This window comes from Bufo bufo, chromosome 6 (genome assembly GCF_905171765.1).
Source record: "Bufo bufo chromosome 6, aBufBuf1.1, whole genome shotgun sequence".
NCBI classification, from domain to species: Eukaryota; Metazoa; Chordata; class Amphibia; order Anura; family Bufonidae; genus Bufo; species Bufo bufo.
In genome coordinates, this window is record NC_053394.1 from 360,036,154 (window position 1) to 360,151,756 (window position 115,603).

The 115,603-nt window shown below is 46.1% G+C and overlaps 1 protein-coding gene across 4 annotated transcripts; it reads left to right on the plus strand.

The window, feature by feature from the left end:
- Positions 1-3,801: 3,801 nt before the first annotated feature.
- On the plus strand, positions 3,802-81,794 carry LLGL2 (LLGL scribble cell polarity complex component 2). 4 transcript variants are annotated; one of them, XM_040435705.1, is made up of 27 exons: positions 22,930-22,933; positions 26,185-26,188; positions 32,966-33,068; positions 40,956-41,053; positions 43,658-43,739; positions 44,604-44,719; positions 47,593-47,751; positions 47,832-47,994; positions 48,086-48,218; positions 48,289-48,343; positions 48,432-48,586; positions 50,017-50,234; positions 54,005-54,072; positions 54,967-55,120; positions 56,968-57,072; positions 58,414-58,706; positions 59,840-59,981; positions 61,359-61,509; positions 66,097-66,213; positions 66,632-66,798; positions 66,870-67,134; positions 69,496-69,649; positions 69,762-69,793; positions 71,232-71,282; positions 73,899-73,941; positions 78,423-78,484; positions 81,288-81,794. In XM_040435705.1, exons 3-27 carry the CDS (start codon positions 32,994-32,996, stop codon positions 81,293-81,295), a joined length of 3,066 nt encoding a protein of 1,021 aa, XP_040291639.1. In that variant the 5' UTR covers positions 22,930-22,933; positions 26,185-26,188; positions 32,966-32,993; the 3' UTR covers positions 81,296-81,794. The 4 variants fall into 4 exon arrangements, with proteins under 4 accessions (XP_040291638.1, XP_040291639.1, XP_040291637.1 ...); XM_040435704.1 differs by lacking the exons at positions 22,930-22,933; positions 26,185-26,188 and adding an exon at positions 3,802-3,889; XM_040435703.1 differs by lacking the exons at positions 22,930-22,933; positions 26,185-26,188 and adding an exon at positions 32,775-32,802 and having other exon boundaries at positions 81,291-81,794.
- The last annotated feature ends 33,809 nt before the right edge of the window (positions 81,795-115,603 follow it).

Consider the following 115,603-nt stretch of genomic DNA (forward strand, 5'->3'; position numbering starts at 1 on the left):
ATTAGACGGAATATTATGCTAGAATTGTGGCACAACATAGCGCATATTAGGCCACACATCCTCTCTTCCTGCCAAGCCCTGCCCCTTTACAAGCAAGTCAGACCCAAGCTGCGCCAAAATTGTGGCAATTTTTGCAACTTCTTTGATTCTAGGTGCAGAGACATCAGTAAATCTGGGCCAATGTTTGCCAGAAATGCTTAAAAAAATATATATATACAAAAACCACGACAAACAAACATTTTTCACAGGCTACAAAAAAACTAAGCGTGGTTGGCTGCAAGTGGACAGGTTTGTACCCATGGTAACTGCAGCAATAAAATGTTCATTTAGACATTTTAATATACTTACGTAGCAATGGAAAGATTTCATATCTGAGTACATTCACAAAGTGTGGTTATATGGCGGCTTTTCTACACTTAAGGCTACATGCACACGACCGTGCCGTTTTTTGCAGTCTGCAAACCGCAGATCCGCAAAAAATGGAAGCCGCCCGTGTGCCTTCCGCAATTTGCGGAATGGAACGGGCAGCCTATTGTAGACATGCCTATTCTTGTCCGCAAAACGGACAAGAATAGGACATGCTATATTTTTTTTTTGCGGGGCCTTGGAACGGAGCAACGGATGCGGACAGCACACGGAGTGCTGTCCGCAGCTTTTGCGGCCCCATTGAAGTGAATGGGTCCGCACCTGAGCCGCAAAAACTGCGGCTGGGATGCGGATCAGAACTACGGTGGTGTGCATGAGGCCTAAGCCGTGGAACACGGTCTGGAAGATACCGGACTGGCATTGCAGGAGCGCACAGCGTCATGGCAACCAATGACCAGTGTTCCACGGACGTCTGCATGAGGCTTAACACAGAGAAAAAAAAGGCCTTGTAATTTAATGGGGTTGTCTCCACCTGGACAATGGGGGCATATCTGTTCTCGATAAGACAATGGGGCCAACCCCATTTAATTCTATCTGCTACGTCAAGGATACGAGAACAAACAGGGCAGGTGAAGGCCGGGTATTGTACATTGTGTGGTCTGATTATGTAACACCCCACAGTGTGCCGGAGAGGAGGCCACACCCTGACATACCATTCACCTGTGTCACACCCGAAATCCCAGGATGACAAGCAATGTGCGGTACTATGGGGTCTCTGCTCAGCTGCATCCGGGCTGACTCACAACACGCTTTTTTCACAGAACTGGGGCAAAAGAATCAATAAAAACATGATTGCGACATATGGATAAAACCCTAAGGCCTCTTTCCACACCAGCGTGACGGATTAGGTCCGGATGCGTTCAGTGAAACTCGCATTATTTTGTAAGCAAGTTCAGTCAGATTTGTCTGCGTTTGCGTTCAAGTTGTTTAGTTTTTTCCATGCGGGTGCAATGCGCTTTGATGCGTTTTTTCACGCGTGAGATAAAAAACTGCTAATGGAGACATATCAAAAATTTTGGTGGGTGGGGGTCTGAGTGCTGAGACCCCGCAATCCCCAGAACGAGGAGAGAGAATTGCTCAACATCTCTTCTCGATGCAGGAGATGGGCTCAAAGAGAAGTCTATAGCCCATCTTGACGGCGTCCTCTGCAGGGAGGACGCAGAATGCGGGCACTTTTCTCTCCTCGTTCAGCACTCAGACCCCCACCAATATGTCTCTATGACAAATCAAAGTTTGTTGTTTTTTTTTGAGAGTTCATTAACCCTTTAAGGTAGGTAGGGATGAGCGACTTCAGTTTTTGAAGTTCGGGTTCATGGTATATGCTGAATTGCGTTATGAATTCCTTACCTCGGACCATAACGCAAATTTCGTGACGGAATGGATAAGGGAGCCTTTGAAAGGGTTCTGCCATACTAGAAGTCTACGGCCAGCATAACGGTTCCTTCCGGTTTACGTTATGCACGAGTCTCCGTTACTCGTGGTAACAGAATCCATAACGCAATTCAGCATATACCCGAACCCAAAATGACAGATGTACGTAGAGAATTCAGCTTTATATGGGGGAGGCAGATCAGTCTAGTGACCTAATGACAGGATATGTAAAATTTCCAGATACAACGTATATAACATTTTATTCCATTACACTAGACCCAAACGGATTTAAAAAAAACGGATAAACAATGGATAGGTTGTCCCACCAAGTGTTTTCCTTAGGCCTTAACCCCATAAAGGGGTATTCCAGACGGAGTGTTGGTTATCCACTGGATCGGGGATTAATACCAGATTGGTGGGGGGCTATTGGCTGGGACCTCTACCGATTGAAAGAACGGGGCGCCCCAGCCACAAGAACGTTGTTAGGGGAGCTTGTACGGCAGCCTGCCCCTCCGTTCTATGTCTATCTAGTATTTCTCCCTGATCAATAGGTGATCAATGCATCTGGCTGCAATACCCCTTTAGGCCTCATGCACACAACCGTATGTATTTTGCGGTCCGCAAAATATACGGATGACGTCTGTGTGCATTCCGTATTTTGCGGAACGGAACAGCTGGCCCCTAATAGAACAGTCCTATCCTTGTCCGTAAGGCGGACAATAATAGGACATGTTCTATTTTTTTTGCAGAACGGAAATACGGACATACGGAAACGGAATGCACGCGCAGTAACTTCCATTTTGTTTGCGGACCCATTAAAATGAATGGTTCCGTATACGGTCCGCAAAAAAACCCGGAACGGACACGGAAAGAAATATGTTTGTATGCATGAGCCCTTAGGCTAGGGCTATATGGCTGAGCGCTGAGTGAAGGGGGGCCGCAGCTGAACTCTTGCACCAGGGCCCATGAGCCTTTAGCTACGCCCCTGTATCTGTCTGTGGCCCCCTATATTTCCTCACATATTGAGGGACGCCCGTAACTATAGGGGGTGAAGCGGTTGTGGACGGACCCAGACATTGGAGCCTAAGGGGGCCCGAAAGGTCTCTCTATGCTACACGAAGCGCTCGGTACTATAAATGACTCATAATGGTCTGGGGGCCTCACACGCCCGTAACGCAGGTGTATTGGATCATCCATTTTACCTCAGGGTGTTGTTAGTTTTGGGCCATTGAGGCGAAATTTGCATCCGTAATACAGATGCTAGAATATGGTAGTCTGAATGGGGCTTATGTCTCTAGACCAGGGGTCAGCAACCTTTGGGACTCCAGCTGTTGTGAAACTACAACTCCCAGCTTGCTCCATTTATTCCCATGGGAGTTCTGAGAAGAGCAGAGCAAGTATGCATGCTGGGAGTTGTAGTTTCACAACAAGTGGCGCGCCTTCTGCTCTAGATAGATTTATAATAGTAATAAAATAATAATAGTAATAAATTATTATCGCATATTGGATGCAAATTAAAATTGTCAAATTAAACTTTTACCCCCACAGACTCTTCCCCTGTAACTCCTATAATTTCCCCCTTCCTGGTCAGCCCTAATCCCCAGAAGATCCACTACCATCACTTCTAAAATGAAGAAGTACGTCAAGAAATACCGACAAAAAGGCAAGCCAGTATTACTGGAGCACCCTCTTTGGTAATGAGCACCCAAGGTGAGTATACATGACTTCAAGTTCTCCTCAGGGACGCTGCCCCAGCAAGGCACACAGGGACTACTTTTTCCACACCGCGCAATGTTACGGGCGGTTCCATAAGTAATGCGTCTCAGGTAAGCCAGGTGCGCGGAGGAATCAATGACAAATCCAGCCTATTACATTATTCATGAGAAAAAGGGCCGGCCGCGAGGCCCGTGACGTCACCTCGGCAGCGGGGCGTAGCCTGGGAAGCAGGCTGTCTTGTTTCCTATTGGTCGGCTCTTGTAAGGATGTTTTGAATATGTAATTAGCCGGCCCCCCGGTGGAGGGAATCAGGAAGCGGCTGCGGCCCAAGCGCCTCCCGCGGGACGAAGCTCGGGAACTGCTGGACGCGGGGAAGGTGAGATGCTGGGTGGGGTGACGAGGGTCTGGAGCGGCCGGGTGAGAGGTGACCCGGTAATGTCCGGGTGGTAACGGAGGCGGGGCACACATGTGCCCGGTGCTGTGAGGGGCACCCTGTGTGCAGGTGATGGCGCTATGCCCGGGTATGGCCGCCTGTCACTTACCTCTGACTGGTACAACAGGTGTGTGATCTCTTGCTGGCAGGGTACGCAGCTCTCCTGCAGGGCAATGCTCGGCCCCCACCCGGGGGGGCAGGAAAAAGTTTGTTACTTCCAGAGGAGCAGAAGCCGCGGCCAGGGAAGGCTGTGTTCACATGTGCAGGTGTTTGATGCGGTCTGTGTGCTGACAAGCCACAGGTTGCCCTAAAACAGTAAGGGAATGGCTAGTTCTGCAATTGGATGGTCTACACTTGGGAATTGCAAGGCTAGGGCATGCACCTTCGGCCGGCAGCCATCCCTCTGACCCCCTTGGCCGAGCATGCATGTCCTCTGAATGGAGAGAGGCCAGTAAGCCGCTGCCAAAGAAGTGCTGAGGACAAAAGGATCGGACGTGTTGAAATCAAACAGCCCGATCCACATTAGATCAGGGATTGGCAACCTCCGGCACTACGACTCCCAGCAGGCACGCCCATAGAAATGAATGGAGCATGCTGGGATTTGTAGTGCCAGAAGGTGCTAAACGCTGCATTAGATGGTCGGTGGCCATCAGTGTAGTGCATACCCAACCTGCGGCCTCCCAGCATGCCCTGATAGCTGCAGGCTGCCCTGGCATGCTGGGAGTTGTAGTTTTGCAACAGCTGGAGGGCCGCAGGTTGGGCATCCCTGGTCTAGTGGGTACGGCTAGCTTAAAGGGACACGTCTGTCTGAAAGGGGTATAACATCATTGATAGAAATCAATTTTGGCACTGCTGCTCTGCCGAGCGTGAAAGACAAAGTAGTGTCCCTCTGTATAGGTCAGCACCAAGGAGAAGACCTCTTGTAGAGATGGGTAATCCACTGTCGGTATCTGTTAGTATAATAGTAGACGTAGAATTTGGATAACAGTGGAAGCTCCATTGTTCTTTTGGTGGGCCTAGATAAAGACGTCCACAGAGGAGCTCTGCATGGATTAGTGTCGTGTGCGCTGTTCTCAGTCAGTCACTACAGGGGGCGCTCTCTGGTCGGAGTGATGGTCTGACTGAGAGAGTTAATGGCGGCTGTCTGCCGTGCTAAGAGGACGTTAAAGGGGTTAATCCAGGAATTGCTAATGATGACCTGTCCTCATTACCAAGAAAGGAAACATCTCCGCTCCCTTAGACTCTCCATATGTCCTACTGGTCGGACTGCAGTGGATCTGTCTGGTCCACCTCATTCAGTCTGCTTCCGAATCCCCGGGGATCAGTCCCTTGCACATCGGGCTACACAGCGGCTTTGGCTTGGCAACGTTAAAGGGGTTATCCAATCCCTATAATGACCCCCAAAATGCCCGGGCCCCTTGTATACATTATACTTACCTGCTTCCCGGCACCCGAGTCCCTCCGGATCCCTTCTCGGCTGCTGCAATGGGGGGGAGCAGCCAATAGCCGGCTGGGATGGTGACCAGTCTCCCTAGCATCACCCTCGCCATTTGAATGGGCCCAGCCATCCGCACCGCAAAAAAAACAGCCCATGCACAGCCAGAAAACCCATGGGAGCACTCCGTAGTGCTTCTGTAGGCTTCCGATCCGTGCCTCCGTTCCGCACCGTATCTCCCAGATTGCGGACCCATCCAAGTGATACTGTGCGCAGACGGCCGGTGCCCGTATATTGCGGAGCCGCTGTTTGCGGGCTGTCGCCGCTGCCACACACTGGAGAAAAAAAAAAAAAAAAGCCTGCGTGGAAATTGCCACCCGGTGTGAATTTTAAGGCTTCGTCCACACAGAATGTAAATCTGTGTTTTACTTGCTGATTTTGTCACGGATTGCCCCGCATTTCGTCCTGTGCATTGTAAAGGGTTAAATCCGCCGTGACAATCTGAGTCACAAACTGACTCGCTGTGTTGTCAGTTCCCACATGCATTTCTTTCCTGCAGCGCGTGGATGAGATTTATTACAGTAGCTGCAAATTTTAACAAAAAGCGTGGGTTTTCAAAAACCTGTATCGTTTCCGCCACGTGTGGACGTTCCTTTTAAGGCTACATGCACACGACCGTATGTGTTTTGCGGTCCACAAAAAAACAAAAACGGATGCCTAAAACGGACAAGAACAGGACATGTTCTATTTTTTTTTTTGCGGGATTACCCAACGGACGTACTATTGCGGACAGCACACTGTGATTGTGTTCTCCACATTTTTTGCGGACCCCTTAAAATGAATGGGTCCGCATCCTATCCGCCAAAAAAAAAACTGGACACGGAAGCAAACAACGTTCGTGTGCATGTAGCCTAATCCGCAGCGGGTAAATTTTTCCGATGTAGCGGGGTGAAATCCACGGTGAACCCACAGCAATAATCCGCTACGCTGTTGTCGTCATGGCTTCATGCACACAACCGTTTTTTTGCGGATAGCACAGTGGCCAATACATTTCTATGAGACCGCGCACACATCCGTGTTTTTCCTGAAACTCTTGGCCGTTCCGCAAATTGTAGAACATGTCCAATTCTGCTCCGTGTAGTAGACGAGAATAGTGATATCTGGTGATGGACGCGAGAACAATGCAGAATGCAAAGTGTCCGTATTTCGCGCCTCGGTGGCTTGTGGACCAGAATACGGCCGTGTGTAAGACAAGATGGTCAGTGGTTCATTTGTGATTGGTCCGCGTATCCAGCAAATAGTACAGTTATTGTACACTTTGCAGAAATTGACCTGCCGTGCGGATTTCAAATTCCGTTTGCTGTTTTAGCTGCGGATTTCACCCCTGTCCAATGAAGGATGAGATCTGCTGCATCTAATCCGCACCAAAACAGCGATTAGAAATTGCGGATTTGGTGCATTGTATGGTGCGCGGAAATTTCTGCGGATCTTCTGCTCGTTGACCTGCACTCCTGTGTAGGGCCTTTCTAGTTTTCTTTTTGTGGTCAAGGTTGAGGCGCACAGGAGCAGGACTGATACGGTTACGGTATCTGCGTTGCGCTCTTTTCTTTCTGTCGTATGACAGACATCTTGGCGCAAACCGATGAACGTCCGTCATAAATCAGTTGCGCGCTGATCGTGACGGATCCAGTTCTGCATCACGTTTTCCATTTATATGTGAACAGAGCCTCAGAGTATATTCACATATACCGGTATAAAAACCGCAGGGGTTTTTAAACAAAAAAGGGTATTTATTATGGCATTTCTGTTTTATTGCTGCGGTTCTGATGCGGTTTTTCGCTGCTTTGGATGCAGGCAAGCAGAGATCTTGACAACTGTAAGTTGGTGTTGAAAAGATTTTGGAAAACTGATATCTTTGTACAGTACAGGTGAGGCAGGTGTGGGGGCGTGCGCACACAACCCATTGATCTGTGTGTCAGAGGTCTGAAATCCGTGTACTGCACGGTGGCTTACGTCAGGTTGTGCACACTTGGCCGGCGCACTCTTTCGTCAGCCGAGTAAACATCGCACGGATCTCCGCCTCGCCGCAGAGGCTGCTTTAGACGCCAATGCGGGAAGAGCAGTGTGAACTCCTGATTTTAAAAGGCTTCTCCCGTGAGTGATGTGAAAAATGAAAATCCGACGTCGTATAGTACATGACAAGCTCATGCAGCTTCTGGAGCAGCGACTGCTTGTGTGGCACTGCACTTCCAGGTGGCGGCGCATGCGCAGTCACTGTGCCCAAAAAGGCATCAGGACTTCTACACTTGCACCGCTACTCTGTGCTTATCACTATGCTATATGTATTTCCCTATAAAAGCTTAGGGGGCTTGTCCTTTCTGCTGTGGCTCTCTCCTCATCACAGCTCAGGCAGTGTGTCCTGTCTGCTGCAGCTCTCTCCCCATCGCAGCTCAGGCAGTGTGTCCCCTTTCTGCTGCAGCTCTCTCCCCATCGCAGCTCAGGCAGTGTGTCCCCTTTCTGCTGCAGCTCTCTCCCCATCGCAGCTCAGGCAGTGTGTCCTGTCTGCTGCAGCTCTCTCCCCATCGCAGCTCAGGCAGTGTGTCCTGTCTGCTGCAGCTCTCTCCCCATCGCAGCTCAGGCAGTGTGTCCCCTTTCTGCTGCAGCTCTCTCCCCATCGCAGCTCAGGCAGTGTGTCCCCTTTCTGCTGCAGCTCTCTCCCCATCGCAGCTCAGGCAGTGTGTCCTTTCTGCTGCAGCTCTCTCCCCATCGCAGCTCAGGCAGTGTGTCCTGTCTGCTGCAGCTCCCCTCCCCATCGCAGCTCAGGCAGTGTGTCCCCTTTCTGCTGCAGCTCACTCCCCATCGCAGCTCAGGCAGGTGTGTCCCCTTTCTGCTGCAAGCTCTCTCCCCATCGCAGCTCAGGCAGTGTGTCCCCTTTCTGCTGCAGCTCTCTCCCCATCGCAGCTCAGGCAGTGTGTCCCCTTTCTGCTGCAGCTCTCTCCCCATCGCAGCTCAGGCAGTGTGTCCCCTTTCTGCTGCAGCTCTCTCCCCATCGCAGCTCAGGCAGTGTGTCCCCTTTCTGCTGAAGCTCTCTCCCCATCGCAGCTCAGGCAGTGTGTCCCCTTTCTGCTGAAGCTCTCTCCCCATCGCAGCTCAGGCAGTGTGTCCCCTTTCTGCTGCAGCTCTCTCCCCATCGCAGCTCAGGCAGTGTGTCCCCTTTCTGCTGCAGCTCTCTCCCCATCGCAGCTCAGGCAGTGTGTCCCCTTTCTGCTGCAGCTCTCTCCCCATCGCAGCTCAGGCAGTGTGTCCCCTTTCTGCTGCAGCTCTCTCCCCATCGCAGCTCAGGCAGTGTGTCCCCTTTCTGCTGCAGCTCTCTCCCCATCGCAGCTCAGGCAGTGTGTCCCCTTTCTGCTGCAGCTCTCTCCCCATCGCAGCTCAGGCAGTGTGTCCCTGTCTGCTGCAGCTCTCTCCCGCACTGCAGCTCAGGACATAGTCGTGTCCCCTTTCTGCTGCAGCTCTCTCCCTGTCACTGCTACAGCTTCTAACAATAGATAGGGCTGGTGCAGTTGAAGAATGGAACTGAGCATGTGTGAGCCACCTTAGCTTTGTTACTTAAGTGGACAGAGAAATAAGGAACAGCAGGTGGCGCTATACATATACATTTTATTTTATTTAAATACATGCGACTACAAAAGTATTCAGACCTTGGTGCTGGTACATCCCCTTTAAGGCTGGGCGTTTAATGGTGGACGTTCTTGTGTAGCCCGCCGTGAAGACTGCATCTGGGTAAATATTGAGGCACTCTGTAAATGCATTGCTTGAATTTTTGTACTGATCCTGTATTGTGCTCCAGAGCTGCATTCACAGTGTCTTCTCTAGGAAACTGTCAACCAGCCCCCCCCCCCCACAGCGAGGGTACAACCACCCGAGCTGGTATTACTTATCAACCACCATCAAAAAACGCTGAAAATGCGTGACTGTTTTGCAACGTTTGTGTTTTTTTTTTTTTTTTTTTACCACCGCAAAAAATGCACACCGCACGTGGATATCATCCGTGCATCTGTACCGCAGATTATAGAACGTGTCCTTTTCTCGTCCGTTTTACAAGGACGGCAATTCTATCAGAAACATGCAGCATGCACATGGCCGGTAGGCGTATTTTGCGCATTCGCGGTTTGCAGACTGCAAAATACATGTAATCATGTGCAAGAGTTGTGAGCCAAAACCAAGTGCAGGTCAAAAACACAGAACGGGTGCAGATCTTCCCATTGGGCCGGGTTCACGTCTGCATTGTGTGTTCCAGCGGGCACAGCTGGATACTACCGCGCACCGGATCCCTATTCGCTGTGATGGGATCCGGCCACTTTCCGGCATTGACGGTGGCTTTCGTCCAGAGAGATAATGCTGCGTGTACACCAGATACAGTGAATTCCCATGGTCTTTATGTCTGTGCAGTCTCCACTCCTGGTTTTGTCTCACAATCACTGATGGGAGTCACTGACCAAACGCTGACAAAACCACTGAAGTGCTAACGAGGGCTAAGGCCTCATCACATTTCCATGCACTTTTGACATCGGTTGAAAATCCATCCGTGAAGAATCCATGTGTCTGTTTTTGCCATCCATATTCCATGGCCACTGCTCAGCTGAAAATTAATTTACAGAGCATCTCCTACCAATGGGCTGTGAAAAACCACTGACACAACACGGATGCCATCCGTTTACGCTGGGGTTTTTTCAAGGACCCATAGACTTTAATGTTTTTTTTTTGGTCCTCATCACAGATCAAAAAGTGCAGTGGAAAACCACTGATGTGTGAACAAACACGTTAAATAAAATCCACTGGATGCATGTGCTGTGTGTGGAGAATATGTACAGCACATGTTCATGCACACGACCGTATGTATTTTGCGGTCCGGAGTACCTTTTTTTTTTTTTTAATTTAATTTTTATTTTTTTTTATTTTTAACGGCCCCATTGAAATGAATGGTTCCGCATATGGGCCGAAAAAAAAGCGGAATGGACACGGACAAAAAATGTTTGTGTGCATAAGCCCCTTACTGAAGTGTAAATGAGGCCTCTTTCACACGGTCAGTGTTTGGTCAGTGATTGTGAGCCATAACCAGAAGTGGAGGCTACACAGAGATAAGGTATTAGGGAAAGATTTGGGGGTATATTAGGCTTATTTCTGGCTTACATTTAGACCGGCGCTAGATACGCTGAAGTTATGTGGAAGCCTGCTCTTCTTAACTTCAGCGGATCCAACGCAGGGGCTTAAGACCGGCGTCTACAACAAATGACCCCCTTTGTGTTTTTGACCTGCTCCTGGTTTTGGCTCGCAATCACTGATGACAATCACTGACTGTGTGAATGTTGCCCTAACTTTGGGAGCAGACCGCCCCACTGAGGGCCCATTCACATGACGGAACCCTCTATCTGCTGATGTACAGGCTGCATTGGCCGCCGTTTGTGTGGAGATATCGTCCCCTTGAAGTAATTCTTCTGATGCAGTGTGCAGCACTTATATTTTTCAGAATGATGCTGATGGGTAAAGCAGAGGCCTCGTGCACCTCCATTATCAGTCCGTATAAATCAGAGCGTAATAAGATCTCATACATGAGCCGTTCATTGTATTGTGGCATCTGTTCTCTGTTCTTTGTTTTATTTTTTTTATCCAAAAAACAAATGTGTCCTAGTAAGGAGTGATTCACACAGCCGTGATCAGTCTGGGAAAAACATGATGATGTGAGTACAGTACGTTAGACGTGCAATCAGAAAGGAACGGGGTGCCGGGGAGGTCCGTGTTTCCCAGACCGATCGCAGTTGTGTGAATCAGCCTAAAAAGAAGTGAAGCTTTTTTGGGAACGTTCCGCTTGTCCTTTGTACTGGGATCCTTTCCGAGCTTTGATAAAAAAAATTCTGTATGGCAGGAGGGATCTCGCAGTATAAGATGAAGGTGGCGTTTACGAAATGGGGTATTTAGTTTGGACTCCTTGGGTTGCAGGGGGGTCTTAGTTTGGACTCCTTGGGTTGCAGGGGGTCTTAGTTTGGACTCCTTGGGTTGCAGGGGGTCTTAGTTTGGACTCCTTGGGTTGCAGGCGGTCTTAGTTTGGACTCCTTGGGTTGCAGGCGGTCTTAGTTTGGACTCCTTGGGTTGCAGGGGGTCTTAGTTTGGACTCCTTGGGTTGCAGGCGGTCTTAGTTTGGACTCCTTGGGTTGCAGGCGGTCTTAGTTTGGACTCCTTGGGTTGCAGGCGGTCTTAGTTTGGACTCCTTGGGTTGCAGGCGGTCTTAGTTTGGACTCCTTGGGTTGCAGGCGGTCTTAGTTTGGACTCCTTGGGTTGCAGGCGGTCTTAGTTTGGACTCCTTGGGTTGCAGGCGGTCTTAGTTTGGACTCCTTGGGTTGCAGGCGGTCTTAGTTTGGACTCCTTGGGTTGCAGGCGGTCTTCCTGGAGGGAGCTTCTGTAACCCTGGCGGTCCAGCAGCGCTGCTTTGTTAATGGGAATACGATTTGCTTGCCATTGGGATGGCATAGCTTGTGTTCTGTGGGCTAGGTGACTGGTTGATGGAGCTATTTCCCGATTCCTAGTCCTTGCACACGTTATGGTAAGATCGTAGTTTCAGACTCCCTTTTATTCTCATAGTTTGATTGCTGCCACAGTAGCCAGGTATGGCATTGGCGTAGCACATTAATCGGCAAACTCCACTACTCCAGCGGTGGTGTAACTACAACTCCCAGTATCCTCCATACACATCTATGATAGTTTTGAGGACAGCCAAGCAAGTGTGCATGCTGGGAATTTTCTGACCACAGCTGGAGTGCTGGAGCTTGCTGACCCCTGGTTGAAGTTATCCCCTTATAACTAATAGATTTGTGAGGGTCCTACCGCTGGGACCCCCACTAATCGTGAGAACGGGGACCCTGTACCCCTGCAGCCTCCCTGAAAAGAAGGGAGCGGCATTTGTGTGTCTGCTCCATTCACTTCTATAGGAGAGTGCAGCGCTCATCTCTGGAATTCCCATAGAAATGAATGGAGCAGCCATGCGCTGTTCTTTTTATTGGGTACGGGGCCCCCATTCTCGTGATCAGTAGTAGGACCCCCACCAATCTAATAATTATCCCCTATCCTATGGATAGAGGGTAACTTCTACCAACTGGAATACCCCTTTAAGCCTGCCACACCACTATTTGGCGTAAAAAAGTGACCCCATGTGACAGGCATAAAAGACCCCCATTGAGTGTTGTAGTAGGGGGATGCGTCTAAGTTATGATGAGGCTCATGTGACCGCCACGGTGGGGTCTCCAGCTCCTCTTATTGTGATCGTGGGGGTCCTGGCAGTCAGACCAATCAGATCCCCTATCCACAGGATGAGTATCAGTTGTTGTGGTGGGACGTCCCCTTTAAGATGGTGGTAAGGCAAGAGAATTGGTGATGTCAATGGTCCAGGCTGTAAGGGTTAATGGGGACAGGATGATACTTTCTAGGTGAACTTTGGCCAGTCGTCTAACGTCTGTTCCTGGTGCCTTAATTAGTTCCTCCGCCATAAAGCGGCGTGCTGGGGGGAGGGTGTGCTGGGAAGTTGAAGGGATGACCGGGTGGATTTAGGGCAGGGCAGCTACAAATTCCAGGTAGTTTTCTCTCTGGCTTCCCAGCTTTGGAGTTGGCGGCGTGTCCTCAGACTTTGCAGACACTTACACAACTTGAGACACGTCTGACATGGCGTGTCCTGCCTTCTGTCCTGACGGGACGTCTAGGGTGCAAGACGGGAGAAGGCACTGAGAACGCCTGTGTCCATGCTGCTAAAATCTAACGGCAGAGGAGTCCATGGTATCCGGCATAGCTGCACCCCCCCAAGCCTCAGTGACTATAATGCAGTGCTTCTCAATTATTTTCTGTCATGCCCCCCCTAGGAAGAAGAAAACATTTCGCGCCCCCTGCGCGACTGTAAATAGTATCATTTGTCTATAAAATTTATGGGGGATCTGTGGATGACGGACACTTATGGGGGGATCTGTGGATGACGGACACTTATGGGGGGATCTGTGGATGACGGACACTTATGGGGGGGATCTGTGGATGACGGACACTTATGGGGGGGGGATCTGTGGATGACGGACACTTATGGGGGGGGGGGGATCTGTGGATGACGGACACTTATGGGGGGGGGTATCTGTGGATGACGGACACTTATGGGGGGGGATCTGTGGATGACGGACACTTATGGGGGGGGATCTGTGGATGACGGACACTTATGGGGGGGGATCTGTGGCTGGCACTGTTATATATGTGCCATCAACAGACCCCCCACCCCATAACAGTGCCATCCACAGTGCCCCCCCAGCCCATAACTGTGCCATCCACAGATTCCGTGTGCCCGCCGCCGCCGTTTAAAGTTATTAAACATGCCCCCTCACTCCTAATAGTACCGCAAATCCGAATTTCTTCTGTATAATGCCGGCAGGCGGGCCGGGCGGCCGGCGCGTCCCTCAGTGACGTCACTTGTCTGCGCCGCCTGCTTTATGAATGAAGCAGGCGGCGCAGTCGCGTGACATCACTGAGGGACGCGCCGGCCGCCCCCGGCCTGCCTGCCGGCATTATACAGAAGAAATTCGCACACCCCAAAGGCCGGCCCTGAACGAGCCCTCCTTTACGGAGCCTGGCGCCCCCCTATTTGAGAAGCACTGCTATAATGGGACCGAGAGGGGATCCGGTCTGTTTCCGGCATTAATGCCGGGATTCGGCAGGACAAATACTGCTGCAAGTAGTGTTTGTCTTTTTTTTTTTTTTTTTTTTATCCAGCCGAATGTTTGAAAAAGGCTGGATCCCTACCGGGTCCCATCTTTCCTTCCTTTCTGTTTTAATCTATAGCAACGTGCACGTACTGTGGTTGTCGCACATGTTCAGTTCATCCTCCACAAATGATTTGTATTTTTTACATTAATCATGGGATAACTCCTTTTTAAATGTCTTTCCACCTGACCCCTTTCCCCACTTTCAGACCTGAGCGAGAAGCCTACTTACCTGCTTCCTGCCTCGATCAGTGCCCCGCCGCCACCATCGCACTGCGGTGCGCGTCCGGTGTGACAGTGGTTATGTGCCGCTGCGGCCTCATGTGACACGTGGGTGGGGGTGCACCACTGCCGCAGTGGCGTACCATGTCTAACCAGATGTAGACTTCCGGAGCCACTACACATCAGGTTTTCGCCGCAGATCCGGCGACATTGGGGGGGGGAGGCCCTTAACGTGAAAAACCCCTTTTTAAAATGATATTTTATAAACCGTATGTAAACCTGGAAGCAGGATCTGGAGCGGGCGGAGGATTGTTATCAGGTTGCTCCATCTGTTAGCGGCTGCAGTGATTGTCTCTTCCCAGGGTATTTAGTTCTTTACCTGAAGGCGCCATTCAGGCATTAACCCTGACGTGTCCGGAGCCCTCCTGTGGCCTTCACTTTTTCACCTGAGACGTCTAGTTAAAATTCCACAATTGATTGCAGCCATTACAACACCTGAAGGTGGGACCCAAGAGCCAACTTTGATCTTCCTTCCAGGGACGGTGCTGTCTGTGCGTGCACTTCCCATTCCTTCTGTGCTCCTTCTTATTGTGTCTTCTCGGAGTCGTACATCCAGCCTGGTCCTCCTGAATCCGCCTCCTGTTTTCCTGGCCCTTCCGTCCTTCAGACGCATCTGTTCTTCCCCATCATGCCTTGCTTAGGATTCATTTAGCAAATTTTCGCCACAAAAGGTTCTGCAGGACTCCACGAATGGGACCGTCACCCCACACGCCCAATGAGCAGCTGTTCTGCGGTAGCTCTGGCGCCAGAACTCCACAGCGCTATCCTTTGTGTAGTGGACAGAGGTGGTTACAACGCAGTAGCTTATTCCCCTCTTCCCATTGAGAACACGGGGAGGGGGGGGGGGGGGGGGAGTCATTTACAGAGAGTGCAGCGCCAGTTCTTGGAAGACCCCGATTTGCAACTTTTGCATCTTTTTGCTGTCCTCGCCATTTGGGAGTGGCGGGGGCTATTTAACTAGTTTTACTCCAGTTTTGGCCATTAAAACTAGACAAAACTACTCTATTCAGGGAGTGGAGTCGTTTTTTAGGATGCACGCAGCCGGAGGAGGCGCTTAATTTATAACGAGGCTGCCCCTCCGCCAGCACACAGGGGAAATGAAGGCCGTCGTAAAAAGCTCATCTTTGTAAACCACCCCCCATGTGTAGGCGCAATCGCATTTGAAGATGTCTCCTAGAATCACTACTTTTAGGGCCCATTCACACGACTGTAGGCCGCCCATGCCGTATTGCAGACCGCAAACGTTGACTTGAATGGGTCCACAATCCTCAAGATGCGGCGCGGAGGCACGGGTCAAAAGCCCATGGAAGCTTATTGGTCTATTGGTCCATGCCTCCGCACCACAAAGACGACATGTCCTATCTTTTGCCATATATTGCAGATTGTGGACCCATTCAAGTCAATGTGTCCGCACCGGAATACGGGATTCACATGGCCAGTGCCCATGCACTGCTGACCGCAATTCGCGGCTTGCAGCACGGACATCTAGCGTTAGTGTGATTGGACCCTTAGGGTAATTTTGCGGCGTGTAATAGAATAAGGCTACACGCACATGACCGTATGCCATCCATTTTTTACGGATCTATTGTAACAATGCCTAAAACGGTCAAGAATAGGACATGTTCTATTTTTTTTTTTGCAGGGCTACGGAACGGATGTACTGATGCGGACAGCACACGGTGTGCTGTCCGTATTTTTTGCGGACCCATTGAAATGAATGGGTCCGCATCCTATCCGCAAAAAAAAACGGAACAGACACAGAAACAAACAACTTTCTTGTGCATGTAGCCTAAGGCAGTGGTGCAGATTTTTGCATTGAAATGCAATAGTAAAGTACCTTAACGCCAATTACCACTTTCACGCGAGCGTATTCCGGATAATATACCACCCAGATCGTCATCAGTATTGCTTCAGTAATTAGTCCGGATTTACACGTGTATTCCTTCCTTCCTGTATTTTTGCACTCCCATAGACTCTAATGGGCGTATTTGGAAGCAGATACTCACAAAACTCGGATATGCTGCGGATTTCAAATACTGTCGGAGAATATCTGTCCGTGTAAATAGCTCCATTCTTTACGTTGGCAGAGGATTATGGTACACAATCCGCGCCATATACGGATTGCAGATACGCTTGTGTGAAAGAGGCCTATGGCTGGGGTTTTGAAAACCCTGTGCACATGCCTCCAGAAAAAGCATAATAGGGGTTGTCCAGGTTTAGAGCTGATCCCGGACATATGCCCATCTTCACCCCTCTGGCCCCCCCCCCCCCCCTCATATTGTCATCGAGCATTTCAAGGGCTTTTTTGTTTACATTTTTACACTGCTAGGCAGAGTCTTCCTCCTAGCAGTGTTCCTGGTGACGTCACCGGCACTGATGGGCGGACTTTATCAATGCCCTAGCGTTTTACAGGCTAGGGCAGCGCTAAAGCCCTCCTATTAGTGCCGGTGACATCAGGGAAATATCTCTGGCAGATATTGGTGAGATTTTGGGCTTGCGCCTGCGGTGAGAATTTTCACTGTGCACCATGTCAATTTATGCTGTGGATTTCGCCCCTTGGCAATTCATAGGGTTAAATCCAGTGCGGAAACGTGGCCGTACCATTATATCTGTGTTAAAACGCAGTGAAAACGTGAATCTTTTTTTTTTTTTTTTTTTTTGTGGAACGGATGCGGAACCATTCACTTCAATGGGTCCGCAAAAAAATGGAAGTTACTCCGTGTGCATTCCGTTTCCGTATGTCCGCATTTCCGTTCTGCAAAAAAAAAATAGAACATGTCTTATTATTGTCCGCATTACGGACAAGGATAAGACTGTTCTATGAAGGGCCAGCTGTTCCGCAAAATACGAAATGCACACGGATGTCGTCCGTTTTTTTGCGGATCCGTTTTTTGTGGACAGCAAAATAGATACGGTCGTATGCATGAGCCCTAAGTGTAAGTTGAAGTAGCGGGCGGCTGTCATACTAGGATATGGCTCTGCTGCGTTCACACCTTTTCCACATAAAGCCTCCCCTCGTCTGCAGGTCACAGAAAGTCTCGGCTTCTCCAAGCGTCTACACCCACTGTTGAAAGTGCAAACACACCCAGAAACCTCCGAGCTGCTGGCTCCGTGCCATCCTGTGCCATGAGTGAAACTGTATGAAGCAGATGCAAACACAGCTGCAATGACGGTATACAGTATGGAGCCGGCGTCTCCGTACAAGGGCAGACGCCCGCCGGCAGTTCCTACTATGGGAATATTATGCAGACCATTACAAGGGCTGAAATAACTTTCCAATACAAAAAAAAAAATGGGGGACATTTTTGGGTCCTCTATTCTTAGCCTGTAAAAAAAAAAAACATTCTTTCCATGATGTAACATGCAAAGCAGCATGGCATCACGCATGACCAGACTGCAGAGCCTCCTCTGCTATTCCCCATGTAATACAGTAATTCTGCAACCTATTTCTATAGGGCTATCTGTTTTGCTGTCCCTCTGTTATTCCTCCTGGAAATATGTGAACAACATTACTGTGTTGCGTCCCTGCCGCTGACTGGAAAGTGCCGGCCACGGTACACAGTGATGGTCGCACAGCTCCCAAATACAGTAGCACCCCAAACCCTGTGACTCCTCCAGGAAATATGGTCACTTTTGGGAAAGCGTTGGCATGCCTGTTTATGAATCTCCCAGGAATCAAAGCCAATTACAGTGGGATGCGAAAGTTTGGGCAACCTTGTTAATCGTCATGATTTTCCTGTATAAATCGTTGGTTGTTATGATAAAAAATGTCAGTTAAATATATCATATAGGAGACACACACAGTGATATTTGAGAAGTGAAATGAAGTTTATTGGATTTACAGAAAGTGTGCTATAATTGTTTAAACAAAATTAAACAGGTGCATAAATTTGGGCACCACAAAAAAGAAATGAAATCAATATTTAGTAGATCCTCCTTTTGCAGAAATTACAGCCTCTAAACGCCTCCTGTAGGTTCCAATGAGAGTCTGGATTCTGGTTGAAGGTACTTTGGACCATTCCTCTTTACAAAACATCTTTAGTTCATTCAGGTTTGATGGCTTCCGAGCATGGACAGCTCTCTTTAAGTCACACCACAGATTTTCAATTATATTCAGGTCTGGGGACTGAGATGGCCATTCCAGAACGTTGTACTTGTTCCTCTGCATAAATGCCTTAGTGGATTTTGAGCAGTGTTTAGGGTCGTTGTCTTGTTGAAAGATCCAGCCCCGGCGCAGCTTCAGCTTTGTCACTGATTCCTGGACATTGGTCTCCAGAATCTGCTGATACTGAGTGGAATCCATGCGTCCCTCAACTTTGACAAGATTCCCAGTCCCTGCACTGGTGACACAGCCCCACAGCATGATGGAACCACCACCATATTTTACTGTAGGTATCAGGTGTTTTTCTTGGAATGCTGTGCTCTTTTTCCTCCATGCATAACGCCCCTTGTTATGGCCAAATAACTCCATTTTAGTTTCATCAGTCCACAGCACCTTATTCCAAAATGAAGCTGGCTTGTCCAAATGTGCTTTAGCCCACCTCAAGCGGCACTTTTTGTGCTGTGGGTGGAGAAAAGGCTTCCTCTGCATCACTCTCGCATACAGCATCTCCTTGTGTAAAGTGCGGCAAATGGTTGAACGATGCACAGTGTCTCCATCTGCAGCAAGATGATGTTGTAGGTCTTTGGTGCTGGTCTGTGGGTTGACTCTGACTGTTCTCACCATTCGTCGCTTCTGTCTATCCGAGATTTTTCTTGGTCTGCCACTTCGAGCCTTAACTTGAACTGAGCCTGTGGTCTTCCATTTCCTCAATATGTTCCTTACTGTGGAAACAGACAGCTGAAATCTCTGAGACAGCTTTCTGTATCCTTCCCCTAAACCATGATGGTGAACAATCTTTGTCTTCAGGTCATTTGAGAGTTGTTTTGAGACCCCCATGTTGCTACTCTTCAGAGAAAATTAAAAGAGGAGGGAAACTTACAATTGACCCCCTTAAATACTCTCTCATAATTGGATTCACCTGTGTATGTAGGTCAGGGGTCACTGAGCTTACCAAGCCAATTTGAGTTCCAATAATTAGTTCTAAAGGTTTTGGAATCAATAAAATGACAACAGTGCCCAAATTTATGCACCTGCCTAATTTAGTTTAAACAATTATAGCACACTTTCTGTAAATCCAATAAACTTCATTTCACTTCTCAAATATCACTGTGTGTGTCTCCTATATGATATATTTAACTGACATTTTTTATCGCAACAACCAACGATTTATACAGGAAAATCATCACGATTAACAAGGTTGCCCAAACTTTCGCATCCCACTGTACATTCCGGTAGTCCAGGACTAGCGTGTTTTCGGTATTTTACAGACGAATGGTCCAAAAAAATAAAATAAAATTACGTTAAATGCCACTACTAGCTTTATTTGATGCTTCCTCCGCAAATCTTCAATAGATTTTCAGGACCATAAAATAAAGGACCTTTCCTGACATGTCTGTCTCTGGAGTATTTTTCCTTAGAACTTTGCATTGTGCCGTTCCTCTGTTATTCCTCCTAGGAAGGTATAAGGAAATTGAGAGCAGTGTTGCGACAGTGTCAGGCTGTGTAGGGCATACACCGCCCTTCCTACTGGTAACAAGTGTGAATTTATTTGTAGTTATTTATTTAGCTATTTCTAGTAGGAATAACGGAGGAAAAGCAGACTGCTGAGCTGTAAGAAAAAGAAATGCTTTAGAATTGGTATATTGCCAGTAATACAGGTGTTTATAAAAACAGACATGTCACCTGGTTTGGGGTCAATACCACTATGTCGTCATGCCTCTGGGGTTTAGGGTCCCACACCTGCCCATAGCAAGTCACCGAGCCCTGCAAAGAACCGTAAATGAAAATCCAACTCGTTTGAATGGACCCTTATTCGCACGTCGGTGCGTTATGGATATGTGCTGTCCATGTTCTCCATGGACACCGCACGTACCCAATGATTTATATGTGTGGTTGTTCACACATGTCTGGATTACTTCACGGAAGAATGCACAATTTTCTTTCTTTCTTGTTCATGGATCCGCCGTGCCCTTAGTCTACAGGTCCGTGAAAAAAATACTAATAGAACACGGATGCCAGCTGTATTTCGTCCATGTTTCACGGATCGTTGCTAGGGGATGCTCTTGAAATAAATTTTCAGCTGAGCGATGTTCGTGTTGTACGAATGACATGGATTCTTCACGGATGAGTCACTGACCATCTTGAGTCCTAAGTAGGATGGGTTCCCTTTAAAATGCTGAAAACCTACCTACACTCTGGAATTTTTGCCTGGCCCTGGGTCATTGGCATTACAGATTAGGACAAAATCCACAAGGAATAGTATATCAACGTTTGAGATCTTCCATGGTTGGGCGGAGCTGAACTAGGAGATCTGTGTGTGGGAAGAGATAAGGAAGAGCCCCGCACAGCAGAGTAAATATTTTCTCCTGCTGTGACTATAAAAAATTGTTGGAATTCCTCTTTCAGGTCAGTAGGAGTTACTCAAGTATGTGCAGAATTGGTGCTGATTTCCAACACAACATTTCCCTTATTTAAAAAAATAAAATAAATGCTTTTAAAGGGGTTGTCCATCTTTTTAAATGTGGCAATCGATGTCTGATTGACGGGGGTCTGACACCTTGCGATCTCTGACAGAACTACACGGCTCCGTCTGTTGTCCAGTGGACAGAGCTGGTTACTGCAGCGCTGCTCTATCTGTAGGTTTTCCTCTGCAGGCTCCATCTCTTAGGAGTCATGCACACAACCGTTGTTCGGGGCCACATCCGAGCCGCTCAGGTGCAGACCCATTTACTTCAACGGGGACCCGGACCCATTTTGCGGACGTGTGTATTCAGATGGTGCAGTTGTGCGGGACTTTTCTAAAAATGAGGCTGATAGTCACACTGTTTTAGCCTGAATTGGCACTGTTCTGCAGCCAGCACAGGCAAAGCTCATTGTGAATATCCTTTTGTCCATTTGTCCTGAACTTCGCTCTGCAGTGGGTATAGACTAGCTGCTATGATGCCTCCTATACACAGCTCATAGAGAAGAGGAGATCCTGTTTCTCTTATCTCTGTAGCTCGACCTCAGAAGCAGCAGCTTGAAGACCATATATGCAGCAGTGCTAAGCAGTGTAGCTATGAATCCAGCATAGGGGTCAGACAGTAAAACACTAAAAACAGCAGCAGCTCCCTCTTCTTACTCTCTCCTGCCGTTTCCATAGACCTCTGTTGGCAGCAGCTGTAACCTCGTAACACAGTGAATCTAATAATCCGTCTCGTCTCCGCCTCACTTCTGATAAGTGGAGAAAGAGGCATTTTTATGTAATGCCAAGGTTTTTTTAGGTCGCCCGATTTATGGATAGATGGTTGAAACAACTGTGACTTAAGCCCCTTCCGGATCTCCAGTTACACGTATGGTGGAAGTCCGCTCTTTAAACATGGCACCCACTCAGAAGCTGAGCGGGCACCATAACCATAGGTGCCTACCGTTTTATACAGCAGACGCCTGTAGGCAATGTCCCCGGTCGATGATAATGCAGATAACGGACTTTTAACCCCTCAGATGCCGCGGTCAGTTGTGATCAGCATCTGAGCGGTCTTTCGCTGAGTGAAGGCCGAGGGAGCTGTTAAATTTCCGTGGCAGGATCGGGTATTCTGAATGCTGTGAGGCCTGCCACAGCAAAATTCTCCGCTCTCCTTAATAAAAATTAATAAACAATAAAAAAAATCATAGGCATTGAGTCCCGAAATATCCAACCTATCAAAATATAAAAATATTTTTCTCATCCGTATCATTGGGAGACAGAGGCTTGACCTTGGGTATAGCTGTTGCCACTAGGAGGCGACACTAAGCACAAAAATGTGAGCTTCCTTTCCTCCAGCTATACCCTTCCTACAGGTACTAAGCTAAAACAGTTTTAGCTCAGTGTCCGTAGGAGGCAGACCTCCCTGCTTTGCAGGTCTGCCTATTTATTTTTTTTTTTTTTTTTTTTTCTTCTAGTGGGATTACAGGCAGTCCTAGCTCCCTGCACTCTCACCCAGCAGACGGGAGACCAGGGGGTCCCAAAGCCTGCTGCTCCTTCCTGATCTCCAGAAGACAAGGAGGACCAGAGGTTCCTAAAGCCTTTGCATTCCGCCAGCCTTCGGGTCACCACGGACGCTCACGACAAATCCCCTCTGTTTCCAAGTGCCCTCCCCAAGGGGCTGCACACCAAAAGTGGTGACCCGACTGGAACCAGGGGGCGATCCCGTTGCTCGCCAAATGTTTTCCCCAACCACCTGGAGTTTGATTCCTCTATTTTCCAAGGAATGGAACTCCCTGACAGGTGTTTTGCTTTGCCGAAACGCTTAGACATCTTATATCCCTATTCAGAGGATTTGACAAAGAAGTGGTCCTCCGCTCCTTTCTCGCTGTTTCCAGATGGATTCCCTGCAATCGGTCATTGCATCCATGGACCCGGGGTAGCACCTGTCCTCCATAGATATCAAGGACGCTTATCTCCATGTTCCCATTTGCTTCAGTCACCAGAAATATCTTCAGGTCGCAGTGGGACCTTTTCATTACCAGTTTGTGGCCCTCCCTTTCGGTCTTGCCACAGCTCCCAGGGTCTTTACCAAGCTTCTGGCCTCAGTCATGGCTCTGCTTCATGCCAGGTGGATAGTGGCGATTCCGTACTTGGACGATATCCTGATCAAGGGTCCGTCATTCCGGACAACGGCAGACAGCCTACGCCTCGTCTGGGACACCTTGGAACGCTTCAGGTGAGTTCTGAACCTGTCAGTCATGTCTTCACCCATCTCGACAGCTGATGTTTCTGGGCATGCTGTTAGACACTGATTGGGCCAAGATATTCTTGCTCCCGGACAAACTCTCCACTTTCCGTCGTCAGATCCTCTCCTCCTTGCGGCGTCAGCCTCTTCCCATTTGCCAGTGCATGAGGGCTGTGGGCTCCATGGCACTCTTTGTACGAAGAAGTGCCCTACACGCAGTTCCATACGGACGCCAGTTGACGACGGACGCCAGTCTCTGGGGCTGGGGGGAGTTCTGGACAATCTCTCGGTCCAGGGCACCTGGTCCCGTGAGGAACGCTCCCTTCCGATCAATATTCTAGAATTGCGGGCGATTTTGCCTCTCTGGTTCATTGGATGGACCGTCTCTGGGGGTGTCCAGTTTGGGTTCAATCAGACAACTCCACGGCTGTTGCATATCTAAATCGCCAGGATGGCACCCGGAGCCCCGCAGCCATGTCGGAAGCAGCGCTCATCCTCTCCTGGGCGGAGAGCCATGTTCCAGCTCTGTTGGCAGTTCATATCCCCGGCATCGACGACTGGATCGCCAACTTTCTTGGCCGAGAGAGACTCGATCCCGGCGAATGGGCTCTGCATCCACAGGTATTTCTTGCGATTTGCAAGCGATGGGGTCGGCCGGATGTGGATCTTATGGCCTCCCGCTTCAACTGCAAGGTAGAGAACTTTGTCATGAGGTCCAAGGATCCTCTGGCTCAGGTGTCAGATGCCCTTGTGATCCTGTGACGCCGTTTACATTTCCTTACGTGTTCCCTCCTCTTCCGCTCATTCCGCGTCTTCTCCGGAAAATCAGGTCCGAAGGTCTGCTCGTCATTCTCGTGTCCCCGGACTGGCCACGCAGAGAATGGCACGCATCCCTAGTCTCCCTCCTCGCCGACGAACCCTGGCATCTTCCACTTTGAGAGGACCTCTTGTCGCAGGGTCTGATCTTCCACCCAAATTTAGGGTGGCTACATTTAACGGCATGGCTGCTGAAGCCGCCGTACTAAGGGCTTGGGGTTTCTTGGATGCTGTTGTCCAGACCATGATTCGGAGCTAGGAAGCCATCATCCTCCTGGATCTATCACCAGACCTGGAAGTCCTACTTTAGTTGGTGCGAACGCCACCAGTTGTCTCCCATTCAGTTCTCGTTGCCGCGACTTTTTTGTCTTTCCTGCAGTCAGGCATGGACTTGGGGCTGGCTCTCAGTTCCCTCAAAGGGCAAGTTTCGGCCTTTTCCATTCTTTTTCAGCGGAATTAGGCTTCACTTGCTGCGTCCCCTTACCTTAATCTGGTGCTCAGCGCTCTCCAGTCTTCTCCGTTTGAGCCTTTGCAGCAGGTGTCCCTTCGCTTCCTGTCCTACAAGGTGGCCTTTTTGGTGGCATCACTTCCATCTGTAGGGTGTTGGAACTAGCTCTTTCCTGTCGGTCGCCATTCCTTATCCTCCATCAGGACAAGGTAGTCCTTCGTCCTGTCCAGTCCTTCCTTCCGAAGGTCGTGTCGGCATTCCATCTCAATGAAGAGATCATTCTCCCTTCCTTTTTGTCCTGCCCCGTCTCATCCTCATGAGCAGTCGCTCCACACTCTGGATTTGGTTCGGGCCATTCACATCCATCTGTCTCAGATGTCCTCTTTCCGACGGACGTTCATTATTCGTCATTCTAGAAGGACCGAGACGAGGGCTAGTTGAGTACAAAGTTTCCATTTCCCGATGGATTCGTTTGGCCATTGTGGAAGCATACCACATCAGTGACCGGGTTCCACCCTTCTGGGTTAATGCTCATTTTGCTTGGGCAGTGGGGGCCTCTTGGGCAGTACATCATGGGGCTTTGGCCCTTCAGGTGTGCAGGGCGGCTACCTGGTAGTCTTTGCACACCTTTTCCAAATTTTACAGAGTGCACACCTGCATCTTCTGACGCTTCTCTGGGGCGTAGAGTTTTGCAGATGGCGGTTCTCTGGCCGGATGGCGGCTTCGTTTATGACCCACCCCTGGGACTTCTCTGTACATCCCAAGGTCAAGCCTGTGTCCCCCAATGATACAGATGAGAAAACTAGGTTTTTGTACTTGCCGTAAAATCAGTTTCTCTTCTGTTCATTGGGGGGACACGGCTCCCACCCATTCTCTCTAGTTATGGGCCTTGTTGTGGCCTGCATGATTCTGGATTTGTACATTGTTTGTTTGGTTTTCCTGTTGTTTTTCCTTTTGCTTCTCCTACTGCTTTTGACATTGTTTTAGCTTAGTCCCTGTAGGAAGAGTATAGCTGGAGGGAGGAGCTCACAGCTTTGTGCTTAGTGTCGCCTCCTAGTGGCAACAGCTATACCCAAGGTCAAGCCTGTGTCCCCCAATGAACGGAAGAGAAACAGATTTTACGGCAAGTCCAAAAATCTAGTTATCCTGTACAATGAACGCCAGGGGCAGGGGGGGGGAACCCTAAAAAATAGAAATTGATCAAAAACATTCTTTCCGTGTCTGTTCTGTTCGGAAAGAATGCATGAGACCTTATATCAATAAAAACTACAGATCGCCCCACACAAAACACAGATCTGTAGACATAACTATAAAAACTTGTGGCGGTCATAATGTGGAGATGCAAAGAAAGAAAAAAAATCATCTTTTTTCTAAGTTTTTAAATGTTTTTGATTATTTAAACACAAGAAAAATATAGGTAGGGGACACCGTAAAAACAAAACTCATAAAACTATGATGGAATTGCATTTTTTTTCCCCCCCAATTCAGCCCCACTTTGATTTACTTATTTATTTTTTCAGCTTCCCACTACATCGTATGGAATATAAAACGCCATCTTTAGAAAGTGCTAATTGTCACTTAAAAAAACAAGCCCCATACAGCTATGTGAACCAAAAAATAGTTCTGGCTCCAGGAAAGTCTCGGGTCAGCCATGTATGTCCATGCTTGCTGCTTTAAGGAAGGTGTTGCTTGCAAAGAAATCCCACTTGCATCCCTCTACTGTACGGAATCTGGCATGCTCTGTGTGTATGAAGGTGCTCTCTGCTGGACGTATTGATTTTAGGGTAGAATACCTCCGTGCACCTGTAGTTCAATGGAACCTTAAAGGGTTTCTCCAGGTCCATGGGATCAGCTGTGATCACCGGGGTGGCTGCTTCTGGCCAGATATCTTCCTGCAGCGGCCTGTGGGGGGATGGTTCTGATTTGGGGATCCTATGACTTTCGTATACCCAACTATCTGTCTTCAGACATCTGACTAATTATGGTGGACTCCTGCCTACGGTTAAAGCCTGTTTTTAGAGGGGGGCATAAAGTGTGACAGAGAATTTAAAAAATAAAAATCTACACCCGTGCAACAAAATCGTGCAGCGTGCCACACAAAACCATGCACAAGCTTACGGTCCATTGCAGGCCCTCTTCATAAGGGAAGGGCCCCCCATAAACCTTTCCCAGTCCCTCTGGGCCAGAAGGCACCTGCAAGGGACCGAGACAAAACGGGCAACTCCCAGCCAAAGCCGGGGGTGCGCCAAATCTGTGCTCCGGCCATCACCTAGGCTGCCACCCAGGGTGTCAGCACGGAGCTTCGACTACTAGGCTGGGCTTTTCCCGGAGGGAGAACCCAAGGAGTTTTGCAGGGGGGTGTGGAGGTGTGGAACCGGGATTGCCCCCCCTTAACCCTCAGGTAACACCCCCCCCCCGCCCCAAGTTGTCTACACTACTCTTCATGAGGGTGAAGCACTTGAGAAATTGCTCAGTCCTGGGTAAATGATGATGGTTGTTTGAATACTAGATCTGAAGACTACTCCCTCATAGCTTGCCGTACTGATGTCTTCTTGCCTGTACGGTAGTAGTCGGTGGAGGAGACCATCACATCTAGTCATACGTGGTGCCTACCATGGAAGGAAGCCATTGACATAGAGATGGGATTCTGTATGTGGACGGATGCTAATCTCTCAGACAATAGTTTTCATTCGCGTCCTGCCTTTCCAGTTATGCCCCATTATTCTGTAAATGCGTCTGCTAGACTACTGTCTATACTGGAGATCGTTAGTGTAATTATCCATTGTTTCAGGTTATTCCAGATGAGATTAGGAGATGAGATTGTTCCTCCCAGCCTCTGCCAAGCATGCATGTATTCCCAGTGGGGAGAGGGGACTAATAAACCACCTCCTGGTGGCGGCTTATCTCACTTGGGAACCAACGATTGGGCATGTTGAAATCTAGCATGCCCCATCCCTCTTTACACTGACGAACGATGGCCGAACATCTTATGTGTGGAATCTTATGGGGGCATCCCTGTTATATCAAGTTATCTCCACTCCACAGGATAGGCAATAACTATTAGACTGGTGGCGGTCTGACTGCTGCATACTTTGCTAGGCTTTCCGCCCAAAATGAGTGGAGCGGCGGGTCGAGCATGCTCACTGCCGATCCATTTATTCACTATCTCATAGAGATGCTTGACGTGCCACTCCTTTCCTTAGGGGATAGCTATCAGTTCGGTGGGGGTCTCAAGAACGGGTACCCCAAACCCCTCAGAGCCGCTCAAAATGAACGGAGCGGCAGGTGCGCCATGCAAACCGCCACTCTACGGTAGTTCTGGAAATAGTTGACCTTTTATCTCCGGAACTGCCGTAGAAATGGAGGGAGCGGCAATGCACGTGCTCAACCAGCCGCTCCATTCAATTCGGGGCCATGCACTTACTATTTTTTTCACAATCCGCAGTGAAATTCTGCAACAGATTTGCTTCATGTGAACGTGCACTAAGTTTTGCAGTCTGTGTGGTAGAGCAGTTTCACCCCCGATCCTTCTAGATGTGAGGACTGAGGCGTTGTTTGCACAAAGCTGCTGGTAGAAGTATGAGGTCTGATCACGTGGGAGCATCCTAAAAATAGGCCTCCTCCTGCGCTGCAGCCTCCCCTTCACCAGCCCCTGTGATCAGCACTTCTGCTGTACACGGCACGTACCTTGTCACTTACAATAGCAGGGTGCACAGAGTCATTCTGCAGTGGGGGGGTCCGCGCGCAGCACCCTCTGCAGACTTTTTGGCTGGGAGCTCGGACAAGTGACTTTTTGCAAGGATTTTCGTCACTTTCTGTTGACCTCTGGCATCGCCGAGCTGCTTTCAGCACCAGGAATTTGGTACAGATCCGTCGGGTCACCTGCTGCGTGTCTCAGTAAATGTAAACCTATGATCTGGTCAAGGTGATGTGCCTGACCTTCGCATATAAAGTATACCTCCAGGCGGCTTTAACCAGTTCAAAGCCGGGCCATTTCCCCCTGTTAATCATGATAGGACAGCAATATCCGATCGGTGGAGGTCCGACTCCCAGGTCGGCAGGTTGAAAAGGTCTCCATGCTCAGAGCCTCAGCATAGCATACTGGTGCCCAGTGGACTCTGTTCTACCACAGGGCCCAGATTTCTGACTGGAACATTAGCGCTGCGTGGTGCTCTCTTCTTCCTGTCAAATATGACTGGAGACCCTGAACAGAATTGTGAACAGTGCCTAAGGTAATAAGATACCTTTTTAAGGGGTTATTTTAGCATTACTTGAATACATGGGGAATACAGCCTCCATCACTGCACTGTATAGCTGATGTGGGTCTGCTAGGACCCAGAAGCTTCTGATAACTGCCGACCTCGCGATTGCCAGCTTTGAAGCAATCGTTGATGATCACGTCTACTATGATCAGGGTGGCAGCTTTCTCAATAAAGAGACTGGCTGTCGGACAGCCTGCTCTCCTCTCCTGCAGGCTTTCCATGCAGCTGCAGAGATATTTACTGACAAGCCAGACTCTTGGGGGTCCACAGGAGGTTAAAGGAGCTGTAGATTGGCGAGCCCCAAATAGTTCTTTTTTTTGTTACATTTTGAAAATATGTTTTGGCTTGAAAGTTTTTTTTATTTTATGTATATTTTTGCAGTAAGGTTTTATTAAGAGTAAAATTGCACTGTATGGCTCGTTCACACGACCGCATGTTTTTTTCAGTGTTTTCGGTTCTGTTTTTTCCGTATGGCATATACAGTATACAGTAATTACATAGAAAAAATTGGGCTGGACATAAAATTTTCAATAGATGGCTCCGCAAAAACTGAACGGAGACGGAGTACATTACGTATGTGTTCAGTTTTTTTTTTTTTTTGCGGACCCATTGACTTGAATGGAGCCACAGAACGTGATTTGCGGGCAATAATAAAACATGTTCTATCTTTCAATGGAACGGAAATACGGAATGCATACGGATTACATAATTTTTTTTTTTTTATTTTTTTTTTGCGGAACCATTGAAATGAATGGTTCCGTATACGGAACGCAAAAAATCGGCCCGTATACGGAGCGCAAAAAACTTTCATGTGAACGAACCCTAAGGCTACATTCACAAAACCAACAACTGCCAAACAGTCCATTTTTAACTGCCCTTTTTTAACTGATGCCTTTCTGAAAAACTGACATTAAAAACAACCCCCCTCCCTAAAATTGTATTGAAGCTGTCGGGCAGTGGAAACAGGCAAAATAGGACGTCCAATTTTTTTATGTCCATTATTCACGAGCCGTTAAAAATAAAAATAAAACTGCCATGTGACTAGAACTATAGCCTGCAGTGGTTCTGAAAACTCTGCCTGATGTTTGAACGAAGCTTTAGGCCTCTGTAGCATCTATATATCACTAGTCCGAGTTTGGTAGAAGATCATGCAGGAGAGAGAGGGGTTGTAGACAGAGCCATCAGACCAACTCTTAAAGGGAGTCTGTCATCTCCATATGGCCATATACAGTACTTACATGGTCAGCGCGCAGGATGACGCAAGGGAATAGGAGGGCAGGCATATGCTTTTGTTCTTCCAGCTTCTGCAAGTGTAAAGAAAAAGACACAGGTACCATTACATTCATGTATAGGTGTGCTATCGGGCAATGCAAGCACTGTATATGGCCATATGGAGGTGACAGACTCCCTTTAAGGGGTATCTACACGTACCAAGAATCGGGCAGCGTATCGGAAACGACTGTTCCTGTGATCAGTCGTTCCCAACAATCTGGCTATGTAAACGTGCCGCTGATCACCCGATGAATAAGGGAAACGCTCGTTCGTCGGGCGATCCTGTCGTTCATGCAGGCACCACCGATCATAGTTTATGGGCAGCAGATCGTGTTGTCTAAAACAGCGACCTACTGCCCAAAAACCATAATTCTGTATGAGGACGAGGGATCTCAATAGCTGGCTCCGGCAGGGTTCTGCAAAAACGCTTCCGTTATTGATGATACAACCGTCTGGTATTATAATACAACCGGTTGTATTATCTTTAACATACCCAAGACGGATCCGTCATGAACTCCATTGAAAGTCAATGGGGGGAAGGATCCGTTTTCTATTGTGTCCCCATTGACTTGCATTGTGGGTGATGACGGATCCGTTTTGCTCCGCTTCCCAGGACGGAAAGAAAACCGCAGCATGCTGCGGTTTGCTCTGCGGTATGAGAACGGCACGGAATGCATTTTGGAGCACTCCGTTCTGCTCCGGTACGCTTTGTCCCCGTTGATGGATCTCGATACCGGAAAATATTAACGCTAGTGTGAAAGTAGCGTTAGGCTACATGCAAACAACCGTATGCGTTTTGCGATCCGCCCAAAAAAACCTGATGACCTCCATATGCCTTTTTTTAAAATATATATATATTTTTTTTTTTTTTTTGCGGATCCATTGTAACAATGCATAAAACGGACAAGAATAGGACATGTTCTATTTTTTTTTTTTTTGCGGGGCTACAGAACGGACATACTAATGCAGACATGTAATGTAACAGGCTGGTTTTAAATCTGTAGGGAAACAGATGGGCGCACCATAGGGTAATTCTGTGGGTGTATAATGGTGAACAAAAAGAATTGGCAAGGCTCACCTTGTGTGGTTGTGCGGATATAGGCACAACACTATTGTAGGTATTTTCAAACAAGCCTGGACGTCTGGATATGGCGGTCTGCAGCCTTGGGACCACGAGGGATCTTCAAAAGGAGAAGCCTGGAGCCCCCAAGAAGATAATAGTGCAAGAAAACGAAACACGTCCCACGGCGCGAATTACCGTCTACCAGTCACCAGGAATCTTTTATTGCAGCAATACAACGCGTTTCGGGGAATCACTCCCCTTCATCAGGTACAAAGGAGCTGCACCTTTGTACCTGATGAAGGGGAGTGATTCCCCGAAACACGTGTCCGACCCTGGTGACTGGTAGACGGTAATTCGCGCCGTGGGACGTGTTTCGTTTTCTTATACTAATGCAGACAGCACACGAAATGAATGGGTCCGCATCCTATCTGCAAAAAAAAAAACAGAACGGACACGGAAACTAAATACATTCGTGTGCATGAGGCCTTAGGCAGATTTCAGTGTGAATGGCATTCTGCAGCTTGCTGTGTACTGTGATACGTATTACCTGCAGAACCCATACTGCAAAACAACTTTTTAGCTACATATACATGCATTTCAGTTAAAAACAAAAACTCCCTGAAGGTGTCCGTAGCCTTCACACATTCCCTGATATGTAGAATATGGAGCTTCAGTTCAGGCTATTTGCCTGTTTCTTACGTGGCGCTCTCTAGATCCTGATATCTTGTATCTTATAATCTAATATTGTTTTACCAGAACTCTCTGCCATCACTTCTAATGGTGGGAACCTGCTCGGAGCGATACCCTGGCGCAGTATCAAAAAGAACAGAACAATTCCTTGTACTTTCAGATATCGGCGCAGACAGGATAAATAAAGAGGCTGAAATAAGGCCCTGTGCACATGACTGTATTCTTCATCCGTGTTCATTTTTATTTTTTTTGCGTATGGTGCAGTGATCCTGATCCATTCCTTGCTATGGGGCCCCGTTCACCACCTCCTTTTTTTTTTTGCCAATTAATGTTACCCTTCCACATTTCCCAATTTTGTCCGTATTGTGGACGTGAATAGTGGTTTCTATTGATAGGAGTGAGAAAAACACGGAATGCACATGAAAGGTGTACGTATTTCTGCCGATCCGTTGTTTGCGCACCAAAATACGGATACAGCCAGACTAGGTCACATCATGGTACTGTGCTGTTCAGAGCTAGGATTAATACGTGTGGAGCAGTCTAGGAATGAATGGGACCCAATATCTAGGTAGTGTTATGGGGGTACTATTTCACGGCTGGTTAGAGATGCCATAGAAATAATCAGTCGGTGGTGCTCCTATCCTGGGTTGCAGGCCCATTAGTAGAAGATGTGGATCAACACTCACTTTTTGATGCTAGTAAATCTTCACTTTATTGCCATAAACGAAATACAAATGCGATGAAAGGCTGTTTAGCCGAAACGCGTCACATCTGGGGCAATAAAGTGATTTATTAGCATCAGGAGTGAGTGAGTGCTGATCCACTTCTACTTGGTTACAGAGGGTGGTAATGTCTCCTCCAGTCCGGTTGGGGTAAAGGTCCAGTGTGTGCAGCTTGTCTGTAGGTTAATGATTAACGCGTTTCAGCCGCCAGCTCTATACGTTGTATGTGGCTGAACCTTTCCCCCGAAAACGCATCAGATTTACCGGGCGGCGAAGACGTATGCCATGTGTGTGAAAGTGCTGATTAACTACTGGGCTTCTGTATGTCGCTGGTAGTGCCCGTGGTCCTGACACCTTCTTATCTAGTCCTATATGGCTTTTATTTTGTTCTTGTCCGTATTTGGGTCCTTTTCTTCCACGATTTTCATTGTGTCTTTGCTGTATTATCAGGGTGTCGCTGAGCTCGGGAGCCGCAGAAATGAAACGCTTCCTGAGGTCCGGTCATGACTCTGTGCGAGAGAGACTGAAAAGGGACCTGTTCCAGTTTAACAAGGTGACGTTGGGTTAATCCTCAGCCGGGGGGCGCTGTTCTCGGTGCATCAAACATGTCAGTGGCAGGTCACGTCTGGATATATGTATACGCAGCGGGATTACTCTATTCCAGGAATGCCCAACCTGCGGCCCTCCAGCTGTTGCAAAACTACAACTCCCAGCATGCCCTGATAGCTGTAGGCTGTCCGGACATGATAGAAGTTGTAGTATTGCAAAACCTGGAAGGCCGCGGGTTGGGCATCCATGCTCTATTCTGAATGCCTGTGTTTCATCATATGAATTATTTATTTGTCGCGCCCACACGGTGACCATCTGCCGCCTGAATCCCAAGTGAAAAATGGGATTTCTCGTTCACACATGAGTGATGGTGATACAGACTCAGAAAAGCAACGTACTAGATGTCGGCTCTCCTGACGTGCCTGTCTTAGTAACTACCAGATGTATGTTCTCCATGAAATAACAATGGTCTTTAGAACTCTGTTATTCCTCCTAGAAATGTTTTAAAACCTTGACAACTAGGCATTGTCGCTTCCGCTGTCGTCACCGTTTTGGGGCGTGAAGATACATGCTTAATCTATGTGGAATGGATGTACATTTCCAGGTGGAACAACACTGAGGTCTATCATGGGTTTAATCTTGGGAAATACAAGTATTTAGCAAAAGGAGAAATCCTCCGTAAGAGTCATTTTTAATAAAGTTGTTTTTGCTACCGAAAAGTTAGAGGGGCAATATACATGAGTGGGTGCAAAAATATATAAATTGCACAAATTTTGAGTTTTTAATAATTGAAGATGTTTCCTTTTTTTTTTTTTTTTTTCTGAATAAATAATAGTTTTTTGAATGAAAGTTCAGCGGCTGCCTTCTCTGGCAGGCTGTTCCGGCGGTGGAAAAGCCTGCCGGATCCGTACTACCACTAGTCCACCGTGCTGGCGGAAGTCCGCTCCGGCCTCATTCACTGTAATAGGGGTCGGGCCAGAGGTCCGGCCGCAGACATGCCGAGAGGCAGACGGAATAAAACTCTATCTTCATTCAGCAGGACCTGCGCTGACGTCACCGCGTGGTGAGCGCGGTGACGTCGGCGCAGGTCCTGCAAGAAGAAGAAGAAAGAAGACTAGAACGGCTGCGCGATCAAGTGGATGAGGTAAGTAATTTTTTCATTATTTTTTAACCCTTAATGGTCATTTTACTTGGCATTCTGTATGAAAGAATGCTATTATTTTCCATTATAGAATGTGAGAGGAAAAAAAAAGTGCTAGTGGCTCAACCAGATTGCCCAAAAGATGACGGGTGCTCAGCGTCCCCAATGCCAAGTGGAAATGAGTAAAAATGTGTGCCCCCCCCCCCCCCCCCCCCCCACATTTTTTCATTTTTACTATTTTCCATTATAACCATGTTAATGGTCTTTAATGGGGGTCCCGGGGCTCATCTCATCGTCTCCTTAGCAACCATCCATTAAAATCAAATCGCATTGCATCTGCACTTGCTTGCGGATGCAATGCAATTTTTCACGCAGCCCCATTCACTTCTATAGGGCCTGCGTTGCGTGAAAAACGCAGAATATAGAACGCACAAGTGATGTGTACACAGCCCCATTGAAATTAATGGGTCAGGATTCAGCGCGGGTGCATTGCGTGGAAAACTCGCCCGTGTGAAAGGGGCCTAAATGTCTCCGTTGCAGGCTTTGTCCTGACTTCTGGAGAAGAACCGCTGATGACCTAGTTTGCGGCGTGCGGGCGACCTGTCTCTGCGTATTGTCTGCCCCGGCAGAGGGAAGCAGCCGTGCTTCAGTGTTTATGGTCCCATGAGAAATCGTGACGAAGGATGTCTTGAGAAAGCGGAGCAACTCGTTTAGAGCAGAGCGGACGGGAAGATTACATTTTATCCACAAGTAATTGTCACGTGAACGGTCGGCGCCCATTAAGCCTTCCTAAATAACCGTGCCACTTGTGTGAACTATTTTCCATAAATAGTAAATCCTGGGTACAGTGTTATCATCGGGAAAAGTCCCTTCAGCCACAGGAATGCTATATCCACCAAGGAATTTCATGTCTCCCAAGATTGGTCATTTTTTTTTTTATTAAACTTGTTTGCTTTTAGTCCTTATTTTATTTAGAGGTAGATAAATAGATAAAGGTATTTATTTTACTCGGATCTTGCTGTTTGGCTGCATTTGAGCTCAATTTTACAAGTGCGGGTGAACGCACATCAGATCCGCATGAATTTCCGGGCCGATTTTATGCGAGTTTCTGTAGCGTGTCCACTCCAAAATCCGCAATGTCGGTAACAGCGTTTTTTGGTGCGGATTTGATGCAGTTTTGCTGCAGACCTCACCCTTCCATTGAAAAGGGTGAAATCCGCACCTAAAGCTGCAAACATAATTAATTGACACGCTGCAGATTTGGAAATCCGCAGTGCAAGTCAATTTCTGCAAAGTGTACATAAGATTTGTGCAATCTCATACACTTTTTTTTTTTTCTGGTACTGTATTACGCTGCGGTTTTTCTGCACGGGTATCGGCGCAGAAAAAAAAGCACATATTCCGTAACGTGTCCAGGTAGCCTTACATAGCTGATATCTGTGACTACAGCTTGGCTACAGTGCTTGCAGGGAGTCTGAGGTAGTCTGAGACACGCCCCCTGTCTCGTCATTGGTTCAGGCTGCTGCACACGCCTCCCCCCCCCCCCCCCCCCCCAGCAGTTCTGCCCTTTCTGATTGGCTGCTGTGTGTAAACACAAGTTATGTCACAGGCCCCTGGAGATCTGATTAGTATTACAGAATGCTTATAACGTGCAGATTACTAACCCACCAGAGGGGAAAAGCATATGATCAGAATCCTGCTGCAGATGTTTGGTGAGGAGGACTCTGTGGTTGGACCTCTGTCGTACCTTCCCTGGGGCTGCTGACTGGTTTAAGTGCATGTTTGCCAGTCACGGGCAAGTTTAGACTGGCATTACAAACCAGCTCGTCCTGTTCTGAAACTAGGAAATGACCCGGATGAGCAAAGTCCTGAAACTAGACTGTATAATCCTGAATGTCGCAGTATACGTGGGGACGGTCTGGATGTTGTGGAGAACGAGGGGTTAGGCTGCGTTCACATCTCCGTCAGAGATGATCCAGTATAAATGCCAGGTGTCGGCTTGAATAAAATAACATAAAACGGTATTTGTCCTGCCAAAGCACGCATTTATGCCGGGAAGCGGCCGGGTCACTGCCGGACTTCATTACAGTCAATAGGGATCCAGCGGTGAACTTGTTAATCCGGCAGTGCCAGATCCGGTGAACTCCGGCAGGCTGTTTCTCTCCCGGAAACGTTAATTGGAGATGTGAACGCAGCCTTTAAAGGGGGTTTGCAAGATTTTAGAACTGGGGACCTATCCTCAAGATAGGTCATCCGTATCTGATCGGTTGGGGTCTGAAAACTGGGACCCCCGCAGCGGAGCCAGCAGCAGCACCGTGGCCGCCTTGCAGCTTTCCCTAGGCCATAGACATCACGTTCATCGGTCACATAGCCTAGGCGCATCTCTGCTCCATTAAGGTGAATGGGACTGAGTGCAATACCAAGCACGGCCACTATACAATGTACGGCGCTGTGCTTAGTGAGCTGAGAAAAGGCTGCAGTGCGAGGACCAAAAATCTCGGGGAACCTTTTTAAGTATTGCAGCAATTCAGTTATAATAGAATGAAGACAGTAAATTTTAGCACAATTCACACTTTTTAAAGGTTATACAGCGGCGTATTATTGATTACCTGTTTTCCAGAGAGGTCATAAATATCTGCTGACTCCGACACTTGAAGGGTACGTAGCAGTTTCCGTGCATGTCTCCATTTTCGCGGCGGCGCAGTGTAATTGCTACTTCTCCTTCCCATTGTAATTACTCTGCTACAAAGGAGACGCTGCGCAGGTAAAATGTGAAGAAAAAGCAACCCTCGCATGAGCGCTTCGGCCCCGTCACACAGCTGATCGGCGGGGGTGCCGCGAGTTGGACTGTTGCCGATTTGATACAAATGACCTCAAGATAGGTTAACAGTATTACGCCGCTGTCCAACTCCTTTCAAACAAAGCAGATTTTTTTACCAGTACAGTAAGGACATAACTGGTATAATATATGCAGTACGGGGGATCAGGGATCAGCAATCTCCGGCGCTCCAGCTATTCTGAAACTACAACTCCCAGAATCCTCCTTTCACTTCGGCTGAGTAGGTGTGCATGCTGGGAGTTTTACAGCAGCTGGAGTGCTGATCCCTGGGGACGGTGGGTTGAAGATTGTCTTTGCTTCAGTCCCTATGGAGGGTGGTATACAGAACAAAGCCTAGGGGCTGCTTTTACACGGTCAGCGTTTGGGCAGAACAGGAGCAAATCTTCCCATTATACCTTATCTCTGTGTAGGACCCGCTCCTGGTTTTGGTTCACAATCGCTGAATGAATGTTTGTTCCCAATAATTGCCCCATGGGAATGTGCCACCAGTCACCCGACCAACAAGCAAACCCTCGTTCTTTGGGTGATTGGATCTTGTGGCACAAAGTCATGCAAACAATAAATCTGTACGGGGGTGAATGATCACAGTAGTGATCACTTGCCCCTGTATAAAGGGGATGATTGCTGCATGCTAATGCAGCTTTACTGCAGCCCAATGATTGGGAATGTACAGTTCTTTCCCAATCATTGGCCTCTGAATCTGCCCATGTAAGGCCTCCTACACATGTCAGTGAATCACACGTGCTGCTCACATCTCCATTGACTTTAATGTGTGTGCTCACACATAGCTGGTTGTCCATGGACACCACGGAAACATGCCCCATTTTTGTCCGTGATTATGGATCCCTCACGCACATTATAGTCTTTGGGTCTGTGAAAACCACGGACACAACATGGATGCCATCTGTTTGGTCTGTAGTTTTCACGGATCGTTGATGGGAGATGCTCTGGAAATGTATTTTTCAGCCTAGTAATGTCCTTGGAATACAGACGACATGCAGACCAAACCCGGATCCTTTACGGATGAACCACTGACCATCTTGTCACGGATGTCATTACGGACGTGTGAAAGAGGCCTAAAAGGGACTTGCAGATTCCAGAGGAAATGCTGCCGGACTATCCCCATTTAAAGGGGCTCTCCACTTTTTCTATATTGATGACCTATCCTTAGGATAGGTGATCAATAGCAGGTCGTCGGGGGTCTAACACCGATCAGCTGTATGAAGAGACTGCAGCGCTCGCATTCTCTTTACGTGCTCGTCATAGACATTGCAGCGGCGAGCAATGTAATTAATCTCCTCCGTCCCATTGACTTCGATGGGACAGTTCTGTCCTGTTCAAGTGAATAGGAGGGAGCAGTCCCATTTAAGTGAAGCTGTAATTACACCTGCGAGCAGGAAAACGGAGAAGAGCTTGTATGAGCGCTGCTTTCTCTACGTATAGCTGTTGCCGGCAGTTGGGTCCCTTCCGATCATCAATGTAGGAAAAGCAGAGAATCCCTTAAAATGGGGCTGAGCCTTGTGCAGATCAGTGGCACATCAAACTGCGCATCCGCAGCAGAAGAGCCTCGACCTCGAATTTCAGCTGCAGATCTTCTCATGTGTGCCCCGTTTTACCCGTTGCAGCCAGTCACCCCGCCGGATCTGTTTTTTCCAGCACTATGTGCTCTCCGCATCCACATTTCCGAAGCGCGCCACCGATCTTCCAGTCTGCGGCTCCGGAAAAAAAATAGAACATGTCCTATTCTTGTCCGCAATTGTGTACAAGAATAGGCATTTCTATGGGAGTGCCGGCCGGGTGTATTGCGGATCCGCAATGCACTACGAACGTGTGAATGGACCATTATCAGACTTAGGCTCCTTGCACACGAGCGTTTTTTTTTCTTTTTTTCCGTATGGACCGTATACGGAACGTATTTATTTAAATGGGTCCGCAGAAAAAACGGAATGTACTCTGCATGCATTTGCGTTTCCGTTCTGTTCAAAGATAGAACATGTCCTGTTATTGTCTGCATAACGGTCAAGGATAGTACTGTTTTATCAAGGGCCAGCTGTTCCGTTCCGCAAAAAATGCACACAGCTGTCATCCGTATATTTTGCAGATACGTTTTTTGCGGACCGCAAAATACTGAAGGAGCCATACGGTCGTGTGCAGTAGGCTTTAGCTCTGTCTTCAGTCTTTTATCTCTGACCCACCTTATTTCGGTTGCATACGTTATATTTTATTTGCTTTTCTTCTCGCTCGACCGGTTGAGTAAGGTGGTTGCACAATGTGTCACTAAAGCAGAATCCGACTCATTAAAGCCTCACGGGGCGAGCATCGTTAATAACCGTGAGCAGAGCACAAGCCGGTCATTGTGCAGGAGCGGCGACGTCAGCCTGTCCTGGATGAATTACACGTCATTGTGCTAAAGCCTCGCAGAATATCCACTATCAGTTTTCCCACGCTGCTTTGCCGGCTCATGGGCTTATAGACCTGCTTTTTTATGTAGCCTGGTTAAGCTCGTATTGATGGCGGAGTTCCTATAATCCACCTCACTGAGGTTCTTGTAGATAATCGCTCACGGATCATGGGACTATGGAGGATGGAAATTCTGCCCACGACGCAGAGGCTGAACTCGAATGTCCTCCTCTCCGGTCTCTGTACTGTTTTTTGGTTTGAGGAGCTCACCACTTACATGGTACATCTCTATACAGCAGCGATGCCCAACCTGCGGCCTTCCAGCTGTTGCAAAACCACAACTCCAAGCAGGCCTGGATAACCTACAGCAGGGCATGGTGGGAGTTGTAGTTTTGCAATAGCTGGAGGGCTACAGGTTAGGCATCACTGCTATAGAGGTTGCAGGCCTTGTAAAAATCCTAGGATTTAACAGAAAATCAGAGATCCATGCTTCTTGTCATATGGGAGGAAACAAACACTTGCTTGTTGCCAGGGTCTTGATTGGTGGTGGTCCGACCACCGAGACCCCCATGAGTTCCAAAGCTGGCTAGACACATTAGATGTCTATCAGATGAACCCACCGATTTCAGAGAGACTGGCTGACCATCTAAGGTGTGTAGGGATGATGTTAGGAAGGATAGCGATCGGGCATGTTCGATTTCAACATGCCTGATCCTTTTCTTCTCGGGGAGAAAATCTGCTCATCTCCCCATTGACTGCACATGCATGTGTATAGCGGGGGTTAGGTGATAAAGCGGTCCTCTGAAAAAGCGTTCCGTCTCAGCTTCTGTGTCATGTGTATGGCCCCCCTCAGAACGAAGGGGTCACAGCGTTTGCCTAAGGGCTCAGGCACACGAACGTGCCATGTTTTGCGGTCCGCAAATTGCAGATCCACAAAACATGGATGCCTCCTGTGCGCGTTCCGGTCCCAGAGCTCGGACCCCCGCCAATTATAAAGCTCCTAGTGATGTGGCGTCACTTTATTATATGGGAATACCCCTTTAAGGGCAGGACAATCATTCCTGAGATTGAATTAGACCAGACAACATCTGCATGGAGATTGTATGTTCTCCCCATGCTTTTGTGGGTTTCCTCCCATACTCCAAAAAAACATAGCAATGGGGATAGCCCTTTAAATGCACTTTATATAGTTGAAATGCAGATTTTATCCCAAAATCTGCGGTTTTGCAGAGATCATTTGCTAGGATGGGAATAGGAAAATGATTCTCATACCTGCGTACTCGTGTGGTTTATCAACTCTGAAGAACAGATGTGACTATGACATGGATTCCATCAGAGATACATCAAGTATCAAATGTGTTCTCCCATCAGTACTAACTCCGTCCATATGTCCCACAGGCTGGAATGGAAAGCAGTGTTTAACCCCCTTACCTTCTCTTTTCTGGGGTCAGATCTTCTCCCCTATGTTCAGATACTAACACCGTTTCTTCTCACTTTGTTTTTTTTTGTAGACCGTTGAACATGGATTTCCTCACCAGCCTAGTGCCCTGGGGTTCAGCGACTCACTACGGCTCATGGCAATTGGGACCCGTTCTGGAGCCATCAAAGTGTATCCTTTGTAGTTTCAGTCGTGTCTGAATTAGTGTTTAAAAAATATATATATACCGGTATATAAAACACTCAAAAAGCCGTGTGCATTCCGCATTTTCTGGAACGTCCGGCCCATAATCGAACAGTCCAGTCCTATCCTATTTTTTGGGGGGACAAGGTGACAAAAAAAATGACGAATCGCGGATTTATTATTTTTTTATTTCCCTTCCCCCCTGTTACGGAGTTCACCGATTAGGAGATATTTTTTTATATTTTAATATTCGACTTTTCGGACATGGCGATATGTAATATGTTTTATTGTTCATATATTTTATATGTAAAATTGGGGAAGGGGGTGATTTCTACTTAATATTTTGCTGTTTTTCATTTTTTTTTTTTTTACTTCTTTATTTAATAACTATTTCCCCTTAGGGGCTAGAACCTGGGATTCTTTTAATCCCTTGTCCTATTCACCCTAATTGAGCTCCATTATGGTGAATAGGACTTCTGAATAGGGCTACTGAAGCCCTGGCTGCCATGGTAAGCTCCCTGCTGCGGTGTGTGCTATGCACAGGGCAGCAGGGAGCTCACTATGGCAGCCAGGGCTTCAGTAGCGTCCTGGCTGCCATGATAACCGATCTGAGCCCCAGGATTACACTGCTGGGGCTCCGATCACAACTACCACTGCACCACCAATGAAGAGGGGGGAGGGAACCCTGTGGCCACTGCCACCCATGATTTAATACTGGGAGGGGGGGGTTGGTGGGGGCGCACTGCGCCACCAATGTTTTTAAACCATAGATACAGGAGGCGGGTCCCGGCGGCAAAATCACATAGCTAGCACCCAACCTCTGACCGGGAGCTGCGATCCGCGACAGTTAACCTCTCAGGTGCAGCACCTGAGGGGTTAATTGCCGCTGATCACGGTGCCCTGTCAGAGGTCGGGTGCTGGCTATGTGATTCTGCCGCCGGCACCCGCCTACTGTATCTGTATTAATGGTTTAAAAACATTGGTGGCGCAGTGGCCACAGCCCCTCCCCTCCCCTGAGAGAGAGAGACTCCTTCTTCTTCCTTGTGCTGCAGTAGTGCGGCCTAGTATCAGTAAATCGCAAATCCCGGTAATTCGACTCCCGCTGCAATATATATATGTATGTATATTATACACAGTGATCCCCAAGATGCAATATTTTTAGCATACAGTCTTTCCTCGGCCATCGTAAGTTGAAACTAGACTCAACATACAATAACTCTGGTAAAGCACCTGAATTTACCGTCCAGTGTGGTACCACATGTCCTGTACTGCCCCCTGTCTGTACCATGATGAACTTCTTTGAACACCAGTTGAGTGACGGCTCCATTTTATTTTTCTGGTGCACTGTGTACGGTACAGGACCCTGAAGAAGCTCCTGTCCTCCATTTACAGCTTCCAATATCGATTCCTGACTGTTTATATGGAAGGATTTGCTTTGGGCCACTTTCACATATGCTCTTTTGTTTCAGGTTTTGAGATCCGGTAGAGGATCTCAAAACCTGACCAAAAACGGTTCAGTTTTGATTACACATCAGTACGCATCCGTTCCGTTAGGATGCGGTTGTGTGAAATCGAAACGGAACAAACCAGATCCATCACTAAATACATTGAAAGTCATTGGGTCGTGGATCCGTTTTTTTTTGTCACCATTGACTTACATTGTTTTTAATGACCGATCCGCGGTTTTGTTTCCGGTAACAAAACTGAATGCTGCCGAAACGGAAGACATCCTGATGCATCCTGAACGGATCTCTTTATATTCAGAATGCATGGGGACAAAGAGACCTCTAAATCCAATCAGTATTTGGTGTGACCGCCCTTTTGCCTATAGAACAACATTTGTTCATCTACGTACATGTGCCGATCTTCTGTGGATGTAGGCTTGCTCAGATCCTTCTTTCTCGTCATGTAATCCCTGACAGGCTGGATGATGTTGAGGCCATATCATCCCTTCCAGGACTCCATGTTCTTAATGATATTGTATGATGAGTAAGTATCGGCCTGTATTTCTCAGCATCGAGGACACCATCAAACCTGACCAAATCCCAAACTCAGTTTGCTGACATGCGCCCCAAACTTGCAATGAACCTCCACCATGCTTCACTGTTGCCTGCAGCCTCTCATCATTACACTGCCCTTCACAATCTTTTTCTTACCGCCAAAAATGTCACATTTTGCCTCATCGGTCCAGAGCCCCTGCTGCCATTTTTCCACATAGTTGAGTGGAAACAAGACCAAGGGATTCAACTGCGCACAAAAACATAGGAACCGGGGTGCAGAAAAATTAGAAAAACCTCCCTGCCGAGTTCCTTTCTCTAGGCATGTGCACCTAGAAGGCCTGGTGCTGTTCTGAAGGCACAGGGCGGGCACACCAAATATTGATTTGGATTTTCTTTCTTCATTCGCTTTGCCTTTTGTTAATTGATAAGAATAAACTATTATCCCTTCTATTTCTGAAAGCATTCTTACTCTGCAGCATTTTTTCCCCCCACACCTGCCTAAAACATTTGCCCAGTGCTGTATATACAGTATATACTTTAATTCTCTCTCATTTCCAGTCTGTATTTTCTTTAAGCCCCATGTTCCCATCAGATATGGCTGCCCTGGCGTGGAGTTCATGAACTTGCACGAACAGAATAACGCAGTGATAAAGATCAGCTTTGTTCCAAACCAGGTGAGAGATTGAGGTTTGATTTGGCCAAATCTGCATGTCGCTTCTCTGCTGGAAGAAGTGGTCGCCCCCTGTATTGGTCTGACGGGGGCACCTCTGGTGGCGTCTTATCTCCCTTGAGAACAAAAGGATCGGACATGTTGGGGAAAGAAGGGTCGGACAGTTAGATTTCAACATCTGCTGTCTGGAGACAGTCCAGATACCCCATACACAGTAGATGGTCGGTGGGTCCTGTCGAAATCTATGGGTTCAGTTGACATTCATCTCGTGTGTGTGTGTGTGTGTGTGTGGTCAGCTTTAGCCCAGACCTCCCAAATGTGTTTTTTTACATCTTCGTTTAAGGGCTCATGCACACAAACTTCATTTTTTTTTTTTTTTTTTTTTTTTTTCTCTTTACTGCCCGTATTTTAAATGGGGCCTGAAAAAAAAAAAAAAAAAGTCGGTGTGCATTCCGTGTCCGCATGTCTGTTTCGCAAAAGAATAGAACATGTCCTGTTCTTGTCGGTTTTGAAGGCAAGGACTGGCCTTGTTAAAATGGATTCGCAACAAAAACGGATGCAACACGGATGTCATCTTCTTTTCTTTATTTTTTTTCGCGGTTCTGTGTTTTGCAGACTGCAAAATACATAAGGCCGTGTGCATGAGCCCTAAGAGTGAGACATGCAGTTGATGCCTCCATGAAATGTAGAAAGCTCTAAAAACCCTTCCTTTTATTATCGTGGCCTCAGCTCCTCTTCCTCTTGGGACATTTCTACTCGGGCTCTTAAATTGTATAAATCCAGTCTGTGTCCTGTCACGTTGGGTTACGGCTTCATGGCAGTTGGGTTACGGCTTCATGCTCCTATTATTTTCATCCTATGACTTTAGTGCCAACTTATCACACTTCTGGATGACAACAGCCTCCACCTGTGGTCACTGAGGCAGCAAGATGGCGGGTCAGAGCTGCAGGAGGAGAAGAAGTTCACTCTTCGAGGACCGCCTGGGTGTGTAAATATTTTCTGTTATCCCCTTAGCGACATGGGCCATAGCCAGCGGTTGAGGGTTCAGCTGACATCTGCAGACAGTGTTCGTGTGAAGATAACCCTGATCACAGACACTTAAACCCTCAGATGCTGCAGTCAATAGTAGCCGCTGCATCTGAGCGGTTAGTCAGAGGAACCCTCTGATCCCTGATTGGCACCCACTGATTTTACAGTATAGGAGGGGGGTAGTCGGTTATCATGGCATGGACTCCCATTGTAATCCTCCCTCCCTTAAAGGGGTTGTCTGGTTTTGGATATTGATGACCTATCTCAGGATAGGTCATCAATATCAGATTGGCGGGGGTCTGACTCCCAGCACCCTTGCCAATCATCTGTTTGGAGAGACTTGTATGAGCGCTGCGTTCTCTTCACTGTTTTCCTGCTCGCTGTCAACATTGCAGTGGCAAGCAGTGTAACTACTAATGGGAAAGAGGAGCCATAATTATCCTGAGGATAGATCATCAATATCTGAAACCGGTCAACCCCTTTAAGAGGTCAATAGAAACCATATACCGGTAGACTCTTGCAGTGTATGGCGGGGGGGGGGGTGAAAGAAATAAAAGTGTGTGTGTATGTATGTGTATATATATATATATATATATATATATATATATATATATATATATATATATATATATATATATGAGTCAGAATATGCTAATGTTTTAAGTAAAAAAAATAAAGTAAGTAATGATGCACAAGAAACACTATATAAACGTGGTATTGCTGTGGTCATACCGCCCGGCAGAATGAAGGTAATATTCTCTCCCTTGCTAGTAATGGTTTCCTATCCTGCATATTATGTGACGGGGACGATGGAGGTCACACATAGCTGAGAGATCTTCTGAATGGTTTCAGTGTTTGGCTTCCCTGTAAAAGAAAAGATCTGACCTGACGGCTCTAAATCCTAACAAAGACAGTAGCCTGGCTCCAGCCGAAGACTAAATAGGTCGTAAATGCCACTGAGATTTAAGAATGGCCATGTGCGTTTACATTCATTCGTGCCTGAATTGAGGTAGCGATCTGTTCAGTGCCCCCCAGTGTGGAGGAATGAGGGGATGCGGAGCGGTGTTGGTGACCTGTAACCTGAAGGCGGTCGCTATCTACTTCTGATTGGTCTCCTTCACTGCTTCTCTTGGCTTTGGGCCTGTGCTTGCTTCTACCCCCTCTTTGCATTGTGAGCTGGGAGTGTCTGTTCCTGCGCATGTGCTCTGCCAGCTCAGTTAGCATTTTGTTTTTTCCACGTTTGGTATGGGCACTGGGAAAGCTCCTGGGGTACACTGTAAACGTGCCCATTGACACCCGTCCATCCAGCGTTCGCCAAGAGTGCCCTTTGGGCTCACACTGGGCAATGTACGCTGCTGAATCATGTAGTATGAGAGGGCTGGACAGGAGGTAAAACTTTAAGGGTCCATTCAGACATCCGCAAATGGGTCCGCATCCGTTCTGCAATGTTGGGAACGGGTGCGGACCCATTCATTCTCAATGGGGCAGAACGGGATGCGGAGAGCACACTATCAGCATTTCCAGAGCGCGGCCCCGAACTTCCGGGCCGCGGCTCCGCAATAAAATAGAACATGTCCTATTCTTGTCCGCAATTGCGGACAAGAATAGGCAGTTCTATGGGGGTGCCGGCCGGATGTATTGTTGATCCGTAATTTGCGGATCCGCAATACACCACGGACGTGTGAATGGAACCTAATATTAAGGCAGGTTTACACAGGCCGATAGAACAGCTGGTTGTCAGGAAGGAGGCGTTCCCGACATGCAGCGATCTCCTTCACGGTATGAGGACGAGGGATCACTATAGCGATCTCTCGTCCCCATACAGAATCATTGTTTCTCGGGTGGCCTGATTATCGGGAACGAGCGTTCGCAGGAACGGTCATTCCCGATAATCTGGCCGATTATTGGTACGTGTAAATCCACCTTTGGAGATCCCATTCTTCCTGGCAATAAAGCTTGTCCGTACACAGTCTGATTGGACTGCGTCAGAATGGGTATGATCACACCCAGTTATCAGTGTATTGAAACCTTTCCAAGAGGAATAACAGAGCGGCCTAATAGTTTCACGCAGTTGGAGCCAGGCCTCTCTGTTGTACCTTTCCTGGTGCTGCTGACTGATTAAAGTATGCTGTTTGCTTGCCAGTCATGGGCAAGTCTAGACTGGCATCGAGAACCAGCTTCTCCTGTTCCTAAAACGAGACATGACCAAGCTGAGTGAAGAACAGAAACTAGACTGTGTGATGCTGAAAGTGACGTCATAGGTAGAAGAGCAAGTGTTACTCATGGGGGTATAGGTGGGATGTTCATGTTTTGTAGGTACAGTGGAGAAAATGGGATGGGAGATATCTTATTGACAAGGGGAATAACAGAGGAACGTGCACAAAGTAGAATTGTAAGTGCTAATGCTCCACAGTTGTGAGTATTTTCTTAAACGGATATGTTGAGATGCCAAAAGCATTAATGGGGGAAAAAAATTATGAATGTGTGTGAAAATATATATATAATCTCTATCTCATACATTAATGTGATTGCAACCTGCACTGTTGAAATCCATTGGATAGGAGATAAGTAGCCGATTGGTTTGGGTTCAACCACTGGGACCTCCACTGCTCATGTGAATCAGGGTCCTTCATTCCCCTAAGTTAATGGAGTCCGAGTCCTGCATGCTTGATTGCCACTCCAATCGGGGAATTTAGAACCCCCATTCTCATGATCAGTGGGGTCCCAGTGGTCGGACCCCAAACCCCTCTATTTCTATAGTATTTTTTTTTCATTCAGTCTCTCCGGAAACCCTGTTTCCCTAAATATTGCCATTCCTCTGTTAACAGGGCGCCTCCCAGTTTAACACAAATTAAGGTGCTCCTTGCACACTCCTCTGGAGAGCGGCTGTTTGTGGGCACAGAAGGGGGCAGTGTTTTCACCCTTGCTCTACCATCCTTGCAAGTCCTAGAAGAGAAAACGGTTGGGCATGACATGGCCCTACAGGGGTAAGTATCGCCGTGCACTTCTGGTTGCTGGTTGGATCTAAGAGTCAGGATTTTCATCCCGTCTGTCCTTTTACTTGCAGTCTTCCAGATGAGTATTCTGACAGACGCCCCTTTGAGTCAGTGGAAGCTTTGCAGGAGCATCCGAAGAACCCGGACCAAATCCTGATCGGCTACAGTCGTGGACTTATGATGGTGTGGGATGTGCGGGCTGGCCGCAGCGTGCAGCGTTTCCTTGGCACCCAGGTATCTGCATAGCGTATACCTCACCTGTCCGGGAAGTTTCCGACCTATGTGCGTTCTGTATCTTTTCACATTATTTGCTTCTCTTTTTTAGCAACTGGAAAATATCTACTGGTGCCGGGATGCCCAGCAAATTATAAGTTGTCACAATGATGGTGGTTACAGTCAGTGGGAAGCCAGCGGTGAACATATACAGCAGTCTCCCATGGAGAATAAAGTGCCATATGGTAAGAAGATAAAGGATCACAGCGGACAGTGGGAGTAGTTGTTGGCACTAATCCCTGTCTTCCTTCATAGGTCCCTTCCGCTGTAAAGCCATCGGTAAGATAACGTGGTTGACGTCACGCAGAGGGTGAGTAAACAATGTAGAACTGTAGAAGAGAAATTAGCGCCCGTATCGCTCTGTTCTGGGAAAGTAAATGGCTTTGTGCCTTTTTCAGGTCACCGTATATTGTGTTCCAAGGTGGCATGCCCATGGCAAGTTACGGAGACAGGCACAGCATCTCTGTAGTCCATGGGAGCCAACAAACTGCATTTGACTTCACGTCTAGGATAATTGATCATATGGTGATTTGCAACTCTGATCCTGCATCTGGTAAGTCAAGATGGTGGGGGTATTTGGGGTGCAAAATTGGGAAAAGGGAGGTCTATGAGGCTAGATGTGGAGATGCAAACGAAATCATGTTTGTGTTACATTCTAGATCTTTAGTTTTAATTAGCTGGAGATGGAGGAACAGACTGGCGGAGTTCACTGTACCCAGCATACGGGAGACCACCTTGCCCTGCCAGATCCCCTTTCACTATATTGGCATCCGGCGTGTATCCAGCATATATGCTGGGTACAGTGACCCGAACAGAGTGCCAGAGTTCGCAACGGAGATGTGAATCTGGCCTTAAAGAGCTTATCCTATGACTAATGTAAAAAATGAAAATCGGACATCATATAGGACATGACAATCTCACATGGATCCAGAGATCTCCCCATTCATTGCTCTGCTAGATTTATATCAAGCTGACAGCTCAAGGGGAATGTCTTTCAGTATTCAGTTTACAAACCGCTCGTAATTTCATACTTTTCTTGTGTGGACATGTTCCCGCAGTAATAAGTGCTGGATGTGGGCTCTGTGTGTCCAGGATGCTGCTGACTTCACCAGCTGTCATGTATCAGCGCAGCTTCATTCCTGGACTGATTTCTCCTTCTAGAGCTCATAAGGGATCTGATGTTACTTGTACTGTCAGTCACTGATGCTAAGGAGTGTGCGAATCCCTCCCCCTGCAGAGTTTGACAGGGGTGCGCTACTTTCTCTCTGCTAACTACGTTGTTCTTGTTGTCCTCCCAATTTACAGCCTGTATGAGTTAACCTTCCTTCTCTCCGCTCTCTGATCTGCCATGTATAACCTCCTTCTCCTCCCTGCTGCTATTCTAAACTCTGAAAGAAGGGAGGGGCAGAGCCTAGAGCTTTCAGGAGCCAATGCAGAACTCGGATTTAGCTCAGATTCAGCAGGACAGCCAGATAGATGAAGGACTTGCACACAGTCTGTGAAAGGCAAATGGTAGAACATTTTTAATGAAGAGTAGATATACAAAGTTGCAAAACTTTGCATTTCGGAAGCAAACTAACTATAAAAAAAAGTTTCCTTTCAGAGTTGTCTATAACTTTTAAAGAGGACCTTTCATTACAATAAAAAAAAATCTAAACTAAGTATACAGACATGGAGAGCGGCGCCCAGGGATCTCCCTGCACTTACTGTTATCCCTGGGCGCCGCTCCGTTCTCCCAGTATAGGCTCCGGTATCTTCAGATTTTTTCGGCTCAACTGGGAGGAGCCTGCCGGCATCTCCTTCTCCCAGGCTATGAGCTGAGCGCTGCGATTGGCCAATTGTAATGAAAGGTCCACTTTAAGTGAGTGGGACTAAGTTACAACTCCACAAGCAGCCCATGGACAGGAGTGGCGCTGTTTCTGGAGCTATGTTTTTTTCATCTTGTACAACATAAGTTACAAATGACATGTTTTTGCGTTTTAGACTATGACGACCCACGTGCCCTTCTGGTTCTGGCAGAAGAGGAGCTTGTGGCCATTGATCTTCAAACACCTGGCTGGCCAGTAATCCAGTGCCCGTACCTGGTCTCCTTACACTGCTCAGCAATCACCTGTTCTTATCATATCTCTTCTATTCCTCTGAAGCTGTGGGAAAGAATTATCATTGCAGGCAAAAAGCAGAACACCCACTACTCCAGCATGGTAAGGAAAGCTTGGCATGGATTGGGCCAGAATGCTAGCTGGAAGCTTAAATTGGCAATGGATGCAATGCGATCTTATGTACTAGCCAAATGATGCTGTTCTGTACGGAAAAATGTATATTTTCTGGAGTGAACTCTATAGGCTGTTTTTAACTGAGGCCATTTCTGTTATTTAGGCCCCATTCACGAGACAGTATTTTTGGTCCACATCCGATCTGCATTTTTTGCGGATTGGATGTGGACCCATTCATTTTAATGGGTCCGCAAAAAATGTCTGTTCCGCAGTCCCACAAAAAAGATAGAACATGTCCTATTCTTGTCCGTTTTGCAGACAAGAATAGCCATTACAATGGATCTGCAATAAAAGGGATGTAGTACAGACGTAATTCATTTTTTTTTTTTTTTTTTTGCGGACTGTCGTGTGAATGTACCCTTACTGTGACAATAATCTGCAGCAGGCATGCTCAACCTGCGGTCCTCCAGCTGTTTCAAAACTACAACTCCCAGCATGCCCGAACAGCCTACAGCTAGGCATTGTGGGAGTTGTAGTTTTAAACAGCTGGAGGGCCGCAGGTTCAGCATGCCTGATCTACAGTATATACAAGCCTCTTCCATGATTTGTGCTGTTTAGTGGACCTTTTCTATAGCGTGAGTAGGGCATACCTGACAGCACTTGTTATCGCCCTATCGGGACAAATATGTCCCCTATGCAACCCTAAGTATGGTTCCTATTGACTAAATCACTGTATTATAATTTAACACATAGATTTAAAGCAGAAGTCCACCCCAAAGATAGTTCATCCAGCTAATCCTTTTTTTTATGCCAAAAGTCCAGAGATGCTATTAAAAAGGAGTTTTCCAGGAGTAAAATATTGATGACCTATCCTCAGGATAAGCCATCAATATCTGATTGATGGCGATCCGACTCCTGGCACTCCCGCTGATTGGCCGTCCTTTGAATGCTGCATCGTCTTCCTAGGCCAGTGGCGTCACGTTAGTCAGTCACATGCCCTATGTGCAGCTCAGTTCCATTGAACTGAATGAGCTGCATTACCAAGCACAGCCACTATACAATGGATGGCACTGTGCTTGGTATGCGGTGAGGAAGCTGCGGCGCTCACCGGGACACTGCAGTCTCTTCATACAGCTGATCGGAGGGGGTGCCAGGAGGTGAACCCCCACCAGTTACATATTGGTGAATATCCTGAGGAATGAATATTGTACTCACTTAAAACCCTTTTAATATTCTAAAGTAATTTACTGTGTTTGCAGCATATAAAAATACAATTTTCATAGATTTTTGCTTCCATGTGTCCCTTCTGCTAATTTGCTTAGCTGGGGGCGGACTCTGGACAGAACCATCGTTGTTCCACTTCTGGGAGCTGACAATATAGTCCCCTCTTAATTTTCTTTGCAGATGTAGATTTTAGGATCCAGAGTTGTGAAGGTATATACTGTGAGACATCTAGGATAGGCACACCCTTAGTTCTGTTCTCTTTTCCTATAGTGAATGCAGCTGTGGACTGGTGAGTTGTTTTGGTGGGACAACCCCTTTAAATAGATTGTCAATGATGTTTCTGTGTATTTTACTCTGTATAAGCAATAAAACTGATTACTGATCACCCGTCCTCAACACTAGAGGGAGAAATTAAAAGCATTTGTACAACGGGATCGTAGGTGACTGTGGGCTGTCTCTGTTCTTACATACAGGCTCCCTCTAGTGACGGTTACTGACTGCGTTCTTACATACAGGCTCCCTCTAGTGGCGGTTATTGACTGTCTGCGTTCTTACATACAGGCTCCCTCTAGTGATGGTTATTGTCTGCGTTCTTACATACAGGCTCCCTCTAGTGATGGTTATGGACTGTCTGCGTTCTTACATACAGGCTCCCTCTAGTGGCGGTTATTGTCTGCGTTCTTACATACAGGCTCCCTCTAGTGATGGTTATGGACTGTCTGCGTTCTTACATACAGGCTCCCTCTAGTGATGGTTATGGACTGTCTGCGTTCTTACATACAGGCTCCCTCTAGCGATGGTTATGGACTGTCTGCGTTCTTACATACAGGCTCCCTCTAGTGATGGTTATGGGCTGTCTGCGTTCTTACATACAGGCTCCCTCTAGTGGCGGTTATTGTCTGCGTTCTTACATACAGGCTCCCTCTAGTGGCGGTTATTGTCTGCGTTCTTACATACAGGCTCCCTCTAGTGATGGTTATGGACTGTCTGCATTCTTACATACAGGCTCCCTCTAGTGGCGGTTATTGTCTGCGTTCTTACATACAGGCTCCCTCTAGTGATGGTTATGGACTGTCTGCGTTCTTACATACAGGCTCCCTCTAGTGATGGTTATGGACTGTCTGCGTTCTTACATACAGGCTCCCTCTAGCGATGGTTATGCACTGTCTGCGTTCTTACATACAGGCTCCCTCTAGTGATGGTTATGGGCTGTCTGCGTTCTTACATACAGGCTCCCTCTAGTGGCGGTTATTGTCTGCGTTCTTACATACAGGCTCCCTCTAGTGATGGTTATGGACTGTCTGCGTTCTTACATACAGGCTCCCTCTAGCGATGGTTATGGACTGTCTGCGTTCTTACATACAGGCTCCCTCTAGTGATGGTTATGGGCTGTCTGCGTTCTTACATACAGGCTCCCTCTAGTGATGGTTATGGACTGTCTGCGTTCTTACATACAGGCTCCCTCTAGTGATGGTTATGGACTGTCTGCGTTCTTGCATACAGGCTCCCTCTAGTGATGGTTATGGGCTGTCTGCGTTCTTACATACAGGCTCCCTCTAGTGGCGGTTATTGTCTGCGTTCTTACATACAGGCTCCCTCTAGTGATGGTTATGGGCTGTCTGCGTTCTTACATACAGGCTCCCTCTAGTGGCGGTTATTGTCTGCGTTCTTACATACAGGCTCCCTCTAGCGATGGTTATGGACTGTCTGCGTTCTTGCATACAGGCTCCCTCTAGTGATGGTTATGGGCTGTCTGCGTTCTTACATACAGGCTCCCTCTAGTGGCGGTTATTGACTGCGTTCTTACATACAGGCTCCCTCTAGTGGCGGTTATTGACTGCGTTCTTACATACAGGCTCCCTCTAGTGATGGTTATGGACTGTCTGCGTTCTTACATACAGGCTCCCTCTAGTGATGGTTATGGGCTGTCTGCGTTCTTACATACAGGCTCCCTCTAGTGGCGTTTATTGTCTGCGTTCTTACATACAGGCTCCCTCTAGTGATGGTTATGGACTGTCTGCGTTCTTGCATACAGGCTCCCTCTAGTGATGGTTATGGGCTGTCTGCGTTCTTACATACAGGCTCCCTCTAGTGGCGGTTATTGTCTGCGTTCTTACATACAGGCTCTCTCTAGCGATGGTTATGGACTGTCTGCGTTCTTGCATACAGGCTCCCTCTAGTGATGGTTATGGGCTGTCTGCGTTCTTACATACAGGCTCCCTCTAGTGGCGGTTATTGACTGCGTTCTTACATACAGGCTCCCTCTAGTGGCGGTTATTGACTGCGTTCTTACATACAGGCTCCCTCTAGTGGCGGTTATTGACTGCGTTCTTACATACAGGCTCCCTCTAGTGACTGTTATGGGCTGTCTGTTCTTACATACAGGCTCCCTCTAGTGACTGTTGTGGGCTGTCTCTCTTCTTACATACAGGCTCCCTCTAGTGGCGGTTATGGCCCGTCCGCTTTTTTACATACAGACTACAGACTTTTATTAACCTCTCTTGTACTGAATGTTTTATCTTTTCTTATTACAGCCATGGCCAGTTGATGGTGGCGTAAACTTGGCTGAAGCCCCAAGGCAAAGGGATTTACTGTTAACAGGGTGAGTGTTTTTCCCCTTTATCTCATTATATTGTGTCTTTTATCTAGCTTCAAAATATTCCTCTGCCCTGTGTGCAGAATGTATCGACCAGCACATGTCCCAGTTCCCTGGAACATACAATCTGGTTTCCCTCACACACGCTGGCTCCACTGTTTTGCAGGAATATGGGAAGGAGCCGGAGTATCTTGAGGAAGCCTAGCCAAACACAAGGAGAACATGCATACATAAAGCACTTTATCCAGACTTTTGATATTGATTGCTTATTGTTAGAATAGGCCAGGGCTGGCCAACCTGTGGCTCTCAAGCTGTTGTAAAACTACAATTCCCACCATGCCCTGCTGTAGGCTGTCTGGGCATGCTGGGAGTTGTAGTTTTGCAACAGCTGGAGAGCCGCAGGTTGGCCATCCCTGGAATAGGCCATCAATTTCAGATGGTTGGAGGACTGACTCCATCAATATCGGCTGATTAGAAGGGCCATGGTGCTCCGGGGAGTGCTGCAGCCACAGCTGATGGGTGGAGGTCCCAGATTTTCTGTATAAATCTTTTAATTGAACATTAAAGTATAAACCCTTTGATTGCACATGTACGTTACAGAGGTCCCAGATTTTGACCTCCACAGATCTGATATTGATGGTCTACCTAGGGATTGCTCATCATTATCAAAGTCTTAGAAAGCCCCTGTAATGCAGATGTTGCACTGGATTCAGCCACTGAACCATTGCAACCATCTGGGCTTTACTGGCAATATAGAGATCAGATCAACCTTCCCTTGCGCTTCCTGAAATTTGTGACAATGGATAATGCATGGTCTGTAGACTCCTTCCTGTTTCACCAAGGATGATGTTTTTTTTTTTTTTAAATATCTAATCTGGATATTTCTTTATTCATATTCAGACATGAGGATGGCACTGTGCGTTTCTGGGATGCATCCGGGATATGCCTTCAGCTGATGTACAAAATGAGCACAGTGGGGGTCTTCCAGACTGACATGGACCCAAATGAAAACCTGAACTCCCAAGGAGACGAAGACTGGCCCCCTCTGAGGAAAGTGAGTGCAGTTCTCTGTCTAATTTCACATACTCCAGTTGAAACTAAAGCTGAAAGCAAGATATGAAATGATCAGCTTTTTTAAAAATACTAAAGCTTAAAGGGGTTATCTAATATCTAAAATATCCTCCTCCCAATGCTCGGGCCCCTTGTATGGATTTATACTTGCCTGCTCCCCGGCACCCACGTCGCTTTGGATCCCTGCACGCCTGCCTCTGCTTCTCCCCGTTGCTCGGATCAAAACATCCGGCGACAGGGGGAGCAGCCAGTTGCAGGGCGCGACAGGGACGAGCCCCTCGAGGCTGTTCCCAGTCACGGCCTGCTATTGGCTGCACCCCCCGTCGCCTGGATCAAAACAGTGGCGGCCGTGCAGGGATCCAGAGCGATGCTGGTGATGGGGAGTAGGTAAGTATAATCCATACAAGGGGCCCGAGAATTGGGAGGGGGATATTTTAGATATTAGATAACCTTTTAAATATTGATTGACTTAAAAGGGTTTTCCAGGATTTTACTACTGATGATCTATCCTCTGTTTTGAGAAGGCAGCTGTGAGCGCCCTGGCCTTCTCCTTGCTAGCCAAGAATCGGCGCTGTACATTGTATGGCGGCTGTGCTTGGTATCGCAGCTCAGCCTCATTCACTTGAATGGAGCTGAGATTCTCGCAGGCCACGTAACAGATAAATGTGTTGTCACTCGGCCTAAGAAAAGCGGAGAGAAGGTAGTGGTGCTCCTGCCAGCGCCGCTGCCTTCTCGAACAGCTGATTGGTGGGGTCCGAGACCCGGGAACCCCGCCAATCAGATACTGGATAGGTCATCAGTTTAAAAATCTCAGTTTTCCAGGTTTTGTAAAGCCACCAAAGTACCTGTTGGAAAAAAAAAAGCGCATTCACCTGTTTCCTGCCGCCCTGTTCTTGCTCTCCGGCTCTCTTCTGCGGTCTTGCAGTCCCCTTCCGTAAACTTCCGGATGGAGGGTGTCATGTGTGCCGCTGCAGCCAATGTCTTGCTTCTGCAGTGATGTGTCCTCAAGAAGCATGTCACTACTTGGTCACGTGCCACTAGGGCAGGCATCGTCAACCTGCGGCCCCCCAGCTGTTGTAAAACTACAACTCCCACAATGGCCTGCTGTAGGCTGATACCTGTAGGCTGTTCGGGCATGCTGGTAGTTGTAGTTTTGCAACAGCTGGAGGGCCGCAGTTTGAGGATGCCTGCACTAGGGGATACATCACTGCTGAGGCTGCGTGGCTCATGTGACTGTCCGTCTGGAATGGGGAGCTTGTAAGTGTGCTTTTTTTTCCAATAGGTAAAAAAATACAAAAACTTGGAAAACCCCTCCAAGTGTCCAGTGCATACAAGTTAAAAAATCTACCGTAACATGTCTTAAAAATGTCACTTTAATTCCCTTATGTCATATTGGGCATGGAGTACCGCCGGCTGTATTCTTGATGCAGGTTATACAGTTCTGAAGACCTACTACTCACTCCAGTCGCAGGGTCCTATTAATTAGAAGTGGGTCCGCGCGTGAGACTGAAGATTGCAGTAAAGGTCCATTCACACGTCCGCAAAACACGGCCACGTGTGTTCCGCATTTTGTGGACCGGCAACTTTTAAAGAAATGCCTTTTCTTGTCCGTGGCTGAGGACAGGAATAGGACATGTTCTATTTTTTTGCGGGGCTGCGAAACGGAAGTGCGGATGCGGACAGCACACAGTCTTTTGCCGCCCTATTGAAAATGAATGGGTCCGAACCCGCTCCGCAAAATAGTGGAATGGATGCAGACCCATTTTGCGGATGTGTAAATTGACTACTGAATAAAAATAATTACTGTCTTACTCTTCTGTCTCCTGACAGGTTGGCAGTTTTGACCCGTACAGTGATGATCCCCGTCTGGGAATTCAGAAGATTTACCTCTGTAAATATAGTGGCTACCTGTCTGTAGGTGGGACTGCAGGACAGGTAAGTGAGCTTGAAGAGGTCTCGCCTAAAATGCATATTAAATCATGTATTTGGGAATTTGGGCAAAGGGAAAAATAACCAGAAAATACCTAAAAATACCTCCCTTCATCTCTGTTACAATTAAAACTGCAAAATCTATAAATAAATGTATGCGTTGCAGGAGATTATAAGACAAATCTTTTTTTTTTTTTTTATATTCTTTAACTGTGAAATCAAGACCAAATCTTCTAATTTGGCTGGAACGAGATGAGGGGGAAAATAATGCACGTGTTTCCTGCAGAATTTCCACAGGATGGGGTTTAGTGTTCATTTAAAGGGGTTTTCCAGGACTAATGTATGCAAAACCTGCCTCATTAGGTCATCAATATCAGATGGTGGGGCTCTGACTAACGACGGTCAGCTAATCTGAGTGCTGTGGCGTCTTCATTGTATACTAAGCACAGTGCCATGCATTGTGTTGCACCTTTTCTTAAATTGGTTGTGCAGGCCATACATATTGATGACCTATCCAGAGGTCATCCAGATCTGATTGGTGGGGGTCCGACAACAAGCGCCACCACCGATTTATCTGTTTGAGCAGGAGGTGGCGCTCCATGCGAGCTCTGCTTCCTCTGCATTACACTACATGTCATCTCCTCTGGAGCGGTGGCCTAGTTTAATTACTTGTACTCACCCAATTCACTTGAATGGAGTTGAGTATTTGTCCTTACACTGCGCCCCCAAAACTTCCAAGATGATGATGGGTAGTGTGAAATGAAGAGCAAGCTGTGCTCACATGGTGGAAATGTTAATTTTTTTTTTCCTTCCAATTTTTCCCCAATTTGAAATTTTTTCCAGTTTCCCGCTACAATGTATGCAATATTAAATGGTGCCATTAGAAAGTACAACCTGTCCCGCAAAAATCAAGCCCTTATACGGCTATGTCAATGAAAAAATAAAAACGTTATGGCTCTAAAAAGGCAGGGAGTAAAAATCAAAAACTCAAAAAAGGGTATTGCAGCTCTGTTCCATTCACTTGAATGAGACAACCGCAGAAATTCCACGTGAGCAATGGACAGGACGCCCTTGCCCAAGTGGTGCATCGCCTTCCAACAGTCGGACACCCACCCATCTGACATTAATGACTGGCTTTTACAGCCTGGGGAGAGGCCTCCATGCTACAGGCTATGAAGTCAGTGGTCGCTCATGTAAAACATGGACTGGTGGCTCTGGTGCATAGAGGGGGTCCCAAGTCTCAGTGACATATCCCCTTTAACGACAGCAATTAAAGCCTCATTGAGTCTCTAATGACTTGTGATTCTTTAAATTGAAATAGTTTTGTTCTGCTCGATCTCACTTCAGGTCCTTATTCTTGAGCTGAATGACGAGGCCTCGCAGCACGCGGTAGACCATACTCTGGTGGACCTCTTACAGGAGCAGGAAGGATATCGCTGGAAAGGCCATGAGCGGCTTCATTCACGACAGGACCCAGTGCGCTTCCCCCCTGGCTTTCAACCTTTTGCTTTGGTACAGTGCCAACCGCCTGCTGCTGTCACTTCCTTGGTACTGCATTCTGAGTGGAGGTTGCTGGCGTTTGGCACAAGTCATGGATTTGGAGTGTATGATTTTCAGCGGAAGTGTCAAGTGATGGTTAAGTAAGTTCCTAAGAAGGAAATCATTTGTGCTTGTGTTTCCTCAATGGCTGCCAAAAAAAGTGGAATTTGACTGTGACTTGTGGACTTGTCTTAAAGGGGTTGTCTTACCTGGAACATTAATGGCATATTGCTAGGATGTGTCACTGATGTTCGATACGTGCAGGTCCTGCACCCATCTGTAGAATAAAACTCCCAAGGAGAATGAAAGCACGAAGCAAAATCACTGCCGCCCTCCACTCATTTCTATGGGAGTGCCGAAAATAGCCGGGTGCTGGGCCTGCCATTTCTGTAGAAGTGAATGGAGTGGTGGCCGTGCTTGTGCAGTGCGCTGTCCCGAACTTTAGGTGCTTTGTTCTGCAGACAGGTGAGGGTCTCACCTCTGGGACCTGCACCTATCTGACATTAGTGGTCCATCCTAGTGTTCCAGGGGAGACTGCCTAGGACCTGACAACTTCTTGTATTCTCCCCTGTTCCCCGAACATGACCCCCCCCCCCCCCATCAAAATAAAAACAAAAAAAGTCACTTTCTGCAGTCCTGCCGCTGCTCCGTTCCCGGCCGATTGCGGTCCCCACAGAACCAGGGGGTGGCTTGGTCCTCAGCGGTCACAACAGCTTGAATGGTATGTCACCTTTCAAGCCACTGTGATTTGCCATGGTTACAGGACAAAGCCGTTTCCTGGTCTTGCAGGATCCGAAAGTGGCCAGTAACAGAGCTGCGGCAGGACCTCAGACAAATGAGTGGGGTTTTTTATGTTCAGGCTGACGGGAGGTTGTCTGCTGCAGGGCTGGAAACCCCTTTGAAGCATCAGACCTTTTTCCTACAATTTATGCGAAGTGTGTAATAGCAGGCATAATGCTTAGTAATAGACATCAGCACCTTTTGCAGGGCTGCCATCCTTTGTGAGGCATGAAATTGTTTGCTGTGCCCACCTGTTTTTGGCAATACCATAGACTTTGTATGGAGCACAGGGTCTTGGCAGACTCATCCTTCCTGCTGTCTGGCAATCAGTGAGGGTCCCAGCGTTCGGTTCTCCGCCGGTCCAGCATTTATCACCTATCCAGTGGAATAGGGTATTCACAAACTAGGGCACAATCGGGATTCATTGCTTTAATCAGAATTTCTGCTTCTATAGATGCACACTACATGCCAGTGACCAGCTAGCCCTGGAAGGGCCTTTGTCTCGTGTGAAGTCACTGAAGAAATCTTTGCGCCAATCTTTTCGGCGCATCCGAAGGAGCCAGGTCAATAAGCGAAGGGATGGAGCTGCAACTAAAGTAAGAACTTTATTCCAAAATGTATTAATTTTTTTATTGAAATTTAAGTTGTAAATGAGATATTGTTATCTAGAGATAACCTGGTCAACCTCTCTAGGACGTTCAGGGCTCAGACTGAGAGGTCAGCTTCATCTTGTAGATCTGTCCTGGTTGCGAGGTACAGAGATGGTTGTGTTGAGTGCCATCAAGATGCCAGTTAGGCCTCATGCACACGGCCGTTCCATGTATTGGGGACCTCAATTTGCGCCCCCAGTGCACAGGCACTATCCGTGCGGCTGCCGCAATGGATCCAGACCCATTCAACTTGAATTGGTCCATGCTCTGTCCGCACCACAAATAAATAGAACATGTTCTATTTTTTTGCGGTGCGGAGAGAAACCCCATGGAAGCACCCCGTAGTGCTTCCGTGCCTCCGTTCTGCACTGCACCTTCCAGATTGCTTAACCATACAAGTGAATGGGTCCGGATCTGTGATGCGGTGAGCACGCGGTCGGTGCCCGCATATTAGGATCCGCAATACTGGCACGGCCGGATGCATGAGGCCTTAGGAACAAATATAGGAGCCTGCATAAATGTTGGAACAAGGCAGGAGGGGAACCCCCAGTCATAGGATACAGTCCTGTCTTTGGTAAGCTTGAGGGGTCGCTCAGGGATATAATGTGCTTCACGAGTGGGTCAACATCTGGTACTTTCCAGGGAGGGTTGAGCACTGGATGGAAGTCTCTTGGAGCAGGATAGGCAATGATCACTCAAAGGCAAGATGATGTCTGTAGCATCTGTGTCAGTGCGTACTCTGGGAAGCCCCTTGTAATTTGGCTGATTTTAGAACCAAGATATTCTGGCTCCTAAGTTAATGGTTATTCCCAACTTGGATATTTATGGCATTTCCACAGGATATCTCAAATGTCTGATAGTTGTGTGCACCTGCCTGGAGAACAGGGGTCCCCTGACCGGCAGCTTCCAGATAAAGATTAAATAGAGAGGTGCTCTCTCCATTCACAACTATGGGTGTTACAAATTTAACTGAGCAAGCAGACTAATACATGGCCACCACTCTATTCATTCTCCACCCAAATACCAGTGGCTGCCTCGCCAGGCTGGTGATGGGTCAGAGACCCCTGTTCTCCACATAGGTACTGGTCGCACAGGTGGACCCAAATCTATCAGACTGTTATGTCCTAGCTTATCAAAGTATATTATATAGATAAATCTTCAATATAATCACATCATTCCTCTAGTCTCTGCCTATACATTATCTAGACCCATTTAATGTAGGATATAGCTCATAATCCATAAATTTTACCTTTTATTTGTTTCTTAGGAGAAATTGGGGATATTATAGTTATTACAGTTGGTTGTGACTTTTTTGTTTTTCAGGTGCAGGAGGCAAATGCCCGCTTAGAGCAGGAGGCTCTGCACGAGATGGAGCTAGCCCCTGTACAACGCAAGATTGAAGCTCGATCGGCAGAAGATTCCTTCACCGGGTTTGTGCGAACACTGTATTTTGCGGACACCTTCATCCGTGACAGTAAGATATATATTTCAGTGGTAATGGAAAGTTCTTTCTGTAGGCTAGGAGATGGTTATGATTTTGTCAATTCTGGATATAATTTTCAAAAAGACAAGTTGCAAACCCTTTCATTATGTGGTATTACACCTCAGAGCTGCATTCACAGCACTGGTTGTTAGATCTGATGACCATCTACATGAGGTTTCCACGACCCTGATATGCTACAGAAATTTACTGTGCAGATATCACAAAAAATAAAAAAAATAAAATGCATCTAGGAAAATGGTATACTAAAAGATGAGGCCAAGGATAAGCCCTATTGAGTGACGTGTGGTTAATCCGTCCTCCAGCACTTCAAACTGCACATCCGTGGAAGAAATCACAGTGCCAGCCTTTGATTTCTGCTGTCGGATCCTCTGGCGATATAACATACCATTCATATGCGAATAACTCCACAAAGTTGCATTGTGTGGGATTTAATTTTTTCAGATTACTGTACAGTGACTGTAAAACAGCAGAGCGAACTCTGTACAGGCACCGAGCTAGCAGGGGTAGTTGTGAGATGTGAAATCAGAAACTTGCAACATTACTTTTAGCAGCACCCTGCTCCATGCACAAAGACACATGCAAACACTGGAAACATGGATGAATCTGAATAGCCCTCTGCGCACGTTTTTTATCAAAATTGTATCGGGCCCATCTACCAGTGACAAGTTGGCTACTGCAGACTACACTATCAGACTTGCCTCTCCTGGGCCTAAGCCTACAAAATTCAGGGCAATGTAAAATCCAGCTTAAAAGCCTCGGACAATGCAAATGTGCAATGCAGAAAACAAATGTAGGCCGACACATCTACTGAAGCCACCTTGCCATTTGTAGATGGGTCAGACACAATTTTGATCAAAAATGTGAGCAAAGAGTTTAAGTTTCATGTATAGTAAGTATAGCAGTAATGCAATTCAGATTCGCCCATGTTTTTAGTGTTTGTGCATGGAGTGTTTGTTTGCCTTTGCATGTCAGCGGGTAGTGTGCGCCTGTACTTCGTTGTTTGGAGGGGCTTATTATTCACATAGATAAATGTTCGCAATGGCGGTCGTTACTCGTTCACTTTTAAATCGTTCATTGTTATTACATGTAACGATTGGTTACAGATGCTTGGTCAAAAGGCATGTATGAGATCGTTAGCGAGTAGACAACTCCTTATTATACAAAAGGATCTATTAACGAGGAGCGATAATTTTTTTAGCACGCTGGAAGATCACAATGGATGAGAAACGAGTGATTTGTCGCTTGTCTTTGAATCGTTCCTACACTATTCTCGTACATTTGCTCGCTGGCACGAGAATCTGTACGATATTCACTCCGTGTAATAGGACCTTATTAGAAGTTATCCATCTCAATTACACAAATATAATCACATTATTTTGAGTTGGAAAACCTTTTTATGACTTACCGTTATTAATACGTTAACTAAAGACAGTTCAAAGGTAAACTGGAGGAATTGTCTATAGCAGAAATGTCAGTATAGGGCAGGCATGCTCAACCTGCGGCCCTCCAGCTGTTGTAAAACTACAACTCCCACAATGCCCTGCTGTAGGCTGATAGCTGTAGGCTGTTCGGGCATGCTGGGAGTTGTAGTTTTGCAACAGCTGAAGGGCCCGCAGGTTGAGCATGCCTGGTATAGGGCATGTATAACAGTGTCAGGCCAATAAAATAAAAAATCCTAGTTTTGATACATCCCCAGTGTGTATTCAGCCAGTTATCATACTAATAGGAGCATGAAGCTATGTAATCAGCAAAGCCATAGCCTCACTGGTGCAATTATTTTTTTTTTAATCAAATCTTTTTCATTGATTTTCAATAAGATTTTATGCAAACAACCCAAAAAGGGGAAAACACAAACCCAATCCCCCCCCCCCCCCCCCCACCCTACACCCAGAGTCCAGGTTTCGCGGTGGTAAGAAAGTCTCTAGAAGAGGCATCGATGGTGGCTTCGTAGTACTCCAAGAACCATAGTCCCAGTAGATCTTCAGGATAAGCCATTGCCCGACTTCCCATTGGTTCTCCATTTTCCATATGCAAATCCAGCATCCACTCCAACTATCTCCCAACCTTACTCCCAGACCATCATACAATACGTTCCCATCGCCATTCAAATCAACACGTCTACTACATTAAACCACAACATTATAATGTGATATCCAAAGGGACCATATAGTTCTGTACACTCTATGCAGTAATAGCAATTGTGAGACTCTGTGGGCCTCGCTTACCGCTACCACCGGGAAATCCTCCAATACCTCCTCCCTCTGTTCCATTGTTAAGTCGGTGACATCATGTTGCCATTTGGAATATAGCTGTAGCGGATGGGCCTTGTGTAACGCCTCCATTAAGCTCAGATAGAACGAGGAGATCACCCCTCTTGTATCCCCCAGGGAGGTAATATGAGTAATAATCGGATGTGAATCAGCTATTTTCTCCTTACGGTCTTGTGATTGTACAGCATGTCGTACCTGAAGGTAGACATAAAATAACGTCTAAGGGCTCTTTCACACTTGCGTTCTTGTCTTCCGGCATAGAGTTCCGTCGTCGGGGCTCTATGCTGGAAGAATCCTGATCAGGATTATCCTAATGCATTCTGAATGGAGAGAAATCCGTTCAGGATGCATCAGGATGTCTTCAGTTCCGGAACGGAACGTTTTTTGGCCGGAGAAAATACCGCAGCATGCTGCGCTTTTTGCTCCGGCCAAAAATCTGAAACACTTGCCGCAAGGCCGGATCCGGAATTAATGCCCATTGAAAGGCATTGATCCGGCCTTAAGCTAAACGTTGTTTCGGCGCATTGCCGGACCCGACATTTAGCTTTTTCAGAGTGGTTACCATGGCTGCCAGGACGCTAAAGTGTGGCGGGGGAGCAGTGTACTTACCGTCCGTTCCAGAGTGACGTCAGGGCGCCCCAAGCGCATGGATCATGTGATCGCATGGATCACGTCATCCATGCGCATGGGGCGCTCTGACGTCATTCTGGAGCGCCCCGGGAGCCGCACGGACTGTAAGTATACCGCTCCCCCGCTCCTACTATGGCAACCAGGACTTTAATAGCGTCCTGGCTGCCATAGTAACACTGAACGCATTTGGAAGACGGTTCCGTCTTCAAATGCTTTCAGTACACTTGCGTTTTTCCGGATCCGGAGTGTAATTCCGGCAAGTGGAGTACACGCCGGATCCGGACAACGCAAGTGTGAAAGAGGCCTTAGGCAGTCCAAATTCTTGCTGTAACATATTAAAGGATTTAAGACCGTTGTTCTCATATAGCTGACACATTCGATTAAGACCATAGACGTTCCATAATTTCACATTAGTTACCGTATTTAGCTCTTTATACAGGTAGTTAGGCCAGATCGGGGTAAGTTGTGTATACCCTTGGATTCCTACAATCTCTTTAGCTTTCCACCATACTGTGTGTGTATGGTACGTAGGATACCATATTGCCTTCACTGGTGCAATTTGAACTATATAGGGGTAACATGGTAAAATTGTTTGATGGTTGAAATAAGACTTTAAAGGGGTTCTCCGGGAATTAAGAAAATGAAAATACTTGCATATTACTTTACTATAAATATATTTCCATATGCCTTTCATCAGTTATATTGGCTCATTTTATCTAGGGAGCAATCATCAGGTAAAATAAAATGGCCGCCGTCCTATTAGTTCAGACAGAACCTGTCCTACTGTCCTAAACACACAACAGGACAAGTTACTTCAGAACACTGAGCTAAAGAGCTGCCTCACCCTCCTCTCTATTCTGCTGGTCAGGGATTATGGTCTTCAGCTGAATCTCTGTAGGAATGGAGTGCATGAGGAGACATGGAGTACAGAGAGGAGATGAGGATAATGACCAGCAGCACTTGCATGCAGTCTCCATTACCACAGTCTGTTCTGTCCATCCTCTCTGTACTTTATCTCCTCAAGAACTCCATTTCTACAGAGATTCAGCTGAAGATCTTATCAGCTATATTCAGATCATAATCCAGGACAAATAGGCGAGGAGGATGAGGCAGCTCTTTTAGCTCAGTGTTCTGAAGTCCTAAAGAGCACCTGTCAGCAGGATCGACCCCGTTAAACCAGACAGACTGCCTAGTATGGTTGATCCTACTGATAAAAATACTTGTCTTAGGAAAATTGGTTGCTGCGTTCCCAGGGGAAAAAAACGAGCAACAAGGGGCATGGCTGCGCTGGAGCTGAGGTGCAATCCCCGTCCCTCTTTGCATGGAGAATAATAATTTTATCTTCAGGAACGCTGCAACTGATTTTTACAAGACAGACATCATTTAATCAGCAGAATCAACCCTACCAGGCAGTGACTAGTATAATAGGATCGATCCTGCGTTGCAACAGCAGCTGTCTGGGAGTCTGTCTATTGTATGCAAGTCTGTAGTGCTATTGGTTTTGGATTCTTATGTAAAGTGACTACCAGTTGCCCAAATAATTTCTTCCTAGAATTAATCTTCTAGAATCTAATAAGAAAATGTTAAATTTATGTATATTTTATTTTTTCATGCATATTGTCGTTCCTATGACTAGATTTTTCTTTTCCCCCCCCAGGCATCCGGCATTGTCCCTCGTTATGGGCCGGTACTAATGGTGGCACAGTCTATGCGTTTTCTTTGCGCGTCCCTCCAACAGAACGGCGGATGGAAGAGGCAGTGTCCGCATCACAGAGTAAGACGTGATTTGTAGTGGTTCCATAGATGATGCTAAAGCTGGCCATACATATTAAAGGAATGCTAAACCAACTGATTTTAAAAGGACCAGGAGACCATCTAATGTGCATGGCAAATATCGGTGGAGAGAACAGTCAAGCCTGTTGGATTTCCGCATGCTTGACCCTTTTCTTCTGTTGGGGGCATGATCCCCTGCCAGAGGTATCTGACAGCAGGTTCATCCACTCTGTTTTGACGACATATGCATACTTGGCCGAGGCAAGCGTACAGGTTTATGGGGTTGTCTGAAAAGATGGCTGTGGGTCAATAAGCATCTCGTGTGTGTAAAGGCCACCCTAAAGGATATAGTATTTGTTGGAAAAAACTACGGTAATTATAGAAAAAATTTCACTTAATTTAATATTATGCTTTCTCAGTCAAAGAAATCCAACTTATGCACCGAGCACCAGTAGTGGGGATCCTCATTCTGGATGGTCACAGCGTTCCCCTTCCTGAACCTCTTGAAGCTGCTCATGACCTTTCAAAAAGTCCAGATATGCAAGGCAGCCACCAATTGCTGGTCATATCTGAAGAACAGTTCAAGGTAGGCATGATGGTGGGTACTGAACCGGAAAAGGTTTATGGTAACTATAATCTGACTCCTGCCTCTTACAGGTATTCACTTTGCCAAAAGTGAGCAGTAAATTGAAGCTGAAGCTGACTGCCACAGAAGGATGCCGGGTGCGGAAGGCCGCAGTCTGCACGTTTGGTAGTTGTCGGGCAGAGGACCATACTGAAAATCACTTGACAGTTCTGACCAACTTAGGGGACCTCCAGGTAGTTTCACTTCCCCATCTTAAGCCACAAGTGCGTTATGACTGTATCCGGAAGGAAGATGTGAGTGGAATAGCATCCTGTGTGTTCACCAAGTCTGGGCAAGGTGAGTGGAAGCTCCTATGTACCACTTTATTACTTAGGCTAGTTTCACACTAGCGTCATCCTTCTCCGGCAGGCTGTTCCGGTGGGTGAATGTCCTGCCAGATCCGTTCTGCCGCTAGTGCACCTTGCTGCCGGAAGTCTGCTCCGGGAAACATGCCGAGGTGTCCGGAATAAAACTACGACATGTAGTTTTATTCTGGCCGCCTCTCGGTGCTGCGGCCTGCCCACATTAGTGTCAGTGGGGCCAGAGTGGACTTACGGCGGCACGGTGCACTAGCGGCTGTACGGATCCGGCAGGCTGTCCCTCGCCGGAACAGCCTGCCGGAGAAGGATGTCGCTAGTGTGAAACTAGCCTTAGTAAAGCTATTAACCACTTACAGTTTTGCCTGAGCTATGCTTCAGGGTTTAAAAGCCCAGGCAGCAGAGTAGGCAGTGGGGGTGGGATGCTTTAGCTGCTCATATCTCAGGATTGGTAGCAGCTAGAGATATGGACCTGCTCTTGTTTAAAAGCTTTCAAACAAGATCAGAATCGCAGCATTATCTCTATATTGGGAGATATAGCTGTAAGAAATCAAGTGAAAGCCGTGAAATGTGCATTTACTTTTGCTTTCAGCTGCATTCACGGGCAACTAGATTTCTAATAGCTATATCCTCCAATATAGTGGAGATAATGCTGTGATTCTGCTTGGAATGCCAGCTTTTAAACAAGACCAGGCCCATATCTTTAGCTGTTACCAGTCCCAAGATATGAGCAGCTAAAGTTTGCTGAAGGAGGAAGGGGACAGTTAGTGAAGTGTCAGCCTGCATGAGGAAAGAAAAAAAAATATATATATATAAATTTGGCATTATCGGATGCTACATCCGAAGTCGCTTTGTTCAAACCTTCGGATTAATACTGTATGGAAATCAGTCTCCGTACAGTATTAGAATGTATTGGCTCTAATGAGCTTAAGTAAGTTATTCGCGAAGTCGCGCGTGACTTCATTGAATAACTTCTGTAATTAATTTTTGGTAATTTTTTAAAGTTTGGTTTCAAGTTTTACTTGGCGAATAACTGACCTTGGCTCATCGGAGCCCATACATTTCAATATTAATCTGAAGTTTTAAACGAAGCGACTTCGCTCAACACTAGTTATCATGTCACTTATACCAAAGTGAACACTGTATATAAAATTCCACAAAATGTTAAAATTGCTGGCTTTTTCATTCGCCATAAAATAAAAGTTCTTTAATACACTATGTACCCCAAAATGGTTCCTACAGTACAACTCATCTGCCAAAATCAAGAAAATTCTTTAGAAGAAAACTTTAAAAAGTTAGGACTGCTGGCACAGGGGGGGAGGGGGATTTTAATGGTCTTTAAAGGGAACCTGTCATCCACTTTATGCTGCCCATACTAACGGCAGTATAAAGTAGAGACAGATGAGTTGATTTCAGCGGTCTGTCATTTATAAGTTAAAAGTAAGTGGTTGCCAAGAACCAACATCACAATCATTGCAGACTGGGCCTGGAAAAGAGTCCTGGCCACCTGAGAAGAGTCCTGGTTATTCATGAATTCCTGCTCTCCTGCCCACCTGCTGATGACTGACAGTCTTCTACCTAGTTTTCTCCCTTTTTCTGTAGGAGAGAACTGCCAATCATCAGCAGACGGGTGAGAGAGCAGGAGATTATGTATAACCAGGACTCTTCGGTAGATTTGACTCTTTTCAAGGTCCGGGCTGCAATGATTATGATGCTGGTTCTCGGCAACCACTTACTTTTAGCTCATGAGTGACACACCGCTGACATCAGCATTTCTGTCACTATTTTATGCTGCCCTCCGTGAGGTCAGCGAAAAGTTGATGACAGGTTCCCTTTAAAGAGGCTGTCACTGCAATCCATCAGTGGTGGTCGTGCTTGCACAATATAGGAAAAAGCACTGTGCCTATGTGCGCTCCCACGGTCCCGGCCACCAGAGAGGCTGATGCTTTTTCCTATAGTGTGCATGCACTACCACCACTGATGGATTGCAGGGTGGTCGTAACCATGGAAACTAGCAGTGTATATTGTGATGGAAAAATGAATCCAGCCAGCAAAGGAAGCAATATGGATAATAACAATACCTTAGTAAGTGGCTAGTATTAACTTTCTCTACATGATAAATGCTACTTGCTGAAGTGAGACAACCCCTTTAAGACTAGAATTGGTTGTCACTAAGGGGTTAAAATACATTGTGTTTCTTGAGCTGTGCGCTAACGAGATTGACTTCAGATTAAAAATCTAAAATAAAAAGTGACATTTTCGGGAAGGTTTTTCCAGTTTTAATGTGACTGTTAGCATTGTTGCATTTTGTTGTGACTTTTTACATGTTCTTTCCCTAAAGGGTTTTACCTCATATCCCCGTCCGAAATGGAACGTTTCTCGCTGTCCACATGCTGGCTCATCGCTCCTCGATGCAAGGTTGATCCACCAGAACCATCTGTGAATGGAAGGCCCCGAAGAGGTGACAGCACAGAAAGACAAAGCGAAAGATCCAGGCAAGTAACCTGGACCAAGCAAGTACCTGCTTCACTGCATCATTCGTGGAGGTGAAGCCTGGGCTTTAGCTGTAGCCAATAGAAATAAAATGTTGGTTTCCTGTCATTGCAGGATGCCCAGCAGGAGCGACTCCAGTACAGATGGTGAGGAGGAAACCCCTGAGTTTCCAAATGTCATTATTACTCCATTAAATGGCAGTTTTATGTAATGAACTCTTCTTCAGGACCTTGCAACTTTCTGTTTTTGCATTTTTATTTTTCACTTCCTGGAGCCATAACCTTTTTATTGTTCCATTCACACAGCCATATGAGGGCTTGTTTTTGTGTGGGACAAGTTGTACTTCCTAATGGCACAATTCCATATTGCATACAATGTAGCAGGGAGCTGGAAAAATATTCAAAATGGGGTGGGAAAAAAACGCAATTCCGCCAGTTTTATGGGTTTTGTTTTTATGACGTTTCCTAAGCGGTAAAACTGACCTGCTACCTTCATTCTGCGAGTGAGTACAATTACAGCTATATGAAAATTTTTTAATAGGTACTTTTTTTAACAAGAAATGTAAACTGAATTATAATTATTTTTTCCCTTGCCATATTCTGACTCCCATATAGTTACATCTATGAAGCTGTTTTGGGCTAATTTTTTGCAAGGAGAGCTATAGTTTTTGATAACTTTTTGGAGTCTGACTTTTCGATCAGTCTTTATTCAGTTTTTTTGGGGAGGTGAAGGGCCAAAAAAGTGAATCTGCCATTTTTATATTTTTTCTGTTATTACATTCGCTGTATAGGATAAATACATTTATATTTCAGTATGGGTTTTGTGATGTAGCGATGCCTATGATCTTAATTATTTTTTTTTTGTTTGTTTATTTTTAATATGGGAAAAGGGTGTGATTTAATTTATTTTTATTTTGTAAATATTTTTGAAAACTTATTTTTTTTACACTTTTCTTTAAGTTCCCCTTGGGGAATTGAAAGTGCAATCGTCTGATCTCTTGCCCCATAGACTGTAATGAATTACTCTTGGTGTCTAGGGGAGATTCGCTATGTTCCTATGGAGCCCTGCCACAGGCAGGTCTCCATAGTAATGTCGCTGTGGAAGCCTGAAAGGGCCCGAGGCTGCCACAGAAACTGAACCGCTCCCTCGATCTCAGCGCGGGTGAGCCATGCAAGGCCTGGGAGTGCTGCGCTAGCGGGGGAAGCCCTGCACAGTGTCCGCAGCATAGCGGCCTCTGTTTACTATGCTGGAGTGCATGACGTGCCAGACGACCCACGTGACTGCTGCAGCCAATCACTACTGTAACCCAGAGGCCACTGATTGGCTGCAGCAGTGACTCGGATAGCCTCGAGTGTCATCGCTACAGCACGGTAACGAAGACCAGAGAGAAGCAATCAGGGGAGTATTGGGTCTCCTAATATTTTATGGCATTACCCTTTCCCTTAAATGGTCTGACCCCCACAGATTACTTTTATGGTCTGTTATTGTCAAGGTAAAAAACTCGTAAAAGAATCATTACCTTACCTAGTGAAATACATAGACTTCAAGCTTATTTTTTTTGATGGTTGTTGGTTCTTCTCTCAGCACACAGACCTCCAAGGCAGGTGATGGAGCACGCGTTGCTGAATGATGAGCGTAAGTATCTGTCTATTACTGTCATAAGTTGTGGGATGTGACACCGACCGAGGAGTGGTGTTTCTACCGTAAACTATCCATGTTATAACTCCGTCATCCTCAGTGTGTGGCTGCAGTGGTTTCATGTTTTATCATTTGAGCACTGGATGATGAGATCTTCACACTGATCATGTATTTACACGGGCACTCTGTTGCTAGGATATGGTGTCGCTAGTTTAAAGTGGTTGTCCGGGTTCAGAGCTGAACCCGGACATAACCCCTTCTTCCCTCATTTAGCATGAACGAGTGAAGCATCGGAGCATTTCATGCTCCAATGCTTTCCCTAGCCCTGCGCTTTTCCTTTAGAGCTGGTGACATACAGGGTCTCTGTATGGGAATGCTAGGTGGAGGGCATTGGCACGTGAAATGCTCCGATGCTCCACTCATACAGGCTGAATGGGTGAAGAAGGGGTTATGTCCTGGTTCAGCTCTGAACCCAGACAAGCCCTTTAAGTGCTGAGGTCAGGGACCTCCTCTTGTACGGTGGCTCACAGCTGACAACTATTCAAAGTCTTTGGCTTCTTTGCTCTGCTTTTTTCTTTGAGTCTTAGTATTAGAGCAGATCTGTTACTTAAATATTGTGACTTGTGTAAGGGCAGGACAATCTGGAGACCGGTCTGCTCCACTACTATAGCACTGATACAATGTACCTAGGGTGCAATATTTGGTATAAAAGCTAGATGGCTATAGGGGACGTCAGGTATCTAGACCAAGGAATTCCTCTGTTTTGTTTTTCCTACCTGGAGTATCCTAATTGCGTCCAGTCCATACTATGAGGATATATACATCCAGTCTTTGTTAAAATACTATTGGCTCATTTGGATATTTAGGCGGCAAGGGTGACACCCAGGTGTTTGCTAATAAAAGGATTCTTCTGCTGTTTGGTGTCAGGAGAAGATGACTTCTCAATTTTAACATTTGGAGCATTGCAGACAACATGTTTAGATCCCTGAATACAGTGGACTCATAGTGGTGTGTGGATAAACAGCAGTCCGCCATCAATCACTGGTGATCACTGTTTTTGTGCTATCTGATCTAATAGGAGAGCAGATTTGTCCCCATGCTGTGACATTCAGGTGACAGATCCAGATAAGCGTTTGGGCTTCTTAGTTAAATGGAGCATAAATCAGGAACTGTCTGCTAAGTGCAGCACATTAGATACACAGCAGGACTGAAGTGCTTTGTACCTAATGTATAATGGGGCAGTCAGCTAATATTTTTTTTCCATTCTTTACTTGAATAGCAGAGAAATGGGGGCTTGTTTTTTTCCCACCTATATTCTCATTTTGGAACAATTATTAGAACCCGTTCTTTTGAACTTTAAAGGGAACCTGTCATGTTGATTATGGTGTCTGAGCTGCAGGCAGCATGTTATAGAGCAGGAGGAGCTGAGCAGATTGATATATAGTTCTGTGGGAAAAGATTCAGTAAATCTTGTATTTCATTCATTTATATTCCCACTCATTTTGAAGTCCAGGAGGTGGAGCTATCAGTGACTGTGTATACAGAGAGAGCTGTCAATCACTGATAGGACCGCCTCCTGGACTTCAAAGCCTAGAATGAGCAGGAATATTAATGAATGAAATAAAAACTTTTACTGAATCTTTTCCCACAAAACTATATATCAGTCTGCCCAGCTTCTACTGCTCTATAACAGGCAGCCTGCAGATTAATTCACATTTTCATGGTAACAGGCTCCCTTTAAAAGAAAGCCTCTCATAGAGAACAAACTAGAATTGTCATACTTCAGAAATTCAGTAAAGACATTAGGAACTGTTGTCCCACAATGAAATATTACACATTGATCACGTGAAACATAACAATTTTTCCATTGGAACTGTAACCTAAAAATCCTGCTGTGTTTAGTTATTGTAGTTATGTACCTGTTATGGCGCCCCCTGGTGCTCATATAATTCCATTTCAGAACGTCCACCTAACGTGTTCAGTGGTGCGGAGAAGAAGCTGCTACTCGTGCTCTGATTCTCCTTAGCTGGCAGCTGAATACAGGGGTCCCTTTTCTGCACAGTGAAACCCACCACATCACACATAAAATGAAATACTATTGCCATATTGTGTTTTAAAGGGATTTTAAAGTTTTATCCAAATAATGCTTCAAGGGGCAGTCTAGGACCAGAAAACCTGTCCATCAGTTGAGTCTGGTATTGCAGCTCGGCTCCATTCCAGTGAACGGGGATGAGCTGCAGTATCCCAAATAACTTATGGCAGGTGCAGCACTGTTTTTGGAAGAAAGCAATGTTCTTATCCCGTACAGCCCCTTTAGTATACTTTTTTTAGTTTCATTTGTTTACCATTTTCAAGATATTTGTACACCCCCAGCAGCTGCACATATCCGAGTAGTTTGCTATAATGTATCAGGCTGACCATTGTCTGGGCTGTATACACTCAGCTGAGCAGAGGGCTGGCTACAGTATGTAACAGTTTGCAGTCTCTGAATGTAAACAGGAATATAAACTAGAAAGTTGTAGAACGTTTCATTTATATTGCGATCTGCTTATATTAACCTAAAACTGCAAACCCCCTCCATTATGACTACAATGTTCTGTGTTCGCTCCGCAGACATGCTGAAGGAGATCCAGAGTACTCTGGAAGGTTCTCGAACGTAAGTGCACCCTGCTTCAGACTTTCTGTACATGTGCTTGACAGCTACTGTTAGCATTTTCATAATTATTATTATTATTTTTTTTATATGTATGGATATTCTGTGCTTTACTCGTTCATGTAAATAAGTTTTCCAAGCTGGTACCAGACACAGCTGCACTCACAAATGGTGTATCTGTTTTACCCCTTAATGGGGTTCTCCGGTAATAGGCAGCCTGTCTCCGTAAATATAAGATTCATGCTTACCTGCTTCCTGCTGCTTCGCTGTGTCCATGTTCCAGTCCTTGGCTTGTTTTTTTCCGGTGCTGATTTGGCATGGTCACATGCTCTGCAGCAGCCAATGATTGGCTTCAGAGGTGACATGGCCAGAAGCAGCACTACATCGCTGAAGCCAATCATGTGACCATGCCAAATCAGCACCGGAGGAAAACAAGCTGGGGACCGGAACTTGGACACAGCAGAGGACTGGGTAGTAGGTAAGTATGAATCTTCTGTTTTACAGAGGCAGGCTGGGGCACTTGCTGAAAAATCCGTATTCCTGGAGAACCCCTTTAACCACCTAACAGTTTTCCTCAAGCTCAGCTCAGGCTCTATGAAAACACTTAAAGGGAGTCTGTCACCAGCATTTCACTTTTTTAACCCTTCCCACAGCTCCCTAGCATGCTTACAGTTAATAAAAACGTTACCTCTGGCATCAATCCTGGACTTATAGAACCCTCAAAAACGATCTTTATAAGATATGCAAATGAGGGCTCGCAAGTGCCCAGGGCGGCGTTACTCTCTTAGGTGCCCTGCTTGCTCAGCCTTCTCATTGCGTCCCCCCGCCCCTTCCTACCCTCTGCCTGCCCATCCTTTCCCTCTGACCGCCTTTGTACTAACTTGTTATGCTGCCGATATCCCGCGCCGGCGCACTCATTCCTTTGGCCGGCGCATGCGCACTGCGATGCCCATTCCTTGTACGGCATCACAGTAACTATTGCGCATGCGCCGGCTAACGATGCGAAAATCGGTGTCGTTAGCCGGCGCATGCGCAATAGTAACGTTTTTATTAACTGTAAGCATGCTAGGGAGCTGTGGGAAGGGTTAAAAAAGTGAAATGCTGGTGACAGACTCCCTTTTACTGTTCTGCCGGAGCCCATTTTGGGCAGAAGGGGAAGGGGGGTTTTGCTTTATATGCTCATATCTCCTGATTGGTACATACAAGACAAAAATGGCAGCATTAGCACAAAAGAAGCAGGAGATATCACTGTTGGAAATCAAGTCGGGAATAAATGCGGTAAAACCTTGCCCTGACTTTCAGCTGCATCCCGATTTCGAACAGCGATATCTTCCCATGTAGTGAAGATATTGCTGTCATTCTGGCATTGTTTGAAAGCTTAGAATGTCAGCCCGTATCTCTAGCTGCTACCTTTCCAGAGATACGATCAGCAGCAGTCCCCTCCCCTTCAGGCTGGAAGGGGGGGGGGGGGAGTAGCAGTTGGGGAGCTAACAGCCTGCAGGAGGAGAGAAAAAAATATTATTATTATTATAGTTCCATTTATTCCATAGCGCTGTACATATGATAAGGGGTATACATACATAATACAGACAATTGCACTAAGCATGAACAAGACGTTACAAACTGGTAGGAAGGAGAGAGGGCCCTGCCCTTGAGGGCTTACAATCTATATGGTAAATAATAAAAATATATAAAAATTTGACATTATCATCATTGTACCGATCCACAGAATAAAGTTGTTTGTTTATAGCACACAGTGAACACCTTAAATCAATTCCACAAAATGTGAAAATTAGCTTTTTTACCTTTTTCCCTCTAAAAATGAGTTATTTAATACAATAAATATATCCCAAATGGTTCCTAAAAAAAAAACTTCAACTACAGTGAGGAACAGAAGTATTTGAACACCCTGCGATTTTGAAAGTTCTCCCACTTAGAAATCATGGAGGGGTCTGAAATTTACATTGTAGGTGCATTCCCACTCTGAGAGAATGAATAAATAAATAATAAATTCAGGAAATCACATTGTATGATTTTTAAAGAATTTATTTGTCTTCCACTGCTCAACATAAGTATTTGAACACCTGAGAAAATCCTTTGTTTGCAATTACAGAGGTCAAACATTTCCTGTAGTTCTTGACCAGGTTTGCACACACTGCAACAGGGATTTTGGCCCACTCCTCCACACAGATCTCCTCTAGATCGGTCAGGTTTCAGGGCTGCCACTGAGCAACATGGAGTTTCAGCTCCCTCCAAAGATGTTCTATTGGATTTAGGTCTGGAGACAGGATAGGCCACTCCAGAACCTGGATAAGCCTCTTATGGAGCCACTCCTTGGTAATCCTGGCTGTGTGCTTCGGGTCGGTCATGTTGGAAGACCCAGCCACGACCCATCTTCAATGCTCTGACTGAGGGAAGGAGGTTGTTGCTCAAAATCTCACAATAAATGGCCCCATTCATCCTCTCCTTAATACAATGCAGTCGTCCTGTCCCCTTCGCAGAAAAGCACCACCCCCCATGCTTCACATTACAGGTGGTGTTCTTGGGATGCAACTCATCCTTCTTTTTCCTCGAAACACGACGAGTGAAGTTTAGGCCAAAAAGTTCTACTTTGGTCTCATCTGACCACATGACTTTCTCCAATGCCTCCTCTGGATCATCCAGATGGTCATTGGCAAACTTCAGTCGGGCCTGGACATGTGATGAGTTGAGCAGGGGAACCTTCCGTGCAATGCATGATTTGAAAACCATGACGGCGTAGTGTTCTACCGACAGTGACCTTTGAAACTGTGGTCCCAGCTCTCTTCATGTCATTGACCAGCTCCTCCCTTGTAGTTCTGGGCTTATTCCTCACCGTTTTTATCATCAGTGATACCCCACGAGGTGAGATCTTGCATGGAGCACCAGTCCGAGGGAGACTGACAGTCGTGTTTAGCCTCTTCCATTTTCTAACAATTGCTCCAACAGTTGATCTGTTTTCACCAAGCTGCTTGCCAATTGCCCCGTAGCCCTTTCCAGCCTTGTTGAGGTCCACAATTTTGTCTCTGGTGTCTTTTGACAGCTCTTTGGTCTTGCCCATAGTAGTAGTTGACGTCTGACTGACTGTGGGGTGGACAGGTATCTTTAAAGAGCTCGGACGGGTGCTACTAAGTTAGATTAATGAGTGGAGTAGAGGTGGACTTTTTAAAGGCACAGTAACAGGTCTTTGAGAGCCAGAATTCTTGCTGTTTTTCAGGTGTTCAAATACTTATGTTCAGCAGTGCAAGACAAATAAATTCTTTAAAAATCATACAATGTGATTTCCTGATTTTTTTTTTTAATTTAATTTAATTTTATTTCTGTCTCTGAGTGGGAATGCACCTAGAATGTGAATTTCAGACCCCAGTGGGAAAACTTGCAAAATCGCAGGGTGTTCAAATACTTCTGTTCCTCGCTGTAATCCTGCAAAATAAAAATAAAATTAGAAATTAAGTTATGACTGCTGGAACATGAAGGGGAAAATGTTACTAGTCCTTAAGGGGTTAGAAATGCACTTGTGTCCCCTGAGTTGTGCGCCAGATGCATATTAAAAATCTACAATAAAAAAAGTGACATTTTTGGGAGGATTTTTCCAATTTAAATGTGACTGGGAGGTTAAAGGGGCTGTACATACATTACAGATTCCCCCCGCTGTTCCATTTTTAACGATTCTTGGGTCCCGTCTCTACTTCCTGCTTCCACCCGACACGGACATATAACCACTGCATTCAGTCACTGAATATAAATTATATGTTGGTCACCGCTATAGCCAAAATATTGTGAAATAATTAGACACTCTCCTTACTGATTCCCTCCTGCTTGAGTTCCGACAATTTCCGAGTCTCCTGTAGCAGGTCACCGCTCCGGCTAGAGATTGGCTTCAGTGCCATGTCTGGGTTGAGAGGGATCAGGGAGTACAGAAACCGGCAGGGGATCGGTAAGGGGAGTATTGCTACTTTATTTTTGTATTCTGAGCGGTTTGTGAAAATTTTATTTTTCTGGACAGCCCCTTACATTCTGATCTCAACTGATCACACCTTGATCTCTATCCCCATTAAACCTTTATTCCCAGAATTTCAGAGGAGCATGTATGGCCTATAAGTCTCCTCACGCCAATTAAGGCGCTTTCTCCCCAAGGAAAGCTAGTACCTCCCAAATCCTGACCTAGGCGTCTCATCCAGTTAAGCCAGTACTCTCTGCTCTGCACTGATGAGGGACAATCACCGCGAAACAACTGTCTGCAGATGAGGTGCTGGCTTATTTAATATCAGAGTCATGTCTCAAGGCTTGTTTAAAGGGTCGAACATTAACTTATAGGATAGCTGCCTTACATCTGGTGGCATCAGAGGCAGAGCTCATTTGCATCACTTAATGGCTTCCTAATGTGTATAGGAGGCAGCAGAACCATACTATGTCGCATATGATACCATGTGGAACAAAGAGTGATATTACATCTTTCTTTGCAGGAGTTATGGGGAAAGGCACTCCCGCCAGATCGCTGTAGGAGGCAGGCTCAGCAATGGATCAGGTAAAGTTTATACTCTGTGAGAAGGTATCATTCACTTTGAGGTGGTTTTAAAAATCAATTAGGCCTCATGCACACGACTGTAATTTTTGCGGATAGCGCACGGACCTGATGTGTATTTCCCATATCTTGTAAGGCTTAGACCTCTCGCACACGAATGTGTGCAGCGGGCCGCAATGCACTAACACCCACCATGGGGCAGCCACAGCGGATCCATTTACTTTAATGGGTCCGCGTTCCGGCCGTTCCGCAAAAAGATATGTTCTATATTTTTGCGAAACAGAAGTACGGGACGAAACCCCACGGAAGCACTCTGTAGTGCGTCTATAGGGTTCAGTTCTGTGCTTCCGTTCCGCATCTCCAGATTTGCTGTACCATTTGAAGTGAATGGGTCCACATCCATGATGTGGAATGCACACGGAACGGTGCCCGTGTATTGCAGACCTGCAAATGCGGTCCGCAATACAGCCACGGAGCGCACACGTTCGTGTGAAATAAGCCTTAAAGGGAATGTGTCATCAGAAAATGACCTGATGTTTAAATATTTTTTTTTTTTTTTTATAACTTCTTTTTAAACAATTTTTGATGTCTTTATCCATGTATCCCATATATTTAAACTAAAAAGATAAAATCTTGCAGTTTTCGCACTGGCCACTATGTCTAATAATTGGCGCCACTTTTTGGTCTGTACAGATCACTTTATATGCAGGCATTTTATATTTAACTTTTACAGGATGTAAATCCTCATGAAGCGGCTAATATTCACTCTTGTGCAGGCCCACAACACTGGAGATATACACAGTGACCGTACACCCATTTCTGGAGTTGTAATAGCGCACCCATGGACTATGTATTCTGTATAAATCTATGCTCCATTGGATGCTATATTATGGAGGTATTCACTTTGGAGAGAATATCTTCGACATACTGTGCCACGCGAAGTCCTTGATGGAATAGATCCTGAAGCATTGTGCAGTGTTGTACCTGTCCCTATCTTGTAGTGTTGTTACTTGTGTTAATTGTAGCTCTTGCATAGTTTTGACTTATGCAGTTTCACTGCTCACAAGTCCTTATCACCTATCATAAGTGTCTTGATTGGTGAGGGTCCAACCACTAGATCCCATTTCTCCTGTTTGAATGGAGCGTTGGTCAGGCATGCACACCTCTACTCCATTCAATGTCTATGGATTACAGTTAGAGATGAGCGAATTTCATCTTATGAAATTCATTCACGCTTCGTTTGGGGGTAAAAGCAGAATTGCGTTATGGATTCCGTTACCACGGAGCATAACGCAATTCTATGACGGAATGTATAACTGCCTTCAGAGGCATTCCGTTATTCATTCCGTCATAATAGAAGTCTATGGCCTGCAAAACGGATCTGTCCCGTTTCCGTTATGCATTGTCATAGAATTGCGTTATGGTCCGTGGTAACTGAATCCATAACGCAAGTCTGCTTTTACCAGCAAACGAAGTGTGAACGAATTTCAGAATATGAAATTCACTCATCTCTAATTACAGTGCTCTCCAGCACTCCTATAGAGTTTGAATAGATTAGTAGTACGTACAGTACAGACCAAAAGTTTGGACACACCTTCTCATTCAAAGAGTTTTCTTTATTTTCATGACTATGAAGGCATCAAAACTATGAATTAACACATGTGGAATTATATACATAACAAACAAGTGTGAAACAACTGAAAATATGTCATATTCTAGGTTCTTCAAAGTAGCCACCTTTTTGCTTTGATTACTGCTTTGCACACTCTTGGCATTCTCTTTGAGCTTCAAGAGGTAGTCCCCTGAAATGGTTTTCACTTCACAGGTGTGCCCTGTCAGGTTTAATAAGTGGGATTTCTTACCTTATAAATGGGGTTGGGACCATCCGTTGCGTTGAGGAGAAGTCAGGTGGCTACACAGCTGATAGTCCTACTGAATAGACTGTTAGAATTTGTATTATGGCAAGAAAAAAGCAGCTAAGTAAAGAAAAACTAGTGGCCATCATTACTTTAATAAATGAAGGTCAGTCAGTCAGCCGAAAAATTGGGAAAACTTTGAAAGTAAGGGCTATTTGACCATGAAGGAGAGTGATGGGGTTCTGCGCCAGATGACCTGGCCTCCACAGTCACCGGACCTGAACCCAATCGAGATGGTTTGGGGTGAGCTGGACCGCAGAGTGAAGGCAAAAGGGCCAACAAGTGCTAAGCATCTCTGAGAACTCCTTCAAGACTGTTGGAAGGCCATTTCAGGGGACTACCTCTTGAAGCTCATCAAGAGAATGCCAAGAGTGTGCAAAGCAGTAATCAAAGCAAAAGGTGGCTACTTTGAAGAACCTAGAATATGACATATTTTCAGTTGTTTCACACTTGTTTGTTATGTATATAATTCCACGTGTTAATTCATAGTTTTGATGCTTTCATAGTCATGAAAATAAAGAAAACTCTTTGAATGAGAAGGTGTCCAAACTTTTGGTCTGTACTGTATGTGTGACCACCACTTCATTCAAATGGTGGACATGAGACCCCCCCCCCCCCCCCCCCTTCTCATCAGACACACCTGGATAGGTGATCAGTTGTCATGCTAGGACAATCCCACTATGTCTCTATCCATTGGTTAAATGGTGAAGATTTGTATAGTTTTTCACCTCGGTCATACTGTACAATGGTAAAATATTACCTTACCTTCATTCATGCTTAATATTTCCTAAGTTTTATATTTGCTTAGGTTATATGAAATGATCGTTTTTGTTATCTAGAGCTAAAAATGTTTTTTTAAGACTAATCTGCTTTTTACCTGCCTTTCAAAGCAGAATGACCTTCTTCCTGACCCGCGGATGTTCTGGGTCCCATCTGACCCGTTGTGAATACACTACTGACCCGAGGCCCTTGGACTAGAGCAAGCTACAAGACAATATGCTTTTCTCCATGGTTTGGACTCTGTGGCCATACACCCTCCATTCTGCACACGTCTCTTTAGCTATTCCTACAGGAATTTGTTTTAAGTTATAAATTTTACTGCCTTACACCCTTCCCTCTGTGCGTTCCTTGGAGGAAGATGGCCAAATAGTTTGTTTTTTTTAAATTTTGTTTTTAATATTTTATTTTCTTTTTATTGAATGATTTTAGAAACCATGTTTGTTTATTTTTTGTTTTTTTTTACTGTACAATCTGGTGTAAACCGCCCTTGATGTCGGGTATCTTGAATTTATTGGGTTATTGTGCTTCCCAGTGATTGGGCTGACATGCAATCTATTTTTATAGGAAATAACCATTTTGGTTGCCTTGCACACCAATAAATTATATGTTCAGCTATTGCCGGCTCTTTGTGTCAATGTTTTACTATGCAAAATGGTGGTGTATATACAATATGGCTGCCAACTTTTACACCTCTAAGCTGACACCCCTGGTCCTCAATTATAAAGACTATAATAGAAAATATGGTCTCCTTGGCCAGACTGACCAGGTACAGCTTGGTACAATGAAAGCTGAACGTTGCTTTCAGAGGTCAGTTTATCGAGGACCAGTAACCAGCCCACAATAAAACCAGTTTAACAGTGTCCCCAAGCTGTAGAACTGCTTGCCCCCCAACCATCTATTGTGTATAGAAAGTTACATAAAGAAGAAGGTTTAGAAAAGAACAGATCCAGCAAGCTCCGCCTATAATCCTACTGTGTTGATCCAGAGGAAGGTAAAAAAAAACTTTGAGGTGGTCACCAGTTGCGACATATGAGGGGGAAAATTCCATTCTTGACCCAAAATATGGCAATATGGGGGTGTCCCAACTCCTGATGGCCAAGGTTGAGATTTCAGCAACACTCCATTTATTTGCACTAGGACATTCTCCGTGTTGAGAACACGTGCATGCTCAACCAAACTAAGCTTGTATGGGGGAGTGGGGAGCTCAGGAGGAACAGCTTTCAGCTGAACAAGAATTCGGTTCAGAGCTATCTAAGGCCTCATGCACATGGTCGTAATATACAGGCAGCGTGCAAACAGTATAACGTATGCGGACCTATTCACTTGAAAGGGTCTGCAATCCGGGAGGTGCGGTGCAAAACAGAGGCACGGATCGTAAGCACTACGGAGTGCTTCCATGGGTTTTCTGTCCGTGCCTCCGCACCACAAAAAAGTGCATGCTCTACCTTTTTGCAGTCTGATGCAGATTGCGGACCCCATTCAAGTGAATTGGTCCATGTCCGCAAATGGTGGCCACCCGGTCGGTGCCCGTGCATTGCAGACCACAATTTGTGGTCCATGGCACAGGCAAGGCCTGCACACAGTCGTGTGCTTGAGGCCCAAGGTGTATGGCCATATACTATAATTGCCTAATAGCTTTAAAAAGAAAAGTACTCCTACATGAATTATACCCTCAAACTTAAATGCCTATTCAGTGCAAATAAATCAATTTCAATAATCCAAAAGGTAAGAGGACACACTGATTACTACCTGCTAAAATATAAACACCTGGCCATGACCCAGTGCTCTTCTTACAGCCTGACGCTGCAAAATGGAACTGGCAGGCTGAAGATGATCTTTTTTAATATAGCGTCAACATATTCTGTAGTGCTTTACAATAAGGGACATTAGGCTACTTTCACACTTGCGACAGGACGAATCCGACATGCTGTTCACCATGTCGGATCCGTCCTTCCGCTATTTCGCCGTGCCGCCGCTCCGTCCCCATTGACTATAATGGGGACGGGGGGCGGAGCTCCGGCGCAGCACGACGAAAGCTGCCGGACTAAAAAGTCGGACATGCAGGACTTTTTAGTCCGGCGGCTTTCGCCATGCTGCGCCGGAGCTCCGCCCCCGTCCCCATTATAGTCAATGGGGACGGAGCGGCGGCACGGCGAAATAGCGGAAGGACGGATCCGACATGGTGAACAGCATGTCGGATTCGTCCTGCCGCAAGTGTGAAAGTAGCCTAACACAAGTAAAATGACAAGCAATGAGATAAAGGTAGCTTTCACTCGGTCAGTATCTGCAACCCAAAACCTCTAAGGGCTCAAGTACACGACCGTAGTTTCAGTCCGCATCCGACCCAAATTTTATTGTGGTTCAGATGGGTCTGGTGACATCATAGAATACAAAACTACTTGCAAAAACAAGTTTGTACAAAAGGAAAAAAATGAATCAACAATCACATACTATCGTACAGAATATAAATCAATATTCAAAGAGGAGATTATGTCTTTGGAATCCTGGTATGCAATAAGAAGATCCAAAAAGACCCCCTATTATAGGGAGGAGATTAGGTTTCTTCTATACAAAAGGTTCACCTTTTCTAGTCTGTTTTAGCAAGGTCTCACTATATCCCCTTGCTTTTGAGTCTTCTATAATAATACTGCCCTTTCCCTTTTATAAGTGGAGTCCTCTGCACAATTACGGCAGATTCTTATAACCTCACCGTAAGGGATACCATTGATGACATGTTTGGGGTGACAGGACGCCAGTAGTAAAGTACTCCTACTTGTCTTTCCTCTAGTTGCTACTGACTACCTCATTCCCTTTATTGGAAAGCTTGACATCCAAGAAAGGAATGTCACTCACTGCTATTGTATAAGTGAACTGAAGGTTCATGGCATTATTCATGTACAGGGTGGGCCATTTATATGGATACACCTTAATAAAATGGGAATGGTTGGTGATATTAACTTCCTGTTTGTGGCACATTAGTATATGTGAGGGGGGAAACTTTTCAAGATGGGTGGTGACCATGGTGGCCATTTTGAATCCAACTTTTGTTTTTTCAATAGGAAGAGGGTCATGTGAATACATCAAACTTATTGGGAATTTCACACGAAAAACAATGGTGTGCTTGGTTTTAACGTAACTTTATTCTTTCATGAGTTATTTACAAGTTTCTCTTTGTTTACAGCCATTGACATGTCGCCGAGGTTAACACGTGAGGAGCGGATAGAAATTGTGTTTGGATGTCTGGTGAACGCAGGTAACCGGGTCATTGCAGCAGATTTCAATGCAAGACACATTATGAGACCACCCATCTCCCATGGTACAGTTAGCAAACTGCTTGCTAAGTTTCGTGAAACTGGTTCAGTGTTGGATTTGCCAAAATGTGGACGCATGATATCTGTCTCTAATGAAAAAAACATCAGTGGCTGTCCTAGCTTCATTCAGCAGGAGCCCACAGCGTAGCACTCGCCGCATGTCGCTAGAGAGTGGCATTAGTCGAACGTCCCTTCGGCGGATATTAGCTACTCACAAATGGCACCCTTACAAACTCCAGCTACTGCAGCATCTCAACGAGGATGACCCAGATCGGCGCACTGAATTTGCAGAATGGGCAAAACAAAAATTGGAACAGGACCCTCAGTTTACGCAGAAGATTTTGTTCAGTGATGAGGCAAACTTTTATGTGAATGGTGAAGTTAACAAACGAAACCACCGCTATTGGTCTGACACCAACCCACATTGGATAGATCCCTCCAAGACTGTTGGAACAAAAAAATTTATGGTGTGGTATATGGGGTACAAAGATAGTGGGGCCATTCTTCATCAATGGAAACCTCAAGGCCACTGGATATGCGAAATTGCTACATGATGATGTTTCCCTCTTTTATGCACTGAAGCTGGCACATTCCCTGAGTTTTTCCAGCAAGATGGTGCACCACCACATTATGGGTGTCAGGTCCGAGCATTCCTAGATGAACAGTTTCCTGGAAAGTAGATTGGTCGTCGTGTGCCAGTTGAATGGCCCCCAAGGTCTCCCGATCTGACCCCCTTAGACTTTTATCTTTGGGGTCATGTGAAGGCAATTGTCTATGCTGTGAAGATACGAGATGTGCAGCACCTGAAACTACGGATACTGGAAGCCTGTGCTAGCATTTCTCCTGCGGTGTTGCTATCAGTGTGTGAAGAGTGGGAGAAGAGGGTTGTATTGACAATCCAACACAATGGGCAGCACATTGAACACATTTTATAAGTGGTCAGAAACTTGTAAATAACTCATAAAAAAATAAAGTTACGTTAAAACCAAGCACACCATTGTTTTCCTTGTGAAATTCCCAATAAGTTTGATGTGTCACATGACCCTCTTCCTATTGAAAAAACAAAAGTTGGATTCAAAATGGCCGCCACGGTCACCACTCATCTTGAAAGTTTCCCCCCTCACATATACTAATGTGCCACAAACAGGAAGTTAATATTACCAACCATTCCCATTTTATTAAGGTGTATCCATATAAATGGCCCACCCTGTATTTCACGCAATTCACAAAGTCCTCTTCTGTGGAGTTCCACACCCCTGGATTATATCATCAATGAATCTTCCATACTATCTGATCAAGGACAAAAAAAAACATGGTCCTCGATCATAAGGTATTGTTCCTCCCAATGGGACATGTATGCAAATATTTATGAGTGGGAGAATTTCGCACCCATTGAGGCTCCCCTCGTCTGCAAAAAATAGGTCCCATTAAAGGAGAAATAATTATCTCCTAGCAGGAACTCCACAGACAAATAGAGGAATTCCTTCAAAGCAGCACTATATCCACTATACAAATCTAAATGTCTCTTGAGGCTTGTCAAACCCAAATAGTGCGGAATTGAGGAGTAAAAGAGCGGCGACATCATAAGTCGCCCCTGTACCCCTCTTCCCACACTAAGGCTACTTTCACACTTTCACCGGAACTGCCTGCATACAAACAGACATCATTTGTAGACTGATCCGGATCAGTCTTACAAATGCATTGCAAGAACGGATCCGTTATACAGGTCCTTCTCAAAAAATTTGCATATTGTGATAAAGTTCATTATTTTCTGTAATGTACTGATAAACATTAGACTTTCATATATTTTAGATTCATTACACACAACTGAAGTAGTTCAAGCCTTTTCTTGTTTTAATATTGATGATTTTGGCATACAGCTCATGAAAACCCAAAATTCCTATCTCAAAAAATTTGCATGTTTCATCCGACCAATAAAAGAAAAGTGTTTTCAATACAAAAAAAGTCAACCTTCAAATAATTAAGTTCAGTTATGCACTCAATACTTGGTCGGGAATCCTTTTGCAGAAATGACTGCTTCAATGCGGCGTGGCATGGAGGCAATCAGCCTGTGGCACTGCTGAGGTGTTATGGAGGCCCAAGATGCTTTGATAGCGGCCTTAAGCTCATCCAGAGTGTTGGGTCTTGCGTCTCTCAACTTTCTCTTCCAATATCCCACAGATTCTCTATGGGGTTGAGGTCAGGAGAGTTGGCAGGCAATTGAGCACAGTAATACCATGGTCAGTAAACCATTTACCAGTGGTTTTGGCACTGTGAGCAGGTGCCAGGTCGTGCTGAAAAATGAAATCTTCATCTCATAAAGCTTTTCAGCAGATGGAAGCATGAAGTGCTCCAAAATCTCCTGATAGCTAGCTGCATTGACCCTGCCCTTGATAAAACACAGTGGACCAACACCAGCAGCTGACATGGCACCCCAGACCATCACTGACTGTGGGTACTTGACACTGGACTTCAGGCATTTTGGCATTTCCCTCTCCCCAGTCTTCCTCCAGACTCTGGCACCTTGATTTCCGAATGACATGCAAAATTTGCTTTCACCCGAAAAAAGTACTTTGGACCACTGAGCAACAGTCCAGTGCTGCTTCTCTGTAGCCCAGGTCAGGCGCTTCTGCCGCTGTTTCTGGTTCAAAAGTGGCTTGACCTGGGGAATGCGGCACCTGTAGCCCATTTCCTGCACACGCCTGTACACGGTGGCTTCCGCAGGTCCCCAAGGTCTGGAATCGGTCCTTCTCCACAATCTTCCTCAGGGTCGGTTACCTCTTCTCGTTGTGCAGCGTTTTCTGCCACACTTTTTCCTTCCCACAGACTTCCCACTGAGGTGCCTTGATACAGAACTCTGGGAACAGCCTATTCGTTCAGAAATTTCTTTGTGTCTTACCCTCTTGCTTGAGGGTGTCAATGATGGCCTTCTGGACAGCAGTCAGGTCGGCAGTCGTACCCATGATTGCGGTTTTGAGTAATGAACCAGGCTGGGAGTTTTTAAAAGCCTCAGGAATCTTTTGCAGGTGTTTAGAGTTAATTAGTTGATTCAGATGATTAGGTTAATAGCTCGTTTAGAGAACCTTTTCATGATATGCTAATTTTTTGAGATAGGAATTTTGGGTTTTCATGAGCTGTATGCCAAAATCATCAATATTAAAACAAGAAAAGGCTTGAACTACTTCAGTTGTGTGTAATGAATCTAAAATATATGAAAGTCTAATGTTTATCAGTACATTACAGAAAATAATGAACTTTATCACAATATGCTAATTTTTTGAGAAGGACTTGTATATACACTGCTCAAAAAAATAAAGGTAACACAAAAATAACACATCCTAGATCTGAATTAATTAAATATTTTTTCTGAAATACTTTGTTCTTTACATAGTTGAATGTGCTGACAACAAAATCACACAAAAATAAAAAAATGTAAATCAAATTTTTCAACCCATGGAGGTCTGGATTTGGAGTCCCACTCAAAATCAAAGTGGAAAAACACACTACAGGCTGATCCAACTTTGATGTAACGTCCTTAAAACAAGTCAAAATGAGGCTCAGTAGTGTGTGTGGCCTCCACGTGCTTGTAGGACCTCCCTACAACGCCTGTGCATGCTCCTGATGAGGTGGCGGACGGTCTCCTGAGGGATCTCCTCCCAGACCTGGACTAAAGCCAACTCCTGGACAGTCTGTGGTGCAACGTGACGGTGGATAGAGCGAGAACTGATGTCCCAGATGTGCTCAATTGGATTCAGGTCTGGGGAACGGGCGGGCCAGTCCATAGCATCAATGCCTACGTCTTGCAGGAACTGCTGACACACTCCAGCCACATGAGGTCTAGCATTGTCTTGCATTAGGAGGAACCCAGGGCCAACCGCACCAGCATATGGTCTCACAAGGGGTCTGAGGATCTCATCTCGGTACCTAATGGCAGTCAGGCTACCTCTGGTGAGCACATGGAGGGCTGTGCGGCCCTCCAAAGAAATGCCACCCCACACCATTACTGACCCAATGCCAAACCAGTCATGCTGGAGGATGTTGCAGGCAGCAGAACGTTCTCCACGGCGTCTCCAGACTCTGTCACATGTGCTCAGTGTGAACCTGTTTTCATCTGTGAAGAGCACAGGGCGCCAGTGGCAAATTTGTCAATCTTGGTGTTCTCTGGCAAATGCCAAACGTCCTGCACGGTGTTGGGCTGTAAGCACAACCCCCACCTGTGGCCGTCGGGCTCTCATATCACCCTCATGGAGTCTGTTTCTGACCGTTTGAGCAGACACATGCACATTTGTGGCCTGCTGGAGGTCATTTTGCAGGGCTCTGGCAGTGCTCCTCCTGTTCCTCCTTGCACAAAGGCGGAGGTAGCGGTCCTGCTGCTGGGTTGTTGGCCTCCTCCACGTCTCCTGATGTACTGGCCTGTTTCCTGGTAGCGCCTCCATGCTCTGGACACTACGCTGACAGACACAGCAAACCTTCTTGCCACAGCTCGCATTGATGTGCCATCCTGGATAAGCTGCACTACCTGAGCCACTTGTGTGGGTTGTAGACTCCGTCTCATGCTACCACTAGAGTGAAAGCACCGCCAGCATTCAAAAGTGACCAAAACATCAGCCAGGAAGCATAGGAACTGAGAAGTGGTCTGTGGTTACCACCTGCAGAACCACTCCTTTATTGGGGTGTCTTGCTAATTGCCTATAATTTCCACCTGTTGTCTATCCCATTTGCACAACAGCATGTGAAATTGATTGTCACTCAGTGTTGCTTCCCAAGTGGACAGTTTGATTTCACAGAAGTGTGATTGACTTGGAGTTACATTGTGTTGTTTAAGTGTTCCCTTTATTTTTTGAGCAGTGTATTTTTTTCACATTTTTACCAGTCTGCACGGATCCGGCATTGTGTTTTTTTAATGCCGAATCCGGCACTAATACATTTCAATGTAAATTAATGCCGGATCCGGCTTTCCGGCAACTGATCCGGAATTTTGGACGGAAATGATACATGCCTCCAAAAACGCTGTTCAGTGACTGAACTGAAGACCTCCTGATGCATCCTGAACGGATTTCTCTCCATTCAGAATGCATGGGGATAAAACTGATCAGTTCTTTTCCGGTATAGAGCCCCTAGGACAGAGCTCTATGCCGGAAAAGAAAACGCTAGTGTGAAGTACCCTAAGTTACCAGTCAATTCCGATACATGTTTTGTATCTCGTAGGCAGCTTGGGATACGCTGTACAAGGGGTTGCAGATAAAAATCTACCCATGCTCCCAGGCGTTCTCTCAAGCTGCCTATACCAGACACAATGGGTTGTAACGGAGGAGGGAAAGTCTTTTTACCGTATGTACCTTTTATGGAGTGAGTGGAAAATTTGGATTACTGGTTTATTCACAAACAAATAGTCTCTAAATTTCATATCCAAAATACCAGTGTGAAACCTTCATCAAGATGTTTGGATAATGCTGAGACATATTCTGTAGTGGATCTGCCCTCAACTTTCTATAAGTGGATGTGTCCCCTAGCAACTCCTCATTACATTTCAAATACAAACCTACATCCATCACCACTATACGCCCACCTTCATCAGATTTTTTTTATAACCAAATCACTGTTGTACCGTAAATTATAGAGTTCTTTCCTCTTGTCTAGTGAGATTATCTCTCTGTACCCCATTTCTTTTTAATTTTTTCACTTTCTGGTCTAATGCCACAAGTTCCATCTCAACTAGCGTCATCTACAATAGGCCCAGATTCACATTGTAAAGTGGATAAGGTGCGGTTAGTGTTGTTCTGACAAATTAAATGGTATCGCATTAATAACATTATCATTCACTTTCTGCGGTTCATTCCAATTTAATTTACAACCTTCCCCTGACAAATCAAAATGTCTCCTGACAGTAAGATTCCGTGCGAACCTATTCACATCGAGTATAGTGCGAAACAAATCAAAATCACTCATTGGTGAGAACGATAGCCCCTTTCTTAAAGAGGACCTTTCACCTATTATGACAATGTGAACTAACTATACAGACATGTAGAGCGGCGCCCGGGGATCTCACTGCACTTACTATTATCCCCGGGCGCCGCTCACTAAGTTATGGTGGGCATAGCAGGAGAACGGAGCGGCGCCCGGGGATAATAGTAAGTGCAGTGAGATCCCCGGGTGCCGCTCTACATGTCTGTATAGTTAGTTCATAGTGTAATAATCGGTGAAAGGTCCTCTTTAAGAGGCTTTATTCAGGACGGGATAAGATATAACTCTATTAATTAATGACGGCATCTTCTATTTCTGCCTCTTTACTGTCCTCCTCGGATATCTTATATTTTGGTCGATGCGTTTGTCCTGCTCTCCTTGTTCGTGTTTTGGCTTATTCTCCAGTAGTATCAATGGATCCTGAGATTCATTCATTTTGTTTTTCTTTCTCCCATTTCCATTCTTATTTTTAATATGTACAGAACACTGGTGAGACCTCACTTGGAGTATTGTGCGCAGTACTGGAGGCCATATCTCCAGAAGGATATAGATACTCTAGAGAGAGTTCAGAGAAGAGCTACTAAACTGGTACATGGATTGCAGGATAAACTTACAGGAAAGGTTAAAGGACCTTAATATGTATAGCTTGGAAGAAAGAAGAGACAGAGGGGATATGATAGAACTTTTAATACATAAAGGGAATCAACTCGGTAAAGGAAGAGAGCATATTAAAAGAAGAAAAACTACCACAAGAGGACACAGTTTTAAATTAGAGGGGCAAAGGTTTTAAAAGTAACATTAGGAAGTATTACTTTACTGAGAGAGTAGTGGATGCATGGAATAGCCTTCCTGCAGAAGTGGTAGCTGCAAATACAGTGAAGGGGTTCAAGCATGCATGGGATAGGCGTAAGGCCATCCTTCCTTCATATAAGATAAGGGCCGGGGGCTATCCATAGTATTCAGTATATTGGGCAGACTAGATGGGCCAAATGGTTCTTATCTGCCGACACATTCTATGTTTCTATAATTTTGTGATTTCATATTTCCTGATGAATCTCCTTGTATTAGACTGGTAAAACTCACTCTATGTTGAGAATTTTTTCTCCGTTTTTTGTTTCTCAAAATTGATTTTGATTTATCCAAAGTCTTTTGCTTCCATGAATCTACCTGATCAAGAGAATAGTCCAGAAGATTTTTTAAATTTGGTTTCCTTTGTGTGTATTATTTTTTTCCTCTCTAGAGCATTCACAGCATTGTCCAGTATTTTAAATTCCTCTCTCTCTTTGGTAATAGAGATTCTTGTATTGCCTTAATTCATGCACGTGTGGTTTCCAACAGTGTCTTCCTGTTCCACAATCGTTGCCATAAGTGTCAATGAACATTCTGATAAAGCAGTATTCCAATGATGCATGAATTCTGGTGAGTATGTAGATGTTGGATATTTCTTCAATCGTAAGCCTCTAGGAATCATAGATTTTTCCAAATAGGACTTCAACGTTTTTTCGCATCCCACCAGATTCTCATCTCCTTTGATAAAAAGGATTCAAGTTCCCGCATTTGCAGTTTCACATCAGGTGAACCACTAGGAGTCTGAACAGTGTCTTGTAAATTAACAATAGTAGCTGCCGTGTTCAGCCTCACACCGCAGTCCAAACAATCTTTCAGGCACATTTCCCCTGTGGGTTCACGCGACAAACCTGAATCGGCCATGGTGCACAGCAACTATTACAGTGCAAGATTGAGAAAAAAACGGGGAGCCCAGAAAAAATATATCCAAGACCATCATGTAGCAAAATATTTCCAGCTCACCTGCTCCACTCGATTCATTTTTCCTTTTGTAGAAGCTTATTTTTGCAAGTAGTTTTGTATTTTATGATGTTACCAGACGCACCCCCGATTCCAATTTGGTGATTATTCACACATGGTAATGGAGGAGTGTCTGAGGAGGGTGAAGGGCTTTTTAAACCAGAAAATTTGGCTACACAGTATGGTCATGAATAAGGCTACATGCACACAAACGTTAGGCCTCTTTGCCCGGCACAGACCGTGGGGCAGCCACATGTGGACCCTTTCACCTGAATGGGTTCCGCAATCCGCATCAGACGGTAAAAGTAGTGCACGTGCTACTTTTTTGCGGTGCGGAAGCACAGCCAGAAACACCACGGAAGCACTCCATAGTGCTTCCGATCCGTGCCTCCGTTCCGCATCTCTGTGAATGGGTCTGCGATGCGGAATGCACACGGCCGGTGCCCGTGTATTGTGGTGTATGCAGGCCGCAATACGGGCCACGGGGGGCACACGGTCGTGTGCATGTATCCTAAGACAGATTGTCGAAACTGTAAACCATAAAGCTTTCTGATCAGCTCATGGAATTTTTAGGATCATAATAAAGAGATTGGATTTTATCTGTAGTGCATGTGCTTGATTTTTAATTTTTTTTCAAGAAAGTGTTCCCTAATCCGGGGTCCCTTGCATGCTTATGGAGTGGAGCAGGTGAGCTGGAAATATTTCTCTATATGATATATACGATAGCCCATTGAAAGCCAAAAGGACTCTCTTGACAAATGGTACGCTGGGTGCATGGGGACCTGTGGAAATGTTCGATGTGTAGTAAAACTATGAACAGCTTCTGAATAAAGTAACTCACGTTTCATATAAAACAAGTTCACTGATTCCCTTTAATTTGTATGACATCAGAAAGGTTTCTCCTACTGTGAACAACATGGATTTGTCAGCTATTGCAGATCAGTCCTCAGAATGGGTCCCAGTTGTCATACCAGACACAGCCCATGGACAAAGGAGGCTCTGTTTTTGGCAAAAGATTTTTCCTTTTTAAGGTGAAAACAGAATTTTAGAAACATAGAATGTGTCGGCAGATAAGAACCATTTGGCCCATCTAGTCTGCCCAATATACTGAGTACTATGGATAGTCCCTGGCCCTATCTTATATGAAGGATAGCCTTATGCCTATCCCATGCATGCTTAAACTCCTTCACTGTATTGCAGCTACCACTTCTGCAGGAAGACTATTCCATGCATCACTACTCTCTCAGTAAAGTAATACTTCCTGATATTACTTTTAAACCTTTGCCCCTCTAATTAAAAACTATGTCCTCTTGTAGCAGTTTTTCTTCTTTTAAATATTCTTTCCTCTTTTACCTTGTTGATTCCCTTTATGTATTTAAAAGTTTCTATCATATCCCCTCTGTCTCGTCTTTCTTCCAAGCTATACATGTTAAGGTCCTTTAATCTTTCCTGGTAAGTTTTATCCTGCAATCCATGTACCAGTTTAGTAGCTCTTCTCTGAACTCTCTCCAAAGTATCAATATCCTTCTGGAGATATGGTCTCCAGTACTGAGCACAATACTCCAAATGAGGTCTCACTAGTGCTCTGTAGAGCGGCATGAGCACCTCCCTCTTTCTACTGGTAATGCCTCTCCCTATACACCCAAGCATTCTGCTAGCATTTCCTGCTGCTCTATGACATGGTCTGCCTACCTTTAAGTCTTCTGAAATAATGACCCCTAAATCCCTTTCCTCAGATACTGAGGTTAGGACTGTATCACTGATTTTATATTCTGCTCTTGGGTTTTTACGCCCCATGTGCATTATCTTGCACTTATCAACATTAATTTTAGTTGCCAGATTTTTGACCATTCCTCTAGTTTTCCTAAATCCTTTTCCATTTGGTGTATCCCTCCAGGAACATCAACCCTGTTACAAATCTTTGTGTCATCCGCAAAAAGACACACCTTACCATCGAGGCCTTCTGCAATTTCGCTGATAAAGATATTAAACAATATGGGTCCCAGATCCCTGAGGTACCCCACTGGTAACAAGACCTTGGTTGAATATACTGCATTGACTACAAACCCTCTGTTGTCTGTCCCTCAGCCACTGCCTAATCCATTCAACAATATGGGAGTCCAAGCCCAAAGACTGCAATTTATTGATAAGCCTTCTATGTGGGACAGTATCAAAAGCCTTACTGAAGTCTAGATAAGCGATGTCTACTGCACCTCCGCCATCTATTATTTTAGTCACTCAATCAAAAAAATCAATGAAAAGAAACACTAAAATTTCACATGGGCTTAAGGCTACATTCGCACAACTGTATGAATAAGTCCGCATCCGTTCCACAATTTTGCAGAACGGGTACAGACCCTTTCATTTCAATGGGGCCGCAAAAGATACGGACAGCGCACAGTGTGCTGTCCGCATCCGTAGTATCGTTCGACGGCCCCGCAAAAAAAATAGAACATGTCCTATTCTTGGCTGCAATTGTGGACAAGAATAGACATTTTCTATGATAGCGGCGGCATGTGCGGGCTGCAAATTGTGGAACGCACATGGACCGGTATCCGTGTTTTGCATATCCAAAACACCACAGTCGTGTGAATGTAGCCTACGTGTTCAGACCCTTTGCTATGACACTTGAAATTTAGCTCTGGGGCCTGATGTGTGGATACTTCTCTGGTTGGCAGAGGTTTTCAGGTATTAGAAACCCACTGTAAGGGCGCACTGGCATTAGGGTATTCTGTTATAACGGAATTTGTAAGACAGAATTCAAAATGAAAACCTTTAGAGCAGGGTTTCTCAACTCTGGTCCTCGGGACCCATCTACCGGTCAGGATTCTAGAATATCCCACAGAATGAATACCTGGGCTAAGTCCTGATGCATGGACACTAATTATATCATCTGCTCAATACTAAGGAAATCCCGGCAGGTGGACCCTTAGGACTGGTGTTGAGGAGCCCTGCTAGAGGCGTTCTGTTTTGATCCCTCATAATAGAAGTCTATAGGCAAGCAGAACGGATCTGTCAGAACGGAAAAGAAACTCTGTTATAATGGAACCTGTAAAGGAATACCCTAAGGCAGGGGTGTCAAACTTTTTTCGAGGAGGGCCAGATTTGATAAAGTGAACATGTGCGAGGGCCGACCATTTTGCCCAATATTCTTTGAACCATTAAAATTACATGCAAATTAACTATTTTATGCAAATGTTATTGCAAACGGCATACCTTTCATTTGTGACTTGGATGACAAATCTAAACAGTGTTAAATCACTCTGCCTTCAATATAAAAAACAGGAGGCTGTAAATATGTCGGGAACAGTACATTACAAGGTTGTCTGTTAACTTTTAAATTCCAAAAATGTGAACTGGACATAACACTAAGTATACTCATATGAGTTCAAATATATTTATAACTGATTGACCAACTGACATTGAAGGGAACCTGTTATCAACTTTATTCCGCCCATACTATACTAACGGCAGCATAAAGTAGTGACAGGTGAGTTGATTTCAGCGGTCTGTCCATTTATAAGTTAAAAGTAAGTGGTTGCCGAGAACAACATCACAATCATTGCAGACCGGCCTGGAAAAGAGTCACGGCTACCTGAGAAGAGTCCTGGTTATTCATAGATTCCTGCCCACCTGCTGATGACTGAACCGTCTCCTACCTAGTTCCCTTTCTGTCTAGGAGAGAACTGCCAATCATCAGCAGGTGGGGAGAGCAGGAGATTAGGAATAACCAGGACTCTTCTCAGGTAGATTTTGACTCTTGTCAAGCCTGGGCTGCAATGATTATGATGCTGGTTCTCAGCAACCACTTACTATTAGCTCATGAGGGGCACACCGCTGACATCAGCATTTCTGTCACTAATTTATGCTGCCCTCATGAGATTAGCATAAAGTTGATGACAGGTTCCCTTTAACTGAGATTTTACATGTATTCTTTCAACTGAAAAAAATCTGATGCACTAATGTGAAGGGTGAAACGAGAGATCTGGACTGCAGCAGATAGGCTAGATTCTGGTTCAAATACTGTGGTTTTGATGCGCAAAATATCACGCAAGTGAGAGTCACTTAGTCTTGTCCGCATGCGATTCTTGTTAAGGTTCATAACAGAGAATGTCTTCTCACACAAATATGTTGAGCCAAACAAGCTCAGCATTTTCTTTGCCAATGTTCGAATCTCTTTAAAACGGCTCTTATCAGTTGGCTGTAAAAACTTCACAAGAGAGAGCTGTTGGTGCCGACTGCGTAACTCACTGTCACAATGCAGGTCAATGAGCTCGAGCTGCAGCTGATCTGGAGCATTGTCGGGGTCAACAGAGAATGGAGAGGAGGAAAAGGGTGATTTCCTTTTCAATAGCTGCAAAATCTTGAAAGCGCCGTCTAAACTCCCCAGCAAGAGATGCGATGTCTCTGCTGCATACCTGCTAGTTTGCACACTGATATCATCCTGTGGAAAACTGTTCATTATTTCTTGCAACGCTGAAAATGAATGGTATTGGGCGGTGTTTTGTGACAGTGCTTTTGGAAAAGTTGCAGCTTTGTTCCAAAGGCTTTGAGGTGTGAATAAAGCTGTTCACCGCTGCATCTTTGCCCTGAAGACTCGTGTTCAGTACATTCGATACTTTGTTATGTCGACTAGAAACCCTAAATCAGCCAGCCAAATAGGATCAGATAGTTCTCGCATCGGTTGTCCCTTTGTTTCCAAGAATTCTCCAATTTCTTTTCTGAGAGAGTAGAAACGCTGCAGTGCAGACCCCCCGACTGAGCCATCTTATATCGTTATGATATAAAACATCTTCGTATTCAGCCTGGATATCCAGTAGAAACTGTTTTAAACTGGCCGGTTGCAGCACAGGGCTCTAGAGCGAATAAAAATGAATGGTCTTTAGCACCGTTTCATAACATGGTCATATTTGAGATGTTTCGCACAGAGAACTTGTTGATGAATGATACAATGCAGTTTAATAGCTTGCCTCCTTCTTCGATCACCTTGTTACAGATTAGGGTTCATAATCCACTTCGGTCACCAGCCATGGCAGGTGCCCATCAGTAATTATCCCAGTAACTTTGTTCCAAGGCAGTTTTCATGTCATCTATGGCAGAACTAACAGAAACAAATAAATCTGTTCCTCTTGTTTGGTCCTTAAGGCTCTGGAGGTCAAGTAGCTCTTCAGTCACATTCATTTCATCGTCCACCCCTCTCAGAAAAATCAGCAACTGAGCTGTGTCGGAGAGGTCCGTGCTTTCATCACAGGCTATTGAAAAGAAGTCAAAATCAACTCCTTTTGACGTTAACTGTCTCTTAATATCTGATGAAATTTCTTCTACTCTCCGTGCTACAGTGTTACGAGCCAGGCAAATGTTGGAAAACTCTGACTTCTTCTCGGGACAGATATTCTGCACCATTTTCATAACGCATTCTTTAATAAAGTCACCCTCAGCAAAAGATTTGCAATTTTTAGCAATTAACGTTGCCACCTCGTAGCTAGCCCTTGTGGCATTTTCATTTGACTCACGGGCTCTTGTAAAAAATCGCTGTTGTGACATTAAAACAGCTTCAAGTTGCTTCAACTTGTCACTGCGGTCGCGCCCTGTTAGCTTGTCGTATGTGCTGTGTCTCGACTGGTAGTGTCTCGACATTAAATTCCTTATTAACAGCCACAGTCCCTTGGCATATTAGACAAACACAGTGATTCCGTATTTCAGTGAAAAAATATTCCACTTTCCACCTGTCCTGGAAGCGGCGTCCCTCACTGTCAACTTCTCGTTTCTTATTTGTAGTTGCCATTATAAAAATTGGCCAGATAAGGAGAATTTATTTGTAGAGAGTACTAGGAGCACAATCAGATAATCAGATTCTAGCCCAGTGACGTACAGTGAGGGGTTAATGAAGGGTATGACAGCTTGCTACCACTGATTCGGATTATGCCCCCTTTTCTGCTTTAGTTCACAGCCCAGCCTGCAAGTGTGTGTTTTTTTTCCTCAATAGACTCAAATAGGCTCAATAGCCCTTATGGTCACCCTGGCCTTGTGGCTGTAAGTGTGGAGGCGCAGGGAGAAGGAAAGGCAACGTTAATTGGTGAGGACTTTGATTATGATGTTTGGACCTGGAACTCAGCGCTAGAACGCAGCCAGAAATGTTTTAATACATTTTTTCTTCTACATTTGGGACCTTCACACTGTATAAATGTCCTCTGGGGGTAATGTGACCGTGGAGGTAGGAGACCTCAACAAACTGCAACTTAATGTGAGTGCCTCACTCTCCTTGTTATAGTGATCAGTGGGGGCACTCAGACCCCAACTAATGAAAACCTTTCATATGTCGCTGGGACATATAAAAATATTTTAAAAAATCCAGCAACACTTTAAAAGGGTTTTCCAGTACTTTTTGTAGCTGCAGATGGTGCTGGAAATTCAGAGCTCTTTCTCCTGTGTAGTGGTTGGAACTAGTAGAGTTGCTGTAGCACTGCTCCCATTTGCTTCTAACATTGGAGGTACAAGGATAGGCCACCAATATAAACGTACAGGAAAACTCCTATAAACAAAGAGAAGGGCACCTGATGTATGAAACGTGTGACTAAAACGGTGGGTAAATGAATCAGCCACCCACAACTCTGTGACCCCGGCTTCCAAAAAAAATCAGAGCTGAGATACAGGGGATGAACTTAAAGAGGACCTTTCACCTGTATAAACTATGTTAACTGAGTATGCTGCCATATAGAGCGGCGCCCGGGGATCTCACTCTACTTACTATTATCCCCGGGCGCCGCTCCGTTCTCCCGTTATGCCCTCCGGTACCTTTGCTCCTTAAGTTATAGTAGGCGGTGTCTTCCCTTGTCCTGTGGGCGTCTCCTTCTCCTAGGCTGCAGCGCTGGCCAATCGCAGCGCAGAGCTCACAGCCTGGGAGAAAAAACCTCCCAGGCTGTGAGCTCTGCGCTGCGATTGGCCAGAGCTGCAGCCTAGGAGAAGGAGACGCCCACAGGACAAGGGAAGACCCGCCTACTATAACTTAAGGAGCAAAGGTACCGGAGGGCATAACGGGAGAACGGAGCGGCGCGCGGGGATAATAGTAAGTGCAGTGAGATCCCCGGGCGCCGCTCTATATGGCAGAAAACTCAGTTAACATAGTTTATACAGGTGAAAGGTCCTCTTTAAAGACCGATATTCTGGCCTTACTACAGAGAAGAAAAGCCGAGATCTCGCGATGTCCGAGATCTCGTGACGTCAGAGATCTTGTGACATCTGAGATTTGGGCTTTCCTTCTCCCTGAGCCCAAATCCCGCGAGATCTCGGACGTTGTGAGATCTCGGCTTTCCTTCTCTGTGAAGGCAAAGACCAAATCTCGCGTGATCTCGGACGTCGCCGCGAGATTTGGCCTTTGCTGATGCAGCCTCTTCCTGTAAGCTGTGGTGTCTTGTAGTGTCCCACTAGGATACTTCTAGAGAACAGAGTTTAAAATGTGTGATGTTAAACAAATCTTAAAAGGGGTTGTCCAGGCAGTATATATTGATGACCTATTGTCAGGATAGGTCATCAATATCTGATCAGTGGGATTCCAAGGAGTCAGCCCCTTCATTACACTACCCATCGTCTTGAAAGTTTTGGAGGCCCAGTGTAATTACAAGTACTCTTTCCTTCACCGCTGCAATGGAGACAACATGCAGTATAATGAAGAGGAAGCAGAGCTGGCATGGAGCGTTGCCTCCTCTTCAAACTGCTGAACAGAGGGGGTTCCAGGTGTGGGACCCCACCAATCAGATATTAATGACCTATCCTGAGGATAAGTCATCAATATACCATATACTGCCTGCACAACCCGCTTAATATATTCTGTTTTTTGTACTGTTTGCATGTACTTGCAGAGAAAAGCTGCAATGTAACATACATGTCTTGTGCTGTGTGTGCTGCTAGAGCTAAGACATGTTTCCTTTTCTCTCTTATAGGTTCTGTGTAGAAAACTATGCAACAAGGTTGAGGTTGAACTGTATTGGGGATTTGCTGCCATCCTCCTGGCCATTCAGTCAGAGTGAGATAGTGTATGTGCAGTTAGGGCTCTTTCACACCTGCGTTCTTTTCTTCCGGCATAGAGTTCCGTCGTCGGGGCTCTATGCCGGAAGAATCCTGATCAGGATTATCCTAATGCATTCTGAATGGAGAGTAATCCGTTCAGGATGCATCAGGATGTCTTCAGTTCAGGAACGGAACGTTTTTTGGCCGGAGAAAATACTGCAGCATGCTGCGCTTTTTGCTCCGGCCAAAAATCCTGAACACTTGCCGCAAGGCCGGATCCGGAATTAATGCCCATTGAAAGGCATTAATCCGGATCCGGCCTTAAGCTAAACGTCGTTTCGGCGCATTGTCGTATCCGACGTTTAGCTTTTTCTGAATGGTTACCATGGCTGCCGGGACGCTAAAGTCCTGTCAGCCATGGTAAAGTGTAGTGGGGAGCGGGGGAGCAGTATACTTACCGTCCGTGCGGCTCCCCGGGCGCTCCAGAGTGACGTCAGGGCGCCCCAGGCGCATGGATGACGTGATCCATGTGATCACATGATCCATGCGCATTGGGGGCTCTGACGTCATTCTGGAGCGCCCCGGGAGCCGCACGGACTGTAAGTATACTGCTCCCCCGCTCACCACTACTACTATGGCAACCAGGACTTTAATAGCGTCCTGGGTGCCATAGTAACACTGAACGCATTTTGAAGACGGATCCGTCGTCAAATGCTTTCAGTTTACTTGCGTTTTTCCGGATCCGGCGGGCACCTCCGGCAAATGGAGTGCACGCCGGATCCGGACAACGCAAGTGTGAAAGAGCCCTTAGTTAGGAAAATTCATCTGTAAGAAGACAGAGGAATTAGGTTTCTGGCCTGGCCTGGCCTAGCCATTTATGTAACTGACCTAATCAGAGAGGTCAACCTGTGAAGGGCGCCATCTATAAACTGTGAGGAGAACTCTTTGGATATGGGCCTCATAGTGTAGAGTAGACTGTATTTATAAGATAGTTCCCATAATTCACAATGTAAAACAAAGATAATCTTACCTATTCTGTAAGACATATATATATATTCTGGCCTTACTACAGAGAAGAAAAAAGCCGAGATCTCGCGATGTCCGAGATCTCGTGACGTCAGAGATCTCGGCTTTCCTTCTCTGTGAAGGCAAAGACCAAATCTCGTGTGATCTCGGACGTCGCCGCGAGATTTGGCCTTTGCTGATGCAGCCTCATCTGAGATTTGGGCTTTCCTTCTCCCTAAGCCCAAATCCCGCGAGATCTCGGACGTTGTGAGATCTCAGCTTTCCTTCTCTGTGAAGGCAAAGACCAAATCTCGCGTGATCTCGGACGTCGCTGCGAGATTTGGCCTTTGCTGATGCAGCCTCTTCCTGTAAAGCTGTGGGCTCCCGGTGAGCTGGCGGTGAATGGTGAGAGGGGCCGGAATACCAACGATTCAATCAAACCTCTGGGGGGGCCGTTTTACTCCTGGCCGCGAGCCGCAATTGGCCCGCGGGCCGGACTTTGGACATGCCTGCCCTAAGGCTACTTTCACACCTGCGTTAGGTGCGGATCCGTCTGGTATCTGCACAGACAGATCCGCACCTATAATGCAAACGCTTAGATCCGTTCAGAACGGATCCGTTTGCACTACCATGAACAAAAAAAAAAAAAATTTTTTTTTTTTTTGTTCATGATAATGCAAACGGATCCGTTTTGACTTTACATTGAAAGTCAATGGGGGACGGATCCGTTTGAAAATTGAGCCATACTGTGTCCTCTTCAAACGGATCCGTCCCCATTGACTTACATTGTAAGTCTGGACGGATCCGTTTGCCTCCGCACGGCCAGGCGGACACCCGAACGCTGCAAGCTGCGTTCAGGTGTCCGCTCACTGAGCGGAGCGGAGGACAAACGGTGCCAAACTGATGCATTCTGAGCGGATCCGCATCCACTCAGAATGCATTAGGGCTGGACGGAAGCGTTCGGGGCCGCTTGTGAGACCCTTCAAACGGAACTCACAAGCGGAGCCCCGAACGCTAGTGTGAAAGTAGCCGAAGTGTGACCATGAATTGTAAAGAATGTTTACAAGCAGCAATGTATTAACCCTTTCAGCCCCTGGTGATTTTTTTTTTTATTCTTTGCCTTCTCAGAGCCATAGCTTTATTTTTTCCGTTCATATAGCCGTATGAGGGCTGGGGAAAAAAATAGAATGCTATGTTATGTCTGTTGCTGATGAAAACGTACCCCTTTTTCAGGGAAAACCAAACCAAATGCTGCAGAGCAGTGATAGAAAGGGAACAGCATATACGGATCCTGACTATGACAGCACAGACATCTTAAATTTTTTTTTGTGAAAACAGGATTCCCTGCATTTGGGTGAAAATGAGAACATCTGTCAACAGCAGTTTTTTGCCTCTATTAACTGAGCAGAACTTGAGGATGGAAGAACAGAGTCCTCAGTAATATCTCCTGTGGATAATCCAAGTTACTTTCTGAGACCAGAGATTTCTGTGCCTAAAGCCTCATGCACACGACCGTTGTTGTGTTCTGTTCCGCAAAATGGGGTTCCGTTTCAGTTTTTGTTTCCGTGTGTCTTCCTTTATTTTTGGAGGACCGGCAGACACAAAGGAATGTAAAAAAAAAGTCTAAGACGGGTTTGCCATGCAAATGATAGGAATAAAACGGACGCGTATGACAATCTTGTGTGCCTCCGTGTTTTTTAGCAGTCCCATTGACTTGAATGGGTCCGCGAACCGTTTTCCGCTGAAATAGGACAGGTTATATTTTTTTGACGGACTGGAACCACGGATGCGGATGGCAAATGGTGCACTATCCGCATTTTTAACGGCTCCATAGAAATAAATGGGTCCGCACCTGAAACGCTAAAATCGGCGGAACGGACGCGGAAGCAAACGGTCGTGTGCATGAGGCCTAACAGTGACGTCTCTAAAACTGACGAACAAACAGAGCAAGTGCCCTTTAAGAACATTTGTTTTATGGGTCCCTAATGGGCTGAAAACTATACAAACATCACCAGCCACTCAGATCTGTTACCACCACATGTAGCCCAGTATAGCAAGTCTGATACAACTGGCTAGTCATATTTTAGAAACGCCCTCATGTAGAGGTGCACCACCCAGTCATACAGTATGTTCCATCCTGCTGCTGTCCACCATTCTACAATATCTTCCACCATCTTGCCAGGTGTTCCACTGTGTAGAGGTCCATCACCCTGCAATATGTTCCATCATGTAGAGGTCCATCATCCTGGATTATATTCTATTGGGTAGTGGTCCATCATCTAGCATTTTGTTCCAACATGTAGTGGTCCATCATACTGCAATATATTCCATCATGCAGAAGACCACTAACATTTTTATCATTTCTATGTTATTTATGACCTCATTAATAAAATCTTTCTGGGTTTTTTCAGTTCTTTGGTTTCTTTTTTACTTATGCAGTTATAATACAAGTATATGCATATGTGATAGAGTGGTACAAGGAGACCCCATGCACAAGTACAACCACACCCCAATAACAGCCATAGTGCCTCCATTAAGACACACCGGACCAACACCAAGTGTAATGGTGTGGAGTATACGTTACTGTACCATTTCCTCTGAAGGATATCCAGCAGATCCCCTGGTCAGCTCGAGAATGTCTAGGACTGGATGGGGCAATGAGTCTCCCATGCACAGCAGCCAACAACCACCTTGGCTGAACTATGGGTCCAAGCTGAAACAGCTTGGAATGATGACAGGAGGATATCCAGCATCTGTATGACCATTACCGTGTCATAGTGGCAGCTTGTATCACAGCAAGTGGAGATAGGGTCACATTAAGGCCCCTTTCACACGGGCGAGTATTCCGCGCGGATGCGATGCGTGAGTTGAACGCATTGCACCCGCACTGAATACCGACCCATTCATTTCTATGGGGCTGTTCACATAAGCGGTGATTTTCACGCATCACTTGTGCGTTGCGTGAAAATCGCAGCATGCTCTATATTCTGCGTTTTTCACGCAACGCAGGCCCCATAGAAGTGAAAATCGCAAGCAAGTGCGGATGCGGTGCGATTTTCACGCATGGTTGCTAGGTGACAGTCTATTCACTGTATTATTTTCCCTTATAACATGGTTATAAGGGAAAATAATAGCATTCTGAATACAGAATGCTTAGTAGGTGATCAATTGAGGGTTAAAAAAAAATAAAAAAATTAACTCCCCTTCTCCTCTTGTTTGCGTAGTTCCCGGTCTCTTCTTTACTTCTTAAAAGATGAACTACCGGCTAGGACCTGTGGTGATGTCAGATCACATGCTCCAATCACATGGTCCATCACCACAGTGATGGACCATGTGATTGGAGCATGTGATCTGACGTCACCAAAGGTCCTTTAGCCCACATCTCATCATTAAAGTAGTAAAGAAGAGACCGGGAACTACGCGAACAAGAGGAGAAGGTGAGTTAATTTTATTTTTATTTTTTTAACTGATCACCTACTAAGCATTCTGTATTCAGAATGCTATTATTTTCCCCTATAACCATGTTATAAGGGGAAATAATAACATCTACACAACACCTAATCCAAGCCCGAACTTCTGTGAAGAAGTTCAGGTTTGGGTACCAAACATGCTTGATTTTTCTCACGCGAGTGCAAAACGCATTACAATGTTTTGCACTCGCGCGGAAAATATAGGATTACACTTACCGGTAATCATTTTTCCTTGAGCCTATGACAGCACCCATGGATAGCATCCGCCCCCTTCCTCAGGACAGGAAACAGGAAGCACAGCCTCTTCAAAAGGGAGGTACAACCCCCAACATGCCAGTCCTATTCCAAGAACTAAGGAGACAAAAACCAGACTACACCACAACAAATCTACAACAGAACAAATGCTTATATCCGTGTGTACATAGAAGTATATGTAAACACACACGTATATCTCTCTCTATAATATATATATATATATTTTTTTTTTTATTATTTTTTTTTTTGGGAGGGTATTAGGCGGGTGCTGTCATAGGCTCAAGGAAAAATGATTACCGGTAAGTGTAATCCTATATTTCCCCCCTCGCCTATGACAGCACCCATGGATATCTAGGCGAGATTATCTAGGGTGGGACAACTGCTTGGAGGACTTTACGCCCAAACCCTAAACCTTCCTGTGAAGGAAGCTGCAGTCTATAGTGCTTAAAGAAGGTATGAGAAGAACTCCACGTAGCAGCTCTGCAAATCTGGTCAATAGAAGCGGAAGCTCTTTCTGCCCAGGATGTAGACACCGCTCTTGTTGAGTGTGCTCCAAACCCGGCAGGAGGAGGAACCCCTTTAGAGGAATATGCAAGATAAATGGCTTGTTTTATATATCTGGCAATGGACTGAGAGGAAGCAGGGGAGCCCTTCTTCTGTCCCTGAAAAGAAACCACAAGTTTAGAGGACGACCTCCAGTCCTGAGTGGCAGAAAGGTATTGAATTAGACACCTTCTAACATCGAGGCAATGGAATTCCCTTTCCTTCTGATTCTTGGGTGAGGAACAGAAGGAAGGTAAAACTATATCTTGAGACCGGTGAAAGGATGATGAAACCTTTGGAAGGAAGGCAGGGTCAGGAGATAAAATAACCCTATCTTCTAAAATATTAAGATATGGTCTCTCGATTGAGAAGGCCGATATCTCACTCACTCTTCTAGCTGAAGTAATGGCTAGCAAAAAAACTAATTTATAGGTTAGGATCTTTATTGAGATATCCTCAATAGGCTCAAAGGGATCCCTGGTTAAGGCAGACAAGACTAGATTTAGATCCCAGGGGGGAACTCTAGACTTGGACGGGAGCAAGTTTAGAAATTGCAATTACAAATCTTTTAATCCAGGGGTGGTCTGCTAACTTATACTCAAAGAGAGCACTTAAGGCAGAGATATGAACCTTCAAAGTACTAGGCCTCAGTTTTTTATTCCAGCCCTCCTGGAGGAAGCTAAGGACTAGAGGCAACTCGGGGGGCTCCAAGACATTAACTGGCTTATCTGCAAATCTAAGGAAGGCCCTCCAAACCCTCAAATAGATCTTAGAAGTAACAGCTTTCCGACTGGACAAAAGGGTGTTTATCACTTCCCCAGAGAGACCCTTCAACTCTAGGATCCGCCTCTCAACAGCCAGGCTGTCAAGTGCAGGCTCTCTAACTCTGGATTAAGTATCGGCCCCTGCACTAGTAGCCCCGGGAAGATAGGAAGTACCCAGGGATCCGCTACTGACATCCTCCTTAGCCAGGAAAACCAGACCCTCCTGGGCCAAAAGGGGGCTATAGTAATAGGAGGGAAGGCGTACAGGAGGCCTACTCTCCATGATTGGGCCAATGCGTCCACCGCCGTGGGCCGCTCTAATGGGGACAGAGAGAAGAAACTTTTCACTTTTCTGTTTCCCCTTGTGGCAAAGAGATCTACCACCGGGAGACCCCAAAGAGCCACAATGTCGCTGAAGACCTGTTGATTCAGGGACCATTCCCCCTGTCGAACACAATGCCTGCTCAGAAAATCCGCCGTCACATTCTCCTTTCCCTTTAAGTGTACTGCTCTGATTGATGGAAGGAAACCCTCTGCTAGCTCGAAAATCTCTTTGGTGAGAGACATTAGGTCTGGAGATCTGGTCCCCCCCTGACGATTGATATGAGCTATTGCCGTCATGTTGTCTGAGTAGACCAAAATATTTCTGCCTTTTAAGAGGTGGAGGCTCCTCTTCAAGGCCATGAGGATCGCTAGAAGCTCCTTGAAATTGTGAGATTTGGGAACTATCTCCTGATTCCACTGTCCCTGCAGAAGTAGAGAATCTGTGTGAGCTCCCCAACCCCAAGGGCTTGCATCTGTAGTCAGAGTAAGGGGATCCTTCCTTGACCAAGGGACTCCTTTTTGAAGGTTGGAAGGTACCGTCCACCATTCTAGATCGTTTAACGTTTGGGTTGAAAGGGAAAAGAGAGAATCCAAGGATTGGGGATCTTTGTCCCAAACCCCCAGGATCTGCAATTGAAGTGACCTCGAGTGGAAGTGGGCCCATTCCACCCCCGGGATTGCGGCCGTCATTAGGCCTAGAACTGACATAGCTTCTCTTAAAGAGATGGAGTGGCGGGCTACAATGTCCTGAACCCTGGAGACTAGCAGAGAAATTTTCTGTGTTGGAAGAAAACACGTTTGTTTCTGGGAGTCGAGGAGTAGCCCCAGAAAGGTGAATATATCTGGCTTGGCACAAGATTGGATTTCTGGAGATTTAACTCCCAACCCAACTTCACCAGCACCTCCCTGAACCAGGAAATCTGATCGATTAATTGATCTGGTTCCCGAGAGAGAAGGAGGAAATCGTCTAGATAGGGAATGACAATCAGATCCTTCTCCCTCAGATGAGCCATCATCTCTGCTACAATCTTTGTGAAAAGCCTGGGTGCCTGAGACAACCCAAACGGCAGGGCCCGAAACTGTACATGTAGGAGTCTGTCCGGGAACTGAACTGCTACTCTTAGATACCTCTGGTGACTGGGATGGATTGGAACGTGGTAATAAGCGTCCCTGAGATCCAGGGTCGCCATGTAGCAGCCTGGAAATAAATTTGGGATTATGGAACTGATAGTCTCCATACGAAACCTCTCGTACACCAGGTATTTGTTGAGCAGCTTCAGATTTATTATAGTACGGAAGGTGCCATTTGGCTTCTTTACAAGGAAAAGCGTTGAATAGTATCCCGTCTCCCTCTCTTGAGCTGGGACCTCCTGCAGGACCCTTTTCTTCAGCAAATCCAAAATCTCCAGACTTAATGCTTCTAGCTTCTCTGGGCTGGAGCGATAGTCCGTCAAAACAAATCTCTCTGGAGGAGTTCTTAGGAAGTTCAGGCAATAGCCCTCTGAAATGATTGAAAGAATCCAAGGGCTGTTCAAGATCTTCCGCCACTGCTCTGCGAAGAGGGAGAGACGACCTCCAACCGGGGGTCTGGCGTCATTGCGGAGGTTTTTTAGAGGCCTCTCCTCCTGAAAAAAGAAACCCCTTGTTCCTTCTAGCCGCATTACCAGACTGTCTGGGAGTTTCTCTTCTCTTGAAGTTAAATCTGGATGTCTGAGAACGAAAGGGCTTTTTAGGAGGCTGCTGATGCATAGAAGGGAAACCCTTCTTTCTGTCAGAAGCCTTTTCCAGCAGATCGTCCAACGTGGGCCCGAAGAGAAATTCCCCCTGACAGGGAATAGCACACAATTTCGCCTTTGAACCTGCATCTCCCTTCCAGTCCTTTAAACAAATCGCTCTGCGGGCGGAATTTGAAAGAGCTGCGGCTCTCGCTGACAGCTTCAGGGAGTCCACTGAGGCATCTGCTAAAAAGTCGATGGCACTATACAGAGTTGGAAATGACGAGAGCAATTGTTCCACGGGCGCTCCCATCTTTATTTGCTCTTCCATCTCTTTCATCCAAACCTTTAAAGACCTAGCAACAGAAGTGGCGGCTATAGCGGGCCTGAATGAGCCAGCTGTCGCCTCGCAGTTCTTCTTTAAATAGACCTCGGCTCTTCTGTCCATTGGATCCTTCAGAGTACCCGAGTCTTCAAACGGGAGTGCTGCTCTCTTAGAGATTTTCGCTACCGGAGCATCTAGCTTCGGGGCTCTATCCCAGTCAGCTGAGGCTTTGTCTTCGAAGGGATACTTCCTTTTTAACCACCTCAGCCCCCAGTGCTTAAACACCCTGAAAGACCAGGCCACTTTTTACACTTCTGACCTACACTACTTTCACCGTTTATTGCTCGGTCATGCAACTTACCACCCAAATGAATTTTACCTCCTTTTCTTCTCACTAATAGAGCTTTCATTTGGTGGTATTTCATTGCTGCTGACATTTTTACTTTTTTTGTTATTAATCGAAATTTAACGATTTTTTTGCAAAAAAATGACATTTTTCAATTTCAGTTGTAAAATTTTGCAAAAAAAAACGAGATCCATATAGAAATTTTGCTCTAAATTTATTGTTCTACATGTCTTTGATAAAAAAAAAATGTTTGGGTAAAAAAAAAATGGTTTGGGTAAAAGTTATAGCGTTTACAAACTATGGTACAAAAATGTGAATTTCCGCTTTTTGAAGCAGCTCTGACTTTCTGAGCACCTGTCATGTTTCCTGAGGTTCTACAATGCCCAGACAGTACAAATACCCCACAAATGACCCCATTTCGGAAAGTACACACCCTAAGGTATTCGCTGATGGGCATAGTGAGTTCATAGAACTTTTTATTTTTTGTCACAAGTTAGCGGAAAATGATGATTTATTTTTTTTTTTTCTTACAAAGTCTCATATTCCACTAACTTGTGACAAAAAATAAAAAGTTCTATGAACTCACTATGCCCATCAGCGAATACCTTGGGGTCTCTTCTTTCCAAAATGGGGTCACTTGTGGGGTAGTTATACTGCCCTGGCATTCTAGGGGCCCAAATGTGTGGTAAGGAGTTTGAAATCAAATTCTGTAAAAAATGACGAGTGAAATCCGAAAGGTGCTCTTTGGAATATGGGCCCCTTTGCCCACCTAGGCTGAAAAAAAGTGTCACACATCTGGTATCTCTGTATTCAGGAGAAGTTGAGGAATGTGTTTTGGGGTGTCTTTTTACATATACCCATGCTGGGTGAGATAAATATCTTGGTCAAATGCCAACTTTGTATAAAAAAATGGGAAAAGTTGTCTTTTGCCAAGATATTTCTCTCACCCAGCATGGGTATATGTAAAATGACACCCCAAAACACATTCCCCAACTTCTCCTGAGTACGGAGATACCAGATGTGTGACACTTTTTTGCAGCCTAGGTGGGCAAAGGGGCCCATATTCCAAAGAGCACCTTTCGGATTTCACAGGTCATTTTTTACAGAATTTGATTTCAAACTCCTTACCACACATTTGGGCCCCTAGAATGCCAGGGCAGTATAACTACCCCACAAGTGACCCCATTTTGGAAAGAAGAGACCCCAAGGTATTCGCTGATGGGCATAGTGAGTTCATGGAAGTTTTTATTTTTTGTCACAAGTTAGTGGAATATGAGACTTTGTATGAAAAAAAAAAAAAAAAAAAAAAAATCAGCATTTTCCACTAACTTGTGACAAAAAATAAAAAATTCTAGGAACTCGCCATGCCCCTTACGGAATACCTTGGGGTGTCTTCTTTCCAAAATGGGGTCACTTGTGGGGTAGTTATACTGCCCTGGCATTTTCCAGGGGCCCTAATGTGTGGTAAGTAGGTAAATGACCTGTGAAATCCTAAAGGTGCTCTTTGGAATATGGGCCCCTTTGCCCACCTAGGCTGCAAAAAAGTGTCACACATGTGGTATCGCCGTATTCAGGAGAAGTTGGGGAATGTGTTTTGGGGTGTCATTTTACATATACCCTTGCTGGGTGACAGAAATATCTTGGCAAAAGACAACTTTTCCCATTTTTTTATACAAAGTTGGCATTTGACCAAGATATTTATCTCACCCAGCATGGGTATATGTAAAATGACACCCCAAAACACATTCCCCAACTTCTCCTGAGTACGGCGATACCAGATGTGTGACACTTTTTTGCAGCCTAGATGCGCAAAGGTGCCCAAATTCCTTTTAGGAGGGCATTTTTAGACATTTGGATACCAGACTTCTTCTCACGCTTTGGGGGCCCCTAGAATGCCAGGGCAGTATAAATACCCCACATGTGACCCCATTTTGGAAAGAAGACACCCCAAGGTATTCAATGAGGGGCATGGCGAGTTCATCGAAAAAAAAATTTTTTGGCACAAGTTAGCGGAAATTTATTTTTTTAATTTTTTTCTCACAAAGTCTCCCGTTCCGCTAACTTGGGACAAAAATTTCAATCTTTCATGGACTCAATATGCCCCTCACGGAATACCTGGGGGTGTCTTCTTTCCGAAATGGGGTCACATGTGGGGTATTTATACTGCCCTGGCATTCTAGGGGCCCTAAAGCGTGAGAAGAAGTCTGGAATATAAATGTCTAAAAAATTTTACGCATTTGGATTCCGTGAGGGGTATGGTGAGTTCATGTGAGATTTTATTTTTTGACACAAGTTAGTGGAATATGAGACTTTGTAAGAAAAAAAAAAAATAATTCCGCTAACTTGGGCCAAAAAAATGTCTGAATGGAGCCTTACAGAGGGTGATCAATGACAGGGGGGGTGATCAATGACAGGGGGGTGATCAATGACAGGGGGGTGATCAGGGAGTCTATATGGGGTGATAACCACAGTCATTGATCACGCCCGTGTAAGGCTTCATTCAGACGTCCGTATGCGTTTTGCGGATCCGATCCATCTATCAGTGCATCCGTAAAAATCATGCGGACATCTGAATGGAGCTTTACAGGGGGGTAATCAATGACAGGGGGGGTGATCAGGGAGTCTATATGGGGTGATAACCACAGTCATTGATCATGCCCCTGTAAGGCTTCATTCAGACGTCCGTATGCGTTTTGCGGATCCGATCCATCTATCAGTGCATCCGTAAAAATCATGCGGACATCTGAATGGAGCTTTACAGGGGGGTAATCAATGACAGGGGGGGTGATCAGGGAGTCTATATGGGGTGATAACCACAGTCATTGATCATGCCCCTGTAAGGCTTCATTCAGACGTCCGTATGCGTTTTGCGGATCCGATCCATCTATCAGTGCATCCGTAAAAATAATGCGGACATCTGAATGGAGCTTTACAGGGGGGTAATCAATGACAGGGGGGGTGATCAATGACAGGGGGGTGATCAGGGAGTCTATATGGGGTGATAACCACAGTCATTGATCATGCCCCTGTAAGGCTTCATTCAGACGTCCGGATGCGTTTTGCGGATCCGATCCATCCATCAGTGCATCCGTAAAAATCATGCGGACATCTGAATGGAGCTTTACAGGGGGGTGATCAGGGAGTCTATATGGGGTGATAACCACAGTCATTGATCATGCCCCTGTAAGGCTTCATTCAGACGTCCGGATGCGTTTTGCGGATCCGATCCATCTATCAGTGCATCCGTAAAAATCATGCGGACATCTGAATGGAGCTTTACAGGGGGGTAATCAATGACAGGGGGGTGATCAGGGAGTCTATATGGGGTGATAACCACAGTCATTGATCATGCCCCTGTAAGGCTTCATTCAGACGTCCGGATGCGTTTTGCGGATCCGATCCATCTATCAGTGCATCCGTAAAAATCATGCGGACGTCTGAATGGAGCATGACAGGGGGGTGATCAGGGAGTCTATATGGGGTGATAACCACAGTCATTGATCATGCCCCTGTAAGGCTTCATTCAGACGTCCGGATGCGTTTTGCGGATCCGATCCATCTATCAGTGCATCCGTAAAAATCATGCGGACATCTGAATGGAGCTTTACAGGGGGGTGATCAATGACAGGGGGGTAATCAATGACAGGGGGGTGATCAGGGAGTCTATATGGGGTGATCAGGGGCTAATAAGGGGTTAATAAGTGACGGGGGGGGGGTGTAGTGTAGTGTAGTGGTGCTTGGTGCTACTTTACTGAGCTACCTGTGTCCTCTGGTGGTCGATCCAAACAAAGGGGACCACCAGAGGACCAGGTAGCAGGTATATTAGACGCTGTTATCAAAACAGCGTCTAATATACCTGTTAGGGGTTAAAAAAAACACATCTCCAGCCTGCCAGCGAACGATCGCCGCTGGCAGGCTGGAGATCAACTCTCTTACCTTCCGTTCCTGTGAGCGCGCGCGCCTGTGTGCGCGCGTTCACAGGAAATCTCGCGTCTCGCGAGAGGACGCGCCGGCGCGTCCACCCAGAAGAGCAGGGCCGCCGCAAAGACGCAATCCTGCGTACGGCGGTCCTGAGGAGGTTAAGGCAGACGGCACAAAAATTTTTCTATCTGGCCTACTCCATTCACTCTTAATTACCGAAGTTATGTTTTCATGTACATCAAAACACTTCAGCCTCCTAGGCCCTAAGCCCTCAAACATGGAATCTCTCATGGACTGGGGTTCTACCTGATCGTCAAGCCCCATAGTTGCCCTGACGATCCCGACTAGGGAATTAATGTTCTCTGGAAGGAACAGAGGTCTCCCTGCCAGTTGCTCATCCCGGGAGTGATCCGAGGACGGAAGTTCTCCCTCCTCCTCTAATCCCGATAACAACTCCTGATCACTTGAAGCGGGATTAGAGACAGCAGTGGAAGTGCAAGGGCGATCTTCAAGTAGATTACTCAAGGACTTCTTCACTGATTCTTTAACCTCATCCTTGATAATCTTTTTTAGGCTTGATAAGAGAGAAGGGGCCTCATCCTCCAACAATTTGCCCACGCAGGCCTGGCAGGCAGGTTTACCCCAACCGGACGGTAGCTTTCCTTTGCAAATAGCACAGCCCCGCTCCTTGGACCTTGACCCCCTTTTCTCTTTGGAAGTCTAAACACATAAAATAAACAAAGACTCCCATACAGATCTGAAATAAATGAAAAAAGCAGGGCATTCACCCCTCTTACCCCCACCGGTACCAAGGATTCGTTGGTGGTTTCAGTGGGTTCTGCGCGCTGTGTGGGCTCCATTTTCTGCCACTGGCTTTCGTCTATGGAGGTCACTGCAGGCCAAAACACCAGCCTGCAGTGAGAGCTGGCTGGATTTGAACTTGCCGGGCGCGTACCGGCACCCTCCTCTTCCGGCCCAAGGCCACGCCTCCTCCCACTGCAGAATCCGGAGGCCAGGATCCGGCGCCAACTAATGACGTCAGCGCCGGCCTGACCTACCCGGAAGTGATGGCGTCGCGCCCCGCGCGAACGCCAGACCGCAGCCGAACATACAGCACGGCCGCAGCGGTTCGCCGTGCTGGGGACACACAGGGCGGCCCCGACGGGGGAGTGACCGGAACGAGGGGGAGTCCAGAGGTCCAGGCTTCAGCAGCGGCTTCCGAGGAAGGCTTACGCCGCTTGGGTAGGCCCTCCTCCCACGGGTAACAAAACCAAGGGGCTCCCGCAGCTCTGTCTCTTCATGCTGTGCATCCACCCTGTCCCTTAGGACAGGAAACAGAACTGGCATGTTGGGGGTTGTACCTCCCTTTTGAAGAGGCTGTGCTTCCTGTTTCCTGTCCTGAGGAAGGGGGCGGATGCTATCCATGGGTGCTGTCATAGGCGAGGGGGGAAAATTGCGGGTGTTCCCGCAACGCCTGTGTGAAAGAGGCCTAATACTGGGTGCTACCTCACCATATACCCTGCTACAGAACCCAAAATAAAAGGGCCACCACCTTGGTTGTGTGATCGTGGACCAAGCACCACCAGCCGTTTATACTTTGTCAGTCTCAGCTCAATCGTAGTAAGCTTTTCAGGTCTTTTTTGATTTCCCTGTAGTATAGAATATCTACAATCAGAAAATATCAGATTAGAGTGGGGAAGAACATTTCAATAATTGTTTTTTAGTAAAATGTACAGGTGACATTACTGCTCTCCAGTGCACAGCTACAGAGCTGCTTATTCCTACGTAGTACAGAGAATGGACTGCAGCTGCTTTCTACATACTGTGAATGTTGTATTGGGATTTATTTAGCAATATCTCATATGAGTCGTTTTCCATGGTTTCAATCAGTGAGGGGCGCGGTGTCTTTTCTGTTTCAATGTTATACAAGTTACAAAACAAGAGTTAAAATGGCGCACAGAGTTGCAGTATTTTAGTAAGGAGTTTTGCCATTTTTGTTAAATTTCGTTTGATAAATGTGCTTCAATATATTAAAGGGGTTGTTCGGGTTCAGAGCTGAACCCAGACATACCTCCATTTTCACCCAGGCAGCACCCCTGATGTTAGCATTGGAGCATCTCATGCTCCGATGCGCTCCCTTGCCCTGCACGATCGGCTCTTTTGTTTACAATAACACACTGCCGGGTGGAAGCTTCCGCCCGGCCGTGTGTTCGGTGACATCACCGGCTCTAATGGGCGTGCTTTAGTGCTGCCCTAGCCGTTTTACAGGCTAGGGCAGCGCTAAAGCTTGCTCATCAGTGCCGGTGACGTCACCGGGCTTCCTGGCAGCCTGATGGAGAGCCCGGTACGCCACCGGAACTCCGCGATTTAGCGCAGGGCAAAGGAGAGCATCGGAGCATGAACTGCTCCGATGCTCAAGTCAGGGGGGCTTTCTGGGTGAAAATGGGGATATGTCCGGGTTCAGCTCTGAACCCGGACAACCTCTTTAATGGAGTATTCCCATCTGATAAAGTTATGCAGATCCAAAAAGTCACTCGCATCCATCGATGTTGACGCATACCGGTATACAGGTGTGACTACTATTAAAGGGGTATTCCCAACCCATAAAGTGATGGCATACAAGGGCACATTGGGAACTTAAAGTGGTCCTAGTGTACATCAGTGGCAATC

Bases quoted from the DNA above. Each gene is read 5' to 3' on its own strand.
- LLGL2 (XM_040435702.1), top strand. The intron at 55,121-56,967 runs GTGAGTGCAGTT...GTCTCCTGACAG, and splicing joins ACTGGCCCCCTCTGAGGAAA to GTTGGCAGTTTTGACCCGTA. The intron at 59,982-61,358 runs GTAAGAACTTTA...TTTGTTTTTCAG, and splicing joins GGGATGGAGCTGCAACTAAA to GTGCAGGAGGCAAATGCCCG.